Source organism: Notolabrus celidotus, chromosome 2 (genome assembly GCF_009762535.1).
Source record: "Notolabrus celidotus isolate fNotCel1 chromosome 2, fNotCel1.pri, whole genome shotgun sequence".
Taxonomy (NCBI): Eukaryota; Metazoa; Chordata; class Actinopteri; order Labriformes; family Labridae; genus Notolabrus; species Notolabrus celidotus.
The window spans coordinates 7,258,475-7,402,653 of record NC_048273.1 but is presented as its reverse complement, the minus strand read 5'-3'; the positions used below and the strand labels follow the sequence as shown (position 1 = coordinate 7,402,653).

Genomic DNA, 144,179 nt, shown 5'->3' with positions numbered 1-144,179 from the left:
TAGTGTTAAGCATTGAGCTGTCTAATTTAACCCGACAGTCAATTTTGGGGTCATTAGTGATCAGAAAGTTAGCGATTTAGCCTTATTATGTCGATTTCCTTTTGAAGTCGTCGACCCTGATTGCGGATCTGCTCAGTTCAATTAAATCTCACAGTATCCAGGTGGCATTTAGAGGAACCACTGAAAGGTTAGTGCCAGAGAGTGTTACTCCTGAATCTCACACATGAAGGGAGCTCATTTTCATCTGTCAATTTGGTTTTAAAAGTCGCAGCGTCAAATTATCTTCCTGTAACAGAATCAAACCCTGCACAGCGACCCAGATCTGCTCCTCATGTGCAGAGATGCTGTCTTATTGTGAAAAACTGAGCTGGTTTCCAGAATAAAACACCAGCTTCTCGTTTTCAGCCTCTTTAATAAAAGCTTGTATCACATCAGAGCCCAGAGTTGAACCCACGTTTGATTTGTGAGTTAAAGGAGCACAGATAATCACGGGGCCTGCGTCCTACACGACCAGAGAGCTCTGTGTTTATGGGCTCGTGATGTTAGCCAGAGCAGCGGGCTAAACTGTTTTTAATTTGACCGACAAGGTTTCAGTTAGGCAGCAGAGGAAGAGGAGGTAAAAAAAACCCAACAAGGCGGCAATGAATCAAACTGAAAGTAACGCCACAGGAGCCTAGAGGTGACCAAATGGAGTCCATTAGCAGTAAAAACTTTCTGAGAGGGGGCGGCGGGGGTTCGAGGTGTTAAGGTTGGATCACGAGACGGAGCGTGGAATAAAAAATGAGTTCTCTTGAAGAAAGTGAGGAATAAGAGAGACGAGGATCCTGCAGCTGCTCGGCCCAGAGCGCATTCACTTTATTTAGGTTTCGGTTTCCTTCATTTATAGATGCCATTCTTCAGATTTCTTTGTTATGAATGAACCTCTTCTGTTCTCCACTTCTTTGTTTTGCTTGCTTCAGGGTCCATGACGGAAAACACAGAAACTTACTTTGTACTTTTCTCCCTTCTGAAAACGATTCAGCGATTACACCGAGGCACACAAGAACAAAACAAGCTTGGCTTTAATTTCAACCCTCCACAAAACCATGTTTAAATATCACTTAGGCGAGCCCCCGGTGACCTCAACCTGAGAACTGTGGCCAAGTGTGTCTAAATGTAAAGTGACGTCTCAATCTATAACAGAGAGATAACAGCGGGGATGTTTAACATTCCTCCACTTCTTCAAAATGAATTTAAAAACTGCACGCTCGTCTGCTGTTAAAGTCTCATTGTGAAAAGCACTTAACCTCCAATGAAGCGGCGTCCCACGGAGAAAGACTGTGCAGCAAAGTGTGAAATAGGACATTAGAGTAAAAAATGACTCACTCAACTTTTCAGGGCTGAATAAATGTTTTACAGAGTAGTCTGAACTAACATCTGCTGCAGTAATTAGATTAAATCCATCCCATCTATCCTGATGGAGACCAGCGGCAGCACAGTCTCTGCAGTGAGAGGATTGCATGTTAAAAATAAATAAATCTGAAGGCTAGATTTTTGCACTGAGAGACTCACAGACATAATCGTGTCTGACTGGAGCCTTCGGGCAGACTTCACTCTGCTTCCCCATCACCTGCAACGAGTCTGTGAAAACACAGGAAAGTGAGAGAACCGGATGATACCTGAAGAGCCGGAGGGAAGTGGAGGAAGACATGAAGCGGATTGATCGTGTAATCACATCAATTCATGGAGCACTGCTGCAACTTAGTACAAAAACCTTACTAGACTCATTACATGTTCACAAAGAATTATTTGACATTTAGGAGGTTTTAGCTTTTTGCTTTCTTGCCAAGAATTTGGTGAGAATGTCAAAACCAATCTATTATCCACAGAGTAAATCTGGCTCTTCTATGCTCTACATCTGATACTCTGCTCACTGCATTTAGTTTTCTTGGAGCGTACAGAAACACTGCAGTACCACTGGAAATCATGGGGGCAGTGTTGAGCAGGGTAGCCATGAACTTTAGATCGTGCATGGTGGATTGTTTAAATACGGCCCTCAGATTGATTTTGGGGGGAACAAGTTTTAATTGTCTTACTTGCGTGCAGGGGCACCGCCGGGGATTTTGGGCCCCATGAAAAAATATCACATTGGGCCCCATCACCAAAGGCCACAAGAATCCTGTGCAACTGCTGTTACCACATCTCCAGGATCCAATCGACCCAGACGTGACATTAAAACAGACTAAATCACTCAATGCTTCAACCTGCCCAGCATCCAAAACAGACTATAGGCTGTAGCTTATGTAGCTTAGCTATAGCTTTGTTTTTATAGGCTTTTGTAATAGAACAGATAGAGAGAGATAAAAAAAAGAGATTCCCATAGACCCGCTTCAATAATGCTAATCAGGGCTGGACTGGGACCAAAAAAATGGCCCTGATATTTTTGGCCACGGCGGCCCACTATGATTATTTATACGATATGCAAAGGCACACAACATACCAGAGGATATATGTACACATTGTGTTGTTTCAAAAATTAAAATAAAGCGCAGCAGCCTATATGGAAGAGAATAACCATGTTAAAAATGGATACGCTCTTTCACTACTCACAGAGACTTTCATCTTGAGAGAGATGGCCACAGTGTCATAATTCCCATCTTGAAGTGAAAGTGGATGTCAAAGAAACACTGCTAGTGATGTCTTTTCAATGTTTAATGAAATATACTGTTTATACAAATACACAATTTAAGACCCACAGTAAGACCATATATCCCTGTAAAATAAAGAGCTCCTCATCAAAGTGGCACCTTAAAGCTGGGGTTGGTAGTCTCGGAAAACCAGCATGAATTTGAATGTAGCATTTCCTCATGACTCCGTCTAACCCCTCCCCTCCTCCCTCGGAGCTCCTCCAAAACGACGCCCCCACTCACATGCACGAGCGCCGCTGATTCTCGACCATATGATGGTTCAAAACCGGTCCTCACCAAAACATTATCATAGTGAAAGTTAAAAACACAAACAAACATGGCTGCTGTTAGTACTCACAACTGTCATGATAGCATTATCCAGTTGTACTGGTGACACAATATCAGGAGAAAAGTTATAACACATAACATAACAGCTCTACTGTTTGTTAAACGTGTTCAGTGTAGATGTTCTTAATTCCTACAGTATTGACGGTCAGTGAAGGCATCAGGAAAGGTGTAGAGTGTGTGAGTGGGAGAGAGGAGAGGAGAAGTTCTTCATTCATTCAAACATTGATTGCTGTTTTGTTGGTTGGCGTGACCACGGCCGACAGTGACCGGTTATTAAAGATCAACGTGTTCACAAATCAGCTCGTCATCACTACAGCGTCCGGACGGACGCTACAATAAATATATATTTTCTGTAGGATTTACTGAACGTCATTTATTATTCCGCTTGTTGGTGAGAGCTTTTTAGACTCTGATCCGGACTACAGTCCTGAGCAAAGCACCTCATCAGGTCAGAGGGGACAGGCCCGAGGACGAGTGAGAGGGGCAGTAAATAGAGTCAGGGGAAGTAGAGGCAGGAGACGGGGACTCGGAGGAGTGCACGCCGGGGAAATGTACGCGCAGGAGGAGGGCAGAACGGCTGGACGGGATTTGATTGGTTTAAAATTTGGGGAGCCAAAAAACGGTGATTGGTTGGTGTTTTCCCAGGTTTACTCCGGCTGTAGATAGCAGCTTTTTTTCACTCTTTTTTAGGAACACATCATGTAATGATTGCCATCAGGACATAAAGATCATTTTAACCAGTATGACAAAAAGTGTACCTAAATCTGATTACCAACCCCAGCTTTAAAGTATGAAAAACAGAGAGAGAACGAGAGAGAGAAAGATAGAGAAAGAGAGATGCAGAGACAGGCAGACAAAAAATGAAAGAGAGCAGGGATCAGTGGTATAGTTTTAATAATGTTTAGGTGAACAGAGAGATAACAGCTTATTTTGTACTTACATATGCTGAGACAGAAGGCTGCATGGACCTTGGTGCTCTGAGGGAGACAGAAAGCAGAGGTGAGGTCAGATATGCTAGATTAATCTGATACTGTCTCTTCTGTAATTAAAATAAGAGCTCTTTAGTAAACTCCACATCAGGGAACAGCAAACCTTCACTCCAAAGGGAGAGAAAGAGAGGACAAGTGGGTCAAGAGTGAGGATGAGACTATTTCAAAAAAATGTACATTGACAGTATTGGTGTCTTTAAAATAATGCAATAATAGATGATTGCATTCATTACAGTCACTCTGTAAAAGTAGTAGGCTTTAGGACCATCCAGGTGGATTAATATGAATTTGCCTAAATAGAGTAGAGATCTCTGATAAACATTTTATGAAGACAACGGGACCGTTTGTTAATTTCCTTATTCTTGAATAAAATATTAATTATGATTTTTTTTATTTTTTTTATGGGCCCTTAGAATCATCCTAACTTTTCCCCCCGTATACGGCGCCACTGGTGATCAGTATAATAAAATGTATGTCTTGGTTACCTGAAAGGTTGTGACATCAGTCCTGCAGCTCTCCCAGCCAGGTCGCTTCTTGCCTGTGTCCTGGCTGCACCAGTGCAATATGTCAGCACTCATGGAGGCGGTCTTGTGGCTTCACATCTCACAAAGAGCTGAAATGAAGGCATGTTGTCCCTCTTTTTAGGTGAAAAGAAGTTTATTAAGGACTGAATTTTACAGTACCATTAGTGTTTTGATCAGTGAATGCACTTGTAGATGATTTAGTTTGATTTTATGATCCATTAACTCTGTTTCTCTTCTGTGCCTCTTTGGTGCTTCCTTCGTTTTTTTTGAGGAGCTGGCAGTCAGCTAGCTTAGCTTGGCACAAAGCCAGGAAGCATCAAGCCAGTCGGCCTCCATCCAACAAAACAAAAACTCTGGCACCTTAAAACTCACCAATTACAACATAGTGCCCTGTCTGCTCACTCTGTACCAAAGTGTCATATTTAATGCTAAACTGAGTGAATCAGATTCTGGCTTTAGGTTTATATTTATCATTCAGAGATGTAGGGAAAAAAAACACTAACATTCACTCCTTTTGGAAAGTATTATCAGTCACTGGAAAATATACAAAGTGCATTCAACCAAATAATATCATGTTCACGCTTCAGATTCTTCCTCTCTGGTGGTGAAAGGTGATATCATGAACTAACTCACAGAGCTGCATGTGGTACGCATTCTTCAACCTACTTTTGCTTCTATTAAAGTCTGATATTCTTGCTCTCAGCGAGTGGAAACTGAATATCGTTCACTTGATGTGACAGAGCCGTAAAGTGTGATTTATGTTTCAAAGGTCTAATTGGCAGCATTTCCTCTGTCTCTAGGCTGCACCAGTCAGATATTTGACATATCTGAAAACCTTGGGAGATATATACTTGGCCTTAAACGGCGCTGGCTGGTCTGAGATAATTCATCTTTGTCTCGAGCTCCCTCTGAATAAAGAGCAGGCCTGCTTCTGCGGCTAACTGTATTTCTCTTTGGAGATATCGATTTACGCACTTCAGCAGAACAATGTCTTGATGGAATTTTTTTTTACAGACAAAAAGAAAACAATAAAAAGGTTATGGATGCAGGCAGTTTAGGAACAGCTCGTATAATTTTACTCCAAACTATATTTTTTCCAGCCTTTTTACCATAAAATCAAAATATATTATGCCATAAAATGTCATGAACTGCAACATGATACAGGCAGCTATCATTTCCTCAAGACATTTTTAATAGCAGAAGTAGACACTCACTGGAGATCGTATCTTTCCTGCAGCTCTGCGGCTCTGTGGTCTACAATTCTTGTGGTTCTTAAATGTCTCAACAACTGTAATTTGCTTCAGACATTCCTCTTCTATTATCCTCAAACTTTTCATGCAGCAACATCGAATTCCAGTTTGCTAAATAGTTTGGCGAGAAACCAGAACTTTTAACAACGCCTAAAACCTCCACTGTGATTTATGTTAACCAAGAAAATGTCAGTATCTTTGCATGGTGTCGTTTTTTTTAACAGAAAAAAACATTGAACTTGCACAATATTAGCAGGCTGTCATTGATAGGATGTTAGCAGCCTAGAAGAAATTCTAGCATCCATTAATGCAAATCAGGCTGCATTAAATACTTCATTCTGATTGGTCAAAGCCTCATAACAAAAGTTAATAATTCAAAAAGACAGAGGCGATACCATGACAGAAAGTAGTCCATCTCATTCCCCCTCTGCCTGTTGACACTGTGGTAAAACATTAGTGTGGTCCAAGGCTGGTCTTGGGCGTGGGGAAATAATGACAGTTAGTAGGCACAGATGTGAGAGCAGCCTGAGGAGCTCCTGGACCCCAACCGTCTCTGAGTTGGGAAAGTGGAGCAACATCCTGTCCTGTGATCCAGAGCTGGAGAGAGCATCTCTAAGCTGCTGATCTCTACAAAGACACTGAAACCAGAAGAGGTAGAGATAACAGACACAATGTTCAAAGAGGAGACATCTGACTCATTTATATTTAAAGGTGAGTGAACATCAATGTTCCTACAGAAGTCCTGTTCACCTCGTCTAATATAGAACTGTTTTTTTAAGCTGTGTAAATAAGCCAATCAATAAAATCATCCTAAAATCTTTTTCTTGTGTCAACTTGTTTCTGCAGTGTGCTGGAAGCCAGATGATGAGCCAGATAATGTATAGTGAGCAGGTGGTTGTGCAAATTAGAATCTTAACAGTGGGTGCATTTCGACCAAGAGTTCAGAGGTCTTTTAGCCCCCAGAACTACTTTACCCTGAACTAAAAGGTTCCTGTGCCCCCATTGTTGTGTGTTTTTTGACTGTGGGCTGAAGTCCCTAGTAGATGTGCAAATCAGGCCAGTGACATGTGGAGAAAAAAAAAAAGCAAATGCACTACACCACCAGACCAGTAGAGGGCAGTAAAACAAAGACGAAGGCCATTCATCACAGATGACACCATAGAAGCAGACGGACAGTCAGGTATCATTATGAGCAACACAACAGTTAGCCTGTTAGCATGAAGAGACTCAGCTGGCGCTGTTTTAGATGGTGCTATATTTCATCACAGATGGATTCACTGAATCAACACGTGAGAGGAGAAATGCGCGAGTAGCAAAGACGTTTCAACACGGCTTTAAAATCCTTTTGAACTCAAAAAGCCGTGGCAGAGATCGGCCGGTGTTTTGGTTTAAACAGCAACCCTGTTAACTGGAGACTCTCAGCCGGATGCATCCCTCATAAACGTCTTTAGAAGATCATTAAATATCAGATGAGGATATTTTGAAATCTTAATAAAAACTAAACTAGTTTGCATTCCCAGGAACTCCCTCTGTGTTTCAACAGCTGTGTAAACTCCACAAACACTGACACGTTCAGCTGAAGGTCTCCAGTTTACAGGGTCACTTTTAAAACCGTAACACCGGGAGAGACGCATTCACGGTGGGCTGAGAGAAGACTACTGTTACAAGCTGCTAAATCAAGAGAATCACAGCTTCTTCTTTTGAAAAGTACACACACATACAAAAAAGATAGAACAAATTAAAGAAAGAGAAATCAAGAGAATCACAGATGTGTATGATGTTATTGTGGACGGCGGGTGGAATAAAAACACTGCGGTTAATCTACCAATCAGACACGTTCAGCATTGCAGGCCCTGCCCCCTGAAAGTCCTGGGACCTTTGAAAAGTACTACCCCCCTAGCAGGGGCTTTTTAGGGGGGAGATTATCTACCCCTGAACTAAATTTAGACCCTGGGTCCACCAGTCGAACAAACATAGTTCAGGAGTAAAGTTCCTGCAGTCCTGCACTTATTTTTCTGTAAATTGCACAGATTTGTATTGTGTACATTTATTTGCCAGCCACATTTTGCAGTGTTGAAAATGAAAGCGATGCAGAAGTGCAAAAAGAAATCAATGGGTGAAATCACTGAGACTACGTCCATGTTTCACAGAGTCTATGGTTAATGCTCCTGTGCAAGACAAGGCTGCTGCTCTCTCATCGACACTGACTTTTATCTCTTTGTGATCGAAGGTTGTGCGACAAAGTTAAAGAGCTATAAAATCCAATATTTGCATTTAAATTCTATTAATTTGATTCACAATTTCCATTGATTTGTTGTCACACCGCTCAGCTTTACGGTCTCCTTCAGTCGTTATAAATGACCGTTCGCTCCTGAGTGACCTCCTGTAAACAGCATCACGTTTAATTCATTGTACGCTGTAACTTCTGCAGCCCTAATCCAAATTATTCACAGTTCTGTCACTGCTATGTTATGCAAACGTGCAGCACATGTCAGCCCCATAAATCTTAATGCGGTGTCTGGAGCTGGGAATTATCTGAACACAGCAAGAAAACAAGCAAAGCCTTTTAGCTGTTGAGGCAATATTGATTTGATTTGCTTTCTATACGTGAGATTTATAGATGCACGCTGTCTTCTCAGGAGAGTGATATTAGTTTCCCTCAGGAGGAAAGGATCCTGCCCGAGCGAGGCGTGAAGAATTGGCTCCAGACTCAGCAGCAGCATGGGCCCCCTTAGTGAATGTATAACATGTTATTAAAGCAGAGAAAGTTGTTACAGGACTGTTTCTCTTGATGGTTACCCAAAGCTATCCAGTTCTGTGGTTACAGGAAGAAAATTTATCTCCTGCATTTCTCGGGGCAGCGATGCAGCTGATGACACTAAACCCTGGTCTCAGTTTCTCCGCTCTTTTCTGCCTTACTCTCTGTAAACTGCCGCCTCAGCTGCTCTCGATGCATACAGCCCACAGCTTCACTGGAGGAACACTTTGTTCTGTGAGACCATGCTAGAGGAGGGGGGTTATTTTCAAATGCAACTTTTGATGAAAAGATGTAAATTATTGATTCATCTGGAAAATGATGTTTGTTTTGTTGTGTTAATATTTTCGGTGATAAGCTGCTGTTGGTGTGTTTGCAGTGTGAGGTCTCTCTGCTTACACTTTACCATAATGGAGATGGGATCTACTAAGTACTGCCTGCAGAAATGTAAAATAATACAAGAAGATGACTTAATAGCATCCAAATGAGAAAGTAATGGCCCTTTTCCACTACACAGTTCCAGCCCTACTCGACTCGACTCGACTCTACTCGGTTTGGGTTCCTTTTCCACCAGCCCGAGTACCGACTCACTGTGGGTGGGGTCATCATAACTCAGCTGTGTGAAACTGCGTTCAAGTCATTTTGAACCCGACACAAACACAACAATGGAGGACATGGAGGCAATGGTGTACTTGCTGCTTGGTCTGTGGCTTTTTGTGGCAGGCCGAGCGAGAGAGGTTCACTTTGCGTGCAGACCATAGACTGTAAATAAAAATGGACAGTGTTGCTCCGCCTCTTTCCGTTGTACGGTTCTGAAGTCAAAAAATCCCGCTCCTGGGCGCCGCCATTGTGCAGCCAGAGCCTGTGAAGCCACTGTAATAAGCTCCGCCCTACAGCGTAGCGTCACAAGACGCTGTGTGTCCTGTGAAGTTTCCCTCTACAGCGGCTGTGAATCAAAGGAAACCAGGAAGTAAAACCCCGTTTTTTAAACTCTAATAACTAACGAAAAAGAAACTTTTCAGAAAAAAGAGGCCTTGGACACAAAACAGTCAAATACTAACTACATATCACCACAGCATACGGATGTGAGAAACATTAGTATGACGTGTATTTATTTTTTAAAGTTTGACTGCTCCCCTATTCAAATGAATTTTGACTTATACTGCAGCCAGCCACCAGGGGGCAGACGCTCTGCTGAAAGCTTCACTTCCAGCCGAGCGAGATGCACCCCTGGTGCAGACATTGTACAGTACTGATGTCGTTTTTTAAAAATGGCGGGTTTGATTCCTGTGTTGGGCGTCGCGCTCATGACTCTTCGGTGACGACATTCTCTGACCAATCAGTGGCCGGCAGTCCGTCGACGTCACCTATTAGTATCGGCTCAGCTCGCTTGGAACCAGAGCAGAGCAGGAACAAAAAACTGGTATCTGACAAGAGGTACCACGCCCGTGGATATGCAACATAAACTGAGTAGAGTTGAGTTGAGTAGAGCAGGGCTAAGACGGGCCGGTGGAAAAGTACTCAGTACGAAGACAGGACCTCATAAAGTGAAACCAAATGACAGCAAGAATGAAATCAAAGTACAGAGAAAGTAACAACAAGAAAATGGACAAATGGAAAAAAAACAACAGGGACACTTGTAGGTAGGGATGTACGGGAGCGACTAATCCCTACCTACAAGAGGGTGAAGGCAGTGCTGGAAAATAATGGTGGCCACACAAAATATTCACACTTTGGGCCCAATTTGGACATTTTCACTTAGGGGTGTACTCACTTTTGTTGTCAGTGGTTTTGACATTAATTGCTGTGTGTTGAGTTATTTTGAGGGGACAGTAAATTTACACTGTTAAACAAGCTGTACACTGACTACTTTACATTGTATCAAAGTGTCATTTCTTCAGTGTTGTCCCATGAAAAGATATAATTAAATATGTGCAGAAATGTGAGGGGTGTACTCACTTTTGTGAGATACTGTACGCTGGGATGCTGCAAGAACTCACGCACAGCCGGTGCAGCAGGCTGCAGAGTGACTAAATCTCCGCCAAGCCTAAATCACATCATACGTTACCGGAGGATTCTGCACCCTGATCGACTATCTTGGCCTAAATGATTCACGAGTCCAGACTTTTCAACTCGCGTGACACTGAATGAAGCGAACAACCATCTTATTTTTTGCAAAAAATAAGAGTGGGCTGCATTTTCAGGCAACAGAGAATCAAACTAAGTTGTTACTCAGTGCCCAACATCATTTTTCTCTGCAGCTTTCCAACAAATTGGGCACTTAACACTTTAATTTATGTTTCTAGCTGACGTTTGCCTCATTAGTCTTCCTAATTGTCATTTGATTGTCTTTTAAATGACGTATGCTTGTCTTTAATTTGTTTTTGATGCACTATTATGGTTTTGTTTGCTTTGTTGAGTTTCTGAAAAGTGCTTGATAAATTAACTCTCAACCCTCATTACCTAGCATTACTTACTGATGTATTTACTGGGGAATGAGTCTCACAGACACATCATGCATGTAAGCAACACCAGTGAGAGTCTCAGTGTGTCTCACTCACAGGTGACATAACCTGCATTTTTTCCAGACATGCACAGATCAGCTCAGAGTCTTGGCTCAGAAACTAATGCATCTGTGGAACAGGAAGTTCTTCCCAGCCTGATAACAAAGTTCCCCGAGTTTAATCGGACAGACAGAGGAGGTATAAGAGAGCCGAGCTGAGCCATGAGAGTGTTTCTGTGTTTACAGACTGACACCATGTTGCAGACTCTGGTCCTCCTGCTGCTGCAGCTCGTATACGGTGGGTGTTGTGTTGTCAAATACAGATGTCAAACATTGTACAAAGATAAAAAATCCTGTCATTTATAGAAGTTGTTGTCGTGTGTTTGTAGTTTTCGGGTGTGGAACCCCTGCTGTCAAACCTGACATCAGCAGGGTGGTGAACGGAGAGGATGCTCGCGCCCACAGCTGGCCCTGGCAGGTACTCAAACCTCACACAGACACTGTTTTCTGCCTGTGAAACACATTCTGATCATTCTTCTGTCGCTCAGATCTCCCTGCAGGTGAAGCACGGCAGCCGTTACCACCACACCTGTGGAGGGACTCTGATCGGACCTCGCTGGGTGCTGACTGCTGGACACTGCATCTGGTGACTAACACTAAGATAAATACTGTGAGATTTACTGGAGCAAGTGCAAACTGATTTGCTGTGGATAAAAGAGGCGTGCATTGACATGTTTATGTTCATACAAGAGTCTATAACTAAAGTGCATGAAAGAGTAACATGAGTGTGTTGCAGGCCTGGAGATGTGTACCGCGTGGTCCTGGGAGAGCACAGCATGAGTCAGCAGGAGGGCACCGAGCAGATCAGAGATGTTCTGCGTATCGTTGTGCACCCACAGTGGGATATCGACTTTGTAGCTCGTGGGTGAGTTCAGTTCAAGCTGTGAAGTTTATTTTTTTAACTGAGGATCCATGAAGAAGCTTGTAGCCGAATCTCCACCAGAGAAAAGGAAGTAAGGGCAAAGCAAATAAAAGAGTGATGAAACCTCTTTTAAATCAATACGAATAACTGAACTTTTAAGAAGTGCATTCTCCAACTCAGGGGTTGGAAAATGTTCTCACCCCTTACAGGTGAGAACATTTTCCAAGGACCCCCTCATAATTGGAACATAGATTAAGCACATGCTTACTACCATTCTCACTCTTAGATGCCCTTGGAACTATTTGTATTGTAAAACTTATCAATCTTAATACTTCAGACCTGTTCCATAGTGATAAACAGATAACACTTCACCATCTGTGTTTTCTGGTGGATGTATTCCTCGTTCTTCACTGGAAAAAGTCTTTAGTTTTATCCTTATATTCTGGGTGATCAGATGTCGCTTTAGCTTGGCTGGCTTCAAAGCTTCGTTCGCTAGCACCTGAAGACACATGACGCATTTTGGTCTCCCGTCACTGTTCTCAATAAAACCAAACTCTATATACCTGTCGTCATATAGTCTTAATTTAGCTAGCTTGGGCTTAGCATCACTTGACGATGTGAACTGATTTAGAAATGGCTCCATTCTTGCGAGCTAGTAAGCAAAGCTAAGTAGTAGCAGGAACAGTTGTGACCGGGGTGATGTGTGAATGAGTGATACGTGACAGATTGATGTGTCACATTTATATCAGTTTCTATTGGCCCAAAGCTAACTAGGGTGGGAGTAATGGGCACAATATGCTGGTTTCATTGGCGCAAATGGTCCTCGTCTGTATAAATGCTGTTTTTAATGACACAGCACAATTTTATAATTTATTAGAAATGTGTCATAATTATTTCACGGACCCCCACGCTATGGTTCACGGACCCCCAAGGGTCCTAGGACCCCACTTTGAGAACCACTGCTCTAACTCACTTATAATTTCCTCACAGAAACGATATGGCGCTGCTGAAGCTGGATAAGAGCCCCATCATGAGCGACAGCGTTAGTGTCGCCTGTCTCCCTCAGGCTGGAGAGATCCCCGCACACGGAGAGCGCTGTTTCCTCTCTGGCTGGGGAAACCTTTACAGTAAAGTCAACACTCTGCCCTCTTTGCTTCTTTCCTCTCTGTCACTTAATGTTGAAGAGGTAAAGGTAGGTAGGGCTAACTCGTTTTAGTGTAGGCAGTTTTCAGGACGGTGTATCGATCAGGATACATGGAAGGATGAGGAGACGGTGCGTGCACTTAGCTGCCGTACGGCCAGCAGTATTTATTTCCTTTCTCACACAGTTAAATAGGTATATTGTAGTAGTCTGGAAAAAATCACACACAGTAAACATATAAGGCGCTGGTACACAGTAAACTGAAAATGCACTGACATGTATAAATGTATAGGAAATAAAGGGATATAAACACACACTCATCAAAATACTTATACACGAAATCAAAACACTTACTTTTCATCAGCGACTCAAATAAAACTGTGAAAGGAAGGAACAGGAGGAGCAGGTAAACTATCAACTAGGCACACAAACTACTGCTCTGCCTGTCTCTCCCCAAACATGCACACTCTGAATGGAGCTTAATGAGCTGCATGACTCATGCATGCAAGCAGAGCATGACCATTAACGCCTTACTCCCTGAGCCTCTGAAACACTTAAGCCTCTTTCACATGTGCAGAACATGTCGTGAAAGCAGGCTGCAAAAGTCAGAGTAATGTTGTAACAACATGATGGCATAAGAAGCAACAGAAACCGAACAGATGTGCAGACATCTTTGCTGGTCCGTCTTGGAATTGATTCTCCTTCTTCAACCTTGGATTGTTTTTATTCATCCTGTTACATGTTGCTCTTTTGGGTTTGCAACAGTCTCATGATACAAACATACCCTGCTAGGGGGAATATCACCTTCTGGGTTCTCACTTCAGGTTCAAGTTGTTCTACGGGGCCGGCGGGAAAAAGTCCAGATAGAGTTATGGTGAAAAATGTGGCTGTTTGTGTTCATGCAAGCAGCTCATCTTCAAAGTTTTGTGCATGTGTGAATACAGCTATCATCAGTTTTCATGCCTTTGCACAAACCACAGCAGGTCGTTGTGTAGAGTATGAACATTATCAGACACGTGGGGACTAAAGCTCATAAGGACATAGATACAGCACTGTTGGTGATGGTGTTTTTACATGTGTCTCAGCAGCCCTGTCCTCTCTGTGTCTCAGGTCATGGTCCCATGCCTGATAAGCTGCAGCAGGCCCTGCTGCCCGTGGTGGAACACAGCGTGTGCAGCCGCAGCGACTGGTGGGGCGGCAACGTCAAGCAAACCATGATCTGTGCCGGAGGAGACATCGTGGCTGGATGCAACGTGCGTGAGAAAGCACCTGGTACCTGTCAGACGTGAGCTGCCTGCTGTGAGCCAGGTCAGGTACTCAAAACTGTTCCTGTGTGTCTTGCAGGGAGACTCCGGCGGTCCTCTGAACTGTCTGGGTCAGGACGGCAGGTGGTACGTTCAGGGTGTCACAAGCTTCGTCTCCTCCAGTAACTGCAACGAAGTGAAGAAGCCCACCGTGTTCACCCGTGTCTCCGCCTTCACAGACTGGCTCAGTGAGGTGAGTTCATCGCTGAACTCTGCTTTTGATCTGCTCTGAAACATCTCTGATAAATGAAGCCCTTCATGTTTCAATGAGTCATTTTTTATTTTCAGGTCATGCTGAAATACTGAAGAACTTCTCCACACACCTTTGATCAACGCTATAAAAGATGAGCTCCAGAGATTCTCTGTTTTTAAGTTTCTAATCACAGAAACAAAATGTCAGAGTATGAAATAATGCAATATATATTTGATTAATTGTCCCGCATAGAATAAACCTCTGTGTGCCTTTTATCTTTGTGTCTTCCTTTAAATTGTTTAACCTACAGTAAGGTGTTTGAGTCATCTCCTGATCTGCATGGATGGAAACTTTTTTTAGCCAGCTTCTTAACTCAAGCTTTATTCTAATCCTGCTCCATACTGAAGACCGCATCAGGGCCATACACACTCACAAAAAAGAACCCTGCAAAATCCTGGAGGGGCTGAGTAATGCCTCGATCCATTCAGGACACCCATGCTATAATTTAATGTTTTAATAATCCTCTATATGTGTTTTAAATATGTGTTTTCTATCCACAAACCTAGATATTTAAATTTACATTTACAAGATATCTGCCATCATTACATTTAAGCACCAATGTTTGAGATTTTGTTTGACTTGAGGTTTTGAACACCATGGAATACACTGGAAAAAATGCCCCTATAATAGAGAAACTTCTTTCAATGCACTTTTATCTGGAAATAAGCAAAACAATCTGCCAATAGAAAAAGTGAAAATTTGCTTGGTAAGATTTCTTAAAATAAGAAGTAATATTTAGAAAACTGTGATCTTAAAATTAGCAGGGAAAACTTATTTTAAGCAATATTTTACCAGTATTTTAAATCTTAGTGTCTCAGAATAAGACAGGAATGATAAAAATTAGTATTTTTTCAATCATGAATTTCATGTCAACTTCTTCATTTGAGATATATTCACCTTTATTTGAGTTGTATTATAGCGGCACTTCTAGGTTTAAGACCATCTTGTACTTTAAATAAGATTTTGAGATATAATGTCTTCTCATAGTGAGCTGGATATGCTAATATTAAGTCATGTTGTTTTTAGGATAAGCCAGCTATGCTCTAAAGGAGGTGTTTCATTGTGTGCATGTAGTTTGAGGATGGATATTTTGATCTGATTTAGAGGAAACAGTGCCTGAAAACTGAAACCCACCCTTAAAAAACAACTTTTCTTTCTTTCTTTCTTTGTAGTTTCTTTGTATCGATTCTGGCGCCCCCTTGTGGAAAAAGTGATACCTCTTATCTCTTGTCCTGTACATGCAAAAAAGTGTCTTCAGACAATAACCTCGTCCTGTTGTCTTTTAACATTCAGATTTATCACACAATGTGATTATTTACAATGAAAAAAGTCAAAAAAAGGTGCTTCTAAAGCAAGATGTCAATCATCTGTTCTGACATCTACCCCCTCAGAGCAGTTTCACGCATTACAATGACAACAGAGAAGATATCAGTGTTGTTGTGGGTGGTCTTGTTTGCTTTTGGGGGTCATAAAGAGGCATCAGTATCAGTTTCAGTCTGTTTCTCAGCCAGTTAAAAACTCCTCATAGTGCCTTTAAATCAAGTAAAGGGATTGTCGTACATCAAGATTATCTGTCTTCTACAAATAAGACCTCAGCTTGAAAAATGTATGAAATGTATAAAACAAGATCATTTCAAGATTGTTTGACTGATATTTAAGATGCATTCTCATAAAACCAGTCCCTCTATCTTGCTCAAATGTTACTTGTTAAGTAAATGTATCTTAAATCAAATGGGAGAAGACATTTTGACTAAAAGTGAGACAATTTCACTTTGTAAGAGTTTGAGTTTTTGCAGTGTACGTTTTATTTTTATTAAGTATTCATTTGTTAGCCAGTAACCAAGTTTGGAGGGCAAGAAATGGAGGGCAAATTACACATGAGAGGTCAGTGTATTTAGGCAAACACAACGCAGAGAACACACACCTCTCACTAACTCAGAAGGAGAGCTAATGAGTGAGCACATGGCGCTGAGTCAGATATGTAAGCTTCCCACACCTGCTCCAAATCAGAGACAATCAGGCACACACACCTGACTCTGCTCCGTGATGAGCCCTTCATCAAACTTAAGTGCTCCTAACACTTTTGGTACCTCTGCTAATCTGCAGCACAATTCTGTTACAACAAAAGAAGCCGCAGTTTATAACAAAGCAGCAAGAATCAACTCCAATCTGCGTTCACGTCTTTAAAGAGACGAGAGGAAAAGGTGTTTCTGCAGCTCTGTGAAACTGCTGAGCACCTCTTCATTTTTCTCCTCTCCTGCTGTGTGATAAGAGGCGTGAGAAACGGCTGCCCATCAGCGTGTGTGCAGGACTTATGAATCAGCGTCTTCTATCAATCATCACCAAGGTCGACAGAGCGTCTCCACGTCTGTCTGACTCAGACAGGTGGAGATGACAGGTGGAGAGGGGAGGGCTGGAGGGCAGCAGCTCTCCTCATCAGATAAACCGCAGCCGTAGGTTACCTTGATGCACGACCTCTGCACACTCTGCATCAGATTACAGACGCAGGCCCGGATACTTCTGACAAATACACGTCCAGGTTGTGACAAAAGGCTGGACTACTTTTAGAAGAGTGATAATTCTCTGCAACAAGCACACAACTTTGTTTGAATCGTGTTGAAGGAGTCTGTGTTCACATTAAGAGTGAGCTATGCAACAAAAGTAGCCTCAAGTACAAGACTTTAAAAATCACTAGGAAGGGAAAAACAACAAAAAAGAGACATTTTAAGATGGCATTTTTAAAATGAATAAAAGTAATTACTCAAAAGTCAAGAGAAGGTTAAATATAATAAAATAAAAGGCTTAAAAGTAAATGCACTAATAAAAGGGAGCTTTGAGCAGGTGTGTCATTAGTCCAGATTTAAAGGAAGTTAGAGCTTCAGCAGACTTGATGTTTTCTGGGAGTTTGTTCTCATATAAGGAGCATAAAACTGAACCCTGTCTCTGCATGTTTGGTTTGAACTCCTAGGACAGAAAGCAAATCTGTCCCAGACCACCTGACTGTTCGGGATGCTTAAGAAGATCACTTCTTTATTCTGGCCCTGAAACATTACGTTTTTTTTTTTATTATTTTCTAATTTTGGGAGTTTTTTGTCCTTTTTAATGAGACATGACAGCTGGAGAGAGACATGAAATGCAAGGAGCAAAGAGCGGGGGAAGACATGCAGCAAAGAGTCGAGACCTGGACCCAAACTGGGGACTGCTGCAACTCAAAGTGTTTCATAGAAGACTTTAAAATGATCACAATGAAGGAAAAAAGAGACATTTTAAGATGGCATTTTAAAATGACAAAGTAATTATTCAAAAGTCAAGAGAAGGTTAAATATAGTAAAATAAAAGGCTTGAAAGTAAATGCACTGCAATGCAATTAAAGGGAGCTGGGAAGAGGTGAGTCGTTAGTCTGGATTTAAAGGAAGGTAGAGTTTCAGCAGACTTGATGTTTTCTGGGAGTTTGTTCTCATATAAGGAGCATAAAACTGAACCCTGTCTCCCTAGAGGAAAAGTTTACTGCGCAAGGCTTTCTCTTCTAAGTCTCCGGGGACAAAATTGAGATTCTCACTTCAGACTCATTCAAGTTTCAAATTGTTCTCATTGGTTTCTCATTGGTGTCTCCTAAAATTCACTAGGGGAAATAGTTGAGACCATGACATGAGTCTTATTTGAGACTTAAATGAGAGATCTCATTAATGGCTCATTTTCGACCGTCCGGGAATCGAATCAGCGACCCCTGCGATGAGGACTGTGGCCTCTGTATGTGGGACGCTTAGACCGCTAGGCCACCAGCGCCCAAAAGAACCCACCCCTTTAATTGTAATAATCTGGCTAAATCTGGTCAGCCCTTTTGCGGCCCATATTTTAAATAAACCGTCTGTCACACCTGGTATGAAATCTCTATCTTTTGCAATTTCTCTCAAATCCACTACATCTTTGTGAAGTTGTTTTGTTCTCAAACAGACTTGTAAAAGGAATGACCATATTGTGAAGTCAAAGAAGAGATCATTTGACACCTAAATAGCTCCTTTTGAGCTCAAGTGGAGAAATCAGGGAGCTCTCTCAACTGTCTCTATCTAACCTCATCCATTTGTTTTTGTCAGACTCAGTTTTTGAGTCTCAAGTTGAGCTCAGATGGAGCAAAGAAAGAGCCTGAGCTCATCTTTTCATGAACATTTATAGTGCCCTGCAAAATTAAGATTTCAATGTAATTGTCCACAAACTTACAATTCTCATTAAAACATTTGAGCCACTTGCAAGATCAGCTATTTAGATGTGAAATGATCTCTTCTTTGACTTCACAATATGGTCCTTCCTTTACAAGTCTGTTTGGAACAAAACAACTTCACAAAGATTTAGTGGATTTGAGAGAAATTGCAAAAGATAGAGATTTCATACCAGGTATGACAGACGATGTATTTAAAATATGGGCCGCAAAAGGGCTGACCAGATTTAGCCAGATTATTACAACTAAAGGAGTGGATTCATTCGGGCGCTAGTGGCCTAGCGGTCTAAGCGCCCCACATACAGAGGCTACAGTCCTTGTTGCAGGGGTTGCTGGTTCGATTCCCGGCAGGTTGACCATTTCCTGCATGTCTTTAATTGCTCACTACTCCCCACATTTCCTGTCTCTCTTCAGCTGTCCTGTCAAATAAAGGCAAAAAGGCCAAAAATATATTTTAAAAAAAGAGAAGAAAATTAGCCATTAATGAGATCTCTCATTTAAGTCTCAAATAAGACTCATGTCATGGTCTCAACTATTTCTCCTAGTGAATTTTAGGAGAAACTAATGAGAAACAAATGAGAACAATTTGAAACTTGAATGAGGCTGAAGTGAGAATCTCAATTTTGTCTCCGGAGACTTAGAAGAGAAAGCCTTGAGCAGTATAACTTTCCTCTGGGCTGTCTCATATACACATGATGAAACACTGAATCACCCCCCTAACCTGCACACACACAGTCATAACTTCATCATTTTGACTTAATTTGACTTTTGCACAATAAAAAAAAGCAGCTGTTTCCTTTTGTCATATGCTGTATAATAACTGTTTTAAGTTTGTGAAACCACACAGAGCAGAGGAAAGCTCAACTCATGACACAAACACAAACTCTGTGACTTTTATCTGTCCCCATCTGCTGGCTCATGTGTGAACGTGCTCACAGCCGACAGCATTGCAGCAGCTCCATCCAGTGGACGGAGACAAAGACAGAACAGACTGCAGCTGTATCCCTTATACTTCTTATTCACTATCATACACAGAATATAAAACATAAATCACTCTTTGTCTGTGATCAGAGGAGGTGGAGGCATTAAAGACACGTCAGACTTTATGAAGTCTTGCTTTTCTTCCTCTTACTTTCACAGTTTCAGTTTGATTTAAACAAAAGTAGTCTCTTTTTTTTTGATAATTCCCCCCATGAGTTATTAAAATCTCAAAAGCTGCTGCACTCCTGCATGGGTTGTGCTGCAGAGTTAGCTCTTGCACGGTGACATGAATTGTTGAACTGTTAATGATTACTCCCTCACTGTGTCAGTATCTCAGAGGTCATGAGACCCTCTGACACTCTGCTCCACCTTTGAGCTCCACAGAACAATAAACTGTGTGTAACTGTACATCAGAGGACAGCAGCTGTTTTATCATCCGTCTCATATGGACAGCAGTGGAGTGCGATTTTGTACTTTTACTATCAGCTTCTGATAATCTGGTGTTAAAATGATGCACGGCTGTCTCTGTTAGAGACTTTGTGTCCAGGTGGAGGCATCAGGGTCACACTGAGCTGAGCACAAAACACCTCAGGGGACACAAACTCATCTAAGCACAGAGAGGAGTTATGTAGGATCCTCTCTCCTGTAACATTAACCTCACTTTATCAGTCATGTGTTCTGACTTTCCATAATTTCAACATAACCAGAAGGGGCTCTCTGTGCAGCCTACGGTCAAGGTTGATGATGTCATCGCTAACCTGCAGACACAGGGTCATGGACTCATAGTGAAGGCTGGGCTGCTCATTGTGGAGACTGAAGATTTGTAGCTTTATTTTAAGTGTGTAGACCATAGACTGTATAAATAATGGACGTAGAATCCGTGATGTCACCCATCTGTTTCTGAAGCGCTGGTTTGAGGCCAATCGGCGGCGGCAGCCATATTGGAAATGCTGAACTCAACCTAACTTCTGTCGAGCGAGTGTGAGGTAAAGAGGCGGGCCTTTAGCCTCCTCACAATCAGCTACAGTGTTCCAGCCTCTCAATCAAGTCAGCTGTGCCTCTCATTGGAAGACTCGTATTCTCAATATCTTTGAAATTGCAGAGTTTGGAAAAAATTCAGTCTTTTGAACCAGGCTGTAAACATGTTTATTTCTGCTGTAAAGATCATCTTCTTTGAATTGGTGTGTATGTGGTTTCCAGTACTTCCGGAGCCAGCTTCAAGCGGGTCTTTGATGAACTGCAGTTTTTAACACATCCGCTTGTTGTGGACTTGTGTGTGGATGTGTATTCTGAGAGGAAGGGGGCCTTGAAATGATTGTCCATCCATCCATCCATTTTCTTCCGCTTATCCGGGGTCAGGTCGCGGGGGTAGCAGTCCAAGCAAATTGACCCAGACATCCCTCTCCCCGGCGACACTTTCCAGCTCCTCCTGGGGATCTCAAGACGCTTTTACAAACATAGGAGGTCTAGACCACTCTATGTCAAATTAGGACCTTCAAAGGACACACAGCGTCTTGTGACGCTACGCTGTAGGGCGGAGCTTATTACAGTGGCTTCACAGGCTCTGGCTGCACAATGGCTGCGCCCAGGAGCGGGATTTTTTGGCTTCAGAACCGTACAACGGGAAGAGGCGGAGCAACGCTGTCCATTTTTATTTACAGTCTTTGGTGGGAACACATAGCTGTTGGCTAGGAGGCTCAAACTCCGCCTCTTTATGAGTTCTGCGTTTCCAATATGGCTGCCGCCGTCGATTGGCTTCAAAACAGCGCTCAGGAACAGATGGGTGACGTCACGGATACTTCGTCCATTTTTATACAGTCTATGGGTAAAATGAGAGATCAGAATAATGATAATACCGTAAATCGAATTATATCAAGTGCAAACATAATGCATGCTCACACAAGCATCTACATACATTGATTGGTTTTATATAAATGTCATGCACACAAGGGAGCAGGAGGCTGTGCAAAGTAGATTCCTGACAGGGTTAGCAGAATGTCAACACAAAGAGGAGAGGAACGAAAAATGTAGGTTTTCAGATTCAGCTCTGAATGTTCTCTTCGATCATATTTTTATGCACGCTCGATTGAACTCTCCACTTTCATATCACGTGTCTATTCTACATTCTTTGAGTCCATTAATGTTATCTCACATGATAATCTGGCTTCAGATGACACGAGCCAAACGATAAAACAGCACAACAAGCATCAAAGGTCAGTACTCATCATCGCTGCAAGGTCATTACGTAAAATACATTCATGTGTTGAGAGTTTTTCCTTTTTCACATCTTTAAGTCTTTTTAAATCTTTAGGCTGAGCTTCTTTCAGGAGGTGGCTAAGACCTGTGACGCCTCTATCTCTCTCCATCGTTTATCACATCTGATATTCTCAACGGGGGAAACATTTGAAGTTCAAAATGTTCATTAGTAATGAAATAAAATGTCAAATATGATTATTTGTGTTCACAGCTCTTCCATCACATCCAAGCCGCTCAATCTGACCGTCCTCAGGGACTCAACCAGTTTGGATGAGCTGCAGCAGCTGAGTTTTATGGGTTTATGGATTACATCGCAGCCCGCTCATAGTGGAGTACTACAGGGTGGCCCCCGGCTGTAACAAGAGGGCATATTGTTTGACCCTCAGCGGACTGTGCCAGCATGGCAGAAGGCCAACATGAACTCAGTTGCCCTGCGGCAATCATTGACTCTGATACTGTACCAATCCTCATAAGAAAAACAAAACGTTGAAGCTGGATCTAAAAGGCAGAGAGGAACGGCCTTGTACGAGGGGAGTGGGAAAAAAAGACCTCAGAGTCAGGCTTTGTGTAGGCTGAAAGAGAAAATAATGATTTTCCAGAAAAATAACCCAGGGGATTATTCACGTGTGCTCAGCTACAGGTGTAACCGCAGTATTTTGATCACTGTGTGGGCGGAGGGATGATGAGCACAATATTCCAAAGGTTAAAGGTAAGCCTCAGCTGATCTTTCCATCCTTTGTGGGTCTCCTGGAGTCACATGGGGAAAAGACAGCTCCCTCAAACCAAATGGGTTAGTCAATAAATAACCTGGTGAATTGTAAAAGATATCTTGTTTGAGATGCTTCTTTATGCGTTGCTATGAGTGTCCAGCCTCATGCCCACACCGTGTGTCTGTGTGGAGGGGAAAGGTCAGAAGAAGAATCCCTGCACACAGGTTTATGACTGCACAGAAGCTCAGCCTCTGAGCGTCCACACGAAATGCAATTACACTGAACTTATATAATATATTTACTCACCGGTAGTTAATTGAATGCTGCATATAGGTTTTATGTTTATCTACATGATAATTAAAGGCTAAAATGAATCCTTCTGAAAGCAGTTCTGCAATATGTGAAGAAGAAATAAAGATTTGATGATAATATACAGAGAACAGGCGTACATGATGTCCTCCACTGTTTTTTTTATCATTCCTAAAAGACTTTTATGCTTTTATTGTTTTAAAATTGAGGTAACAATTATAAAGACGACATTTTTAATGATTACTTTTCTATAAAGTACATTGAGCATGAACTAATCTTCAAAAAGAGTGAAAATCAGACTCACTGATACCACTAAACAAGTTTCAGAGTATCATACAGAACGTGCTGAGAAAGACATGTGATTGTTTTTTTGGATGACCACTATAAATGTAAATGTTGTGTTACTGTTGTTGGTCTTTTTTAAATGGTATCAACGTATTCACACATTTTTAACTTGCTATAAGTTCCTCTGTGGCTTCATCACTCTGCCTGGTGTCTCCTTTATTGCCGCTGTCACTTCTGTGTAATGTTTATGAAGCCTAGTAAAAAGGCCAAGTCTCTCCTGTTGAGACTCTAATCTAAACGGGACTTCCTGGTAAAATAAAGGTAAAATAAAATAAAGAAAATATAAATACAGACAGTTTTACATTTCTATTCTATATGATGTTTAAAGAAAGTTTGCAAAGTTTAATTATCAATCAATTATTAATATTTTTTATATACTTTATTGAGTCAATATTATATATACATGATATACATTTCTTACAAGTTCAAACCTTTTTGACACAACACTTTTTTTTGACATTTTGTGACCCTCCACCCATACAAAATTAGAAATTAAATTATATAGAAATAGAAAATAAATAGAAAAGGAAAAGAAAGTAAAATATAATAATAAAAAATGTTTAAAAATAAAATAGAAAAGAAGGTTATATAAAGATAATCAAAACTCAAATTTGAAAATACATAAATTCATTTCAGTCAGACAACTCACGTTTACTTAATAAGTTTATTGCAGCATACAGTATTGTGTTTGGCATGTGGGCTCCGAACTTCATTACTCCTCGTAGATTATTTAAATGCAGACATTAGGAGTAATGAGATAGGATTAACCCCCTCAGAGCCCGCAGGTGGAAGCCGGGGAGGAGGTGGGGACAAACTTCACACAGCACTGAGCAGAACAGCAGGAGCACTGCAAGCAGAGGCAGAGACAGGGAGACTTGCCGTTTAAATAGACCGCCGAATGAGGATGTTGAGATCAGCTGATGGAGAGGTGGTGAGGTGTCAGTATGATGAGCGCGGCTCGAGTTGTCTGCCTGAACTAGCTTGCAGGCGGCGCTCCATATATAATTAACCCAAAAGAATGAAATAATAATACATATATTGGATTTTTTTTGTCCATATATATATACACACACACACATATATACATAGACATACACATAGACATACACATACACATACACATACACATACACACATACATACACACATACATACATATGCCTATATACAGTTGTGCTCATAAGTTTACATACCCTGGCAGAATTTGTGTTTTTTTTTGTCCATTTTTCAGAGAATACCAATGATAAGAGAAATATTTTTTTTCCACTCATGGTTAGCAGTTGGGTGAAGCCATTTAAGCCATTCAAACGACGATGTTTCCTTTTTTATATATCATAATGACAACAGAAACTACCCAAGAAACCATAAATTCTGCCAGGGTATGTATACGTATGAGCACAACTGTATATACATACTGTATATATATATATATGTACATACACATACACATGCATATACATACATACATACATACATACATACATATAAGGGGCATAAGCTTATACATTTTCATTTTTACAGGCACATAACTTTATATTCATTTATATCCTGTCCTTGCTTTGAAAGATACCCATCTTTTTTCAAATAGCTTTTCATTTTTATTTATTCTATAGGTTACTTTTTCCATTGAGTAAAAGTTATCTTCTGTTCCTAACCACTTGAATAATTATCAATCAATTAATTAAGTTTTATTGATGAAGCACATTCAAAAAAATTGAATTGCAAAAGACAAAACGTGATAAATCAAAATCCTCAAATTGATTCAGATGAATTTTAACAGTTTATCACAATTAATTGCATCCTTTTAATTCCAATATTTTGTATTTCCAAAACGGTTTGAAGTGATTATTAACAATGTCAAGCTCTTCTAACCACTGTTTAAGTTTGGGAATCAAAATAATTAAATGAAATGCACCTTAAGATTGTGACTTTTAGATGTATGATTCAAATAAATTCTGCATTGCTACGTCAGTGTTTCCTGAACCATGACTGAATTAGCTTCAACATTCTAATTCTGTGAAACGCAGGACTTATTTAAGTATTTCCCCTACTGTGTAACACTGTCACACATTATGATATATTTAAAATGTGAAGCACATTTCAGTTGATGTGAATAACAAACCAGAACACCTCAAAGCTCTGTTACCTTCAAGTGTTGTTGAAAAGTGAGGAATGTGAGAGGAAACACTGAGTCATCATTGTGCTGAGGTTGTCTCCATGAAACTCACTAAAAAAAGAAAACCTGAATCACCTGAAATCACAGGCATGAAGAGAGATGTAAAAATGGAGGGAGATTTGCACTTGGAGGTTCTAAGCAGAGCTTCCACAGCAGGAAATAATGCTCTGCGGTCTTTTGTGGTGCGGCTGCCTGCTGATATCAGTCATACCGGCTGCACCTGTATGCTTAGCTCCTACATTGTCGCTCAAACTCAAAGTACTATAATGATATCTTAATTCTGCTTTATTTGTGGCTTGTCAACTGAACAGTCTGGGAGTTAAAGGTGACATATCACGCTTTTTTCATCAATATATATTGGTCTAAGAGGTCCCAAAAACATGTCTTTAAAGTTTATGCTCAAAACTTTGAAATCAGATTTTGGCATGCCTGAAAAGCCCTCTTCTTCAGTCCTCCTCAGAACACTGTTTTCTCTCTGACCACGCCCCCTCAGGAAGTGGGTGTGGCCTCGGCTCTCCAGCATGTTGATATAATGTTTACATGTTGGCTGAATATACACGGCTGCTCAGAGATCACGTTACTCCAACCCTCTGAATCTGATCCAGAATCTGATCCTGATGGAGAGACGCCTGTAGCAGGACCTTTCTGAACGATTGGTCATAGATTTAGTGTTTCTTGTTGTTTTATTTGTCAGCATGTCGACGTGTGTCTTGGTACAAAGCTACAAACATGTAGCTATGTGGCTATGCTAACTAGCGCTAGCACTTATCCATGATAAATAAAAATCATCCACTAGATCTTCAAATCTGCAGACGTGGGGAGTAAAACCGACCTCTACCAGAAAGGCAGAACCATTGGTCACAGATTCTGTGTTTCTTGTTGTTTTATTTGTCAGTATGTCAACGTGTGTCTTGGTACACAGCTACAGCTACAGCTATGAACATGTAGCTACGTGGCTATGCTAATTAGCGCTAGCACTTATCCATGATAAATAAAAATCATCCACTAGATCTTCAAATCTGCAGACGTGGGGAGTAAAACCGACCTCTGCCAGAAAGGCAGCGGGACCTTTTCTGAAGGATTGGTCACAGATTTAGTGTTTCTTGTTGTTTTGTTTGTCAGTATGTCGACGTGTGTCTTGGTACACAGCTACAGCTACGACATGTAGCTATGTGGCTATGCTAACTAGCGCTAGCACTTATCCATGGTAAATAAAAATCATCCACTAGATCTTCAAATCTGCAGACGTGGGGAGTAAAACCGACCTTTGTGTTTATTAAGACAGCCTACAACTAGCATGCCTCCTTCCTAAGCTCCTTGTTAGCACACATTTGTGCAGGTCATGAAAAACGGAGGAGGGATTCAGTATTATTTTATACAGTCTATGGGCTGAACAAGCTCCGAGCTCTGACTCCGTGACAGACCGGATATTGTTGTTACGTAACAAAAACACTGAAGTCTGAAACGGCTCGTTTCACACACATTTACAGAAAGGTGGAGAAATCAAAACAGGGGCAGAATGGATTTTTTTCATTCTTGGGGGGTTTGTAGACATGCCAGGGACACATATTTCAGGTAGAGAACCATTAAAAAGTCCATTTTGCATGATATGTCACCTTTAAATAAAGTTAAATGTGTCATTCAGAAGTGGAAGCAGGAAGCAGGAAGACACTGTGGTGGCTTAACTACAGTGTGCCAAAAGGGACAAAATAGCACAAGATTAAAGGAAATAACTCAATGATTTCAGACCGTCATTGCATCTCAATTAACCTGTTAATGCTTTGCTCTATTTTATGTTTATATGTCTATTTGTAACTGTAGTTTACATGTGTATGTGTTCCTGTTAACACCTCTTGGCCACGTCATGTTTGTAAATGAGAACTGGTTCTCAAACATTTTTTACCTGGTAAAATAATAAATAAAATATTAATACAGACAGTCCTAATAATGTGTCAAAGATAAATAAAAGCACTAAGAATACTTTTAAAATATGTGGTTAGTAGTTGAATTAGTAGTTGTATAATCCTGAAGTAGATTAAATAGAGATTTTGAATTATCTTTGATACTCAGGTCAGAAAAATGGCCTCTTTTAAAATACTTTAAAATCAAGATACTAGATTTGTCATATTTTCATCACTTTTTAAAAAAAAATCTAACTCCAAATAATGACAACAGTTATCCTATGAAACTTAACATTAAGAGCAGTCATAGATAGTGCTCTTTGTAATATTTGGAGTTCATCTTTATGCAGAAACTCTTGACATACACACAGTTTTTAATTTCCTCAGGATTGGTCAGGAGTTTGTTTTTCACTGAAGAGTTATTTCTTTGATAAGATCATACCGGCCTATTTGTATGCATATATAAAAAATTTAGTGTTATTTCTGCATTGTGTTTGTAGATAAATGTGTATTTTTGTTTTATCCCCAGGTGAAGTTGTTTTGATAAACACACAGCACCTGATCGTCCCTGAGCTGCTGTGAGATAATCATCTGTGCAGTGGAGTAATTCAGTGTAATGATTGTTGGTCATGAGCTGTTGTTTTGAAGCAGGATGATACACACTTCAGATGACTAGAGGAGCTTACCAGCCCTTAAAGCAAATTAGAATAACAAGGACTTTATTCTCCTGGATGGAGGTAACTGCTGTTTGTTTTTTCTGGTGAGCTCAGCTCTGAAAGTGATAAAAGGTTTGGAGGCAGAGTGTGACGGGCTGTTCAGACGTGCAGCTAAAAGCCCAAAAAATATTTTACAACACGGAGGGATCAAACTGCGGGGAGTGTTTCACACATTAAACTAACTCTAGTGACCAAAGTAGATTAAAAAACATCACTTGGGACTCTTCAAGCTGCCTGTGGAGGTTATTTTCAGAGAGTGGAGTCACTGGAGGATTTTAAAAAGAAAACATCATCTCTTTAAGTACAGGAACGGGAGGATTTCTCACTGAAACTGTCATGCAGGGCCCACTTTTACTGTAAAATCCTCCCCTGATCTCAGACCTAAAAAGGGAGAGTGTTTTCATGAAACACATATTCATCATCAAACGTGTGCTTCGTCTCTGATTTTGATTTAAACAAAGCTCTGATCTGCTTCAGCTGAGTGTCTCCATGAACTCAGCGCACCCTCTTTTATAAGTACAGCATTAAATCTGTGGTGATTCTTTTATTGCAGTTTGGGAGTAACCAACATCATCCAAGCTTAATCATTAACCGCTATTCACACCGTTTATTTTAGACATAATGTGCAACATTATTACAGTCATATTACTTTATATCTCTCTCTATAAACTAATAAGCAATAAATGCATGCAGATTGTGTGCATAAAAGTGTTATCTAAAGAGCTGTAAACATAGGTGTGTGTGTGTAATCGTGTTTGTGTGTGCACATGCATGGCCGGGCCTGTGTGTAAAGAGAGAGTGCAATGTGGATTAGAGTTGCTGTTGTGAAAATGTAATTATAAGAAAGCAGGTAAATAATGGAGGGGGATTCTGGTGTTTTTAAACCTTTAAACTAATCAAAGTACGTCCACTTACAATGTTTGTCACATTACAGAGGAGATCCTCAAAGAGAGAGATCTGACATAGTACACAACTTCATGACTTGAGTCAAAGTATAGATCCTGCTCAGTCAAGTCATTACTTGAGTACTTGCTTTTAAAAAATCTTTAGTATTCAAACTACTTTTAAAAAAAATCTCAAAACATTGTTTTATTTTCCCAAAGTACAAGTGCAGTCAAAAACTCACTCGTACACCTTTCCCATCGCGCAGCCTTCCACCTTGGACCGGGTACTATGTGGATCCTCAGCCAGAGAAACACTGGGTAAGAACATAACAATCAACAGAAAGTTAACTCAACCCACCATAGAATAAAAACAGGAGCCAAGTTACTCCAAACACAGACAGTTTGGATCAAAATGCTCATCTGGGGGGGCGCAGATTTAGCCTAAAGGTTAAATTGTGTGCGGCTCAGCATAAGGTCCCTTTCCCACATTTCATTCTTGTTCTCTCTGCCAGTTTCCTGATCAATCCACTCTCCTCTCCTCTCTGAATAAAGATGTAAAAGCCCCTCTCTACTCCCCACATTTCCTATCACTCTCCAGCTGTCCTGTCAATAAAGGCAAAAAAAGCCCCAAAATATAACTTTAAAAAAATGTATATTGTACATGTCCCCTTCATAAACAAACAAACAAACAAACAAATAATTACAGAAATACATTGTCACCCTTCTAGAAGCCACCAGAGTTACTAGTTGGCTGAACAAATGATTCATATTTTCATCATGCAGGCCTGAAACATCACGTGTCTCTACTACCTGAATGTAAACAAGCACAGGTGATGATGTCATCTGGTAGCGTGGCGTGGTTTGTCAGTATGTTGATTTAGTAAATGGAGATAAAGTTGTATGTAGGCTGTGTCTGGTTAAACTGACATATAACCACTCCACCAGAGACATGAGGAACCAGCACAGGCATGAGGACGCTAACCTGCGAGGAGGACTGAAGGCTGTTGGAGCTAGCTCTGCTTGTGTTAGCCACACCCTGCAAACCGATTTGACATTTTGTACCTGCAGACTGTGTGATCCTGTGTTAACCTGAACAGGATATCCTTTCTATAATGTTGACATACTTTGGTATGTTTGCCCCATAGCCTGTTAACCTCCTGCCACTGAAGCAATCTACCGGAGCACTTCCTTGACTTTTCATGTCTGTTAGTCATTCATACTCTATCCTATGTATAAACAGACCCTGTGGATATCTGTGCATCTTTAAGCCTAATCCAGGGTGAGTTTGGAGAACAGCTGTTTATTAGAGGTAGTGATCTTTATTGGCATAAGTTAGCGGTAGCCAAATTAAAAAAGATGTTTACCTTTAAACGTTTTGGATTTGTTAAAGTCTAATATCACGTATTCAACAGGAAAATAACTCAAAAATGAACTTGTCATTGAACCCAAAATGTGCGTCACCCCAACCACTACTCTCAACAACCATGTTGCTTTAACAACCACTAGGGGGCAGCTTCCTGGAGTTCAATCTTCCATCTCACACTGTTACATACCTGTGGCTCAGACTAAAGCCTGTAAACAGGTGCTCACTCACACTGGGGACTTTTTCATACAGGTATATCTATTTTAGTAATTACACAACCTGCTGACCTGTGTGTGTGTGTGTGTGTGTGTGTGTGTGTGTGTGTGTGTGTGTGTGTGTGTGTGTGTGTGTGTGTGTGTGTGTGTGTGTGTGTGTGTGTGCCCCACATCGGACCCACCTCACAGCCTCCTGCACTCTTCACGTTTGCACGACCTTTGAACTAGGAGCAGTGTGTGTGTGTGTGTGTGTGTGTGTGTGTGTGTGAGAGAGAGAGAGAGAGAGAGAGAGAGAGAGAGAGTATGTGTGTGGGGGTGTGTGTGCGTGTGTCAGTGTGGGTGTCGGCTATAAAAGCAGCCCTCAGTCTGGACAGGAGCAACAGGTAACCCAGGTGAAGCCTTACCCACTCACCACTCAACGCTCCGCTGCAGCAGGTGTGTATTCCTCCTCTGCTGTCCTCGTGGTGCAGAGAGAGAGAGAGAGAGAGAGAGAGAGAGAGAGAGAGAGAGAGAGAGGCCACATGGGCTTAAACAGCACATAGATTTTTATCCAACAGAGAACCCTTGAGAGCAATAAGATGCTCTTTGCTCACATCATGCCTTATTTTGGTGAATGAATTCAACCTGATTGATCATTTAGAGGCAGTCACACCTTGGGAACACTGTTTAACCTACAGATTGTTCCGGATTGTAATGATGAAGTAAGTTTATTCTAAAAGAGGAGCACATCTGCATTATCTCCTCTAACATCAGCTGTTGCTCCTGATGTTAACCAGCTACTCTTTTATTATAGTATACTATTAAAGCTTTCAACTCTTCAATGTCATTACTGTAATACATGCATGAGTGAATATTTTATTCATTTGAGTTTAGATCATGACAGCAAAAAATAAGCTTCTCTTTTTGTGCTTCACTCGTTCATTCAGGAGATTTAGTTTCATCTGATTTCTTTAGAGAGAATCAAAATAAGGCTGCAGTCAAAAAGTCTAATAGAAAATGATTTGATGTTTTAAATAGGCCTTTTTAACTAAAATCCTTGTATCAAAATACAGAACTTTACATAAATGGTAGCTCATAATTTCTGTTTATACATCAGCTGATGCAGGAAGCAGCTCCTTCTTATTTTGCAAATGTCACAGTTAAATGTATTTAATCTAATCAGCTGACCGTATGGACACAATGCTGTGTTTCCTTTATGTGCATGCATGTAACTTCATCAACCCTGGAGATTAAGTTTAACCTGATGACTAAAATATTGTATGGAAATCATTTGCTGTTGCTTTAGACCTAAATCAGCTGATTCACTGATTCTATAAATGTAATATTTAACTTCAATTATTTCAGCTGAATCAACTGTTCTCACTGTTACAGCTACGCTATAAAATCTGTTTTATGACTTAAGTCACTTTTTTTTTTTTAGATCAGTCAATTTGCACCTTTGGACAAAATCTTAAAACATCATCATAGATTGCTCCAACAGTAACGCAGCTCTTTTCATATTCTAAATATTATTATTTCATATGTTTGAATTGTTTTAGTTGAATTAACACACAGCAAAGACAGTACAATATTAAATATTCTGTTTTAGGCACTTAAACTTTTTTTTATTTGGGAGATTTAGTTCCAGCTGACTTTTGAAGGATGGTTTGTTTCAGCTAAAGCTACGACGTTGACAACATTTCAGCTGGTATAAGATGTTGTTTATCACAGACCTGCTTCTCATAACTTTGCAAAGACTACGATTTATTGTATATGATTTTAAAATCTAACATAAAAGCAGGACACACTGAGATAATTCATTTTGTGTGCTCTTTTCAAATGTAAAAAAAAAATCTGATTTATGTGAAGATGGTCAAAATTTGGCGAAGAAACACAAGAAATCAACATTAGGATAAATAAAATTATAAGATGTTGTCTGTCTGTGTGCTTTGATCACTTTTAACTTTAAAGATTTAGTGACTGTAAAGATGATCAAGTTGAAGCTATTTCCAATGTTAAGTTTATAAATTTTACAAAGACTGATAAAAAAGATTGCTGGAGACCAAAGTCACTGTCTTTTTGAGCCGGTTTATGTTTTAAACCTTAAACACAGACATCATTTCTGATTCTGAGAACTATAAAGGTTATGAAGTTTGGTCAGTGTGAGTTTCTGCATCATGTAAAAGGAGTGATAAAATAACAGTAATAAAAAGTGCCTGTTTATTTCCAATAGCTTGCATAACTTCATAATCCATCAGCTCTAAATTTGTGTTAATATCAAAGCTACATGTTTTTCATCTTTGAATCTTTCCTTGCTAACACGCCGTTATCTCTCCGCTCTCCTTACAGTCATGGCTCCAAGACCAGAGGTGGGGACAGAGTCCTCCCCCAGGCTCGGTATGTTCTTTCCTCTTAAACCTCCTCAGACATGTCGTGTCATCGCACCTTTTCTCACCTCCTCCCTTCTCTGTGCTTTTTATTAGATGACAACATTTCGTCTAAAGATATAGCCCTCCCGCCGGCTTACTCCACCGTAGACCTGGTGAATGAGGACAAAGACGAGGATGATCCCTGGGATCTCCCAGAGCTCAAAGACACAGGGGTGCAGTGGTCAGGTGAGATAACGTTTTGATCTTGCAGCACAGTGTGTGTTCTTTTACACCTACGAGTCTCTGATTCAGGGTTTTGTTTTGCTCCACAGAGCTGGACACAAAAGGGAAGATTATGAGAGTGCTGACTGGGATTGTGAAGCTCATCCTGCTGCTGGGCCTTCTCTACCTGTTTATCTGCTCGCTGGATGTGCTCAGCTCTGCTTTCCAGCTCGTTGGAGGTAAAATAAAAATCCTCAGCAACATACTGATACCCTGGATCTTTATCATGACAAAAAGCTTCACATGGTTTATTCACAAAGTCCAGCACAGAGCAGCTTATGTAACGTGTGCAGCGTTTTTTTGACCTCTGGCTGTCTTGTGAACAGGCAAAGCTGCCGGTGACATCTTCCAGGACAATTATGTGTTGTCCAACCCTGTGGCCGGCCTGGTGATCGGGGTGTTAGTCACCGTGTTGGTGCAGAGCTCCAGCACCTCCTCCTCCATCGTGGTCAGCATGGTTTCCTCTGGATGTGAGTAGATACACAAAAAGCACAATGAAGATTCAGGCTGTGAATTAAGGGTAGATGTTGACCTGTGGTTTCAGAAGTGAAGCTAACACAAGGGGTACTTAACCTGTAGTATGTCTAGTGGCCAGCAGGGGGCAACTTCACTGGTTGTGTTACACTCGTGGAAAAAGTGAAGAAAGAATCACGAGCGTGATCGTGTTGTGTTTCCTCATCCAGAGCGTTTAATAGAATAATAGAAAAAAAGCGCGATCTCCCTGCTCTGCAGGTGGAGACCGAAGCAATCGATCACAGATGAACATCTGACACAGACTACTAAGTAGATCACAGATCAACATGAATAAATCTTACTTTTAAACGATAGAAAACATAGTAAAACAGTATATTTAAAAGCTCTTAGCGTAATTACTGTTTGTTTTTAACCCTTAACTGACTTTATGCATTTCAAATGACTTAACTGTTTCTAGATGATTTTTAATTACTTTCTAAAACTGTGCTGATACTTTCTAAAACTTTCTAAAAAGATTTTAGCTTTTTTTTATAAACAATGAACTTAGGATTTTAGCTTTGTTATAAACAATGAACTTAGCAAAATGTTTTTAAACTCTTTAACTTATATCATGCTTTTTAACCTTTTTAACTTATATAATGCTTTTTAACCTGTCACAGTTGCAGAAAGTGATTCAACCATGAGGAAGTTCTGTTGTTATTTATTCCCTCAGCAAACATTATAGTCTTGATCTGAGTTTTTCAATGTACACACGGCACTTGTGTTTTAATGAGGATAAGCGTAGATTAGGACACATTAAATCAAGGCCCTTACAGCACTGATGTGTTCAGTTGTCCAGGGCTCCATGCATGCAAGCTCCAGGTAGTGACAACACTGATACTACCTGACCCACCACGTGGAACCTAAAGGTCGGCACAACCAAAAGCATGAAAAGAGACGTTCAGAGAGTGCCACAAATCCTGTCCACTTCAGAGAGGTTTTACAAATGTTCTCTGGCCTAATCAGTCTGTCAATCAGACACCAACGAAGAAGACTGTGTGCTGTGTATTCAGTGTCTTCTTGAGCAAACAGTGATTGTAAACAGCTTTCTTTCAACTGTGTACAGATTTCCTTCAAAGCATGAAATTAATCCTTAAAGTACCGAGCAGACATAAAAACGGTTTGTTAAAAGGGCGGGACATCTTAAAAAGGGTGTGGCTGCAAACTGGCCAAACAAAGTTAAATAGAAGCTGAAGCATAATACTTATAAGAATGCCTTATTGTGTTCAGTTAAACTGAAGACACTGAGGAGACACTTCATTTTACAACATTCACCTTTTCTTTGAAGCCTGTTTTCTTACCGGACTTGCACCCCAAAAACTAGCGCCCTAGTTTATCCCAGATTCATGGATTGTTGTTGCTAGAGCTTGATAAGTTGGTGTTTGCTAACTGCTAACTGTCAGTCATCCTAGTCTCAACCATTGGTCCAATTTCAGTCACTTCTGGCACAAAGAACAAAAACAAATGGAGCGACGCCTGCGAGCTAGTTCAGGCAGACAACTCGAGCTGCACTGCTATACACGTCACATGTCCCACTCTCATAACCATCATCCAATCCTGCCCTCTGCCTCTCAAATTGGCGGTCTATTTAAACTGGGAAAATCTCCCATCTCTCCTTCTGCCTGTCAACGCCTCTGCTGCCTGCATCCCTATTGCTGAATTTTCTTTCATCCCCACCGCCACCCCAGCATCCACCTGCAGGCTCAGGGGGGGCGTTCAGTATGTTTTGCTCATCACTCCTCAATGTCTGCATGTAAACTTATCTGCAGGGAGTGATGAGGCCGGAGCCTGGGCGCCAAACATGAATATGTATTGCTGCTACAATAAACAATTTAAACGTGACTTGTCTGACTGAAATAACCGCAGTGGAAAATACCAAAACAAGCGCAGCCTTCAATGCAGCGGTGCACAAATCAGACACAAGCAGAGAGCTTAATTGTGTAGCACATTCAAATAATGCTGCTCATGTTCTTCAGTGCTGGAAGTGCAGTCTGCAGTGCCGATCATCATGGGCGCCAACATTGGTACATCTGTCACCAACACCATCGTGGCCGTGATGCAGGCAGGAGACAGAAATGAGTTCCGCAGGTAAATTAGAGCTGAAAACTTTCCACCTGATGTGACGGATAGATTAGTCACGACAGAACACTGCACACGGTGTGTGGCTCATGTTTGATGCAGCGTTTCTTCACTTCCAGGGCGTTTGCTGGTGCGACCGTTCACGACTTCTTCAACTGGCTGTCTGTGCTGATTCTTCTGCCTCTGGAAGCAGCCACAGGTGTACTGTACAAACTCACCCTCCTCTTAATCGAATCCTTCAACATCCAGGGCGGAGAGGACGCCCCCGAACTGCTCAACATCATCACAGACCCTCTCACCGACTCCATCATCCAGGTAAAGTCAGTGACATGGAAGTAGTAAACACTTCAGTTTTAATGTATACTTTTATGTCTAGAAACATGAAGACGAAAAACACGAAATTTGACTGGAAAGGGAATATTTTAAGAGATTAGATTTGGTGCTGTGACAGTGAGATGAGAACTGTAACCATTCTCAACTCAACTCAGCTTTATTTATGTAGAACCTTTCATACCTACAAGCATGCAGCCCAAAGTGCTTCACTAAAGAACAGAGAGGCAGAAAACAGAGATGGATAAAATAATAAAGGACATAAAGAACTTGATAAAATAAAAAATAAAAATAAAATAAAATATCAAGTCTTCTTTTTAGCTATACCATGAGGTTCACAGGCTGCTTATCCCTTTATAAAATGTGATGCTTTATTTATTTTAAAAAAGATACACATGAAATATGAAATTTGCAGTTGTATGAACACATTATCTCTTTTGACCTTTTTTTTTTTTTTCTTTCTTTTTTTTTTCCTATTTTTTTGCCTGTTTTTTAAATTTTTTATTGTATTCTTTTACCTTATTTATGTGCGAAGAGATGTAGGAGGTGGAGGGTTAAAGGGAAGTAAAAAGTGGCTTTTTTGTGTGTGATCGTTTTGCACTCAAAAAGAAAACAATAAAAATAATATTGGAAAAAAAAAACCACAAAAAATACTTTAAAAATACAATACAATTAATAAAATAAGCATATTTAAAAATCAGTTAAAGTAAAATAAATCAGATGAATACACAAAGTAAATAGATAAATAATAAATAAGATAAATTGGATGCCTGCTCTACCAACTGAGCCAAACAGGCGCTTCATCATGAGGGAGTTTTAAAAGAAGCTCATCCAGTCCACACTAACTTTCAGCTGTCACATTTTATCAATGTGTTTTCATTTTTCGTGTGTTACTGGATCATGTTTATTCAAAAGAAAGAAACATAAAGTCTTTTTAGCTTTTCAAAAAAATCAGTGTTTTAAATGAGAAATAAAAAGGGTCCTAGTAATGATCCTTGTGGCACGCCGTGTGCTTTATTAACATCACACAACTTTTATTTTTCTGTGTTTTTTTGTTCCTCAGCTGGACAAATCTGTGATCACTGGCATCGCAACGGGAGACCCAGCGGCCAGGAACAGGAGTCTGGTCAAAAGATGGTGCAAAACAGAGACAAACACTGTAAGAGCCGCATCATAGGAATTAATTATTACTTCTCTTCACGGCTGAAAATAGAACACGGATTCTGCAAACATGTGATAATGCTGTGGTTAGCCTGCTTTTGTCTCTTAATGACTGATATTGTCCTCATTGTATCCTGACCGCGGTGATTCTTCCGTTAGATCACACTCTGAAGGCGTGTTATTTGAGAAAAGGTGTGTGATCATTTAAAGATTATCCCTGCATTGTGTTTTTAAAGCTGTTGTTGTCTCTCAGACTCTGCAGAACGTTACTGTGGGTAGCTGCATCAACATCACCAACTGCTGGGAGAGCGGAGACCAGAACTGGACCACGGTGAACTCGTCTTGGACCGATTACCAGGAGAAATGTAAGCGTGCTTCCATTAGTGGATACTCTCAGCGGAGGGAAAAAGAAACATTTACAAAGCAATTAGGATTACCTGATCCGCTGAAGCTCGGTGAAATATGAGACACAACAACCCTCTTCATGCATGCCCTCTGATGTCCGAACAATGAATACCTTTGAGTCCTTGTAGTGACTCAGCTAATACCCTCCTTGACCCGTCTGCCTGCTCAATAGGTCCATTCATGCTTTGTCTTTAAAGCCCCATAAGATGGATCACCCCTTAAAGCACTCTGCTTCCATTTCTAGGAATGCTTTTGTTTTTGCTTTAAAAAGTAGAATTAACTCCATTTTTAACTTCTCTCAGCTATCCTTAACTGAAAACCGTCCTCAGTTTGTTTTCAGATCACAGGGAAAGACTGTTTTTCCATGAATGCTGTTCTATCAGCTCCATTTATCAAACATGCTCTGCTTTAAAGTGAGTCATGCACTTGAGGGTATTTTTAGCCAAAGCCAATGACACTCTAATGTCAATCATCTCTTTGCAGGCAAACATATCTTTGCCAGTGTGGACCTGCCTGACCTGGCCGTGGGCCTCATCCTCCTGGCTCTGTCCCTGTTCGTCCTCTGCACCTGCCTCATCCTCATCGTCAAGTTGCTCAACTCCATGCTGCAGGGGCAGGTGGCTGTGGTCATCAAGAAGGTGCTCAACACAGGTACTGAAAAACTCCACCGCTCGTCCCCTCTGTTCAACCTGTTTGATAGTCAGCACATCTGATCCAGTGGTGATGCTTGATGAGCAACACAGGTACAGCGTCTCCTGATGCCTCTGGCTCGTCTGCAGGTCCACCTGTCCTGCTTGTGACAGACAGAGCTCAGGGACAATCCAAGCGGCAACCTCCGGTCTGAAAATATGAGTTGAATGCGGAAGTGCTAAAAACTGCAGTTCATCGAGGATCCGCTTGAGGCTGGCTCTGGAAGAACTGGAAACCACATACACACCAATTCAAAAAAGCAGAAATAAACATGTTAACAGTCTGGTGCAAAAGACGAGTGTGGTCTGGATAGCTCATTTATCGATCGGCACACACTCTAGTTTTTCAATGAGAGGCACAGCTGACTTGATTGACAGGCGGGAACACTTTAGCTTTTGGCTAGGAGGCTCAAAGCCCGCCTCTTTACGTCACAACCGCTCGACAGAACCAATATGGCTCCAGCCAACTTGGCCTCAAAACAGCGCTTCAGAAACAGACGGATGACGTCACTTATACTACGTCCATTATTTATACAGTCTATGACACAATCACTCCTCTGATAGGAGTCCATGTTTGCTGAGTCAGGTTTATCGCTCCTCTCTTACGTATTTGTCTGATTCCAGACTTCCCCTTCCCCTTCGCTTGGGTCACCGGATACATCGCCATTCTGGTGGGAGCAGGGATGACGTTTATCGTGCAGAGCAGCTCCGTCTTCACGTCAGCCATAACTCCTCTCGTTGGTAAGTCTTCACACAATGATGGAGCCTTTTTCAAATTCCTGTCAAGCTGAGATTTAATGTCAGTCAGAACCTCTTGCCATAGGTATGCATCACCTGGATTTTGTGCAGTTTGGTGTATGAATCCATCCAGTAATCATCGTCAAAGGATTGTGAAAAGCCTGGGTGGTTAGGGCAGGATTGTGGGTAAGGTGTTTCAATCCAGATATGTTCAGAGACAAAATGTCAGGAATAAGGTCCACTGACAAAGATCAAACTCATGAACCCCGAGTGGTTAGGGTTAGGGTAAGTGTTTGGGTGAGGTGATAGGTTGCGAGAAAGCCCAAAGGGTTAGGGTTAGGGATCCGGTCCACTGACAAACCCTGTAGGTTCAGTTTAGGGATCAAGTCCAGTGACAAATACTGTAGGTTAGGTTTAGGGATCAAGTCCACTGGCAAATACTGTAGGTTAGGTTTAGGGATCAAGTCCAGTGACCAATACTGTAGGTTAGGTTTAGGGATCAAGTCCACTGGCAAATACTGTAGGTTAGGTTTAGGGATCAAGTCCAGTGACCAATACTGTAGGTTAGGTTTAGGCATGAACCCCGAGTGGTTAGGGTTAGGGAATCTTTGTCAGTGGACCTTATTCCTGACATTTTGTCTCTGAACATGTCTGGATTAGAACACCTTACCCACAATCCTGCCCTAACCACTCAAGCTTTTCACAATCCTTTGATAATGATTACTGGATGGATTCATACACCAAACTGCATGAAATCCAGGTGATACATACCTATGGCAAGGGGTTCTGACTGACACTGATTGCTAGAGTGACATACGTCGACCCTTGCAAGCCCTTGGCACCTTATCTAAACTGCTGAGGCGTCGGCCGAGGCGGGGGGTGTTACTGTAAATCTCACACAAACCTAACCCTATTTCAACATCGTCTCTCACCAGGCATCGGTGTGATCAGCCTGGAGAGGGCGTATCCTCTGACACTGGGGTCAAACATCGGTACAACAACCACTGCTATACTTGCTGCTATGGCTAGTCCTGGAGAAACGCTAGCCAACTCCTTACAGGTGAGATGCTTTAAATAGTTCTCTTTGCATAGCAATGTGGACCTTATTTGCAATTGATACTAATACCTACAAAGCATCATGAACCACATTTTGTAAATATCTGTTTGGTCTCTTTCGGAGCACTATGAGTCATTTTTTATGTGATTTCTAACAACGTTCTGTGTTTGTTCCTCACAGATTGCACTTTGTCACTTCTTCTTCAACATCTTTGGGATCCTACTGTGGTACCCGATCCCCTTCACGAGAATTCCCATCAGGTTGGCAAGAGGTCTGGGGAACCGTACTGCCAAGTACCGCTGGTTCGCTGCCCTCTACCTCATCCTCTGCTTCCTGGTCATGCCTCTGACTGTATTCGGCCTGTCGCTGGCCGGTTGGCAAGTCCTTGTTGGCGTCGGCGTGCCCCTCGCCGTGCTGCTGGTCTTTGTGATCGTCGTCAACATCTTGCAATCTCGCCGCCCACGCGCTTTACCCAAGGGGCTCCGCAGCTGGGACTTTTTGCCCAAACCTCTGCACTCCATGAAGCCCTGGGACACCATGGTGACCTCCACTTTTGGCTTCTGCGGGAGACACTGCTGCTGCTGCTGCCGATGCTCCAATTGCTGCAGTCAAAAGGAAGAGGAAGCGGTGACGAGCATCAGCAAGAAGAGCCTGCAGATGTACGATAATCCGGGTTTGACACAAGATGACGATCCAAAAGTTGAGAAAGCAACTCACTTGTAAGGATTATGACGTTAAATGTAAACAAAGTCAATGCAACAATGTGTGAGGAACACACGTAATCGTCCTTCACTGCTCGGGTTGTGTTGATGTTTTGTCGGATAAGCACTCTGTTGGACATTTTATCATCCACCTGTTGTTTCTGTAAAGTCTATAATGTTTATTTTATGACGTGCTATTGCTCAGACTCCCTTTCTGATAACTATGGGCGGCTCCCGCTTCATTTTTATATTTTTTATGACATATCTAAGAGACGTTTGGTCTTATTTTATTGAACCTAAAACTGTTAAATTTAAAAAAAACAATGTAGCATTTGAAATGTTTGTTATCCTGCAGTATTTAAGACTCTGAAATATTTGTAAATAAAGAAATTGCTATTTTTAAGATGCAGTGTTGTTGTTTTTTATGTTTCATTTGCATCACATTTTGTGCAGAGAACATAGTCCTGCAGTAATCACAAGTCAAAGTTATTTATAGTTACTGTAAGTCATATTGATAAAGTCATTTGATTATCAGCTGAGTTATCGCAGGTCAGGCGTGTGATTGTAAGAGTCACCGGCTCCTTGTAGTGCGCTGAAAAAACATTGTCTCCATATTTGATCCGCCTTTGAGGGAGGAACATCAGGCAAAGTCCATCAACTGTAAAACTGGAGCGATGTTTTCCAGGACGCCTTTGATCTGTTGTGGAGTTTTTAAGTTTTATGAACTTAGTGTGAAGATAATATTTATATTGCGTGTTTTAAAGTGGAGAGCCCGCAAAGAGCTGAGGGTGAAAGATGAAGTGTTTTGGTCTTTGATAGAAGCAGTAACTGCATGTACTATACTCAGTGGACTTTGTGAGTCCAGTCAAAGTCTGCGATCCTCCCACGCTGCTGTTCTCAGACACTGACCTCCCTGAGTTTATCAGATCCAGGAGCATCATTAATCAGAGCGAGTTAATTCCAGTGTGCAAGTGTGTATGCATTAATTTAGTATGTTTAGAAACACAAACGTAATGGAAACAAGAAGACATTAAAATATAAACATTATATGGAAGGATTAAATATGTAAGGGTTAAAGTAAAGTCAGCAGGTGGTAAAGCCTTCGCTGAAACACCACACGCTGTAAACCTGAACAGTAGGGGAGAACAGGGTTGGTTGTCACACTTTTTACTGTTTTGATGATTGCATATCATCATGGTTGGTTGTCACACACTATGGGGTTGGTTGTCACACACTATAGGGTTGGTTGTCACACACTATGGGGTTGGTTGTCACACACTATGGGGTTGGTTGTCACACACTATGGGGTTGGTTGTCACACACTATAGGGTTGGTTGTCACACACTATGGGGTTGGTTGTCACAATGGTATTTCAATGGGAAAAATCTTTTAAAAAAGGCAAGAAGGCAGAACTAAATTTGAAAGTTTAATTGCACTGACAAGTGATAGGCCTACATAACTTAATGCATTTTAACATAAAATAAACAAGGAACATGAACAGGAAACACATCTTTAGGCCAGCCTATATAACAACATAAAGAACAAAACAAATAGGCCAAACAATAATGGCCGACTCAACTAGGCTACATGCAGTCACTGTCTGAAACACCACACGCTGTAAACCTTAACAGTAGGGGAGAACAGGGTTGGTTGTCACACTTTTTACTGTTTTGATGATTGCTCATCATCAAAACATCTTTCAATAGTCATTGCTACATTAAATTAAAGCTTAAGGTATTGGCTTGAAATGTGTATCCCTCTCATTTCCCAACTCATTGTAAAAAAAAAAGGCAATTAACTATCAAAGATACTCTGATACATTGTGACAACCAACCCCATCACAGACTATGGGGTTGGTTGTCACACACTATGGGGTTGGTTGTCACACACTATGGGGTTGGTTGTCACACACTATGGGGTTGGTTGTCACACACTATGGGGACGGTTGTCACACACTATGGGGTTGGTTGTCACACACTATTGGGTTGGTTGTCACACACTATGGGGATGGTTGTCACACACTATGGGGCTGGTTGTCACACTATGGGGTTGGTTGTCACACACTAAGGCGTTGGTTGTCACACTATGGAGTTGGTTGTCACACACTATGGAGTTGGTTGTCACACACTATGGGGTTGGTTGTCACACACTATGGTGATGGTTGTCACACACTATGGGGTTGGTTGTCACACACTATGGGGTTGGTTGTCACACACTATGGGGTTGGTTGTCACACACTATGGTGATGGTTGTCACACACTATGGGGATGGTTGTCACACACTATGGGGTTGGTTGTCACACACTATGGGGTTGGTTGTCACACACTATGGGGTTGGTTGTCACACACTATGGTGATGGTTGTCACACACTATGGTGATGGTTGTCACACACTATGGGGTTGGTTGTCACACACTATGGGGTTGGTTGTCACACACTATGGGGATGGTTGTCACACACTATGGGGTTGGTTGTCACACACTATGGGGTTGGTTGTCACACACTATGGGGTTGGTTGTCACACACTATGGGGTTGGTTGTCACACACTATGGGGATGTTGTCACACACTTTGGGGTTGGTTGTCACACACTATGGGGTTGGTTGTCGCTCACTATGGGGTTGGTTGTCACACACTATGGGGATGGTTGTCACACACTATGGGGTTGGTTGTCACACACTATGGGGTTGGTTGTCACACACTATGGGGTTGGTTGTCACACACTATGGGGTTGGTTGTCACACACTATGGGGTTGGTTGTCACACACTATGGGGATGTTGTCACACACTATGGGGTTGGTTGTCACACACTATGGGGTTGGTTGTCACACACTATGGGGTTGGTTGTCACACACTATGGGGTTGGTTGTCACACACTATGGGGATGGTTGTCACACACTATGGGGTTGGTTGTCACACACTATGGGGTTGGTTGTCGCACACTATGGGGTTGGTTGTAACACGCTATGGGGTTGGTTGTAACACATTATGGGGTTGGTTGTCACACACTATGGGGTTGGTTGTCACACACTATGGGGTTGGTTGTCACACACTATGGGGTTGGTTGTCACACACTATGGGGTTGGTTGTCACACACTATGGGGTTGGTTGTCACACACTATGGGGTTGGTTGTCACACACTATGGGGTTGGTTGTCACAATGGTATTTCAATGGGAAAAATCTTTAAAAAAAGGCAAGAAGGCAGTAGTTTCCGTTATGCTCAAAAATTGTATTTCCGCTACTTAAAAACTCTTCTGTAATCATTCCCCACAAACATTTTGAGTCATTTCAACTTGTTGGGGTTTACAGTGCATGACCACCATGTATTAACCACATTATGTGTTCAGCATCATGTCTCCTGAGCTGAACACGATGGCACCGATAATTGAAGTCTGCTGTTTATGTTTGACGGTCAAGGTCTACAGATACACCATCATAAACGGCTCAGGTGAACTATTTAAGGTAGATTCACTCATGCTGTGAGCGTAGGACAGTTTCTGAGAACCGCAGATCGACCTTGTTTTATCACACAGGTTGTATCGGGTGTTAAAAGTGTAACAACCTGATAGCAGGACAGTTTATGGGGGGTTGTATAAGATACCAGAATCAACCTGCGCCATCAAAACAAAGCAGTGTGTCACAGCTTTTATGTGACTGTTAAAATAATGTGGTTCAGGAGACACAAAGCAGCTAAAATAATGAGGTTACAGCAGAAAAAAAAAGGCTGCCAAAGATGTCTTGATGTCATGTTTTGTTGCCCTCTTAAGATCCTCACATTAACAGTCCATGCAACCATTTTTTTTAAGATAGCACCAAATCATGATAGAAGTTACATCAGGATATTTACATAGAGAGCATGATGGTATAGAAACTATGAGCAAGCATTTTGTAACAGGAAGGAGGAACTTCCTCAAACAGGCAGAGACCTCAAGCAGAACCAGACACACTGTAAATAGCCCCTTTATAAAGCTTTGTCTGAGCCTTAAAGAGTGAGTTTAACCTACATCTGATAAGCATCTCCTACTCTTTGGATCCCTCCTCTTGGATGTAGGAGGTTCAAGTCTATTCAAATGGCAGTTAAATAAGTCTGGCACATCTCCCCTCTGCCTGTTGACACTGTGGTAAACACAGATCAAAGCAGAACGGAACAGAATGTTTGAGACAGCCTGATCACATGTCATATCAGATCAATCCACAGAAAGTAGTCCCTCACATTCCTCTTCTGCCTGTTGACACTGTGGTAAAAACGTTAGTGTGGTCTCAGGCTGGTCTTCTTGAGAGTGGGGAAATAATGACAGTTAGCGGGTGCAGATGTGAAGGAGAGCTGAATGAGGACAGAGATGTCAACATCAATATTCCTGCTTACTCACTCTGTCAGGATTCTAATTTTAGAACCACCTGTTCACTATGCATGATCTCTTATTTATCAAAATGTTAATCTTGTCATGCTTTTTCGATCTTCTTACACTTACAGTTTGCTTTCAGAAAATCTCCTTTAGTGTCGTAAATTCCTCCATACAACATACTTTTGATTCAAAAATCAGGATACACACTGCAAAAACTCAAAATCTTACCAAGTGAAATTGTCTCATTTTTAGTCAAAATGTCTTCTCCCACTTGATTTAAGATAAATTTACTTAACAAATAACATTTGAGTAAGATAGAGGGACTTGTTTTAAGACATCTTAAATATCTTGTGAAGTCAAACAATCTTGAAATGATCTGTTTTAATTTAGAAGAAACAAGGTTTATTTTACATTTCAGACATTTTTCAATCTGAGATCTTATTTGTAGAAGACGGATAATCTTGATTTAAGACAAACCCTTTACTTGATTTAAGTAAATACATTTTATTGCAAACAGCTCCATTGATGAAAGAAAGAAAGAAAGAAAGAAAGAAAGAAAGAAAGAAAGAAAAAAAGAAAAGTTGTTGTTTTAAGGTTGGGTTTCAGTTTTCAGGCACTGTTTCTTCTAAATCAGATAAAAATATACATCCTTAAACTACATGCACACAATGAAACACCTACTTTAGAGCATAGCTGGCTTATCCTAAAAAACAACATGACTGAATATTAGTATATCCAGCTCACTTTGAGAAGACATTATATCTCAAAATACTCAAATTAAACTTTGTCATCTTATTTCAAGTACAAGATGGTCTTAAACCTAGAGAAGTGCTGCTATAATACAACTCAAATTAAGGTCAATATATCTCATATCAAGAATTTGACATGAAATGTGCAGAAATTTAATTTTCTTTGAGTGAAAAAATACTAATTGTGAGCATTCCTGTCTTATTCTGAGACACTAAGCTTTAACATACTGGTAAAATATTGCTTAAAATAAGTTTTCCCTGCTAATTTTAAGATCACAGTTTTCTAAATATTACGTCTTATTTTAGGAAATCTTACCAAGCAAATTTTCACTTGTTCTACTGGCTGATTTTTTTTGCTTTGTACTGAGGCTCTAAATGCAAAAATTGAAATGTTTAATATCCATGACAAATGAGATACTAACCGGATAATGTATTTAAAGGTCATTTTAGCGGCTTGATGAGTGGCTTGTGTTTTTCGTCACACAGCAATAATTTGGTAAGTGCAAAATACATATTTATGCATTGCAAAGACCTTTCCTTCCTTCTGCCTGATAACAGTGCCAACATGAGTCCACAACAGACTGTCCCCGTTACAGTATTAAACAAACCGTATTTGTGGACCTGCAGAAACCTGACTAATGAAGTGTAACAGCTATAATGCGTGTGTGTGTGTGCAGTGTGTGAGCTGTATCTGGTGTGAAAACATCAGTTATCACAAAGTTCATGCTAAGTGTAACCCAGTTTTATCTTCAGTTCTGCTGCTATATTCCTACGCCAACCGCACGCACGTTTCAGGTGTTTTCACAGCTCAAAAGGTAAAGATGGAGAACAGAGGAGCACAGGAAGGACAGATTCTAATACAGTGATAAAACACAATACTGTACAAGAATGTAAATATGACATGTGAAAGAAAAGCCTGCCCCCAGTTTCAACATTCATCCTAATCCTTCCTCCACAAAAAGCTGTCAGCACTTTTCCACAGAACTACTCAGAAGATATCTGCAAAGCGAGAGCAGCTGAGTTTCAGCCGTCTGACCATAAATAAATAAATTGTTCTGAAGAAAGTAGAAAAACACAGTTTGAGACGACTATCCAATCTAGGAATGTAAATACTGATACAGACAAAAAGATCTACATCCTGCCTGCATGACATTGTAATCTTCACTCTGATGTTGCTGCATAAGAATACGTTTATTTTACTGTATGATGGCGTCAATTATAGGCAAGTGTAACCAAGCTAGGGCTGGAAAGGGATTTCTGGGTTTAGAAGATAAAATACCAACAACGCCACCTTGGGACTTTCACCCAAAGAGTTTTAACAATATACTTATTTTTTTAGTTACCTCCCCTTTAACAGAGGGTTTCCCCTTTAACAATACACAGGTGAGTTCACAAATGAATACAAAGGCATGGTTTAGAAAAAATATATATACAATCTTTATTTAATTGGCAGACAAATAGTTTTAAAACACAATAATTATTATTACTTCAACCATGAACAGACATACTAGAAATCAGTGTTAGGACACCGCTAACTGCAGCCAGGTTATCTGAATCAGGCCTATAAACACGGCACACTCACTACCATAACACACATCTAGTTAATAAATTAGACGATGCAAAGAACATGAAAAAGCCTGACACAATAAACTGTAGCTACAGCCACAGCTGCTTACACAGCCTGGACGGGGATACTTTAACACTGTTACTGAGTAGAGTCTTTAAATCACACTGTTACTGAGCAGAGTCTTTAAATCACACTTTTACTGAGCAGAGTCTGTAACTCAAGACAAAAAGGCAAGCAAAAAGAGACAAAAAGACAAGGCAAAAGTGGCAATCTGCAACAAAATACATGAACGTTAACCACTTGCATACAACAACAACAACAACACACGGCACATTAAGATAAACAAAACCCACTTGAGGTTTACCTCGGCCGTCCGCAACCCTATCACGTCACTACCTCACGCTCGTACCGCGTACTGTATGCGTTGGCGGCACACAACGATCCGCCAACCCGAAAGGAACACCGTCCTGAAATAAAAGTGAAAGTTACTCACATGTATGGACATTGAAAACACTTAACACACGCGACCCGTACCTGCTCTCAACCCGGAGCTCTGCAGAGACTGAAGGGAGCTCCGTCACTCAATTCTATCCCCGCAAACAACCAGGTAACCGCAGGTGATTGGTTCCCACCCAGCTGTGGGGCATGAGCGCTAATCGGCAAGGCTAGGCAAGGCTAGGCAAGGCTAGGCAAGGCTAGGCAAGGCTAGGCAAGGCTAGGCAAGGCTAGGCAAGGCTAGGCAAGGCTAGGCAAGGCTAGGCAAGGCTAGGCAAGGCTAGGCAAGGCTAGGCAAGGCTAGGCAAGGCTAGGCAAGGCTAGGCAAGGCTAGGCAAGGCTAGGCAAGGCTAGGCAAGGCTAGGCAAGGCTAGGCAAGGCTAGGCAAGGCTAGGCAAGGCTAGGCAAGGCTAGGCAAGTTTATTTGTATAGCGCATTTCATACACAAGGGCAACTCAATGTGCTTTAAAAGCATTGGAGACATTCAGACAAGCATAAAAGAACACAATTAAAATGACAAATATAATAAAACAGAAAAGAAAAGGAAAATTAGAAATATGCTAAGATAGCTAAGATAGAAAGACAGTGTCAAATAAAAAAGTCTTAGTCTTTGATTTAAAAGAGGTGAGAGTTGGAGCAGACCTGCAGCTTTCAGGGAGTGTGTTCCAGGTATGTGGTGCATAATGACTAAACGCTGCTTCACCATGTTTCGTTCTGACTCTTGGGACTGAAAGCAGACCAGTACCTGATGACCTCAGAGGTCCAGATGGTTCATAAAGTAGCAGCAGATCAGCAATGTACTTTGGGCCTAAACCATTCAGTGCTTTATAAACCATGAGCAGGATTTTAAAGTCTATTCTCTGACAGACAGGAAGCCAGTGTAGGGATCTAAGAACTGGAGTGATGTGGTCTACTTTTTTGGTCCTTGTTAGGACTCGAGCAGCAGCATTCTGTATGAGCTGCAGTCGCCTGATGGACTTTTTAGGGAGTCCTGTAAAGACCCCGTTATAGTAGTCTAGTCTGCTAAAGGTAAATGCATGGATGAGTTTTTCTGCATCCTGCTGAGACATAAGTCCTTTAATCCTTGATATATTCTGTAGGCTGACTTTGTAATTGTCTTAATGTGGCTGCTGAGATTAAGGTCTGAGTCTAAGACTACACCAAGGTTTCTGGCTTGGTTTGAACATTTCATCACATTTCATATATGGCAAAGGCATGGCTTCAATTCTTCATGCAAGTGTGCAGGTATGATTGTGTGTTTTGGGGATGCAGGTGAAAACTTCACTCAGTAACAAAAACTCAAAGTGAAAACCAGCTTCATGTGTGATCTGGAAAACAAAATAAAAGTGATTACGCTCAAACATTTCCCTCGATGCCTGCAAGAAAAAATCCCCTATGCTATAAAGTGAATCACCAACATTCAAGGTCTCTTTAGTCATTAAGCTAACAGCTCATTAAAATCTTCACATGGCAACGCCTGAGATCAACCAAGGACAATAACTCTCCAGCTCCAACGTAACTGTGTCAGATCATTTTACTGTAAAACGCCTCACAGAAGCTTAACTTTAGGGTATGTGTACTGTACTCTGTGCATAATCTTTAAAGGGATGTTCAGTTTTTTGAAGCAGGGTTGTGAGAGGTGCTTGTCAGTAGTAGAAGTGTGTTTCCCCACTGGAGACGCTCAGCCCCTTGAGGCTCCTTTATAAGCATATGGATATGAAAGGAGCTTCTGCCTGTGCTCTGCATTCATCTTGTTTGTATTTCTGCACGTTTTCTAGAAGCTTACAAGTTCAGACCAAAAGTTGCAGAACAACCTTGTATCATGGGGGCGGTGCCGAGCAGGAACAGCTCAAGCCAGATTAGAAACTATGCAGGCACAAAGACAACAGAGCAGTGGGGCCGAGATCATAGAGGAGTAAGGATGGGAATTGAGGACTATCTCCAACTTATTAAAGCCATAAACATTGTTTGCTTTAAGGCCAAGCAGTTCCTTTATCTATGCCTTACACGGGACTTCCACCAGACCCGTGCCCGGTGCTTCTCCAATCCGCTGTGGTCCCGGCTCTGTGCTCTCTCTCATCCATCAACACCCACTGGTTGGGTTTTTAGAACGCAGCACGGAGCAGGACCGCCGGACAGCTGAAGTCATGTGACCGAGGTTTTCCTGTAATCACTGAATCAAGGATTCTCCTCCTCCTCTCCTCATCCATGTTGTCTTTCTGGTCCTCTGAAAAACTCTGACCTGTTGACTCCAGGCCTGGCTCTGCTCATCATGATGGTTTGTTGTTGTAATGAAGTGAAAATGATCTGGTGATAACACAGAGTGAGTGTTTTATTCTGAAAATTAACCGGATGTTTTTATTTTGTTTTGGTGCTGATCCAGTGGGAGTTAAAGGTGACATATCATGCAAAATCGACTTTTTAATGGTTCTCTACCTGAAATATGTGTCCCTGTCTACAAACCCCCCAAAAATGAAAAAAATCCATTCTGCCCCTGTTCTGATTTCTCCACCTTTCTGTAAATGTGTGCTGAAACGAGCCGTTTCAGTTTTCAGTGTTTTTCTTATGTCACAACGCCATCCAGTCTGTAACTGAAGTCAGAGCTCGGAGCTTGTTCAGCCCATAGACTGTATAAAATACAACTTAACCCCTCCTCCGTTTTTCATTACCTGCACACATGTGTGCTAACAAGGAGCTTAGGAGGGAGGCATGCTAGTTGTAGGCTGTCTTAATAAACACAAAGGTCGGTTTTACTCCCCACGTCTGCAGATTTGAAGATCTAGTGGATGATTTTTATTTACCATGGTTTAAGTGCTAGCGCTAGTTAGCATAGCCACATAGCTACATGTTCGTAGCTGTGTACCAAGACACACGTCGACATACTGACATATAAAACAACAAGAAACACTAAATCTGTGACCAATGGTTCAGAAAGGTCCTGCTGCAGGCGCCTCTCCGTCAGGATCAGATTCTGGATCAGATTCAGAGGGTTGAAGTAGCGCAGGTCTGTGAGCAGCCATGTCTATGCAGCCAACATGTAAACATTAGATCAACGTGCTGGAGAGCCGAGGCCACATCCACTTCCTGAGGGGGCGTGGTCAGAGAGAAAACAGAGTGTTCTGAGGAGGGCTGAAGAAGAGGGTTTTTCAGGCATGCCAAAATCTGATTTCAAAGTGTTTTTTTGAGCATAAACTTTAAAGACATGTTTTGGGGACCTCTTAGACCAATATATATTGATGAAAAAGAGCGGAATATGTCACCTTTGACACATTTACTAGAATAGTCAGATACGGTGCCGTGACGGATCGGAGACGGACCCGACACGGATATGGTGGAATTTGGCCGTTACTCTTAGTTGTGCATGAGCCTTCAGTTGAGAAACTGGCTGAAGTAATGGGGGAGAAGCTATGCTACTCACTTCTGCAGTCAGGGTCATTTGTATCAAATACTTTAAGGAGGACAAACAGGTATTTGTGATACGTTCATGAAACAGTGCCAAACACTGTGGCTCATTAGCGGCAAGTACTGGAAACTTTCCCCGATATTTACCACACTTACACCGACATTAGTGTTTGGGTCAGACTTTCTTAAACATTGCTAAGTCATGTGGTACAAATGTCTATGTCTGCATGTCTGCTTACCATGCTGGAACTCCGGGTAGTTTCTCAATTAAAGACAACATAAGGAACTTTTGGTTTGTGTCGACTTTGGCGCCCCCTGTGGACAAAGTAGTTGCTCTGATCTCTTTGGTTATTTTGATAGGACAGCTGAGGAGAGACAGGAAATGTGAGGAGCAGAGAGCGGGGGAGGACATGAAGCAAAGGTTCATGGCAGGGAATAAAACCTCTGGCCTCTCTACATGGGGCGTGCCATCATAATTTAAAAAAGGCTGTTTCTTCTGCGTGCTGTAAATGACCTTATCTGGCACCTACTGTTCGGCAGTGATTACAGGCATTCATGGATATCAGATAGAAGTTATCTGTCCTGTTGTTGATGGTCTTGTTTGCCTTTGTAGATCATTAAGACCATCACTGGTTCAACTGGCTGGTATCTTCTGTGAGTAATATACCCACACTTAGAATGTGTCTGGTTCTGTTTAAGGTCTCTGCCTGTTAGACAAAGTGTGCCCTGCCACACGTGTCAAGTTTGTACTCATGTTGGATTAATGTTTAGTCTCTGTAAACAGTATAACCAAGAGAGCTCATGCTCTTTATGGCATCATGACATAACTTGTTGTGATTTGGCGTTATATAAATCAAAACAGATTTATTGATCGTTTGATTGGCCGGCCTGATAAGAGATAAATCAAACGTATTATATTTCCACAACGTCATTCTAGGTCACTGTGATACGTGTTCATCTGGTCGTAAAATTATTGGTTGTAATTAGTTAATTAGTTGTTGTCACTGACCTACTGAATCTGAGATTGGAAAAGTTTATATGCTAAACTGATTACAATTAACTTAAAAGAAAAGTGGGTAATGAATGCACTTTTAAATGCATTAAAGGGTAATTCCAGGGTTTTTAAACATGGCTTGATATAATGTTTTAAAGGTGCAAAACGTTTAGAGCCTATAAATATCTAGGCTTCTGGCTGGATTCATCTCTGTCCTTCACCACATACATTAACAACCTTCAGTCCAAAATCAAAGCCAGACTAGCTTTCCTTTTCCGCATGAAAGCCTCCTTCACTCATGCTGCCAAACACACCCTTGTCATGATGACAATACTCCCGATTCTGGATTATGGTGACATCATTTACAAAATGGCCTCAAATACCGCGCTCAAGAAACTGGACACTCGTTATCACTCAGCTATCCGCTTTGCCACTAATGCACACTTCCACACTCACCACTGTGATCTCTATAAATTGGTGAAGTGGCCGTCCCTTCATACCTGGCGGCTTCACAACTGGCTTCATTTCGTATACATGCCAATCCTGGGCAAGACACCTCCCTACCTGTCCTCTCTTCTTCACGTCACCCAAGCCTCATATCGCACTAGGTCCAGTGAATACATCAAGTTCATCATCCCTGGTACTTCTACTGTTTTTGGCCGTAATTCCTTTCGTTTTGCAGCAGCTAATAACGGGAACAACATACGAAACACCCTCAAACTCTCAACTTTGACTCCACTCACAACCTTCAAGCTAAAACTTCAACAGATTTTAAAGGTGACATATCACGCTTTTTTCATCAATATATATTGGTCTAAGAGGTCCCCAAAACATGTCTTTAAAGTTTATGCTCAAAAAAACACTTTGAAATCAGATTTTGGCATGCCTGAAAGGTCCTTTTCTTCAGCAGTCCTCAGAACACTCTGTTTTCCCTCTGACCACGCCCCCTCCGGAAGTGGATGTGCCTCGGCTCTCCAGCACGTTGATCTAATGTTTACATGTTGGCTGAATATACACGGCTGCTCAGAGATCGCGTTACTTCAACCCTCTGAATCTGATCCTGACGGAGAGGCGCCTGTAGCAGGACCTTTCTGAAGGATTGGTCACAGATTTAGTGTTTCTTGTTGTTTTATTTGTCAGTATGTAGACGTGTGTCTTGGTACACAGCTACGAACATGTAGCTATGTGGCTATGCTAACTAGCGCTAGCACTTATCCATGATAAATACAAATCATCCACTAGATCTTCAAATCTGCAGACGTGGGGAGTAAAACCGACCTTTGTGTTTATTAAGACAGCCTACAACTAACATGCCTCCCTCCTAAGCTCCTTGTTAGCACACATTTGTGCAGGTAATGAAAAACCGAGGAGGGGTTGAGTTGTATTTTATACAGTCTATGGGCTGAACAAGCTCCGAGCTCTGACTCCGTGACAGACCGGATATTGTTGTTACGTAACAAAAACACGGAAGTCTGAAACGGCTCGTTTCACACACATTTACAGAAAGGTGTAGAAATCAAAACAGGGGCAGAATGGATTTTTTTCATTCTCGGGGGGTTTATAGACATGCCAGGGACACATATTTCAGGTAAAAAACCATTAAAAAGTCAATTTTGCATGATATGTCACCTTTAATTGACTGTTGCCCCTACTGATCACTTCGGACTTTACTTACATGCATACTTTTATACACACATGCTTTTTTACACCTTGCACACATTGCTGGTTACTTGTTCTTTTATTCTATTTATGTTTATTTATTTATGTTTATATGTGTGTGTATGTGTTCCTGTTGGCGCCTCTTGGTCAGGTCATGTTTGTAAATGAGAACTGGTTCTCAAACATTTTTAGCTGGTAAGATAAAGGTCTAATAATAAAATTACTTTGATAAGAACTTCAAAAGCAATGTAATCTCTCTTTGGGAAGATCTTCTTGACAAAAGAACTTTCAATGAAAGTGACTGTTTTTGCCAAAGGCGTTTTTTAAGGAGTCTGACAGTTCTACAGAAAGAAGTCTGTGGAGATACAGCTCTTTGTCAGGTTGAGAGTTTTTAATTTTAATTTTTTTTTACAGAATGTAGCTATTGGTCTTGACAAAACCAACATACTCCATTGACAAAAACTTTGATTCAACCTGGCAGGACCATAGACTGTATAAGATATGGACGTAGTATCCGTGACGTCACCCATCTGTTTCTGAAGCACTGTTTTGAGGCCAATCGGCGGGGGCAGCCATATTGCTGCTGTCGAAACGATTGTGACGTAAAGAGGCGGACTTTGAGCCTCCTAGCCAACAGCTACAGCGTTCCTGCAGTCAGCTGTGCCTCTCATTGGAAGACTCGTAATCTCAATATCTTCGAAATTGCCACGTTAGAAAAAAATTCACCCCCCTCACAGAGTGAGCTGATCGAGAAATGAGCTATCCAGACTACACTCGTCTTTTGAACCAGGCTGTAAACATGTTTATTTCTGCTGTCAAGATCGTCTTTTTCCCATTCATGTGTATGTGACTTCTGGTACTCCCAGAGCCAGCCTCAAGCGGATTCTTGATGAACTGCAGCTTTTAGCACTTCCGCATTGGACTCATATTTTTAGACCGGAGGTTGCCGCTTGGGCAGGACATCAGATTTGCTGATCTACCACATAGTTGCATTAAACATGGACATCGTCTAAGAGACGTCGCCCGCTGGTTTCTGAAGAGGAGAGGTAAAGCCAAACAACAGCGGTCGCCATATTGAAAATGCTGACTCAATCTAACTTTCATTCAACTTAGGCTGTTTCCGAAATCGCCTACCATACTAGCAGTACGTACTGATATGTCCAAAATTCAGTATGTAGTAAGTAGTATGTGAACAAGAGCAAAATCTGCAGTAAGCCAAAACTCCCCGGATGTCTACTGATACGGGAAAATATCTCAGCATGCATCAGACCAGTCTGCCTCGCGTACTGTTTCCCACAATGCACAGCGCTCATTCTGCTTTTTCTTTTTCCTCATTTTTTTATTTTTATTTTGTTTTTGCAGAATTATTCCAGTACAACCAATACAGTGTAATAGTTAACAGTCTTTTTCTGTTTTTAAACACACACACACACACACACACACACACAAACAACCGCCCTCCCACCACCCCACTCCCTCAAACCCCAGCTCAAGTTAAGAAAACAGAATGTAAAATAAAATACAATACAATCAAGTAATACGTGGTACAGACATAAATAAATAAGTAAGGAAATAAATAAATAAACAAATAGAAATACAAGATGTCGTTCATAAGAAGTATGATATTAGTTTTGTTTGCTGCTCGCATCCCAGTCAGAAACAGTCTAAATCGGGCAGCATTGTCCACATGACCCATGTCGGCTCCAGGCGCCCAGACTCCACCGCGCAAAGGCCTCTAATGGGGGGGGGGCAGCCACCAGGGACGGGGGCACGTAGGTAAGAAGTAAGGAGAAGGTACTGAATTAGCGCTGCCGTCTATGGGGTCAACTCCTTGGGAGGGAGGCGGTCTACATAATCAAGTAAAGGTCTCCAGTGGGTATAAAATGTATCCGATGAGCCCCTGATGGTGAATTTTATCTTTTCCAATTTTAGCAGACTTAAAACATCGTTTAGCCAAACTCTAAATAAAGGTGGTTGAGAAGACTTCCAAAGCAAAAGGATTCTTTTCCGGGTAACCAGGGATACAAATGCTATCACATTGTTTTGCGTTTTTGTAGTAGCTAAATCAAGCGGGGCTCTGCCAAAGATGGCTATATGAGGAGATGGCTGAATCTTTAGGTCCAGGATGTCAGAAATTGCTAAAAAGAAGGCTTTCCAATACTCGCATAGTGCAGGACATGTCCAAAACATGTGGGTAAGGTTGCAAGGGGTTTGGGAGCACCTACTGCACTCCTCTTCTGTCTTATCTGGATAGAACTTGGAGAGTTTGTCTTTGCTATAATTAAGCCTATGAAATACTTTAAATTGAATAAGGGATAGCCTAGCACAACTTGATGATTTGTTAATTACTTTCAGAGCCTTCTCCCAAAATGCATTAGTTATAGTAATTTGCAGTTCTGATTCCCAACTAGTTTTAATGTTGGTTAAAGTGGATTCATCAGAGGGAGTCAGGAGGTCATAGAAAAAAGAGACATGTCCCTTAGGGAGGGATTTAACTTTAAGGGCATTGTCTATCCCACAGGGAGGCGGAATACGGGGGAAGGCTAACGTATGGGTCCTTGCAAATCTTTTTCCTAATTTTTTGACGGGAGAAAATCCGTTTTTGGGTGCTGTGAAAGTTATCAAATTACATATAAACCACTTCCTAACTTTTTAAATCATAAATGGATGCTAAATAAGCACTTTATATATCGGCTTCGCCGTTGTTTACTTCCGCTTTCCAAAACCGGAAATCCAGCGAAGTCTGGCTCAGCATGCTGCATGACAGATCGGACAGAACAGTCATACTACATACTAAATTCAAACGCAGTATGTAGTAGGCAATACCTACTGCCTACTACATTAGTAAGTAGTATGGAGCAGGCCGTTTCGGAAACAGCCCTAGAATCAGCCAAAGAGGTGGAGCTGAGGTGGGCCTTTAGACACCTGGCAAACTGCTACAACAGACCTCTAAGCATGCTGAATTATCTTCAGACCTGATGAGCCAATCACATCCCTGATTCATGCTTTTGTCTGCAGGCTTTGGTGCATACGGAGAGAGTTATGTACATGGTGAATTTTTATGACCCTGTATTATGTTTTCATGCACTTTGAATAAAAGTTTAATTATTTTAAGAGCAACGATGAGCACTTTAACTGGACCTACTTTAATAGGATTACCTTGCAGGAATCATAGACTGTATAAAATATGGACGTAGTATCCGTGACGTCACCCATCTGTTCCTGAGAGCTGTTTTGAAGCAAATCGACGGCAGCAGCCATATTGGTAATGCGGAACTCAACCAGGCAGAGTGTGACGTAGTGTGAGCCTCTTAGCCAATGGCTGTGTGTTTTCCCGACCGTGAGTCACGTCAGTCATGTCCTTATTTGGGCAAAACTCGTAATCCTAATATCTTCTGAACCGTCACGTTAGAAAAAAATTCACTCCCCGTACAGTGTGTGCCATTAGAGAGATTAGTTTCATAGGGCCAAGCCGTTTTTTGAACCAGGCTGTAAACATGTTTATTAATGCTGCAAATATCGTCTTTTTCCCATTCATATCTATGTAGTTTCCGGTGTTTCTGCAGCCAGCCTCAAGCGGATTCTCGATGTACTGCAGTTTATAGCACTTCCGCATTGGCTTCATCGTTTGAGACCGGAGTTTGCCGCTTGGCAGGAATACCACAGCTTGGGGGTTGGTGTCGTATGAAGCGCTCAACCAAACTCCATTTTAATTTTTTCACTTTCAACAGCAAACCATTGTGAGTGAGTGATACATTTGACTGATAACAGAAAGCAGGGTTCGGTTTTTTTAAGAAGCACCACTTACACGTGTGCACAACAAAAATGAACAGAGGGATCAGAAGTATTGCTTTGTCCACAGGGGGGCGCCAAAGTCAACATAAACAAGAAGTTCCTCAGAGGAGCTTTAAGCAATATATAGTAAAGGACTCGTAGTGAAGATACTGTAATTCTCTTTAACTCCTCTCTCCTAAGAGACTCATCTGCTTCAATAGCCTTCAAATTGCTTTTTACATCCCACCCTTAATATACTGTGTGATCGATCAGTGAGAAATGGAGTCTGTAAGATCAAAATGATGGGCTGTAAGGAACTGGAAAATCTGCAAATAGGCAAAGAGCTTGAGGTGATAGATATCTGAGTTCATCACATTTGTTTTCTGTGTCCGTCTTGGTGTAAAATATCAATGTGAGCATCTTTAAATTCACTTAGCTCATGCATCACAGCCTTCCTGTTTACTGCTGCTCTGTGTCGCTCTGCACCTCAGCAATTACACTCTTTTCCAACTGGCTGTTGTGTTTTATAACAGCCCATAATTAACACAGCTACCCAATGCATGCTGATGAACCATAAACCAGATATATGACCACATATTAAAGGTCCTCTGCTCCCACTCAGGTGTCTCCACTAACTCTGTGAGATTGTAAACCTCTGCGTTGGAGTCGGGTGGAGCTTTGCTGAAATTACACAAGGTCACCGAGCTCCATGAACCATCAACAGTGATAATGAAGAGAGTCCTCAAACAAGTGCAATAAAACAAAGAGGAGTCAGACAGATGTCAATGAGGGGTTGAATTAGATAAGTCGTGACTGGGTAGGTGTCAACAATTCAGGTAGAATCAGTGTTCACTAGTGATGGGAAGTTCGGCTCTTTTCAGAGAGCCAGAACTTTTGACTCGGCTCCCTTTCGCCTCCTGAACGGCTCTTAATTTAGGATCTTTTGTAGCCGTATGTTTTACCTTAACTTTGCAAAAAATAATGGTTTGTCTGTTGAAAACCCTTTTACCCACAGCGTTTTTATGAGAAGACTTTTGTGCATTTATTCTGTTACAAAACCATTCTTACTTTAGTTTAGTATTTTAATCAAACTTTTTTATTGCACAAATTAACAAAAAACTGCAAACATATCCATAGAACAGAACCAGAACCAAACTCAAGCAAACAGAACCAGAACCAAGTCAAGCAAACAGAACCAGAACCAAACTCAAGCAAACAGAACCAGAACCAAGTGAAGAAAACAGAACCAGAACCAAACTCAATGAACAGAACCAGAACCAAGCTCAAGCAAACAGAACCAGAACCAAACTCAAGCAAACACAACCAGAACCAACTTAAGCAAAGAGAACCAGAACCAAACTCAAGCAAACAGAACCAGAACCAAGTCAAGCAAACAGAACCAGAACCAAACTCAAGCAAACACAACCAGAACCAACTTAAGCAAAGAGAACCAGAACCAAACTCAGGCAAACACAACCAGAACCAACTTAAGCAAAGAGAACCAGAACCAAACTCAAGCAAACAGAACCAGAACCAAGCTCAAGCAAACACAACCAGAACCAACTTAAGCAAAGAGAACCAGAACCAAACTCAAGCAAACAGAACCAGAACCAAGCTCAAGCAAACACAACCAGAACCAACTTAAGCAAAGAGAACCAGAACCAAACTCAAGCAAACAGAACCAGAACCAAGTCAAGCAAACAGAACCAGAACCGAACTCAAGCAAAGAGAACCAGAACCAAACTCAAGCAAACAGAACCAGAACCAAGTCAAGCAAACAGAACCAGAACCAGACTCAAGCAAACACAACCAGAACCAAGCTCAAGCAAAGAGAACCAGAACCAAACTCAAGCAAACAAAACCAGAACCAACTTAAGCAAACAAAACCAGAACCAAGCTCAAGCAAACAAAACCAGAACCAAGCTCAAGAAAACAGAACCAGAACCAGACTCAAGCAAACAGAACCAGAACCAAGCTCAAGCAAACAAAACCAGAACCAAGCTCAAGAAAACAGAACCAGAACCAAGCTCAAGCGAACAGAACCAGAACCAAACTCAAGAAAACAGAACCAGAACCAAACTCAAGAAAACAGAACCAGAACCAAGCTCAAGCAAACAAAACCAGAACCAAGCTCAAGAAAACAGAACCAGAACCAAGCTCAAGCAAACACAACCAGAACCAACTTAAGCAAAGAGAACCAGAACCAAACTCAAGCAAACATTATTAATGTCCTCAGGTTGGCATTGAGATAAATCAGATGCCTCAGCTTGGATGGTCTGATCCGATTTCTCCTCTCAGTGAGTATTTGCCCGGTCTTTGAGAAATACCCTAATCCTCTCAGAAGGAACAGATGAAGCCAAGATACACAGCCTCCCCTCCATCACCTGTATCCTATATCCTTGCATGTGATTGGCCGCATGGCCGCCATGCTGACCAATCAAAACAAAGTTCAGCTGTGAGCAGAGCTGAGGCTGAGCACTGTGAGAGCTAAGCAGCAAAAGGAAAAAACTGGGAGCCGGCTCTCTCTCGATGCGAGCCGGCTCGCTATAAAGCATCGTCTCTCAGAGGCACAGCTTTTGATCATGACAAATCTCAAGTGTTCAATGCTACACTATGCTACAAGCTACACAGCTGTCTTCAGACAAAGTTCTGTTTTTGAACGTCAGTACAAAAAGATGGACAACAAATCCAATCTTTGTTCTAAATGTAATATACATAAAGGTACAGTTATCCACTTGTTTTGGTCTTGTGACCGCATTCAAACTTTCTGGGAGGGGGTTCACTCTGTAATCCAGAAGGTGACTGGTACACAGTTTTCGCTGACTCCCTCTTTCTGTCTGCTTAACCATGCTCCAGACAATTTCTTGGACTTTTCTTTCGCTACATCTCTGTTGACAATTCTTTTGTTTCTGGCTAAAAAATGTATTTTGCTGCGGTGGTCTACTCCCCAGGCCCCTACAGTTGACATGTGGATATCACAGATCTCTGCTCTTATTCCTCTCGAGACATTGACTCATGACCTTAATCAAAAACCAGATAAGTTCTGGAGGATCTGGGAACCACTGCACTCCTTCTTGCTGAAGACATAACTTATCATCTGTGCCTGGAAGTTGAGGACTGTTTGTCCTTTCATTTATTTCTTGTATGTGCTCTATGTTTACCTGTCTCCTGTCGTCTTTTCATTTACTTATTTTTCTTGTGTATGTGTACAGTGCAGCGCTCTCTGTTAGTTTGGGGTGACACTTTTTATGTTTTCTATGTGTTTTGTTTTATTTTGTTCTAATGTTTGTGTTTATAAAATTGAAAAATCAAAGCCAAAACATTAAAGGTGACATATCACGCTTTTTTCATCAATATATATTGGTCTAAGAGGTCCCCAAAACATGTCTTTAAAGTTTATGCTCAAAAAAACACTTTGAAATCAGATTTTGGCATGCCTGAAAAGCCCTCTTCTTCAGTCCTCATCAGAACACTCTGTTTTCTCTCTGACCACGCCCCCTCAGGAAGTGGATGTGCCTCGGCTGTCCAGCACGTTGATCTAATGTTTACATGCTGGCTGAATATACACGGCTGCTCACAGATCACGTTACTTCAACCCTCTGAATCTGATCCTGACGGAGAGGCGCCTGTAAAAGGACCTTTCTGAAGGATTGGTCACAGATTTTGTGTTTCTTGTTGTTTTATTTATCAGTATGTCAACGTGTGTCTTGGTACACAGCTACGAACATGTAGCTATGTGGCTGTGCTAACTAGCGCTAGCACTTTTCCATGATAAATAAAAATCATCCACTAGATCTTCAAATCTGCAGACGTGGGGAGTAAAACCGACCTTTGTGTTTATTAAGACAGCCTACAACTAGCATGCCTCCCTCCTAAGCTCCTTGTTAGCACACATTTGTGCAGGTAATGAAAAACGGGGGAGGGATTCAGTATTATTTTATACAGTCTATGGGCTGAACAAGCTCCGAGCTCTGACTCCGAGACAGACCGGATATTGTTGTTACGTAACAAAAACACGGAAGTCTGAAACGGCTTGTTTCACACACATTTACAGAAAGGTGGAGAAATCAGAACAGGGGCAGAATGGATTTTTTTCATTCTCGGGGGGTTTGTAGACATGCCAGGGAAACATATTTCAGGTAGAGAACCATTAGAAAGTCCATTTTGCATGATATGTCACCTTTAAGGGCTCCTCCCTCTGACTGGCTGCAGTATAGGTCTTAAATCCCGCCTCCTCCATTTGAACAGATGGGACAGGGGTCAAACTTTAAAATCAAAATACATGTCAAATAATTTTTTCTTCAAAACAGTTTATTAGAGTTTGTTCCTATCATGCTGATTTAGGTTCAAGTGTTCATTTTTTGGAGAAGTTAAATTTTAATTAGTTATTTGATGCCATAAAAAAACAGTATAAGCCATGATTGACAGCTCTGTTGACCAATGAGGCTCCTGCAGCACTGTGTGCATCGGGTTATCAGAGAAGAGGAGGAACGGTGAGAGGAAATGTAACAAACATAACTGAGTGCACCCATTTAATCAGACACAAGTGTCTGTCATATTGTTCAGTGGAGGGGTGAGACAATAACCAAACTCAACCAGACTCCAAAAAACTTCACCAACACTAGAAGTCAGGAGGTGTTTTAGCTTAACTGTTGTGCAGGAGGTGGAGACCAGCCGTCCATCTTTACACACAGTCACTGGTTGAAGTGAAGTAAATGCTTTTTTCTCCAAATTCGGCCAGTCACACTGAACCTCAGCAGAAAGGTCCACATTTAAAAATTGATTTTTAACATTTCCGCTCTGGTTTCATGTGAATGCACGGCTACACGAGCCTGAAAGGTGACAGAACATTCACACTGACTGAGCAGCAGTGTGTTGGAAGCCTGAGTCAATCTGATTATTAACAGTAGCTCTGAAGCTTTTACAGCAGCGGTCAGGCTGTGGGGTAATAACTGGTTGCTGAGGTTGAAGGTCCACAGAGAGTCTGTGATGATACACAATCTGAAATGTCAAGGTTACTCAGCTGCAATGAAGAGTGAGGCTGGCCTCGCACCAAACCTCTATTCAACTTCTGCTACTGTGCAACGTTGGAGTGAAGTCAGGAGAGTTCTGCAGCGATATGATCTGCTCATCTTTTTCTCTTGTTTAGAATCCATTAAACCAAACGTGTTTAAAAAATATACTATAATTGAAACAGACAATCCCTCCATTGTCTTCATCTCACTCAGAGTCAGGTCTTGGAGGCAGCAGGCAAAACAAGTCATCCCAATCATCCCTCGCTCCAACAACACATTCCAGCTCCTCCTGGGGGATCCCGAGGCATTCCCAGACCAGATGGGATATATAATCCCTCCAGTGCTCTCTGGATCTACCTTGGGGTCTCATTCCATTTGGATGTCCCTCAAAAAGGAAAGTGCCCAGGAGGCATTCTTACCAGAGGGCCACACTTTTCAACTGGCTCCTTTTGATGCAACCACTGACACCCTTCAGAGAAACTAATGTGGACCAGAGAATCTTGTTCTTTCTGTCGGTACCCAAAGATCATGACCATAGATAATGGTCGGGACGGTACGACTGGTAAATCCAACGATTCACCTTCAGGCTCAGGTCCCTCTTCACCACCATCTGGCACAACCGTAGTACATCCGTACTACTTCTGATGGAGCACCAACCCGCCTGCAATCTCTAAATCTATTTTAACTTCACTCATGAACAAGACCATGAGATAGTTGAACTCCTATTGTGAGAAGACCATGGACTGTATAAAATATGGACGTAGTATCCATGACGTCACCCATCTGTTTCTGAAGCGCTGTTTTGAGGCTAATCTTCGGCGGCAGCCATATTACTGCTGTTGAACGATTGTGATGTAAAGAGGCGGGCTTTGAGCCTCCTAGCCAACAGCTACAGTGTTCCGGCCGGTCAATTAAGTTAGCTGTGCCTCTCATTGGAAGACTCGTAATCTCAATATCTTTGAAATTACAGCGCTATGAAAAAATTCACCCCCGAACAGTGTGTGCCGATCGAGAAATGAGCTATCCAGACTACACTCGTCTTTTGAACCAGGCTGTAAACATGTTTATTACTGCTGTAAAGATGGTCTTCTTTGAATTGGTGTGTTGGAGGTTGCCACATGGAGGAGACCCTCACTCAGCTACAAACCGCCCCAACGCTTGCTGGAGGTCCAAACCTGAAGACACCGACTGTCACAGTGTCGGAAAACCAAAAGGAGGAGGATCCAGATTGCAGAGTCACATAAAAAGGTTTTCATAAAGAAACAAAAAAAGTCCAGGAACAGAAGAAAACACACTGGAAAAAATGCCCCTCCAAAAGCAAGAAAAAAAAAACTTATTTCAAGGCACTTTTACCTTTTTACAGGAGTACTGGTGTAGACTGACACAACACATCACACTCAATGAACCGACACAGAAGGGAGGAAACACAGAGACTATATACACACACTGGGTAATGAGAAACGAGACACAGGTGAGACCAACAAGGCACAGGGGAAGACAATCATACAGGAGGGAATGTTACAATGTTACAATGTCATTTAGCAGACGCTTTTATCCAAAGCGACGTACATACAAGAACAAGAACAACACAAGCAAAGATCTAGACAAGAGGAAACAAGATCAGTTAGAGTAACAAAGTGCTTCAAGTCCATTTGAGTGCAGGTACTGCCAAGCAGTGTAAAGGCAATGCACAGAAGTAAATAAGGAACACAGGAAGTAAAACTAGACTTAACACACAGAGAGATTCTACAAAATAAAACAGGAAGCACTTGACAAAACACAGACAAGGAATACACATGAGAGTATAGAACAAAAGGAGAACATATCAATCAATCAATCAATCAATCTTTATTTGTATAGCGCCAAATCCCAACAAACGTTATCTCAAGACGCTTTTACAAACATAGGAGGTCTAGACCACTCTATGTCAAATTATGAACAGAGACCCAACTTCAAGACAGGGTAAGACTCAGTCTGACCCCACCTTAATCCATCATGAGCATTGCACCTTGCAGTATTTAGCTAGTTACAGTGGTGAGGAAAAACTTCCTTTTAACAGGCAGAAACCTCGAGCAGAACCAGACTCATGTTAGACAGACATCATGCCTCGACCGAGTTGGGTCTGGAAAGACAGATAGAGGGGAGTAAGAGAGAGAAGTGATAGTGATGAGACGAGTCGTAGAAGCTGTTGCCGCTGGAGTCCAGCACGTCCGTATCAGCTGGAGTCCAGATCGTCCGCAGCAGGAGGACGTCTACGGCAGCTCAGAGGAATCTATGAGACAAGGGAGCTCAGGGACTCCAGAAAGGTCTATGGTTGGTAACTTTAATGGGACAGGCAGAGTTAAAGTAAGTGATGAAGGGGTTGGGGGGAAGGGGGTGAGCTAGGATCCCAGTGTGTCAGTGTGCCAGTTCCCCCGGCAGTCTAGGCCTATAGCAGCATGACAAAAGCTGGTCCAAGCCTGATCCAGCTCTAACTATAAGCTTTATCAAAAAGGAAAGTTTTAAGTCTACTCTTAAAAGTGGAGAGGGTGTCTGCCTCCCGGACCCTGACTGGTAGATGATTCCAAAGGAGAGGGGCCTGATAACTGAAGGTTCTACCTCCCATACTACTTTTAGAGATTTTAGGTATAACTAGCAAGCCTGCATGTTGAGAGCGTAGAGTTCTAGATGGGTAATTGGGCACTATGAGCTCTTTAAGATACGAGGGTGCCTGATTTTTAAGGGCTTTGTAGGTTAGAAGAAGGATTTTAAATAACACAAGAGAAAATCAACACATGAAACAAAAGACCCTAGAAACTAAATAAACCTGAACAGGGACAAGAATCACCAAAAACCACTGAAACAAAACAAAGAACAGACCAAAACATGACACAGACAGAAACAGATCATCCACAAGAAGCAGAGATGACATTCTGAGGCCACCAGACTGAAAACCCTTCTCCCCTTCTACTGTGCCTTAAGATCCGGTCCATAAAGGTCACAAACAGGAGCTGCTCTGGCAGAGGCCAACACACACCAGGAAACGCGTCAGACTTGGTCTAAAATCCAGTGGGCCGTGCATGTCTTTCGGGAAACAACTGATAGTAACTTTCAAGTGCAAACCTTTGGAATTGTTTGTGAAATGATTTGTATATTCTAGTTTGATTGCTGGTATAAATGGTGCATTTCTATATCCTGCAATCATGCAAAGTTTTCAGCTGCTTATTTCAAATCTTTCCACCTGTGTGTCAGTCAGCTGAAATCCTCCGAAACCTCTCCCAGTGTGTTGTGATAAAAAGGATGCAGTGTTTGAATCCATTAGATGCTTAAGTATCTGCCTCACACATGCAGAACAAGCTGAAACGACATAATACAAGACTACATAAACTTTATTTCAGAGTAATCCTGCAGGTGTGGACTCTGCAGGCTGTAATGACTCAGTAATCCAGAATACTGAATCTTAAAACAACAACGCCTGTTCACACACCATCTCTGCTGTGGAATGATGAGCTGCAAGTAAACAAAGAACTCCCACTCATCCAAGAAAGCAATCGCTCCTAGACACTCCCCTCCTCCTCCTCCTCCTCCTCCTCCTCATCCCCTGTTTTTAATTCCAGGTAAATTTATCACTGAACTGCCAGGAATTGCAGTGGCAGCATTGAAACTCTTAGCTAATGTGAATAGACTGACTCCTCAGTGTGTGTTTGACCCTCTGGGCTTCCCGTACTCTCTCAGATGCAGAGGTACTCCCAGTTTGATTGGAGTGTATCAGGACTGTTTGTGCAGAGAGCATTTGTCTTTATGATCTGCAGGCTGAGTGTTTTCCTGTGTCGATGCATGCGTGAAAAAGAGCGCATGCTGCAGGAAACCAGAAACCCTGATGATGTTCTTCACTTATTTAACAATTAGCTGCTTTTATTCATTCACACATACTCCAGCTCAAGTGCGTTAATGATGATAATGAAATGTATCTCTGAGCCAGCAGCTTCTGAATTTAGGGACCGAGGATGAGGACCCATGGGCTCCAAACAGGCTGCCAGTGTGCAATAATGCTGAGGTCATTAAAGTTGGCAGGGTTTGTGGGTATCCTGTGCCAGGTGCTGCGATTCCAATTATTACAGAAGGTATTTGTTGTTATTTTTAAGCAACATTGCTCCAGTTTGCTGCTTATAGTGCTTTAGTAGAAAGTGCATGAGGCTAGTTTCTTTTTAAAATGGAGCTTATGTCAGGAAGACTTCCTGCACTGGAAAAAATGCCCCTCCAAAAACAGGGAAAAAAATCATTTCAAGGTACTTTTACCTTGAAATAAGCAAAAAAAAAATCTGCAAATAGAACAAGTGAAAATTTGCTTGGTAAGATTTCTTAAAATAAGACATAATATTTAGAAAGCTGTGATCTTAAATTAGCAGGGAAAACTTATTTTTAGCAATATTTTACCAGTATTTTAAAGCTTAGTGTCTCAGAATAAGACAGGAATGATAACAATTAGTATTTTTTCACTCAAAAAAAGATTTTTGCACTAATACATTTCATGTCAACTTCTTCATTTGAGATATATTCACCTTCATTTGAGTTGTATTATAGCAGCACTTCTCTAGTTTTAAGACCATCTTGTACTTGAAATAAGATGACAAAGTTTAATTTGAGCATTTTGAGATATAATGTCTTCTCATAGTGAGCTGGATATACTAATATTCAGTCATGTTGTTTTTTAGGATAAGCCAGCTATGCTCTAAAGGAGGTGTTTCATTGTGTGCATGTAGTTTGAGGATGTATATTTATATCTGATTTAGAAGAAACACAGCCTGAAAACTGAAACCCACCCTTAAAAACAACAACTTTCCTTTCTTTCTTTCTTTCTTTCTTTCTTTTATCAATGGAGCTGTTTTATGATAGATTCTCCAATAAAATGCACTTCAGTCAGACAACTCACGTTTACTTAAGATAAAGTTTATTGCAACATACTGTATTGTGTTTGGCGTGCCTTCATTATTCCTCGTAGATTATTTAAATGCAGACATTTAGGAGTAATGAGATAGGACTAACCCCCTTCGGAGCCCGCAGGTGGATGCCGGGGAGGAGGTGGGGACGAACTTTCACACCACTGAGCAAGACAGCTGGAGCACTGGCAAAGCAGAGGCAGAGGCAGAGGCAGGGAGACTTGCAGTTTAAATAGACCATCGAATGAGGATGTTGAGATCAGCTGATATAGAGGTGATGACTTGTCAGTATGAAAGAGCGCAGCTCGAGTTGTCTGCCTGAACGAGCTTGCAGGCGGCGCTCCATTTATTTAAATTAAGTAAAGTGTTTGTCTTAAATCAAGATTATCCGTCTTCTACAAATAAGATCTCAGCTTGAAAAATGTATGAAATGTAAAATAAACCTTGTTTCTTCTAAATTACAACTCAAAACAAGATCATTTCAAGATTGTTTGACTTAACAAGATATTTAAGATGTCTTAAAACAAGTCCCTCTATCTTGCTCAAATGTTACTTGTTAAGTACATTTATCTTAAATCAAGTGGGAGAAGACATTTTGACTAAAAATAAGATGATTTCACTTGGTAAGATTTTAAGTTTTTGCAGTGTGCATGCTGATTTATTGCCATATTGTCATGTGTTATATTCACTCCTCCGTGCATGCTCATTCAGATCTCCTGTGATCATCATCTGACACATCCAATGACACTGCAACACGCCCTCGCTGTCTATGGCGCTCTCTTTCTTCAGTTAATTCATGTCAAAGTTACTCACGACCCTCTGACTCCTCATCCCCACCCAGTCCTAGATTCATCATCTTCATCATCTCAGCAGCATTAAATGACATCATCAGACCTCCTCCCACTACTGCCCGGTCTTTGCAGTTCTTCAGCTTCATCATCTCATTATTCGCACGCTGCTTCACCTGTTGGCTTGAATTGCACAATTTGTTTTTTTAAGTTTAAGGCACTGGATCTGATAGGTTTCTATTCTAGTCAATCTGTTAACTCTCACTGGATCCAGCTGTGTTCCCGCTGCGTCTTTGATCCAGCAGGTCTGGAGTCAACAGGTCAGAGGTTTTCAGAGGACCAGAAAGACAACATGGATGAGGAGAGGAGGAGGAGAATCCTTGATTCAGTGATTACCGTGGGAAAACCTCGGTCACATGAGTCCAGCTGTCCGCCGGTCCTGCTCCTGGATCAGAGATGGATCTGGTGGAAGTCCCGTGTTAGACCACAAGTAATGTATCCCAGCATGCTTTGAGCAGCCATGTGTTTATAATAGTGTTGCGGCAACACTGTCCAGAGTATGGGGGTGTGGCTGTCGAGCTACAGGTGGGCGGACCTTCCTGGTCACGTGACCAATTTATCAATGAGACGGTGACGCTGTGGTCTTGATTAGCTCAGGCAGACACCTGCTAGAGAGGCCAGAAGAAAGAGACGCCGTTGTCAGAAGCCGTGGAAAGACATTCTTGCGAGGTTTTCCCCTTTTTCCGTTGAGTTTTGTCGTGTGTTATATATGTTAACTTAAATATGAACTGCCATCGGAAACCCTGAGGGGTAACGAGAAGGAAGCAGCGTGAGCTGGTCCCGGAGCCATGAATGGTGTCCTGGAAAGAAGTAGGCACAGGTAAGCCACCTGATTCCTTCTGTAGTATGGCACGGGCAGCCAACGCTTGGATGCCCTAGACCGAGCTCGTGCCAGGGTTGTGTTGCCGTGACAATAGCAATACACAATAAATTGTGGTTCATTTTCAGCTGCATGCACGCTGAATGCGCTGGGTCTGCACCGTCAAACACCTCCACCACCAGTGTCTGGACTCTGACAATAATTCAATGTCACATCACCTCTGTAAAATCATTAACTTCTCTCTTCTGATTCAAACAATATTTAAACACTATCTGCAAAGTGTGTAAAATATTACCACCAGGAACAAGGAAGAGAGGAGTTGGCATCCTGAGAGTGAAGTTGTTGCATGTAGACGGTGCATGTTTTCTATTCTGCAGCTCTAGTGCTTGGACTTTGCAGGAAGTCCAGCCTGGAACACCTCGGATACTGTGCATGTGTTTTTGCATTGTGTAAACAGCTCATTGCATCGGTATAATGTGATCATACTCAAAATGTAAAATGCAAATCTCTTTGAAAATAATCCAAAGCTATCCGAGGGTTTGTGCAAAATTAAAAAAGCCTTACTTTACATGGGAATATGCCTTTTGGAGCAGCTGTTGCCTTTTAATTTTGATGCACAAATCCTACACTGTGCCTCTGTTTGTTTATGAATGAGACTTTAATTTTATATTTTTTGTAAGGGATGATATTCTACCAATCCACTGAGCCCTTTACAAAACGGAGAGCCTTACAACTTGACTCTTTGAGCTCCGGATTAATTAGATTCTCTGCATCAAAGTTAGTCTGTTTCATCTCTGATCATTAATCAGACTTTGTCAAAAGCCCTCTGGCTGCTCTCTTTGTTTCTGAAAACCTTTCATAGATAAATGGAGCCTGCAGCAGGAAGTGTTTACTTCAGAAAAGCTAATACTGTAGCTCTAGCAGCTGATAGCTTTGTTCATTATTCTGTTTTTATTTCTTTTGTCACTCTGGTAAGAGTTTCTGTTCACCAGAGAGCTGGATTCAAACCCAGTTTACAGCTATATGCCTCCTGAGTGATCACACATCTCAGTGAGTCCCAGGGATGTATGAGATCTAATCTCTCAGGTGACAAACGGAGGTGGACTGAGATGCATTTGTCTGCACTGGTATTCTGTCTCACTTTTGTGGACAGCAAAACTCCAAAGAGGCTGAGTCTCTCAGAAGGAAAGATGGGAAGAGGTTCACCACTCTGTGAGAGACTGTGTGAATGTGCTGAAAAAATGCATTCCTTGTAATTGCCAGCAGGGGGCTTGTATGAAACCAGGAGAGAAAAATAACCATTAATACCTCTTGTCAGAGCCAAACACAGGGTCATATGTTATCTGGGTTGCATTGCTTAAGTATTTGCAGCATGTTGGCTGTTAATGCACTTGTTTTAAAGGTGACATATCATGCAAAATCGACTTTTCAATGGTTCTCTACCTGAAATATGTGTCCCTGGCATGTCTACAACCCCCCCCCCACACACACACAAAATTAAAAGAATCCATTCTGCCCCTGTTCTGATTTCTCCACCTTTCTGTAAATGTGTGCTGAAACGAGCCGTTTCAGTTTTCAGTGTTTTTCTTACGTCACAACGCCATCCGGTCTGTAACGGAAGTCAGAGCTCAGAGCTTGTTCAGCCCTCAACTCCTCCGTTTTTTAATTCCCTGCACACATGTGTGCTAACAAGGAGCTTAGGAGGGAGGCATGCTAGTTGTAGGCTGTCTTAATAAACACAAAGGTCTGTTTTACTCCCCACGTCTGCAGATTTGAAGATCTAGTGGATGATTTTTATTTTTCATGGAAAAGTGCTAGTGCTAGTTAGCATAGCCACATAGCTACATGTTCGTAGCTGTGTACCAAGACACACGTCGACATACTGACAAATAAAACAACAAGAAACACTAAATCTGTGACCAATCGTTCAGAAAGGTCCTGCTACAGGCGCCTCTCCATCAGGATCAGATTCTGGATCAGATTCAGAGGGTTGAAGTAACGCGGGTCTGTGAGCAGCCGTGTCTATGCAGCCAACATGTAAACATTAGATCAACGTGCTGGACAGCCCAGGCCACATCCACTTCCTGAGGGGGCATGGTCAGAGAGCTCATTCTCATTTAAAGGCACATACACAGAAAACAGCCTGTTCTGAGCAGGGCTGAAAAAGAGGGGTTTACAGGCAGAACAAAATCTGATTTCAAAGTGTTTTTTTGAGCAATAAACTTTAAAGATATGTTTTGGGGACCTCTTAGACCAATATATTTTGATGAAAAAGAGCATAATATGTCACCATTAACTTTTTGCAGCATGTCCCTTCATGTGCAGCACATTACTGTTTGTTTTGAACTCGTGCATGTATAGAATTTTGCTGGTTTCTGCTTTTCTAGGAATGGTTTTAGCTGTTGTTGTTGTGATTGAATCTGTAGTTGTAGTTCCTAGGAGCAGAGATCAGATAGGTCCTTGAAACCAGGCTCATCCATTAAATAAGAAAAGAGCCATCACTGTTTTTAGACCATGTGCATTTCTTCTTTTCTTCAGTTTGTCGTCTCTGCAGCCGTGTCACTGCAGATCAGGGTGGCTTAACAAAGGAGGGTTTGTAGATGAGGAATAAAACAAACTCTCAAACTTGAAGTTCAAGTGTCAACTACACGCAGCCATGTGCACACACTCACATAAAAAGGAGCTCAGCAGTTTGTTTGAGCGCTCACAGTGGAGGAATTTCAAAGGAATGTCAGAGAGGTTTTGGATTTCACTGCATGTGTGAGCAGCCATTTGAACAGACATTAGATTGAATAAGAGGGTTACAGACACAGTCATCAAACTCTTTGATTAACACTTTCTGTACAGTGACTGATATCAAACTCTACAGATGTAGATAATTGAAAAAGCAGACAATCGTGTGTCTTTGTGGCATTTGTGCTCGTGTCACGGCCGTGTGATCCCAGGCACTTTGAAGCCTCAAGACTTTGAAACATCTCTGAATCAAATGTTTTTCTTTCCTTCAGAAGAATGTCTCTTTGGTAGGGATCTCAGTACAAGGACCTTTTTTATCTGTCCATGTTAATCAAATACTCCCAGGGTTCAGGGAGAGTTTTATTTAACAAGAAGAACAAATTGTGTTAAAGCTGTATTACCTCAGATTCTTATTGCGTGAAGAAACGCTGGTGAAAGTTTTTAACAACCATCTCATGTCAGATCAGTCAATAACATCATTAAACACTGAAATCAGAGGAGTCAAGTAAGGAAGTACAAATACTTTGTTACCTTACTTAAGGAGAAACTTTGGGTATCTATACTTTACTGGAGTAATTATTTTTCAGCCAAATTTTTACTTCTACTTCTTACATTTTTAAAACTAGCCTTGTTACTCCTATTTCATTTTGGCTTTTTTTCATTCCAGCTTGTCATCTTTAAAAAAAAAAACATTTATGTACATTGACATTCCAATAAAGGCTGTTGAGAACATGCCTGTGAAGTTTGACTTTTTGCACCATTACAATACTTATAGGCAACTAGTCATCATATCTTCTGCTCCATGAAACACATTAATGCTCAGTAGTACACATATATGGTTCTTTCATGTATTTGCATTGTACAAAAATGCGTTCATTTTCAATGGGCAATAATGCAACTGAAACAGGTGCAACCCAAATATTTCAACATTAAAGCTGGGGTTGGTAGTCAGATTTAGATACACTTTTTGTTATACTGGTTAAAATTATCTTTATGTCCCGATGGCAATCAATACATAATGTGTTCGTAAAAAAGAGCGAAAAGAGCTGCTATCTACGGCCGGAGTAAACCTGGGAAAACACCAACCAATCACCGCCTTTAGGGTCCAATTTATAAAACCAATCAAATCCCTTCCTGCCGTTCTGCCTGCCTCCTGCGCGTACATTTCCCCGGCGTTCACTCCCCGTCCCCTGCCTCTGCTTCCCCTGACTCTACTTACTGCCCCCTCACTTGACCTCGGGCCTGTCCCCTCTGACCCGATGAGGTGCTTTGCTCAGGACTGTAGTCTGGATCAGAGTCTAAAAAGCTTTCACCACGGGGGCTCTGACAAGCAAAAGAATTAATGACATTTAGTAAGTCCTACAGAAAATGTAGATGTATCGTAGCATCCGTCCGTCCGGACGCTGTAGTGATGACGAGCCGATTTGTGAACACGTTGATCTTTAATAACCGGTCACTGTCGGCCGTGATCACGCCAACCAACAAAGCAACAATCAATGTTTGAATGAATGAAGAACTTCTCCTCTTGCCTCTCCTCTCTCCCGCTCGCACACTCTACACCTCTCCTGATGCCTTCACTGACTGTCAACACTGTAGGAATTAAGAACATCTACACTGAACACGTTTAACAAACAGTAGAGCTGTTACAGTATTATATATGTGTTATAACTTTTCTCCTGATATCGTGTCACCGGTACAACTGGATAATGCTAGCATGACAGTTGTGAGTACTAACAGCAGCCATGTTTGTTTGTGTTTTTAACTTTCACTATGAGAATGTTTTGGTGAGGACCGGTTTTGAATCATTCACGATTATATGGTCACGGGGGCTCTGAGGGGACGGGGGGAGGGGTTAGACGGAGTCCTGAGGACATGCTACATTCAAAGTCATGCTAGTTTTCTGTGACTACCAACCTTGGCTTTAACATATTAATATAACATTGTAGTCATTATGGCCTTTAGAAAAATGTATTTTTTGGGAGGTGGAGTCGTGCGCTATAGGCCCCTTTGTCACAGCCTAATCTTTTGTCCTTAATGGCAAACGTTGCTTGAAAACACCTGTATAACCAAAGCCAGGCTCTCCTTGTGCTGTAGGGAGGTACAGAGATACCAAACATTGTCTCCTCTCCATTCTTGAAGAGTATTTATGTAAAATTAGATGTTAAGTGGTAAATAAGGGAATGTAGTTAAGACAGAAAGAGTGTAGTTGACCTAAAGTATAAATTAAATGTTTAACAAAGGAGTGAAATGCTGAGAGTTTGAGCGCAGAATGTCAGACGCTACAGACGGAAACAGGCTGATGCTGCAGAACGTCTTAAGATGATGAGACGGTTTGCAGCATCAGCCTGTTTCAGCACCTACTTTGTTTCCCTCTGACATTTTCCACTTCAACTTTGAGCATTTATTTTTCAAGAGGCTGAGACACTGAGACGGAGCTAAGGCCCGACAAGACTGAAGTTTGTTTCAAGTCTGACCCTGACAGAAACTTATTGAACTCTTCAGCAACTTCTTCTCTGCACTGAAACACAAACACGAGCAGGGACATGGCTGAATATTAGATTTCAAAACCTCTGAGTAAAAGGGTCAGAGGTGAAATGTAATGCCATCATGATGACTTCACTTGATCCATGTTTTCTTTGTTGTCACTTTAAAGAGAGACGACATGAGAGAGTGAGAGAGAGGAAGGAAGAGAGAGATCATTATTCATCCACTAATAACACAGACTTTATGGTGAAGTGCGGCAGCTCCACATGCGGCTGTTTACACTGACATACTCCTTATTTAAGTAATGACAGCTCCATGAATACAGAGCAACAACACTGCAGCCATAAAGAGCACATCATCCCAGTCAGGGCTGTAAATAACTGTTAAAACTGAGTAACACTGACTCTCCTCAGCCCAGGAAACTAAATCCCTCTGAGGAGATCACCTTCATGCTTTCTTTGTGCAACAACAGAAACACATTAGTCTCTCACTCAGGGCTCTAAAGATGTGTTTGTGCGTCTCATATTGCCGTAGTAACTGATCCTTTCAAACCAAACGTTCCTTGTTGCCGTCTCCTGCAGTGATGGAGAAGAGTGATACGGTCTTATCTGGTGTTTATCGACCAGGAGCACCTGCCTGCGCCGATCAATACCTGCTGAAATTCCCCCGCTCTCTGACCTTGGACAAAATGTTGAATTGTCCGTGCACGCTGCTGCTGCATGTCCTGCCTCCTGTGAGACACTTATCATCAGCATGTCACTGATATGACCGGTGCAGGCTTTAATGGCTGACATATTAAATCAGCTTTTGCTCATACATCCATCCCAGAGGTGAACTTTTCAGTACTTTTAGAATCCAGCGCCCTCTGAAGTTTTCCTCACTTTGAACAGCCCTGTGGTATGACTCAGGTTGTTCATATTTAAAGGAATGAAAGATTTATGAGACGAATACTCTGATACAGATAAAGATGTTTCTTTACTGGACTCCCAAGTCCAGTAAGAGTGGGCGTCTTATCAGACTTGCTGTAACTTGTGTAATCTTTGACAGAAACATGACTTCAGATTAAATCTGTTTTATCATTTAATGGTTTTGTGAGAGTGATATGAGTGATTTTATCTCAACCTGTTTGGACAACTACAATGCACTCCACACTGGCATTAACCGGGCCTCCCTCATGCTTCTTGTCGTTCCAAAGACCAGGATGGAAACCTGAAGTGACCACGCCTTTTCAGCAGTGGCAACGAGATACCCCGTCTCTTTTTTGGAAGGTCTGGGGTTAGCAAGAAGCTTATACCGGAACAAACGATCTTAAGATGTATTTTCATTTTGACTGTTAAAAGAGAGCAGGGTGAGATTTTCATTTAAAGAAAACAATGCTTTCACGTGAGGGGGACAAGATCATCAAAGCCCATTTTGTCCACAGGGGGCGCCAAAATCGACACAGACCAAAAGTTCCACACTGGAGCTTTAAGGCTTTCTGCAAGTCCTGAAATGTTAAGGATGCACTTTTCTAGGACATGTTGGAAAGCTTAATTTTAATGCTTTAAAGTCATCTTTTTATGCTTATAGAGCTTTTTATTTAAATACCAGGATTGTACATTTATGTGATATTGTTAAAAGTTATCCATACAGTTTTGGTTTGTTATTCTTTGGAGGTTGGATGTAGAGGGTTTAAAGCCACATCCACTTCCAAGTTCCTCAAGGGAATGGGATTGTGAGGACAGGCCTACTGACAAGCCATCAGGTCAATGTCAGAAGCTGCAGAACAAAGCAGCAGATGGCTGTGGATCATGAGAAAGGACCCCAGCTGGGCTGCAAAAAGAACAGGGGGGTAAAAGCAGAGGGGGGCACACCTGGGACGCCAGGTGGCGCCAGGTGGCGCCGTTGAGCCCTGCGGAGGTGTCGCGGGCCTATCAATGAAACACCAATGAAGGAGGGTGCCCACCTGAAGACCCCAATGAAGCATTTACCCCCACCCATAGGAAAATAAATTTAGAGAAGAGATCTCAAAAGTGTTTCATTTCTGTCTCCTAGACAACAATGAGGTCTGTTTGAAAGCAAAATGAGACTATAGCTTATGTCTCCTGTTTCTCATTCTTGCCTCCAGAAAAAAAGTTGTAAAAAGTCTCAGCTTAGTCTCCCTTTCAGTTCAAAAGGAGATCTGGTCAAAATCTGAAATGATTCTCAGGTATTTCTCAAGTGTTGTGACTCCTTTTGAGCTCAGGTGGAGAAATCAAGGAGCTCTCTCAAATGTCTCAATCTAACCTCATCCATTTGTTTTTTATCAGACTCAGTTTTTGTGTCTCAAGTTGAGCTCAGATGGAGCAAAGAAAGAGCCTGAGCTCATCTTTTCATGCACATTTATAGTGCCCTGCAAAATTAAGATTTCAATCTAATTGTCCACAAACTTACAATTCTCATTAAAACATTTGAACCACTTGCAAGATCAGCTATTTAGATGTCAAATGATCTCTTCTTTGACTTCATGATATGGTCCTTCCTTTACAAGTCTGTTTGGAACAAAACAACTTCACAAAGATTTAGTGGATTTGAGAGAAATGGCAAAAGATAGAGATTTCATACCAGGTATGACAGACCATTTATTTAAAATATGAGCCGCAAAAGGGCTGACCAGATTTAGCCTGATTTTACAATTAAAGGGGTGGATTATTTTGGGCGCTGGTAGCCTAGCGGTGTAAGCCCCCCACATACAGAGGCTACAGTCCTCGTCGCAGGGGTTCTATTCCCAGCCGGTTGACCATTTCCTGCATGTCTTCCCCCGCTCACTACTCCCCACTTTTCCTGTCTCTCTTCAGCTGTCCTGTCAAATAAAGGCAAAAAGGCCAAAAATATATTTAAAAAAAGAGAAGAAAATGAGCCATTAATGAGATCTCTCATTTAAGTCTCAAATAAGACTCATGTCATGGTCTCAGCTTTTTCTCCTAGTGAATTTTAGGAGAAACTAATGAGAAATGAATGAGAACAATTTGAAATTTGAATGAGGCTGAAGTGAGAATCTCAATTTTGTCTCCAGAGACTTAGAAGAGAAAGCCTTGAGCAGTTAAATTTTCCTCCACACCTATGAGCTCAACATTATTTATTATCTCATTGTGTAAAATTAAGATAAGATAAAACCTTAGGAGTGCTATTAAGCAGAACATAAAAAAATGTGTTCAATGACATTAATCAATCAATCAATCAATCATAGTTTTGTAATCTAGACAGGATAGGTAATAAAACAAACTGAGAACACAAAAAGTAAACAGATGAACAAAATATGAATAAAAACAATCTAAGAGGCTTAGTATTCAAAAAGGGGGTTTATGTGTGTGTATGCAATAATGAATGTGTTGGTGTGTTTGTGCATGTTGTGGTATGAAAGGTGATCAGAGGAGAATACGGGTTAGAGACCGCAGCAGGAGTTTCAAGTCGGGGGTTCTTTTTTTTGTCAGTGAGAAGTTAGTTATCAAACAGGGGGAGTGTTTCTACTTTAGATCATTTTATTTTGACGTAATGTTTTGTCCTCATTAGTTTCTCCTAAAATTCACTAGGAGGAATAGTTGAGACAATGACATGAGTCTTATTTGAGACTTAAATGAGAGATCTCATTAATGGCTAATGTTCTTCTCTTTTTTGAAATATTTTTTTTTTGCCTTTATTTGACAGGACAGCTGAAGAGAGACAGAAAATGTGGGGAGTAGTGAGCTTCCATGCAAGAAACGGTCGACCAGCGAGGAATCGAACCGGCGACCCCTGCGACGAGGACTGTGGCCTCTGTATGTGGGGCACTTAGACCGCTAGGCCACCAGTGCCCAAAATAATCCACTCCTTTAATTGTAATAATCTGGCTAAATCTGGTCAGCCCTTTAAATAAATGGTCTGTCATACCTGGGATGAAATCTCTATCTTTTGCAATTTCTCTCAAATCCACTAAATCTTTGTGAAGTTGTTTTGTTCCAAACAGACTTGTAAAGGAAGGACCATATTGTGAAGTCAAAGAAGAGATCATTTGACATCTAAATATCTGATCTTGCAAGTGGTTCAAATGTTTTAATGAGAATTGTAAGTTTGTGGACAATTACATTGAAATCTTAATTTCTGCAGGGCACTATTAAGGTTCATGAAAACCTGAACTCAGGCTCTTTCTTTGCTCCATCTGAGCTCAGCTTGAGACACAAAAACTGAGTCTGACAAAAACAAATGGATGAGGTTAGATTGAGACATTTGAGAGAGCTCCCTGATTTCTCCACCTGAGCTCAAAAGGAGTCACAACACTTGAGAAATACCTGAGAATCATTTCAGATTTTGACCAGATCTCCTTTTGAACTGAAAGGGAGACTAAGCTGAGACTTTTTGCAACTTTTTTTCTGGAGGCAAGAATGTGAAATAGGAGACATAAGCTATAGTCTCATTTAGCTTTCAAACAGATCTCATTGTCTAGGAGACATAAATGAAACACTTTTGAGATCTCCTCTCTAAATTTCTTTTCCTATGGGAGGGCTCTGCTAGCTAAAAGAGCTAAACATCTATGAACAGGGTTTAATGTTTATGTCAGCGTGTGAATGCTTCACTGCTCTTTGAGGACTAAAGAGTGAAACCGTGTGGGGACACTGGAGCTCACACCATGACACCGAGGCTGTGACAGGTGACGTTAAACCGGTACGTCTGCTCACCTTTTGTAAGCTAACTAACGGTAGCTAGTCCCAAGAAAACCCATAAGGGAAACCCATAGAACTCCTCACTAAGTATAAATATTTGGGCTTTATTTTCGATTGGGAGCTGCCTGGTCTCAAAACTTCAGGTGAAACTAGGTTTCCTTTTTCAGGAATAAATCCTGTTTCTCCCTCAGAGCGAGGAAACTTTTAGTCTCTGCAACATTCCTGCCTCTTATAGATTATGGTGATATGTTGTATTTGGGAGCCTCGGCTAAATGTTTGTTGTCTTTAAATAGTGGTTATCACTGTGCTCTGAGGTTTGTCACAGGTTGCACACGCCTCACTCATCACTGTGAACTTTACGTCAAAGCTGATTGGCCATCCCTGAGTGTGCGCAGGCATGAACATTGGCTACGTCTAATTTATAAGTGTCTTCTTGGCTTGGTCCCAATGTATTTGTGTGTGTATCTTCAAAGATCAAAAAGCCACTATGCCTTGCGCTCCTGCGACACTTTACAAATGTGTGTTCCCCGTGTTCGGTAAGAGAGCGTTCAGTTTTGCTGCTCCCACTGCTTGGAATAAACTCCAGAAGGACTTGAATTTGTCAGATCTTATCTCACTGGACGCCTTTGGGTCCATCTTAAATGAAAGACAGACCCCAGAAAAGTGCCTGTGTTTTTAAATGCTGTTTTTGTGATCACAAATTGCACTTTATGTGCAGATAAGTTGCACTTTCAAATTATTGATTGCTTCTTTTTTTTTTTTTTTTTTTCTCTTTTTTTTTCTTTTCTTTTCTCTTGTCTGCATATATATTTCTGCTTTGTGTCATGTTTGTCACAAACTGTCAAATATTAATGCAATTTATTCTTGCAGCAAAAGAAAAGAAAGAAAACATTTTTCTTCTGTGCTTGTGACTGTGTGCATGCGACCATCACCATCCCTCTTAGAACTCTGGCCTATCTTTTATTGATAGCTAATATCATGTTCTGTAAAAGAGGGCGTGCACACCTAGGTGGACCAAAAAAATAAAATAAAGTAAAAAAAGGAATAGACAAAGATATATAAAGGGACAGGGAAAGAGAATGAGAGAGATACCTAAGACACTTAGATGGAGAGGGACCATCTCACCATGACGCCAAAAACACCGTGTGGTGATACTAATGATTAAGCAACCCTTAAGGCTGATTTATACTTCTGCGTCTCCCCTACACAGCAGGGGCTGACGCGGACATGAGCCCCACATACTTGTGCGTCGGTGTGTCTGTGTCGCGCAGCAATTCTCTGCCGAAACGCCTGAGGGCAGTGTGGTCTCTCTGATAGCCGGCCGTCTGCTTCCGGTCCCGCTACGATCTCTGTTTACTTTTCCACAGAGATTCAGAGCGTGTTATGTTAATCTACAGCTGATACATGTTGCTGTTTATCATACAGACATGATTACATGAAGAATAGAGAGGAGGAGATGAAATACACGGCCGATGTGCGGCCGATGTCCGGGATCCTGGAAGGGCTGTAAATGCGGGAAAGACAAAGCCGCCGAGCGGACCAATCACAGAGCTTGCGGTCCGCGTCGGCTCTACGGGTAGTTACATTTTGGAGGAGGTGCACGTCAGCTACGTGCGTAGGCCTCGGCGTAGGTACAGGAGCTACGGGGACCCCCGGCGTAGGGTACGCCGTTGATTCAACGCAGAAGTATAAATCAGCCTTTAGTGTCCACAATCATTACTGAAGCGTGGGTCAGAGAGGGTTGCAGCCGTGCTGTGTTCTATTTGTGTGACAAGACCACCACTGGTGCAGATGATACCACTTGGGTCAGATCAGCCGAGCGGTCCACCCCGGCACCCGGGCCGCGAGAGCAGTCAGGCCAAAGGACCCAACGCGCCGCGCGAGATCCAGGCCAGGGGACAAGCCAAGGACCCAGACCGGAAGCAAACAGGTACCGCCGGGGCACCAAGGGCGACCCCCAGGTCACTCAGCAGGAGGAAAGGGGGGCGAGGGGGTAGAGGCCCCGCAGCCACCCCAAGGAACACCTCCACAACACCGCCCCCACAGCCCCCAAAGACAGAGCCAAAGGAGGGGGCCCAGCACCCGGACCACAGCCAGCCAACCGGCACGCCGGAGCGGGGGGAGGGAGGAGGGGGCAGGGCCAATCTCCCCCGCCATCCCCAGCCGGTCCGACCACTCCCCCCAGCCACGCCCCCCACCCGCACCCCGCGACCGAGGGACCAGGCCGCGGGGGCATGGAGGGACACCCCAATGGCTGCCGTAGTAACACTCCCCTAGCTGCGCGCCACCCCACCCCCCCAAGAGGACCGCGAGGGAACTATTGATTGCTTCTACATACTGTCTGTACATATGCTCCATGCTGTTGAGTTGTGCTATTTATTTTGACATGTGCTGCTGACCTCTTGGCCAGGTGACCATTGTAAATGAGGTCTTGATGTCAATGGGTCTCATCTGGTTAAATAAAGGTTAAATAAAAACAATTTAAAAATACATATTTTACCTTAGTGGTAGATGGGGCTCATGGGAAATGAAGTCTTCATCCCATAAAAACACTACTGATTTCATCCAAAGGGGTCACGAGAATCATAAACAAAAACTCCTCACTGTGCCTTTAATCCCTTTTGAAGACCTCAGACCTCATCTGTTTTATTGGAGCTTCACTCTGTTCTCATTCCTGAGTTTTATGGAATAAAGCTTGATAAGAGCTACACAAATAAACTTTATTTTTATTATCATACTTTCACATTACATAACAGAAGCTTTGCTCTCCCCCCCCTTGTGGCTTCACATCCCCATGACAATATATCAGTGGGTCAGGCTGTGCTTAAATTAAAGAACTACATAATCAGTCCAGTACTCTCCACAAACACAGCGATGGAAAATCTGAGGCAGTGTTATCGTCCCTCTGATAAAGCAGCATTTGTCTCCTTTCTGTCTCATAAGTTAAGATGAGTCACAGACCTCGTGTCACATGAACAGAGCTCTAACTCATCCTGCTGAAAGTGTGCTCTTACAGCCTGCTGTGTCTGGGGCCTACTCCTGCGGCTGTTTGCTCATTGTGCTGTTTTATGTCATAACAGATGATAAAGGAGAGTGGTCCAGAACACACACAGGCACACGCCCGACACCGTCACCGCCAAATCTCCCATCTGACGGAGACACTGCTCGCCTCTCAGGGTGATAAACTGAAGAAACCCTGCCGCTCTGAAGGTTTCTCCCATGATGCCGTTCTGCTCTCTGCTCCCGCTGACTCCATCCTGGCTGGCAGACGAAGTCCTCGCCCTCACATGCTGACTGGGGACCCTTTGACCTGTGTTCATTTGCAGATTAGAAGGACAGTAGACGGGAAACAAACATGATTACACAGACTGAGGTGGCAACACAATGTGTGGGGAAATAGCACCATCTAGTGGCGGAAACAAGCAGCAGGGTAGAGATCAATTACTCACTCAGACAGCTCTGCAGAGTCACAATGACTATAATGACAAGAGCGGAGAGAAGAGATGCATACGCCTATAGAAAGAAGGAATGATTTAAATAAATTATCACATTTCACCCTTAAAACGGCTTCATATGGAGCCTTTACTGTCTTATTCATGATAATAAACCAATTTGCATTTTCACATTTTCCCTCATTTCAATAATTAAAGGCAGGTTAAATCATCAAAGGAGGATAATAAAGTAAAGAACTGCAGCTCGCAGTGTGTTGATTTAGTTTCTTTATCTCCATATGAGTTGATTGCCGCGTGCCTACCAAGACGAGCTGTGCTCCGCTCTGAGTCATTCTGCTCAAGGCTTTTCCCATCTGGACTCCGAGCAGAGCTAACGAACACGGCGTCACTGCGTCTTCATGCTCAGCCTCCACACATCTGAGGGGATAACACGAGGAAAACTGTGTCACGCATGATAAGAGTGATATCAAAGGGTCAGGTTCTGGTTGAAGTAACAGCAGACCTATAATAAAGAGCGTTAGGAATAAAAGCCCTGTGTCACTGCAGAAAGTTGAAGAGCAGACATGAAGGTTTATCAATAACAACAGATAACTTCTGCAAACAGAGTCTGCTTTAGAGATGTTTTCATCAGGACATCCTCTCTTTCTCGCCGAGAGGTAAAAAGAGACGACTGGATTTCACTTTCATGTCTGTATTATCGGTGGGATTTACAGATCTTTGAAAAGAGAATAATCTCAGGGCTCGGTTCCTGTCCAAGAGCTGACTCATAGTCCTATTTTCTATTATCGCTTTGGAGGCAGGCGATTTCCCCCGACACATCTGTCTTGTGATTGGGCAGCTCTGACTGTAAACGTGAATGAGACTCTCTTAAAACAGTACTCCGCCTTCTTTCAAAGACTGTTTTTTGTCTGTGTTTTGCTCCTGTTTGCTAAATTAGGTTGCTTTCTCACTTTTTGGATGCAGAACTGTAACCGGAAAGAGATTTGTTAACATAATCTTGCATCAGATCCTGCCTCCGTTCATGAAGCACACATTTTAAAGGTGACATATTATGCTTTTTTCATCAAAATATATTGGTCTAAGAGGTCCCCAAAACATGTATTTAAAGTTTATTGCTCAAAAAAACACTTCGAAATCAGATTTTGGCATGCCTGAAAAACCCTCTTCTTCAGCCCTGTTCAGAACGGTCTGTTTTCTCTCTGACCACGCCCCCTCAGGAAGTGGATGTGGACTCGGCTCTCCAGCATGTTGATCTAATGTTTACATGTTGGCTGAATATACACGGCTGCTCAGAGACCCGCGTTACTTCAACCCTCTGAATCTGATCCAGAATCTGATCCTAACGAGGCGCCTGCAAAGGTTAATGTTTCGCCTGGTCCATTATACACAACGCAAGAGAGAGTACACACCCACTACACTAAGAAGTCTTAAAACGGATGAAATGGTGCTGCTCCAGGGGAGGTTATGGACCAAGAAATGACAGTGTTTAGTCTGGCATCACCAAAAGGTGAAAGGGTCTGGATTTGTTCAGTTAATTTCCTTTTTCCAAGGGGCATTAGCAACAGCCGATGGGGAAGTGCCTCTGGAAGCAAGTGGACAGACCTACAGCCAATCAGAGCAATGCAACGTAGCTCAATAAGTGCAGTAGTTTGTTCTTGAATTAGTTAGTTAGTTAGTTAGTTAGTTAGTTAGTTAGTTTGTTAGTTAGTTAGTTAGTTAGTTAGTTAGTTAGTTAGTTAGTTAGTTAGTTAGTTAGTTAGTTAGTTAGTTTAAAAAGGATTTGACAGACCTCCCTGCAACGGAAGCTGCCATCTTGGTTGTTAACAAAAAGGCTGAAGCAGCTCTCCTGCGTAGTCATGTTATAAAACCCGCCCCTTTTCTAAATAAAGGACTCTGGTTCGGTGTATCTGAAATCGGCAGGATAACATTTAGCCTGCTAGCAAAAAAAAAAAAAAAAAAAAGAACTGGCTGATGGGACTGGTGACGCCAGGCTAGACAGCGCTTACGTTTCAGACCTAAACAGAGCAGAGGAAAGGAAGTCTGGGCTGGAAGTCATGTACCACTAACCGCTAACCGCTGGCTGCACCATATTTACTGAGAGGCTAGCATCTGTTTCCAGAAGCAGATGTTGCAAAGTGCAATGATTCTAGATATTGGGACTGCACAGACTCTGGCTCCAAATGCACAACATGTCAGCGTCCATCTTAAGGGTTATTTTGGCTTCACTTTTGCAAAATTTGGAGACCTGTCGTCCATCTTTATGCACCATAAGTTTTTAATCCATAAATACTTTTAACATCTTTGGACTCCACACCAAAAAAAATCACCTTCTTAAGATCTTCTCCACCACGACGTGCTGCTCGTCATGACGTGACAGGTTGAAGAAGCCATATACGTCCAGTGGAAGAGCGTGGCCTTGTTTCGCCAGAAGCACCAGGTTGAACATTCCCTGAGAGTCCGAGAGTAAAAAATGAAATCATAACAGGGTTTGGTGGGTTATTCACAGAGTAAGTCTCCAAATAATAACACTGTATGATGCTGTTTGTTGTTTTTATTGCGGTGGGCCGGAGCCCGTGGAAGTTTAATTAAGTTTATCATAGGGTGATGAGATTACAGCCTGAATAAATCTGTCACCTGAGGGCTGCCTGCTACAGCTGCTCTGCCGTACATCGATACCGCCCGACCAACCAAGGATAATGAGTCTGCTCTCGTGCTGGAGGGAGGGTAGTAGTAGTGGTCTCCCATTTTCAGCAGAGCTATAAAAGAAGATAAATACTCAGTGTTTATATCGAGCAGACTGACAGGCAGAGGGAGAGGTTAAAGCAGAATGAAATGAGAGGGACTCACCAGCCGGATGGGGATCATAGTGTAAAATAGAGTAGTTGTGATATCTCCACTGACAATCAGGAGTGAGATTCAGCTCCTGTGTTTGGGAGAAAAAGTGCAGGGCGAGAGAAGAAGAGGGAGATGATGAAGGTTATGTTATCATCTGCTAACAGTCTCCCTCGGGCTCATTTCTTCTTCCTTTAGTATGTGACTGGAATCACCAACTCCCTTCAAAACTTCAATTATGGGACATTAAATCCAGAATTGGGCTGAAATCAGGTTTACACATTATATTACACATACTCGCCATTAGCTACTTTCTTATTAGCATGCAAATGAGTTGCACGCTGGCTCTCTGTAACTCATTTTAAAGCAGCTTTGTTCTGTGTGGCTTCATTTTAAAACTCCCTGGCCTTGAACCAAGAGTTCTCCATCATAACCTCCTATTTACTGCTTTTTTGTAGGTCAATCAATCACTTTCTCTATCGACTATCTACTTCTAATTTAGCCATCTGCTGGATTGATTGTAAGGAGGAAAGTTCTTGCAGATGAATTGCCCGTGTGGGGGAAGCTTCTCGGTGTAGAAGTTAGTCATTCCTGGCTCGAACTGAAGATTTTTTCAAATCTTCACAGATGTTAAAAATGAGACCGATCTCACATGTCACGACAAATGATGACAGATTTAACCGTTCAGTGTGTGGAAAACAACTATATGATAAACACACCACACCACACATGAACAGATTCACTCTCTAAACTGAAAAACCTCTGTAACCCTAAGCCTTACCCCCAGACAATGCACCCTGGTCGGGGAGCAGGACCTCCGTCTTCACCCCTAACCCTAACCCCCAGACCATGCACCCTGGCTGGGGAGCAGGACCTCCGTCTTCACCCCTAACCCTAACCCCCAGACCATGCACCCTGGCTGGGGAGCAGGACCTCCAGCTTCACCCCTAACCCTTACCCTAACCCTTACCCTAACCCTTACCCTAACCCTTACCTCCAGACCATGCACCCTGGCTGGGGAACAGGACATCAGGCTTCCCCCCTAACCCTAACCCCCAGACGATGCACCCTGGCTGGGGAGCAGGACCTCAGGCTTCACCACTAACCCTAACCCCCAGACCATGCACCATGGCTGGCGAGCTGGACCTCAGGCTTCACCCCTAACCCTAACCCCCAGACCATGCGCCCTGGCTGAGGAACAGGACCTCCCTCTTCAGCCTTAACCCTAACCTTAACCCCCAGACAGAGCGCCCTGGGTGGGGAGCTGGACCTCCGGCTTCATCCCTAACCCCAACCCCCAGACCTGGCACCCTGGCTGGGGAGCAGGACCTCCAGCTTCACCCCTAACCCTAACCCCCAGGCTATGCACCATGGCTGGGGAGCAGGACCTCTGGTTTCACCCCTAACCCTAACCCCCAGACCATGCACCCTGGCTGGAGAACAGGACCTCCAGCTTCACCCCTAACCCTAAGCCCCAGGCCATGCACCCTGGCTGGGGAGCAGGACCTCAGGCTTCACCACTAACCCTAACCCTCACACCCAGACCATGCATCCTGGCTGGGGAGCAGGACCTCCAGCTTCACTCCTAACCCTAACCCTAATCCCCAGGCCATGCACCCTGGCTGGGGAGCAGGACCTCCAGCTTCACCCCTAACCCTAACCCCCAGACCATGCACCCTGGCTGGGGAACAGGACCTCCAGCTTCACCCCTAACCCTAACCCCCAGGCCATGCACCCTGGCTGGGGAGCAGGACCTCAGGCTTCACCACTAACCCTAACCCTAACACCCAGACCATGCACCCCTGGCGGTGGAGCAGGACCTCCAGCTTCACACCTAACCCTAACCCTAACCCTAACCCCCAGACCGAGCGCCATGGTTGGGGAGCTGGACCCCTGGCTTCACCTCTAACCCTAACCCTAACCCCCCCGACGGAGCGCCCTGGCTGGGGATTTGGACCTCCAGCTTCACCCCTGCATTTGTTCTTGCATCGTTCTTCTGTCAGCTTGATTCCCGAATGGCTATTTTTCTATTCCACTTGACAATCCACATAGTGTGTGTTTGACTGTACTCCTCAGGGTTCTCCTCACAGACACCAGGACTCCCAATCGCAAATACTAAACTTGTGATTAAGTTTAAGAATTCAGTGCAGCCTTGAACGTCCTTCAAGCAAAACAGGGTAAGTAAAATTGGTCTCAACATCCCTCACACCTCAGGGAAATTTAGCGTAACACGCTTATACAACCTGTTACTTGACTGATGCTTCACTACTCTGAAAATACCTCCCAGAGAAATCTAGCAAAAAGTAGTGTTGTTGTTTTTGTGTTATGTTGTAGAGAATATTAAGTTAGAAATCTCTCTCAAAGACAGGCAGTAGCACATTTCAACAATAGATATACTGTATATATCTATAAATAATGACATGGACAAAAATAAATCACAATTTCATTCTGTTTCAGAGTCTTTGGAGCAGGTTTTGAATCAAATGAACTGAAGTTTGTGTTTTCCCTCCTGCAGAGCTGCAAAGGTTTTAGCTCCACTGGTGTGTGAATTCAACATTATATGTGTTCCTCTTCTGGTTGCATTCACATGTTCACGTACGGAGGTGTCATCACACATTGAGATATAAACATTATAACTTTTGAATTGCTTGTCTGTAACATTATTCAAATGTGCTGCTGCCTTTCTTGGCCATGGACGCTCCTGTAAAGACATTTTCCTCTAAATGAGACTTTTAAAGGTGAAATAATTCTAAATGATAAATTAAATCTGACTGAGGTGAAATGCTCTGCAGCTGTGCTTCAGATGCACATCAGAAAATGAAGTTTGTTTGAACACTAACAAGCTTCATGATCAATAAAAAAACGGAGTTACTTAAAAACTATTGGATTTCAAAAACACACTCCTGAGAAACGTTGTAAACCTGCAGCCTCGCCTCTTCTCAACACGTGTGTTTCTCTCTTTATATGCTTCACACAGTACGTGCCTTTTATGGAGATTGTTCTGAGATACTTTGCAAAGAATATTAGGCTCATAAATGATGGATACGTTAATAATTTACCATCTATGAGGAGTAGCTCGGAAGTTGAGGAGAAACGTTTCATAGTTTCTAAGCTGAAGAATATTATATGTGCTTTATAATGTCTCATAAAGAGCCAGTATGGGTCTACCATGCATGCTATTGCTATTAAGCATCTATTGAATGTTGAGTGTGTATATGTTCATTTTCTTTTGCTTTTCCATATCGGGGTTGCAGAGGCAGCAGACTAAGCAAGTTGTTCCTAAACCCCCCTCTCCCTGGTTTTCAGCTCCTTTAGGTGATCCCGAGGCGTTCCGAGGTCAGATTGGATATATTATCCCTCCAGCGCACTCTGGGTTTGCCGTGGTGTGTCCCCCTATTTGGACGCCCAAGGAAACACCACCAAAGGGAAGCATCATAATCAGACGTCAAAACCACTTCAACTGGATCCTTCTTTTAGAAGGAGTAGAACATTTTCTTTGAGTAGGGGAGAACGGGGTGGTTGTCACACTTTTTACTTTTTTGATGATTGCTCATCATCAAAACATCTTTCAATAGTCATTCCTACATTGAATTGAAGCTTATGGTGTTGGCTTGAAATGTGTATCCCTCTCATTTTCCAACTCATTTTCACAAAGAGGCAATTAACTATCAAAGACACTCTGACACATTGTGACAACCAACCCCATCACGGGGTTGGTTGTCACACACTATGGGGTTGGTTGTCACACACTATGGGGTTGGTTGTCACACACTATGGGGTTGGTTGTCACACACTATGGAGTTGGTTGTCACAATGGTATTTTAATGGGAAAAATATTTTTTAAAAAAAGGCAAGAAGGCAGAACTAAATTTGAAAGTTTAATTGCACTGACAAGTGATAGGCCTACATAACTTAATACATTTTAACATAAAATGAGGACCATGAACAGGAAACTCATCTTTAGGCCAGCCTATATAACAACATACAGAACAAAACAAATAGGCCTAACAATAATGGTCTACTCAACTAGGCTACATGCAGTCACTGTCTGAGTTACAGTGATGGCAAATGTAGGGTCTGCACACTCCAAATCATTTCACCATGCATGATTTTGCCAACATAGGGGTTGGGTGTTACATGTGAGGACCAACCCCAAAGAGAATGTGACAACCAACCCAAACTGGAATTTTTTGCTAGCATCAAGGCTAACAACCATCTAACAACTACTTAGCTAGCTAATAAAAATCTAAACTATAGCTTTCCCCTCACACTTTGTAAGGGTAACACTTGTTTTGTTATAAACCCATCGTTTAAAAGCCTAGAAGAAAAATACTGAGGAGCTGAATATTTACAATTTGACATGAAAAACACAATACGTCCTCTCACCTCAAGTTCAGCTGTCTTACTCCAGAGAAGACTATGTAGGTGAGCTCTGATCCTAATTCTGGAAATTTCAATACCCTAATTTGAGAGACAGCGCCCTCTGGTGGCGAGATATAACGAATGTGTCAACCAACCTGTGTGACAACCAACCCCGTTCTCCCCTACCTGACGCAAAAGGCTGAGCTGAGCCGAAAGCTTTGCCTTCAGGCTCAGCTCCCTCTTCACCAAGACAGTTTGGTATGATGCCTTCAGTGCTGCCGACACTGCACCGACACGCCTATTAATCTCACAATGCAATTTACCCTCACTCATGAACGAGACCCCGAGACACTTGAAGTTGTTCAATCAGAGGGAGGAATCCATACTTTGGTTCAAACTCTGCACACAATCTGTAATGACACATTTCATCTAGATGTCATAGATTATGCTGTTTAACTAATATGTTACAATGCTTAAACTCTCTTTGCGTTTGAGCTCACCCCACATCAACATTATGAAAGTTTTATGACGTTTTAAACGCCTGCACACAGAGTGTTAGAAAACTTTTTGTGCACAACACCACATATAGTTGAGAGCCTGTATTTCTGCAATAACAGCAGCTTGAAAGCTTGATTAAAACAGAAGAGTAGCATCGCACAGATCATTGTTTACAGTGTGGACTCTGAATGTGGCGCCAAAACAAGACTAAAGACAGCAGAGAAAGGGTTAAAATGAGAGGAACAGGACACATTACCTCACACAGGTGTGCGACATTGCTCTGAGCCAAACCCAGACCGGTTTCGGCTGCCAAAACGTACGTCACAAGAGCCTCCTGCCTGTTTGTGACACAATAAAACACATATGAAGAAGCAGAGACAAATAGTAACCAGCAGAGAAAATGATTAAATGAGCAAAATTGCAAAGTAATTGAAATTAATGTTCCCACCAGGAGCCCTGCAGGTAGGCCTGGAGCGCCTCGCTGATCATAAATCCAAGGTGTCCGTTCTGTTCGCACACCTTTTTTAGCATTCTGCACAGAGGGCAAAGGATGTGTGATGAATTATGGATAATAATTTTCTCCACATAAACGGAAAATATTTTAGCATGATCTAAAAATAGTTCCTGATTTGTTGAGGTGATTCTGAACTCTGCAGAAGGATCCTCTTTAAAAAGTTGAAGATACCAGAGGAAGAACAGTAAGCAGATTCTCTCTCTGAGCCTAACAATAATGCAGAGACTCTTATTTTTAGATATGCAAATACCCGAATCTGACCTTGAATTAGCCACTGTCACTGAAATTAGATGCCACCGAGCTGCAGGCTACAGTGCAACAGCCCATAGCAAAGCTTTCTCTGCCGAGCTAATGAAAGCCTCTTACATCACAGCCCGCTCCACATCCTGAGACACTCCTTCCAGGTTTCCTGTGGAGAAGTACCACGCCACCTCCACTGATGCTGCGACGTGCCCGTGCCAAGAGGCGTTCAGGAACTGCTGGAAGGCAGCCGTCTGTGAATCATAAAGAACATATATCATGTCTTTCAGCTCATGGTCTGGGGGAACACTCAATTCTGATTGGCTGCAGGGTGTCCATTACTTCAAACACTGAACACCTTCAGAGGGAGCCGACTGTTTCACAACACATTCTTATCCGTCTGTGTCCTATACTTGATTCTGACTGGTCCAAACTATAGACTATAAATAATGGACGTAGCATCCGTGACGTCACCCATCTGTTCCTGAGCGCTGTTTTGAAGCCAATCGTCGGCGGGAGCCATATATTGAAAATGCTGAACTCATCCATCAGTACCTCATTGACCTCCTCCATACTAAAATTCCCACCCGTAGTCTCAGGTCCTCCTCTTCCATCCAACTCACCCTCCCACCTGCTCGCTTGACCACCATGGGGTCGAGAGCCTTCAGCCACTCAGCCCCCCTGCCTCTGGAACTCTCTCCCCGTGGATGTACAAAATTCTACCTCTCCCACCACCTTCAAATCCCGCCTAAAAACTGGGACTGGAATGACTTCCCCTGCCCCTTTCATCCTTCTAGTATTGTATCTTTATTCTAATGTATGTATTTTTTACTGTTGAGTGTTGCTTTTATTATTGCTATGTTGTAAGGTGACCTTGGGTGTCCAGAAAGGCGCCTATAAATAAAATTAATTATTATTATTATTATTATTATTAAAAGAGTGCAAGGTAAAGAGGCAGGGTTTGAGCCTGCTAGCTAACAGCTATGTGTTCCTGCCTGTCAATCAAGTCAGTCATGTCCTTATATGGGCAAAAACTCGTTATCTTAATATCTTCTGAACCGTCGCCTCAGAAAAAAGCTGCTGATCTCTACAAAGTCACTGAAACCAGAAGAGGTAGAGATCACAGACTCAATGCTCAAAGTGGGGACATTTGACTCATTTATATTTAAAGGTGAGTCAATGTCAAAGAGAAGAAGGAGAGCTGAATGAGGACTGAGATATCAACATCCATATTCCTGCAGAAGTCTCGCTCACCTCGTCTAGCGTTACCTTCGGTGGAAATGTTCACTTTAATGTGAGTTAGAACAAACACACAGGATCAGGTTGTAACTTCTCTGTGAATTGAAACGCTCAGTTTCAAGAAGGCAACTTTATAACTTGTGCAAGCAAGACAAAAAGGAACTCAAGAACAAAATTGCACTCAAGGGCTTAATGCATTTCTAGCTGCACCACAGAGCAAACAGCGGCTCTGCTCAGCTGCTGTTTATCTTATCAGATTTGCTCAGTCACTACGCAAACATTCAGAGCAGTATTGACCCCTTTCTATGCAAAGTAGCTTCACTCCAGAGATGTGCATTAACATTGCCTACCTGTGAGATCTATAATTATTATAACCTTTATTTAACCAGGAAATGCTCATTGAGATTAAAAATCTCTTTTCCAAGAGAGTCCTGGCCAAGATAGGCAGCAGCACAGTTACAGAGTTACAATTTTACAATAGACATAAATACAAATAGCTGCACAACAGGTACCTCCAGAAAAACAGCATGAGTGACATTTAAACAAAACATGATGCTTCAGCATCCAAGTCGTTTAAGGACCGCTTAAAAGCATTCAAAGATGTCAGACAGTTTTAGATCCTTTTGTAAAGTATTCCAGGTCGAGGGAGCAGCAAACCTGAAGGCCTATTTCCCAAGTTCAGTCCTGACCCTCGGAACAGATAGTAATAAAAGATCCTGAGATCAAAGATTAAGACTTCCTGAGTTCTTTTGTGCAATATAAGCGAGGAGGTAGGAAGGAAGTAGTCCGAGGATGCATTCATAAATAAGAAGATGCAAATGTTTTTTCCTGCGTGACGACAGGGAGGACCATCCTACTCTCGAGTACAGCACACAGTGATGAGTCATCGTTTTAAAATTTGTGATAAACCTCAAAGCTCCATGATATACAGTTTCAAGTATGTGCAAGCTTTGAGCAGAGGTGTGCATATATAAAACATAACCGTAGTCCAGCGCAGACGGAAAAGTAGCAGCAACCAGTTTTTTCTTTGCTTCAAAAGAAAGACAGGATCTAATTCTAAAACCTTAGCATGTATGTTAAAACACAGATTGCTCTCTCTAAAAGGCACAGTAGAAGCCGGAGGTGCAAAGAGGTTGTGCCTCTGTACAAAGAGGACACACAGAGAAATGTTCAAGTTATGTTGCAGCATGCATGTTGTCATATCCACTGAAACAATCCCTCAGCACAGCAGAAATGATAAGTGCATTTTTTTGCGTCTACATTTACGCACATGCCCCATCAGTATAACTTCATTTATTATTAAACTCTCCACCGACAGAATCAGACCGGATCTTATGTAAACTAAAGTCCTGTTGTCTTTTTCTGCTGGACTGGTTGTGTTTGAGCATGTGTGTCTGTGCCTGCATGTATTAGAGAGAGTGCATATCAGCATGATGGTAAGCTAAGCGTCTCAGGTCTGCAAAGGCCTGGAGTTTTTGGACCCTGCAGGGCTGAGGTGAAGCAGGCGAGTGAGGAGATAGCGGTCAGGGTTTCTCTAGAATCTTCAGACTGGCCTCATACGAGAGCAGTAACATGCTGTAGGGAGACGAGGAAAACAAAAGGCTCTCCATCTCTAAGCCCTCTGTCCCTTTAAAAATTACATGGATACTTTTACAAGTACGAGTGCTGCTGAGCATCTCTGTACACTGCCTTGCTAATACAGCCCTGAAAAAGCAGGGAGAAAAACTGTACAGTTGGTAGTAGACCAGGTTTTAGGAGTTGGTCTGCATCCGCAAGCTTGAGCTCATGAGCACAGGTTGCCATATAATAATAACAATAATAATAATAAAGTTTATTTATAAAGCACTTATCAAAAGAGACGTTACAAAGTGCTTTACATCATAAAAACCCACAATGAAGAGAACAAAGCATGGGGGGGTATATGGGTTGGCAAGACAATTTAAGAGGAACAGCTAAAAAAAGAGTAAAAGAGGAACTACTAAAAGCAATAAAAATCAGTAAAACAAATAAAACGATGAGTGAATAAAAAAAGTAGATTAAAAATAAATGTAACATCATGGATGAAACAACATTACAAGAAGGCCTTTTGATAAAAAAATATGTTTTCAGCTGTGATTTAAAAGAAGATGCTGATGCAGCTTGCCTGAGATCCTAAGGCAGGTCGTTCCACAGTCCTGGAGCCTGAACAGCAAACGCTCAGTCACCCTTAGATTTTAACGTTGTGACAGGAACTTTAAGGAGGTTCCTGCCTGAGGATCTGAGGCTGCGCCCGGACTGGTAGGGCGACAGCAAATCACATAAATGTATTCAGGGGCCAGGCAGTGGCTTATCTTATCACTTTAAAAGTGATAAGATAGAAGTATACATAGTGTGTATATATCTGTAATAGTTGCCATATATTATTTTTATTTCATTATATTTTACCCTTGTCATTGCTATTATTATTGTTATTATATTTTTTAACTATGTTAGCACATTGTTGTATTTCCCCTCTCCCGTGTTGTAAGCTGCTGTAACAAAAGAATTTCCCCCAACGGGGGACAAATAAAGTAAAGTATAATTATAGTAAGTAAAACCTTAAAATCTATTCTAAAAGCAGCCAGTGTAGGGCCATTAAAACAGGAGTAATGTGCTTTCTCTTCTTTGTTTTAGTTCAAATTTGTACCAACTGTAATCTATTGATCGGTTTTTGAGTTAAACCTTTTAAAAGCCTGTTACAATAATCTAGTCCAGAAGAAATAAAAACATGACTAATGGTTTGGGTGTAATTAAAAGTGAGCATGGATCTTAACCGGGCAATATTTCTAAGGTGATAAAAGCAAGACTGGATGGTGTTATTAATATTAGAGATACACCAAAAATTCGGCCACCAAATTTTCCAGGAAATGGCCCAAAAGTGCATTTTTGGTTTTCGGCCGAAACCCTTTTCTCACCGAATCAACCCGGCCAAAACAGAATGTTGTGATGTCGCAAGCAAAAACCACGTCTGGATTGTTTTGTGCAAAAGCGAGTCCTGCAGCACAGATCACGAGTTCCCCGTGACATTCACTTAACACCAGTGGGTCCTCATAGAGAACATTCCCTGTCTTCTTGCCCACTTTGAGCAGCTAACTAAAGAGATCAGCTCCTCTGATGCATCTGTAGCAGACGTTCTTCCTTTCACTGCAGCACTAAAGCGTCTTCTAAGCAAAGAGGTTGAGACGGACCACGCAGGGAAAACAATGAAAAGTACACTCTTAGAGTCTGTCAGCACACGTTTCACTGAGATCTATCCGGATCCTCTGCACTTCATCACGACTGCACTTGATCCACGTTATAAAGATCATTACTTGGATGTGGGAATAAAGCAGCGCGCACAAGAAATGATCCAGGCCAGGATGGAGGAGGAGAACCCGCTTGGAGACGGAGAAGCGCACAGCGCAGGAGAAGGAGAACAGAGCGGCCTAGGGGCAGGGGGCGTGTCCAGAGCCTTTTGACTGGGGTGGCCCAACTGAGGCTCTCACATAGGCAGGGGTGGCCAGTGCCAAGATTTACCCTCTCTGTCTTCACAACTTACTTTCATTAAGTATTAAACAGTTGTCATATTCCTTTTGACTTAAAAAAAAAACATGACAAAGTGGCGTACATCTTCTAAACTTGATTCTTTAAGGACTTACAAAAGATGTTTTTTCAAAGTCACATTTGAGGATAAAGAGCCTAGAAAATGTCTGTGCAACACAAATGGAAAATGCATGGCTTAATCTGAAATCCAAGGAGTGAAATGTTACAACTGTCCCCGGTCTCCCTACTAATAATTGGCATAATAATTTATTTCAGTGTGTCGGTTTTCATTTTTCGGCCTTGGTTTCCTCATTTTCAGTTTCGGCCAAGAATTTTCATTTTGGTGCATCCCTAATTAACATGTCTTTCAAAAGATAAGCTGCTGTCAAAGGTCACTCTGAGGTTTCTAACATTAGTTTTTAAATTGTGTGACAGGGAACCCAGGGAGGACTGGAGGGGAGGGTGCGTGTGCATGTTTTCTGGACCAATAATGAGTATTTCTGTTTTTTCAGGAAGTTTGATGACATCCATAATTTTATATCTATCAGACAGTCATTGAGGAGTGAGAGGTTTGTGGCGGTGTTCGGTGTCACAGGGAGATATAGTTGTGTGTCATCAGCATAAAAGTGGAATGAAATATTGTGTCTTCTTATGATTTGGCCAAGGGGTAGCATATAGAGGGAGAATAAAATTGGTCCTAATATTGACCCCTGAGGGACTCCACAACTTATCTCTGAATAAGGGGAAGCATGATCAGACATGGACACAAAAAACTTTCTGTCAGATATGACACTTGTGCAAAGACCAACATGCCTGTGGGCCACCATGAGGTTCAGTAAACCCCCGAACCTTCCCAAACTACACTCATGCACCACTGTCCTGCACTCAAACCTTCAGGCCCACCACCTCTGCAGCATCCACCTGCAGGGGTTCAGGTATGAGCTCATATATCCTCAAATTTCTGCATGTTAAAATAAATCTGCATGAGTACAGCAGTGGAAGCCTGGATGCCACAAACTATGTTCTGTTGCAGCAACAGTCTCACTAAAATGTACTTCATGTCAGCTGTGCACCGTGTTATTGACTCTGCTACCTTACAGTTAGCTTTCTTGCTTGTGGCTAGCTCAGAGCATTTCATGAGCTGACAGGAAATATCTCCCTTTGCCAGTTTAAAGCGATGATCCTTTCTGTTAATGAAACCAATTTGTATTGCAATAGATGGGAATTACTTTTTTTTTATATATATTAGCTGCACCCTCAGGGTTGCATGACAAATACAGTTCAGGCTTGTAAAATGTATGCAACAAACTAACAGGGGTTTCTTTCTCTTTGGAAAGTGATTACTGTACAAACTGGATGTTTAAGTAGGTCATGGTCTGCAGCCAGACTAGAGGCTGACATTTTTTTGGGAAGCCCACGGGTCATGGGATTCCTGCGGGATTCCCATGCCACCAGGTAACTTGGGATCTCTCCTGCTCTCCAGTTTAGCTCTGAAGTTTCTCCACTTTTTCCTTCGATGCATTGAATCGTCTTTTCAACCCCTTCAGGATTTCACAGTTTTTTTGTGTGATTGTTGCGGCCCCAAAAGCCTGATTTTGGGACAGCTTTTTAAAAAAATTTGCAGTGAAAGTTGCACTTTTTTTTTTTTGCCTCTTTCCCCCCCAATAACATCTCAGGGGCAAGTAAGTACGCTAAATTACAGTTACTTTTAGAAAAACATTCTTGATGTGGTCACTGTGACTTTATTTTGATTCTCTTGATTCACAGAAAAATGCTATGAAAGGGGTGTATTGCACATTTATGACAGTCCTTGAATGCACCTTGCAGCGACAGAGGCACTGGACAGACAGTCAGTTCACGGCACTCTGAAATGCATCTGCATCTTTCAACAAGGAGTTGATCCAAACTTACTAAATGTGTCTGGTGTATCACCAAACTGGATTAAATCAAGCTCTAGACGCAGTGCTTTTTACGGTGAGAACGGCAAAAACGTCATCAAATATTAAACAGACGTCCCCCGGTTGTGTCTTGGCATGGAGGTGGGGAGAACTGGTTCACACAGCACACCTGCTGCAGGTAGTGACCAAGTGAACACTGCGCCTGTCACAGGAATGCATCACTTTTATCTTTAAAGATTAGACGCACAGCGGGGGAAACATGGACGGTCCGCCACTATAGTTTTCATCTTGTCAACAAAATCAAAACATATTTTCGTCAGAGTTTTTATTATCACTGATGCACTTTAGCTCGTCATAGTCTCGTTTTCCTCATGAAAAAGTGAATCGTTGACAAACATTTATCGTCATAATTTCGTTGACGAAATTAACACTGCTTGCTTGGTGCAGTGTTTTTTTTGTTTAAGCAATTTAAAACATAAAAGTAATGTCATTGTTTAAAGAAAAAAATACGGGGTTGCTGGTGGCCTAGCGGTCTAAGCACCCCATGTACAGAGGCTGCAGTCCTCGTCGCAGGGGTCGCCGGTTCGATTCCCGGCCAGCCGACCATTTCCTGCATGTCTTCCCCCACTCTCTACTCCCCACATTTCCTGTCTCTCTTCAGCTGTACTATCTAATAAAGGCAAAAAGGCCAAAAATATATTAAAAAATGCTCAACAAATTAGTAAAATGAAACTTTATATGTTATGTTTGGGTTTATCCAACTAAGGTAGGCATGGTTTGACCCGTCTACTGTTTTCTTGTTGTTGTTTTTTACTGTAACTGACCTCCAAAAGAGCTAGAAACAGGGACTTAGCAGCTGGTCCTCTGTAGAAAAACTATAGGGACCACCGGCCATGTATTATTTATGTTTTGTGCCCTTTAGTGAAGGTTTTTTATTTGGATTAAGGCAATAAATGCCTCCATATATTGCCAAAGATGTCATTGTTGCCATATCTTTTGAAATAAAACTTCAGAACACAAAGTCATCTAAAATGAATTGGGTGAAGATCAAATCGAATTCAATATATTACCTAAAGACTAAAAGAAGAAAAAAAGATGGGAGCGGGACGGGAGTGGGAGTCATTTTACCGGGAGTGTGACGGGACAGGAATCTTTACTCTGGCCCAGGATTGGGATGGGACAAGATTTTTTTCTGTGGGAGTGGGACAGGAGTGAGAATCCACTCCCATGTCACCCTCTAAGCCAGACTGTCCTGCACTCTACAGTGTCTATTATTCTTGGTCATAGAAACCTTGTCAGGTTTTGTTCCTCACATTGATCAATGACAAGACTTATTTCAACATAACATGGACTCAAACCTCGTTCTTCCAGGGCCTGTCTGGGTGATTCCCGTTCTGGTAATAAATCCCCAGGTTGAACATGCCATCTTCGTTTCCTTTGAGCGCCGCCTCTTCAAAGTATTTCACTGCTCTTTTCTCGTCTTTCAGGATATTCCAGTAGTACCAGCCCAGACCGTTCAGGGCCCTGATCGAGCCCTAGAGCAAGACAACAGACACAGCTTTAGTGAGAGCTCATCATGTGAACACGCAGGTTTATCTCCAGGATGAAACACAGGTACCATCGCTGCAGCTTTCTGCATCATCTTAAAACCCCGGGAGTTGTTCTTCTCCGCGCCCTCACCCTGCAGGAGTAAACATCAATCAATGAATCAATAGCCGTCAAAACAGACACACACGCACACACAACACATCCAGTGTTCATTTGATCATGAAACGCTCTTTACAATCTGAGACAACCTTCATCAGGATGATGGAGTAGTCATACATGGCTGCAGGATCCTTCATCTGCATTGCACTCCTCTCAAACCATTTCACCGCGCTCTCTGTGTCTTTGGAGACGCCGTTCTCTCCTCTGTACAGCATCACCGCCAGGTTTCTCTGAAGATAACACAGAGTTCATTAGCCTCTCCTGACCACTGACTAAGTGCTTCAACAATAAAGGAGAAGAAAAGGTAGGATTTAAGTCGAACTCACCTGAGAGTCCGCGTCTCCGCTCTCTGCTCTGAATTTCTCATATTGAAAGCCGTCGTTTTTCTTGTGGTTGAGTCGGTTCAAATCCTCTGGGTTGCTCAGGTAGACGTAATGAATAACGTTTTGCTTTGACAAAAAGAAAAAAAGCAACAAACTTTTAATACTAGGATGGATAAAATACAACAAAACAACTATAGTGTTGATACCAAAGCTGCTTTCAAAAAGTGGTGTTGGTGCTAAAGCGTTAGAGGGAAAGGAGACCGAACAAGCAGTGGTAAGTCACAGCGTCACCGTATTCATCTGTTTACTTTACCAGGAGGTTCATCAATGCCTCAATATCCACCTAGAAATGCAAGTTTCCCAAGGTGAATACTTGCAGTATAAAGCCCACTTAAGTATGCCTTAAAATATGACGGCAAGACACATTTATTAACCCTTGATCAATTTTCAGTATTTAAACATCGGTCGTCCTTCTCTCTTTTGTATGAAACACTTTAAATCCCATGGGGTGATCATTTCTATCCTGTGTACACAAATCAATATAACCTGTACAAATACAGCAGAGGTCAGTATTCAAGTTTGTTTATTTGAACCATAGACTGTATAAAATATGGGCGTAGTATCCGTGACGTCACCCATCTGTTTCTGAAGCGCTGTTTTGAGGCCAGTCAGCGGTGGTTGTGACGTAAAGAGGCGGGCTTTGAGCCTCCTAGCCAACAGCTACAGTGTTCCCGCCTGTCAATCAAGTCAGCTGGGCCTCTCATTGGAAGACTTGTAATCTCAATATCTTTGAAATTACACTTTTTCTGCTGTAAATATCGTCTTTTATCAATTGGTGTGTATGTGGTTTCCAGTACTTCTGGAGCCAGCCTCAAGAGGATCCTCGATGAACTGCAGTTTTTAGCACATCCGCATTGGCCTCATATTTTTAGACCGGAGGTCTCCGCTTGATGTGAACCATAGACTCTATAAAATATGGACATAGTATCCGTGACGTCACCCATCTGTTTCTGAAGCGCTGTTTTGAGGCCAGTCAGCGGTGGCAGTCATATTGCTGCTGTTGAGCGATTGTGGCGTAAAGAGGCGGGCTTTGAGCCTCCTAGCCAACAGCTATGTGTTCCCGCCTGTCAATCAAGTCAGCTGTGCCTCTGATTGGAAGACTCGTAATCTCAATATCTTTGAAATTACATTTTTGAATTGGTGTGTATGTTGTTTCCGGTACTTCCGGAGCCAGCCTCAAGAGGATCCTCGATGAACTGCAGTTTTAAGCACTTCTGCATTGGCCTCATATTTTTAGACTGGAGGTTTCTGCTTGATTTGAACTATAGACTGTATAAAATTTGATTTGAACATGTGAGTTCAGTGTACAGTGAAGTTTAATGAACGTTGCACTCCGAGTGGTATTTCGTCAAACATGAGCACCCTCTGCTGGGTGGAGTTGAAAGGTGCACCCCATGTTGTGTTGGTATGTAATAATGTTTGCTAAAATGTGTTGATCTGATTGATATGATTGGGGGCGGCAGTAGCTCAGTCCATAGGGACTTGGCTTGGGAACCCAAGGGTCACCGGCTCGAGTCCCAGTATGGACGAAGTTTGACGAAATGGACTGGTGGCTGGAGAGGTGCTGGTTCACTTGCCTGGGCACTGCCGAGGTGCACTTGAGCAAGACACTGAACCTCCAACTGCTAGGGGTGCGCTGGTTGATGGCAGCATCCTCACTCTGACATCTCATGTAGCATGTCCAAAAAATAGCACAAGTGAAAAAATTTAATTTCCCCTGAGGATGAAAAAAGTACCTTTCTATCTGTTTGTCTTCACGAAAACATTATTTATCCATGTGGGAATTTAATATCAAACATTTAGTGATCATAGGAGCTGCTTTTATGCATTTTCTGTTCCTTGATATTCCATATTTATTTTACCCTAAGGTTCTTCTCCATCCTTTACTTGGTGCAATATGTAATACCCCTAAAGAAGCGGGTGAAATATTCATGCAGCTGCATTATAGGCTTGTCAATGACATCTGAAGGGATGATATTACCGGTGTGACAGTGTTGTCTGCTGTTTTCTGCATGTCTTCCTATATTCTTTGTTTATTGTTAAATTGAGCTCGCCGTGTGTTTTCTGTAACAGTCTGATGGATGTATAGATTGAGATTGCAGCCATATGTGGTCCAAGATGAATTCCCCTCAGGGGACAATAAAGTTCATCCTCATCCTTATTTGCTATATAGTTGCTGCAGCTCACCATATTGAGCTTCATCAGATAGATCATAGCTAAAGCATCACGAGACATACACACATATATGTCAAAGATAGCTGAGCTGGGCATATTGTCTCTGCATGATACACTGATACATATTAAATAAATCAAATCATTCTGTATCTTTTGATGGGCTTCTCTTTCTATCAGAACAAACGGCATATTGGGCCAGAGAGAGAATACACAACCACATCCCAAAAGACTTCCTCTCTCGTGTGCACCAAATAACAACTTGTTCACCACAAAGTGTGATTCTGATTTTTAGTCCTCAAATCCATCTTCCTTCATCAGAACTGTGTGGGTGTGTTTTATTGATGGATACGGCCTCATGTGAGTCATCAGATGGTGTCTCAAATATTGTTCAACTGATCTCCACCCACTGTGAAACCACTCTGATGAGCTCGGTGAAAACAGCTGGATTTAAATAAATAACACTGTTCTAATTCTGGCAGAACATTTTGCGGCTCTTCTTATCACGTACGATAAGACGCTGAGAAATAGGTTTTCAAGGTTTTTAATTAAGATTGTATCCAGACGGATTATTGTACAGACATTTACTCGGAACCTTTCCAGGTTGGTCTGAATGCAGCAGCTTCACTTTTCACTTATGAACTTTCTACCGTTGTTTTCTGTGTTCACTGGCTGCCTATTGAAGCTGCAGCAGACGTCTGAGACTTTCTCCACTCGATGCAGATTATTTAAATGCTCAGAGAATAAACAGGAAATCAGTCTGAAGTAGAGTTTTCTCAAAGCAGACTCCTTTATCTCTTCTTTTCATGAAGCTAGCCGACTCTGTCACATTCAAATGAGGATTTAAGACCCACCTGTTCCCCTCTGCTCGACCAGCAAACACTATTCATCAGGTTTCAGAGACAGGCCCTCTTCTGCAACTGCTGTCATGAGCTTTGTGCAGCCTTTATGAGCGTCTACTGTGTTTGAATGATGTATGGGTTTACTCATTTATTTAGTGAAGCTTAATATTTATCTACTGCAGCTTTTAATTTACAAAAGCAAGCACCACCCCATTTGTGCACACACTTTAAACTCCCTAAAACCTGTTCTGAATCATAAATATGAATGTTTCTGCAGCTTGAACGCGTGTTTCCCACCTTGCTTTCGAATAACTTGCTGATGTCCTCGCTGCTCTGCCACCCCATGTTGGAATAGTAGCTGTAAGCCAATTCCAGGTCCTTTGTGAATCCATCAATCCCCTGAGAGTGCTTGTACCCAGCATGCATCAAAGCAAAGCGGTTATCACCTGATGCACCAATCAGACTGTAAACATGACCCTGAAACACAAAGAAATCAATATTAGCTATCATGAGTACCAGAGTGGAGTTAGTAACATGTGTGAGGAAACTTTGACTGCTCAAGGCTTTCTCTTCTAAGTCTCTGGAGACAAAGTTGAGATTCTCACTTCAGCCTCATTCAAGTTTCAAATTGTTCTTATTTGTTTCTCCTAAAATTCACTAGGAGAAATAGTTGAGACCATGACATGAGTCTTATTTGAGACTTAAATGAGAGATCTCATTAATGGCTGATTTTCTTCTCTTTTTTTTAAAACATATTTTTGGCCTTTTTGCCTTTATTTGGCAGGACAGCTGAAGAGAGACAGGAAATATGGGGAGTAGTGAGCGGGGGAAGACATGCAGGAAATGGTCCACCGGCCAGGAATCGAACCGGTGACCCCTGCGACAAGGACTGTAGCCTCTGTATGTGGGGCGCTTAGACCGCTAGGCCACCAGCGCCAAAATTATCCACCTCTTTAATTTTAATAATCAGGCTAAATCTGGTCAGCCCTTTTGCGGCCCATATGTTAAATAAATGGTCTGTCATACCTGGGATGAAATCTCTATCTTTTGCAATTTCTCTCAAATCCACTAAATCTTTGTGAAGTTGTTTTGTTCCAAACAGACTTGTAAAGGAAGGACCATATTGTGAAGTCAAAGAAGAGATCATTTGACATCTAAATAGCTGATCTTGCAAGTGGTTCAAATGTTTTAATGAGAATTGTAAGTTTGTGGACAATTACATTGAAATCTTAATTTCTGCAGGGCACTATAAATGTTCATGAAAAGATGAGCTCAGGCTCTTTCTTTGCTCCATCTGAGCTCAACTTGAGACACAAAAACTGAGTCTGACAGAAACAAATGGATGAGGTTAGATAGAGACAGTTGAGAGAGCTCCCTGATTTCTCCACCTGAGCTCAAAAGGAGTCACAACACTTGAGAAATACCTGAGAATCATTTCAGATTCTGACCAGATCTCCTTTTGAACTGAAAGGGAGACTAAGCTGAGACTTTTTTCTGGAGTCAAGAATGAGAAACAGGAGACATTAGCTATAGTCTCATTTTGCTTTCAAACAGATCTCATTGTTGTCTAGGAGACATAAATGAAACACTTTTGACATCTCCTCTCTAAATTTATTTTCCTGCTGCAATTAAGGTAGTCTCAAGGATACACTTTCACCAGGCAGGATCCTGCTTTCGTACCTTGTGACATAATTAAAGCCCACAACATGGTCTTTACTTCTAAATTAACCAGTGAACTGTTGTGCCAGAAGAATTTCATGACACACTTTAAGAGATTTAAGCACCAAAAGGTTTTACAAAAGATGATGGGTTGTGCTCAAAAAGTAAAAAGTCAACATCAAGTGTGCTTAAAAATGAGTCGCCTTCTTTTTGCTGACCGTTCATCCTGCTCAAGAACAAGTCCAGGAACAGGACCACGCCTCCAAAACCCAATCCAAACACCTGCAGCTCATTATCTCTTTCACCTGTACAAAACCTGGCTAACCCATTCTCTCCCGTTCATCTCAGTTCTCGCTACCCTCCCCCCTATCCCTTCTACTTCTCTTTCCTTCTCTTCGTAATACAGGAACTACAGTGGCTTACTAAACCAAAGGCATGTCGAGACGTGTCCCCACCCTGAGTCGCGACCCTCTGTAGCTGATTATTCGGATACCTTGACCCCTACTCATCAACTCTACCTGTTCCTGATCGACTGAGTGTCCCAGACCGGAGAGGTGGATCGTGGCCAACAGGAGAGAAGCTCTGTGATTCCCAAAGCAGGAGGCTTCTCTTAGCAGAGATGTTGAATTAAAGCTGATTGAGTTATTTGTCTGATTCTTCATGAACACTTCTTTAACTGAACGCTCAAACAAAGCTCTCCCGAGTTTCTTCATGCTCAAGGACCCTGAAGAGAAAAAAGAAACTGTCACAGAGAAGAGTTTGAAACTGTGAGATGATGTGTATGAGTGATACGTATGTGGTCCCCACCTTCTCTTATTTCATTCTCTGAACTTTGCAGGAAATTAAAAAGGTTGCTGTATTTCAGTTGTTTCTCCCGAGTCCATGTTTGATTGCAGATTTTCTTCTGAGTTTGACGCCACGGCCTGATGAAGGGAGTTTTACCTTAAACAAGAACAAAGTCAACATTACTTTTTTCATCCATACATAATTGTTCAGTTCTTGTATTGACACCAGAAGCAATAACAAGAGGTGGACAAAGCCTAAACAACATAAGAAGTCTTGGACGTGCAATCTGTCTAACTGCCAGCAGGGGGCGACTCCACTGGTGACGAAGTTGTAAGACGTCTGTTAGAAATCAAGCTCACGACTTGTTGTGAACATTTTCCTGATTAATTCATTTCCCCAGGACACTTGTTGCAAGTCTTCCACAACATGAAGTCCTTTTTCTAAGTTATGATCACATTTAGAGCTACATTCAGGAGAAAGCATGCTATGCTTCAGGGCATGACTACTTCAAGCTGCTACTAGGGATAGACTTTTGAAGCCTTCTGATACCAATACTTTTTAATGTGGGAATTAAATGTGAAAATGTAGACCCTTGAAAGCAATCACATAATACAAAAAGGATATTAAAGGTGACATATCATGCAAAATGGTCTTTTTAATGGTTCTCTACCTGAAATATGTGTCCCTGGCATGTCTACAAACCCACTGAAAATGAAAAAAATCCATTCTGCCCCTGTTCTGATTTCTCCACCTTTCTGTAAATGTGTGCTGAAACGAGCCGTTTCAGTTTTCAGTGTTTTTTTTTACATCACAACGTGTTCCCGTCTGTAACAGAAGTCAGAGCTCGGAGCTTATTCAGCCCATAGACTGTATAAAATACAACTCAACCCCTCCTCTGTTTTTCCTTACCTGCACACGTGTGCTAACAAGGAGCTTAGGAGGGAGGCATGCTAGTTGTAGGCTGTCTTAATAAACACAAAGGTCAGTTTTACTCCCCACGTCTGCAGATTTGAAGATCTAGTGGATGATTTTTATTTATCATGGAAAAGTGCTAGCACTAGTTAGCATAGCCACATAGCTACATGTTTGTCACTGTGTACCAAGACACACGTCGACATACTGACAAATAAAACAAGAAGAAACACTAAATCTGTGACCAATCGTTCAGAAAGGTCCTGCTGCAGGCGCCTCTCCGTCAGGATCAGATTCTGGATCAGATTCAGAGGGTTGAAGTAACGCGGGTCTGTGAGCAGCCGTGTCTATGCAGCCAACATGTAAACATTAGATCAACGTGCTGGAGAGCCGAGGCCACACCCACTTCCTGAGGGGGCGTGGTCAGAGAGCTCATTCTCATTTAAAGTCACAGACACAGAAAACAGCCTGTTCTGAGCAGGGCTGAAAAAGAGGGGTTTACAGGCAGACCAAAATCTGATTTCAAAGTGTTTTTTTGAGCAATAAACTTTAAAGACATGTTTTGGGGACCTCTTAGACCAATATATGTTGATGAAAAAGAGCAGAATATGTCACCTTTAATAACTGATTTGAGAAAGTAGTAGGAATCTTTGTTCAGATTAGTTCTTAAAAAATCCTGATGTGTTAGAATGTTGCATAGAGACCCAGTATGCACGTTTGTGGATTTATTTGAAAATGTATTCTCTGGGTTTTGGCCTCAAGTCCATGTTATGTCACGCAAAGCTGAAGATTTCAAAACGTCTGTTTCGTGTGTATTCGTGTTGACAACGAAAGTTTCAGGAATTGCTGACGTCATTATCTCAACATGTGACGGGCGATCGGTTTGTTCACATCTGCTTGGTAATAATTTGCATGTTTGGAGGGAAACCTAGCTTCACGTCACTGTTATATCGCAGAGCAGGGGCGAAAATATATACCATGCTGAAGAAAACTCAACACTAATGCACACAATGTTCTTTTTTGGTGTTGACCTGACTGATTGCACATTATCACCACCTCGTGGCCTGGCATGCTTACACAAGTGTTTTAAACCATTTCTGTGTTTTCATTGAGACGGACGAATATTCAAAAACACCTCATGTGTGGTCAGACTTTTTATTTCTAAGGGAAATTAAAATAAGAAATGCATCCCTCTGAAAAATCTGCAAGATACAGCGCCTCAGTTGCACTCCATGGGGATCCAGCGCTTTCACCACCCGGCCTGCCTGACTGTATTTCAGATTCATCATCTTGTGTTTCTAAAGCCGCCTTGTTGGCTCAACTGATCCTAGAGAAACACTGAAACTTCAGATCAGAACGTGCTTTAAGTCTGGAAAACTGCAAAGCTCTAATGTGCCTGTGCAAAATCGACAAAACAGTAAACAGCTGGGTATGTTTGCTTCCCTGAGTGGTCTAAATGAGCGCTTCCATCAGGAGTTTGAGGTACCAGTATCTCATTAAATCAGAGAAACTGAGGAGACAGTTTTTCTCACATGAATTCAAAATGTAGAAATGCTTTTTTGATGAAAATAAATGAATAAATCATAAAATAAAAACTGAAATATATCAAGTATCTTTCTCAAATGAGTTCAATGGTTGGGGAGCAATTTTTTAGGTTGCTCTTTCACCCTTGCACCGTGAAGTCTTATTGATGACAGTCTAAGGGTGGGAGACGAGTCTTGGGAGACAGGACATAAAATTAAAAGCATGCTGTAAAAGCTACAGTGTGATTGTTTCAGTTTAATGGAGGACGAAGCAACAGAGACCTGCACTGTATGGACAGTTTTTGCATTTGCATCAGTGCTATGTGTGAACGTACGACGGCGTATTAGGGCCACTATGAGAAAAAAAAACAGAAGTACATTTTTGTGAAAAAAACTTTAAAATTTTGAGGTTTTTTTGATGATTTGATGAGGCTGTCAAGTAGGTCCATGATGCAGTGAAATGGGCAAAGGGCTGCTGGAGTTTGATTTCTCACAGATTTACATCTTTAAAAACTTGAAAATTTTGAGTTTGATTTCTCATAGATTTGCTACTTTATAAACTCGAAATTTTGAAGTTTTTTTCTCGAATTTTTTTTTTTTTTTTTCTTTTCATAGTGGCCCTTAGACGCCGTTGTATGAACGGACGGATGTGCAGACACTTTCTTTGTTCTGGTTTCGTAAATGCTTCTTTTCCTTTGACCTCAGATCTTATTATCCTGTTACATGCAAGTTTGCACCGGTTGCATGCTGACCAGTTTGCTCATGGTGACTTTTTCCTTAAAAGTGACATATTATTCTCTTTTTCATCAAAATATATTGGTCTAAGAGGTCCCCAAAACATGTCTTTAAAGTTTATTGCTCAAAAAAACACTTTGAAATCAGATTTTGGTCTGCCTGTAAACTCCTCTTTTTCAGCCCTGCTCAGAACAGGCTGATTTCTGTGTCTGTGCCTTTAAATGAGAATGAGCTCTCTGACCACGCCCCCTCAGGAAGTGGATGTGGCCTCGGCAGTCCAGCACGTTGATCTAATGTTTACATGTTGGCTGCATAGACACGGCTGCTCACAGATCCGCATTATTTCCACCCTCTGAATCTGATCCAGAATCTGATCCTGACGGAGAGGCGCCTGCAGCAGGACCTTTCTGAACGATTGGTCACAGATTTAGTGTTTCTTGTTGTTTTATTTGTCAGTATGTCGACGTGTGTCTTGGTACAAAGCTACGAAAATGTAGCTATGTGGCTATGCTAACTAGCGCTAGCACTTTTCCATGAAAAATAAAAATCATCCACTAGATCTTCAAATCTGCAGACGTGGGGAGTAAAACCGACCTTTGTGTTTATTAAGACAGCCTACAACTAGCATGCCTCCCTCCTAAGCTCCTTGTTAGCACACACGTGTGCAGGGAATGAAAAACGGAGGAGGAGTTGAGTTGTATTTTATACAGTCTATGGGCTGAACAAGATCCGAGCTCTGACTCTGTTACAGACCGGATGGCGTTGTGACGTAACAAAAACACTGAAAACTGAAACGGCTCGTTTCAGCACACATTTACAGAAAGGTGGAGAAATCAGAACAGGGGCAGAATGGACTTTTTTCATTTTCGGGGGGTTTGTAGACATGCCAGGGACACATATTTCAGGTAGAGAACCATTAAAAAGTCGATTTTGCATGATATGTCACCTTTAAAATCTACAAGGTTAAAAGAAACTCAACATTTCCTGAAGTTTCCAGGAGTTTCGTGCACGTGTGAATGCAGCTTCATGACTTTCCATAATATCTCACTTTTGTTAAACGATGACGAAGGTCGACTCTTAATCACTTCTTGAAGGAAAGCTTTAGTCAACACTTTCATTTCCTGACACTCCTGATGAGTCCTGTCCAGTTCCTCCAACGTTGACTTTGGTTGAAGTGGATTTTTCACCTGAGGTAAAGATTAAAACGTAGTTTAAAACACTGCATTTAATAGTCATACCAAACAAAGCAGAAATAAAAGTCAGATCTGGTTAGAAACAGACTCTTTTTACCTCTTCAGTCCCGAAGCGATAGTATCTGACAGGCCCGTAGTATCCGCGGAAGCCCTGCATGTACCTCCCTCCTCCGATCACAAAGTACCCATCAGTGTCATTAAAGTGGACTCCTCTCTTAAATCTGTGAAATGTTTGAAATCACTCTCATCATTACCGTCAGCTCCTGTTTTAGTGCAGTGACCGCACTAATGGGAGCTTTTTGAGGGCAGCATTTGTGTTTTGCTTTTAAATATAAAAAAAAAAAGACTAAAGCATCTTTAAAAAAAAGCACAACGCGTCTTACTCATAGTGGATTCTGCGGCTTGTATCATCCCACGCTGCATCCAGCAGCACCTGAAAGTCAGACACAATAAAGCACGAGATCATGACACACTGAAAAATAAAAACCCTCTCAGCTGTGAACTTCTCCAAATTGCACAGAAACACAGCAATCACCCAGAGTTCCCCAGCTGGAAACCATCTTACAGCTGTTCAAACATTGCCAAGCAAGGACTCCAAGCCAATCAGAGGAGAAGAGGACGACCGCAGGAAGAAGCCCAGAGCGCTTTTTTTTAATGTCTGCTCCTTATCCCACCCTCCAGAAGCACATGAAGTTTTATACCTGTGAGTCCTGAATGTAACAGTCTAATCTAATCCACTTCCTCAGAGGCAACGTTATGATGGCACGGAAAGCGTCATCTTCTCCGGTTGTCACTCGGGCCTGAATCATAACGTCCCCTACACGGGAGAAATGACAGTCATATATTCCACCGCAGGAGATCCAGAGCTCTTTATTAATACATACTGCAGTCTGTTCCACGGCCTCGCAAAACACACATCATCACTCACAATCATCTCATGATACCTCAATCTAATCCCCTCAGCTGATTTTATGTGTATCCACAAGCTGCTGTGACCCACCTGTGTCTGTGAGCAGCATCAAAATGGAGTCGAATAAATTCTTCCCATCCAGGTGATGGATGATGCTGCAGAGCCTCATGTCACACCATTCCAGCAGGTAGATCCACACAGATAAGGTGACTCTGAAAGCAAGCGCAGAGACATGATTTGACAAATCATTTCTCCGTCCAACGAAGCGTGTGGTTATATCTTAAACGCAGCGCTATCCGCTGAAATGACTGACCTCTCTGTCTTTCACTGACCGTAAATAAAAAGCTCATATGCTCTGCTGAAGAGGCTTCATGACGCTCGTGGAGTCGTTTGTAGTAAAAGTGAAGTAAAGTGCAGTTTGTTAGAGCAGCTGAAAGGAAACAATCACTGACCTGTGGCCCATCAATCTGCTGATATCAACGCAAACCGCCTGCGTTATATACTGTAGCTGCCCCCTTCCAGCTGAGAGACAGCCAATTTTAGGAACAGAGAGGAGAAGATGAGATTCATCACATATGCTGATCTCATACGGTTTGGTAAATCTCTTTAACGGGCCTTATAATAAATCTTCAACACTGGGAAAAAATCTGGTCCAAAAAAACCAAAGGGAGGAAGTGAAGGAGTAAAATGGGAAAACTCTTCTAAAGACAGAAATATGATTTTTTTTTTTACAAATCAAAATATTTAGTGTGAAAAAACTCTGTGATGTCTTTAGTCTCCCCACTCAAAACAAGTCCGTCTGTCTGACACAAAAACAAGAATTTAGAAATATTTCCTCAGTCTGAAGGAAATGTGCTGAAATTTGTGATCCAGTGTTTGCACAGCTGTCTTGAAAAACGACCACAAACTTTTAAAATCAGCGGACAAACATGTTCATTTAGAAATCCTGATGAAATGAACATGATCTCAGGAGCAACGGCCCATCATGCTTTGCGTGACTTCCTGTCTTACGGTGGTTCTTTATGCTCTCCAATATGCAAATTGTAAACATTGTTTTATGCGTTACACTGTACGTCACTCTGTCGGTACATTTACATGATATTTAAAAAATATGTTTCTTGCATTAGTTTGACTAAAGCTGGACTTTTAATATAAATGTAAGCATGTTAGTTCGTCTGAAATCGCACTTAGTTGGACTTCTGGATGTTGGACAGTTTTCTCTTGCATTTATTCACATCAGTTGGACCCCAACTAGCCTAAGCGTTCTGCACATGCTCCGCAGTTTGCACGTCAGACTTTGACCCAGAAGCCCAACGGCATTTATTGCAAAGAGGAGAGAAAGCGGCAGCCTCTGGTCTTAAAGGGATATTTCAGTTTTTTTGAAGTGTATGAGTCGTATGAGTTACAGTACACTATTGCTTCTTCTAGCCACAATGAGTGCCGATGAGAAAATTCCCAGAGGACCGGAAGGTAAGCTAGGATATTTTCTCTGCGGACGGGGCCTCCTATTTCATGTAATTTCGCTGAAGTTGAGAAAATATGGTCCAGGGACTCATCACGGTGCAAATGCATGCACCAGTAGAAAAAAATTGGAGCTATTCAGTTTGCCGTCAGAAACCCCCTTTGTTTTGTTTTGGCACTATTTTCAGACGCACCTCGCAGACCGGTGTTCTTCCGCTGCATGAGCACGGATACACGCCGATCAGCTGTTTGGATCAACAAGCACGTAGCATTTTTAGCAGACACTTTTAGGAACAAAAACTACAAACTGCAGAAATGAGTGATTCTGACAGCGACGATGACATGCCGTTTACTGTGGACACAAGAGGATACCTCTATGAACCAGAGTTTACAGAGGAAGAACTCCAGATGCAGACCCAACGTACCAACGAAGAAGAGAGGGGAGAAAGTTCTGTGCTAACGAGTGAGCAGGAGAGATCCCACGTTACCTGGTGGTGCCGGTGTGCAAACTGTGAACCCATGCCAACGAACCCAGAGAGCTTCTGCTGTCAGGAGAGGGACTTAGTGACAACAATACTCCAGGACCTTTCTGAATCAGAGGATACCAGCGGCTCACATACGGCTCCAGTCTGCATCACTCATCATCCAGAGTTCCCTGCCTTACAGGAGGTTTGCTTGTTTGAACAGCCGGGATAAAGACAGGTACGTCCCATCTTTTAAATTTGCATTAAAGTGAGTTTAATTCACTCTAAAGACCGATACCACTACTTGATCCTGCTACGTGCTTGTTGATCCAAACAGCTGATTGGTGTGTATACGTGCTCATGCAGCGGAAGAACACCGGCCTGCGAGGTGTGTCTGAAAATAGTGCCAAAACAAAACAAAGGGGGTTTCTGACGGCAAACTGAATAGCTCCAATTTTTTCTACTGGTGCATGCATTTGCACCGTGATGAGTTCTTGGACCATGTTTTCTTAACTTTGGTGAAATTACATGAAATAGGAGGCCCCGTCTGCAGAGAATTGTAGCCTAGCTTACCTGCCGGTCCTCGGGGAATGTTCTCATTAAAGGGGAAGAGCTCACCGGCACACATTGTGGCTAGCAGTAGCAATAGTGTACTGTAACTCATGCAACGCCACTTCAAAAAAACTGAAATATCCCTTTAAGATATGAAGCCAACGCAAAAGTGTTAAAACCTGCAGTATCTCGAGTGTTCACTTGGGGTTGGCTGCAGAAGCACAGGAATCCACATACACACCCATTCTAAAAAAGCAGATCTTTACAGCAGAAATAAACATGTTTACAGCCTGATGCCAAAAAACGGTTCTTGCTTGATTAGACAAGAACAGCAGTCTGATTAAATATCCAAATCGTAAAATAGGAAGTTGTATTTTATTAACACAGCTGGACATGACATGCACTTTCTGTTATTAGAGGGCAGAATAATTATCTGTTCCAAATACATGTCCCACATGTGAAAACACAATCGACAGAATGCATGCAGCCAACACCTGCAGTTCCTCAAGTGTCCACTAGAGGCTTTCTTTGGATTCCCCACTGGGACTTATGTCGAAATGCTAATTTTTAGAGCAACATCAAACATGTTTTACTTTCAGAGTTTCCCCCCGAGAGATGCTGTAGACGCCATATAACGTTACATCATCTTTCTATTTAATCTATCTTTAGGTCTTTTAATACATTACTTTGTTCTGCTTTGAAACAAACTTTGATTGTCTTAGTTTGGATCTGTTATCTCTTTCTAAGACAGAGCAGAATGACATCTGAGGCAACCAGTATCACCTCAGTCAGTGTATGAACAGGAGGAGCATACTGTAGGACCAGCTCTTTGATCACACACAGAGCATGTGTCAGGCCCTGCAGGTTATCAGATGTAAGGGACAGAGAGCGACAAGAGATCTTTTTACTCATTGATCCCGGATGGCGATCTTATATTATATCATATTTGTGCACACATAAAAGGTGTCATCTTTCAGTGGGGTTTCCAAAACCCAGCTTTGGTCTCCATACCTCATTTTTTTTTATTCCCAACAGCTGTGCAGGGACACATTTTTTAACATCATTCTGATTGTATTAGGGGTTACTAAAGGTTGTGCTTTGATCGGCTGGTTTGTCCATCAGCTGGGTGCATTTGTGCTGTTTAGTCTTTGGCATCGTTGCCTGTTTTTAGATCAGCCAGTAGTCAGTTGGAGTTAACATTTCCAACATGATGACCGCCCTCTTTGGGACTTCATAACGCCTCTTCAGAATATATTGAGACATGAACTGTTCTCACAGTGGATGACGTCACAGAGCAACGTCCATGTTTACTCAGTCTATGATGTCTATGTTTGGGGGATTGATGCAGAAGATGCCTGAAACAAGAAAATCTGACTTTGACAGAGTAGTTTATCAAACAGCTTTTCAAACCAGGTGAATTTCAATTTTAGATGAAACACTTCCTAGTAAGATGAAAAGATATCTCATCAGATAAAAAAACAAACATTAACTGACTAAATTAAATTATAATATGTTTCATCTTCATCTAAATACCTCCTTTTTGATGTGACAACATTTACAAACAGTTCAAAATGCTGCTGCGAGGCTCCTGACACGGTTATCTCTCTGCACTGATTCACTATGAATTTAAGAACTGGTTTTAAATTCTGCTGTTACAGATAAATGCAGGACTCCAAAGTAAATCATGAACATCCTGTAGTCCAACACCACAACACAGGATGTAAGGTCCTCCACCAGTAACTACCTTTGGAACAGACTTTCAATCAACTGGCAGCCTCCAGAGTTTAAAGGAGGAAGTCACAGAAAACAGCTGTTCATTGGTCACTTGAGGGGAATGAATGAAGTTGAATACAAACCAAGAGGCCTTCATTCTAAAATACTGACTGCATGAGCAAATAGATTCAGATAGATTCAGTGTAAAATTGCAAAGAATTTGTGCTTTTTATTATCGGCCTACATAAAATCATAAAAAGATTCAAGGTTCTGGAGAAACTCTGCAAAAAGCATAGACATTTGTTTCTGAAGCAGAGTTTTGAAACCTATTGACAGCGGTCCCCTTATTGGAAACGCTGACCCAACCTTATTTTCAAAGCAAGAAGGTGGAGTTGAAGCAGGCCTTTAGCCTCCTCGCTAACAGCTACAGTTCTCCCGCCTGTCAGTCAAGTCAACAACGCCCTTATTTGGGCAAAACTCGTAACTTTAATATCGTCAAAAATAACTAGCTATATAATAGAAAGTATGAGGGGTACAGTGTGTGAATAGAGAAATTAGCTATTCAGACCAAAACTGTTTTTTGAACCAGGCTGTAAACATGTTTATTTCTGCTGTAAAGATCGTCTCTTCTGAATGGGTGTGTATGTGGTTTCTAGTGCTTTCGCAGCCAGCCTCAAGTGGACAGTCATGGAACTGCAGTTTTTAGCACTTCCACATTGCCATTATATATTTTAAAGGTGACATATTATGGTCTTTTTTCATCAAAATATATTGGTCTAAGAGGTCCCCAAAACATGTCTTTAAAGTTTATGACAAAAAAAAAACCTTTGAAATCAGATTTTGGTCTGCCTGTAAACCCCTCTTTTTCAGCCCTGCTCAGAACAGGCTGTTTTCTGTGTCTGTGTCTTTAAATGAGAATGAGCTCTCTGACCACGCCCCCTCAGGAAGTGGATGTGCCCTCGGCTCTCCAGCACGTTGATCTAATGTTTACATGTTGGCTGCATAGACATGGCTGCTCACAGACCCGCGTTACTTCAACCCTTTGAATCTGATCCATAATCTGATCCTGACGGAGAGGCGCCTGTAACAGGACCTTTCTGAACGATTGGTCACAGATTTTGTGTTTCTTGTTGTTTTATTTGTCAGTATGTGTGTCTTGGTACACAGCTACGAACATGTAGCTATGTGGCTATGCTAACTAGCGCTAGCACTTTTCCATGAAAAATAAAAATCATCCACTAGATCTTCAAATCTGCAGACGTGGAGAGTAAAACTGACCTTTGTGTTTATAAAGACAGCCTACAACTAGCATGCCTCCCTCCTAAGCTCCTTGTTAGCACACATGTGTGCAGGGAATGAAAAACGGAGGAGGAGTTGAGGACTGAATAAGCTCCGAGCTCTGACTTCCGTTACAGACTGGATGGCGTTGTGACGTATGAAAAACACTGAAAACTGAAACGGCTCGTTTCAGCACACATTTACAGAAAGGTGGAGAAATCAGAACAGGGGCAGAATGGATTTTTTTTTCATTTTCGGGGGGTTTGTAGACATGCCAGGGAAACATATTTCAGGTAGAGAACCATTAGAAAGTTGATTTTCCATAATATGTCACCTTTAAGACTGGAGGTTGCCCCCCGGTGCAAAGGGGACAAACTTTCAGGCCCTCTGGCAGCACTGCATTAAAACAAAGACATGACTCTGTTGTGGAAATCACTGCATGGGCCCAAAATCTCTTCCAAAAACCACTGTCAGTGAACAGAGTTTGTCACTGCATCCACAAATGTAATTTGTGTTACCTTATATAGATCCAACCTGCATGATAACGGAAATACTAACTCAAACTAACTTCAGTCGACCTAAACACTGATATGGTAGCAGAGTCAAGACACGCCCACCTGTCCATGAAAGTGCTGTGCCCCTATTTATACAAATTCAGCCTTGATAAAACCAAACGGATGGTGAAAACCCTGAGCTGCTCTTTCCGGTTTTGCAGCCACCCTCTTGTGGACACTCAAGTGACTGCACTGGCTTCATTTTCAAGACCAGAGGTTGATGCTTAGTGTTCACTTACTTATTTTATATACAGTCAAAACTCCCAAAGTGTGAGGTTTGAAAGCAGCATTTTTCAGACAAGCACTCATGTAGGATGTGACATGTCCCATGTCTGTTCTCTTTTATAATTAATTCACAGATTTGTCTTTGTTGTGTTCTTTTGATTCAGTTTGATTTCTTTTCTTCCATCGAGTACATATTTATGACAGTGACTTTGCTTTCTCACATCAGAGGCAATATGTCGCGGCTGACAGGATTCACTGTACGGCTTTAATGTCCAATAACTCAGCTGCTCTCAAATATTTGACACGACATTTGTAAACCTGCTGCACTACCTTCTGTTTGCTTTAACTTGATGCAGAAGGAGGAGCAGCTAAAGTAAGCTGAATGAGAAGTGAGTGTGTGAAGTCTAACCTGGGCTTCGTCACAGCATGTCGCCGGGCTCTCTCCAGGGATCTGTCGATGAAAGGATTGAGCCTGCGGATGACTCCAAAGTGCTCATCGGTGCTCGCCAGGGGGAATGTTAGCATGTCGATTATGTCTGTGCAAACAAGGAAGCAGCCAGGGATTAAACATTTCTGTCAAATAGGATAAGGCTTTGATAAGAAGAGAGAAGTGATTAATGTTCTGACCTGACTCGTGTTGACACTGATGGATTCTGTCTCTGCTCGTCTGCCACGTCAGGTGAGCAGACCATGAAGGACACTCAGTGGGAGGCTTGGCTGGACGATCTGAGAGCGGCGTTGTCTGCAGCACTTTGTAAACCCTCAACATGGAGCCCTGGTATGTTCCAGGTTTACTGCTATTATTAAAATTGTCTAACCAAGCGCGAACAGTCACATTCTGTGCGTCCAACACTCGCCTGTTAAAAAAGTCCTGTTGATATAAAATGGACGGAGGCAGTTTGAGCAGCACCCGGCGGATCCAGTGGACTCTGGGTGCACTGCTGATCCATTTCTTCCTAAAAACGACTAAATCTGTCTTCCTTAATGTGGACACCACCACCTCCACTGTGAGCTGACATGGCCTGGAGCACTGATAGCGCACACGGACCACTGAGCCATCCACCACTCTGTCAGGAGCTGAGTGAAACTCTATGAAATTGTCAGGCAGGCTCTCAGCAGGCTGGGCTGAAGGGGTGGAAATGGTTTGTGACAAACAGTGTCCCTGGGTGAAGAGAGAGATAAGGAAGTAAATAAAGCCAAAGCAGAGAAAACAGGCTCGCTTTTTTTTTTACACAGAATTGGGAAGAAAACATGGATGTGCTGGGAGGGGATGTTTACATAGGGTGTTAGTTTACCTAAGCATGCACTAAATGATTATTTTTTTTACGCCTGAAGCTACATAAACACGCTGTAAACATAACATATCATCACCTTGCAACTTTCAGAAATCATCTCATGCACTGGTTTATGTGATTTCTGGTAGTTTCCCATCGATACGCTCAGAGAGGAAGCTGTTTGATGCTTTTTAAAGAAGGTGGAAGCCAACCAGAGGAATAACTGCCAAACTAAAGATATGCTAGAAGTCCTATTGCTCGTAAATACTTAAAAAACAAACACAAGAGAGTTTATCTTTTGTCCAAAACTGTCAGTCTACCACAGATGTACAGTATCTCACAAAAGCAAGTTCACCCCTCACATTTCTGCACATATTTAATTATATCTTTTCATGGGACAACTCTGAATAAATGACACTTTGATACAATGTAAAGTAGTCAGTGTACAGCTTGTATAACAGTGTAAATTTACTGTCCCCTCAAAATAACTCAACACACAGCCATTAATGTCTAAACCACCGGCAAAAAAAGTGAAAATGTTTAAAATTGGCCCAAAGTGTCAATTTTTTTTGTGTCGCCACCATTATTTTCCAGCACTGCCTTAACCCTCTTGGGCATGGAGTTCACCAGAGCTTCACAGGTTGCCACTGGAATCCTCTTCCACTCCTCAATGACGATATCATGGAGCTGGTGGATGTTAGAGACCTTCCGCTCCTCCACCTTCCGTTTGAGGATGCCCTTCAGATGCTCCATAGGGTTTAGGTCTGGAGACATGCTTGACCACTCCATCACCTTTACCCTCAGCTTCTTTAGCAAGGCAGTGGCCGTCTTGGAGGTGTGTTTGGGGTCGATATCATGTTGGAATACTGTCCTGTGGCCCAGTTTTTGAAGAGGAGGGGATCATGCTCTGCTTCAGTATGTCACAGTACATGTTGGCATTCATGGTTCCATCAATGAACTGTAGCTCCCCAGCGCCGGCAGCACTCATGCAGCCCCAGACCATGACACTCCCACCACCATGCTTGACTGTAGGCAAGACACACTTGTCTTTGTACTCCTCACCTGGTTGCCCCAACACACGCTTGAAACCATCTGAACTAAATAATTTAATCTTGGTCTCATCAGACCACAAGACATGGTTCCAGTAATCCATGTCCTTAGTCTGCTTGTCTTTAGCAAATTGTTTGCAGGCTTTCTTGTGCATCATGTTTAGAAGAAATGTGAGGGGTGTACTCACTTTTGTGAGACACTGTATCTGTATCAGGACACTATTTATATTTTATGACTTGTGTGGATAAAGAAGCAGAGAGCACCATGCCTCCATTATTTACAGTACTCCCAGCACTGTCTGCAGCTCGTGTAGCATCGCGTCTGTGCAGGCTGTAGATCCCTGCAGGGTAAGGGTGCAGATTTTGGTGCTGGATGTGTTCTGGAATCTGTTTGTAGCAGGAGGAGTGATCCAGCGTTTCAGCGGGCAGGAAAACAATTCGTGTGGAGGGAACGTAATCCACCATAATGTAATCTCAGAACCCATCATCAGCAGTCATCCCTGGACGATTCAGCTTTACTTAACGTCTATAAATAGATGTATGCATACAAGTGCACCTAATAATCCCCTCTCTGATGCTGTTTCTCATCACTAACTCTGTTCTTGCAAGTTGCTATTTGGACTGTAAAACATAGAGAACAAAAGGAAATCATGGTCCTCAGTGACAAACTGCTGGCTGCACCGGAAACCCTAAAAAGTAGCCAGTCACTCCTGAAGTCACTATCAGATGATCGCAGGTGCTTCCAAACTGAGAATAAAGTTCCATAGGATGTTGCATGATCTGTTATTTGTTCAAGAAAGCAGTTTTCGGTGGGAGTTTGCAGAACCAAAGGTAAATCAGAGCACAGCAGAGCACAACCCCCACCGTTCCTCAAGATGATAACATGTTGCTCCACACTTCATTTAGCTGGACAGCAGGAAATTGACCTATTTGCACTTGTGTTTCCTGTGCTGCTGTGATTTAACCTGCTGCTACTGATGCTTTGACCCTAACCCTTGACATGGTTTGATTAGTTTTGTCCTTGTGTTTCATGCCTTGGTTCCTCCCTGTGTTTATTCTGTATTAGTTATCCTTTGTTTCTCTTGAGTGTTTAGGGATCCACGCAGGGCCACCGCCAGGGATTTTGGGCCCCATGAAAAAACATCACATTGGGCTCCATATATGTCTTGTAATATACTATTTATAATAACATCATAATCAAAGTTGCAACAGTCTTTAAAAATGAATTCACAACAGAAAAGAGCAGCACTGAATCATGCAGAATAATGGATCTATAATGCTGTTCTGTATCATCAACGCTAGATTTGATACTTTATTGTGTGATCAAGTTTATTAATTACAATTATTAAGAGGTTAAAGCTACTTAAACAAATTGCCCCTCGTGGGACCCCCCCAAAATTCAGTCAGCATCAAAATATCTGATTTGAAGGTATTATTTGAGTGATCTCTGTGACATTAAAACTGACTAAATCACTCAATGCTTCAACATGCCCAGCATCCAAAACAGACTATCCCAGAGGAAAATTTTATTGCTCAAGGCTTTCTCTTCTAAGTCTCTGGAGACAAAATTGAGATTCTCACTTCAGCTTCTTTCAAGTTTCAAATTGTTCTCATTGGTTTCTCATTAGTGTGTCCTAAAATTCACTAGGGGAAATAGTTGAGACCATGACATGAGTCTTATTTGAGACTTAAATGAGAGATCTCATTAATGGCTGATTTTCTTCTCTTTTTTAAAAATATATTTTTGGCCTTTTTGCCTTTATTTGACAGGACAACTGAAGAGAGACAGGAAAAGTGGGGAGTAGTGAGCGGGGGAAGACAGTAAATGCAGGAAATGGTCGACTGGCCGGGAATGGAATCCGCTACCCCTGAGACGAAGACTGTAGCCTCTGTATGTGGGGCGCTTCGACCGCTAGGCCCTCAGCACCCAAAAGAATCCACCCCTTTAATTGTAATAATCTGGCTAAATCTGGTCAGCCCTTTTGCGGCCCATATTTTAAATAAATGGTCTGTCATACCTGGGATGAAATCTCTATCTTTTGCAATTTCTCTCAAATCCACTAAATCTTTGTGAAGTTGTTTTGTTCCAAACAGACTTGTAAAGGAAGGACCATATTGTGAAGTCAAAGAAGAGATCATTTGACATCTAAATATCTGATCTTGCAAGTGGTTCAAATGTTTTAATGAGAATTGTAAGTTTGTGGACAATTACATTGAAATCTTAATTTTGCAGGGCACTATAAATGTGCATGAAAAGATGAGCTCAGGCTCTTTCTTTGCTCCATCTGAGCTCAACTTGAGACACAAAAACTGAGTCTGACAAAAACAAATGGATCAGGTTAGATTGAGAGAGCTCCCTGATTTCTCCACCTGAGCTCAAAAGGAGTCACAACACTTGAGAAATACCTGAGAGTCATTTCAGATTTTGACCAGATCTCCTTTTGAACTGAAAGGGAGACTAAGCTGAGACTTTTTGCATCATTTTTTCTGGAGGCAAGAATGAGAAACAGGAGACATAAGCTGTAGTCTCATTTTGCTTTCAAACAGATCTCATTGTTGTCTAGGAGACATAAATGAAACACTTTTGACATCTCCTCTCTAAATTTATTTTCCTATGGGATAGGCTGTAGCTTATGTAGCGTAGCTATAACTTTGTTTTTAGAGGTTTTTGTAATAGTAATGATAGAGAGACAGAAAAAAGAGATTCCCACAGACCCCCTTCAATAATGCTAATTGACATGCTACGTTGACATATCAGCTGCTGAGTCTGGTAGGGAGGGCGGGGAAACCCGTAGTTCATCTCATTGCTGACATCAAACTAGCAAACAGGCTGATTTTAACCACTCAAAGACTATACCAACCTTTCCTGGAGAAAAACTGCGTGACATACTGTCACCCTCCCTTCTCTCTCTTTTCTTTCCCTCCTTTTCTGGGACCCAGACTTTGTTTTTCCAGACATTTTAGCTGCCTTTAGGGCACTCTGTGTAACTTCTGTCTGACTGCGCGGCACAGCTGATTAGCGCCAGGATTATTTTCGGGGCCCCCTGTCAGTCAGGGGCCCTTAGGATCATCCTAACTTTTCTGGATCCATGTCTCTTGTTGTGTTTTCTTAGTCTAGTCTTGTGTTTCCTGTTTTATTTTGTAGTTCTGAATCCTTGTGTCTCCAGTTTAGTTTTACATCATAACCTTGTGTGTTTCCCTCCTCTTGTGATTCCTCTCATTAGTCTCACCTGTATCCTGTGTTCACACCTGTGTTGACGACTCTGTAATTAGTTTCTGTTTCCCCTGTCCCTTGTTGGATCGTTGTTCGTCTTCCCTGTGTTTGTCTTTCCTGTGTTCTGTGTTCTTAGTCCTCTTGTTTTTTTCTGTGGATTTGTTTAGGTAGTTTTTCTATCTCAGTTTTTGTTATTAAATCATTTTTGTTTTAAAATCTGCTCTCAGGTCCTTCATATAGTTTGCCCCATTTATAGCAACCTTAACCTCAGGAGTCGTCTGGCAACAAAGAAAGCAGAAAACAAATCCATTTTTTTTTTTTACTTGCAAGGTTTTATCTCAAATTTAACAACTGGATACGAGTCCTTAATGTGCTAATTATAAGGTTGTGTAAGCAAACATCTGCCATTAAAAGCACTTAGCTTCGTTAATAGAAGCTATGATTGTTGGTTAAGTGTTTTTTCTTCAAAATAAACAAAATCTTTTTGTGAATTTGTGAGCGGACTCTGTGGATGTTTTTAAGTTCAGTGTGAGGAGGGAACTTTTTCAAAACACTCAGGTTTTTTTTTGCCATTCCATCGGTGCAATTACACCTTTAAATGTCCATCTCTGCTTTATTTGAAGCTTGTTTTTCAACATTTTTTCATTCTAAAAGATTCCTTTTTTTAAAGAAACATTCAATTTTTTCTGTCAGAGTTTTACAAGGTTGAACAAATGCATCTAAAACTTGTCACTCAGCTCAGCATGCTTAGTCACCGTCACTTGAACATGCATTAACTTCACCGTTGGACATTTTGGGACATTAGGAAATCCTTGAAGTCATCACTGACACACACAGACATTAATTTCAGCATCTCTTAAATGTAATTGAATAGTTACATGGTGTATTTGTGAGCATAGAACCTCCTCTGAGAGGAACAGTCTGGCTCTTGAGCAGCTTGATGCTCTGCTATGTTTTGAGCTGGTCTCTAATTATTCTGCTGAGCACACGCTGTACAACGAGCTGTCAAAGTAAAACATAAAAGAGAGTTTCTTACCAATAAGACGGCTGCAGAAAAGAGACACCCAAGAAAGAGGGAGTTTAACACTTTCATTTTGATGGTTTCTTGCGTGAGTTGTTGTAGAAAGTCAGAGTATCATGTTATGATTCATTATGAAGAAGTCAGCAATGTATCATATGTTGACACGTGGCAGTGCACTGCCTAAGCAAAAGGTGTGTGAGCATACATTCTGTGAGATGCAGAATTACCTGATTGTCTGGTGTTGCAAGTTTAGCGATTAGCATGAGCAGCTTTTAAAGGCCAACCCTCCTTAAAGACACACGATTGATTCTGTGTCTGTGTGTGTGTAAACACTACTCTTTTCACTCGTTTCTTTTCTAACAGCGAGTTTTCACAAGAGTCTCGCATCAAAGCTCAGTCTATCTTAATTTGATGTTCTCGTGCCAAGGCCTCACCATCGACCAGCGTCCTCTTTGGCCTCCTCCCACGCAGGACTTTGAAGAAATCTGATCTGAAAAACAACCTGATACTGAAGCCAAGACTAATTACCCATGAGCTTCTGACTGTTGACGCTTCAAAGTCAAGGGAATCAGGCATCAGTTGCTGTTGCTGATGGGTTGTTTTAGATAACCACACATGAGGAGACGCCATATTGTTGTGTATATAAAGAGAGTCGAGTGCTGAAACAGAGAAACTACAAGTTCACATGGCATGCAGACCTTTCATAGACTTATGACTGAAGTCTTTTTGATTAGAGAGGATTTATTTTGTCTTCACATCCAATGGCTTTGCAGGACTTGTGCAATTTTCAGGACATCTTTCTGGACAGTGACAATACTACATTTTCTTCAGCACCAGGTGGGACCTTTGTGAGGGATTTGCCGGTTTGCAAAGGAACTAATCTGTTTAATTTTTACATACCAGTGGCAGAGTACCTGGAAGAGAGTCCAATTCAGTTTGGGCAAATCAGAACCGCTCAGAACTCCAGTGACATTTTTCCTCATGAGTCCATCTTACCTTCCTTATCTCTACCTCCAAGCCTTCCTCTGGCCTCCTCTCAGTCCGTCCCTCTGCCCTTCCCGATGGCTCACGGCACCACCACCCTCGCTTTCAAGTTCCAAGGCGGCGTGCTGGCTGCAGCAGACACTCGTTCCAGTTGCTCCGGGCTTGTAGCATGCCCAGCTGCCCAGAAGATTCTGCCCATTCACAGCCACTTGGTCGGTACTACTTCGGGTACTTCGGCCGACTGCGCTCTTTGGAAGAGGATTCTGGCTCGAGAACTGCGGCTTTACCAACTCCGCCACGGTCGACGGCTCTCCACCAGAGGGGCTGCCAAATTGCTTTCCCACATGCTTCACCCATTTAAGGGGACAGAGCTGTGTGTGGCGGCCACGCTGTGTGGGTGGGATGGAGGAGAGGAAGATGGATGCCGTGACCATGAAGGTTCAGAGGTTGATTTTCAAGAAATGACTGATCTCAGGGAGTCTGTGGATACAAGTCCTGAGAAGGCAAAAACTAAGAGCTGTTCTTCAACAGACGCCAGAGAGTTAGTGAGCTTCTCTGGCCCCAGCGTGATCTATGTGTGCAGTGATGGTACTCGTCTGCAGGGAACGCTCTTCTCCGTGGGCTCAGGTTCGCCATACGCGTACTCCATTTTGGACCAAGGGGTTCACTGGGGGCTGACGTTGGACGAGGCCACGTCAATCGCCAGAGAGGCTGTGTTCAGAGCAACGCACAGGGATGCATACTCAGGAAACTGCGTAGACATCTATCACATCTCTTCAAAAGGATGGACTCGCAGGAACAGAGAGGACTTAAAGGAGGAGTATTACAGAGAAAAGACAAGACGAGAGAAGAGGAGGGAGAGACAGGACGTGACTTTGTCAGAGTAGAGACTTGAAACAAATAAAAATGGCAGGAGAAAAGAAAAGCAAACATTGGGGAGTATTTTGGAGAGACATGATGGCATCTCTGCAGCAGGTACTAAATTAATGAACAGGACCGGCGTTTGCATCCTCCAGGCTAAACCTCAAATGATTTGAGCATGCATATCGCTCCCTCTAATAAACAGCTGATGGTTTGTTTGTGCTGAAGATAAAATGTATACCCTAACAGCACTCTGCTGGCTGGCTTTGTGATTAAGCTGCTAAAACATAATGAATCATTTCAAGTAGGCTGTGTGAGATAATTATAACCTACTCCTGCAGGGGCTGGAATCACATAAACACAGAGAGGAGCGCTAAAAAGCTTTAATGGTCCAAAAACCTAAATGTCTGGAGTGTAAGGGCTTTAATGTAGCGCTCTGTATAAGGGAGCTCATTTAGGTGAAGCAATAAACAGTAAGGAGCTGAAAACTGATTTGTGTCTGCTGTCAGAATTCCTCTGAAGTTTCTTTGACACTTCAATAAATTAATGAATTTGCTGAACCTGCCTGTTGGTTCTGTACGAGCAGCCTGGTAGTAAATTAAGCACACGAGTAATTCTTGAAGTGAAAAGAGCTGCAAAGGATCTGAGAGCGAAAGGTACGGAGCTGTTTGTCCTCTTTTTTACCTCAAACTTCATTTTGTACATCGGGGGGGAGGGGGAGTTTCTGATTACAAGCAGCTGTTACATCACTTTCGTCACAGGCGACAGAGACCGATTAAAAAATAGAAGAGTTTTTAGTCTACCTCTAAAAACCCTGGATGATTTTAAAACTTGTATTTATTTGTCTGATGTGTTTTTTAATGTTTCCTCAAATTGCTTCTCTGTGGAAATAAAAATTTGCTGAGTGTACGCCTGTGTCGGTTTGATTTCTACAGCCTCATATAAGATTCTAATATTCTTTTTTTTTTTTTTTAAGTTATATTTTTGGCCTTTTTGCCTTTATTTTATAGGACAGGTGGAGAGAGACAGGAAATGTGGGGAGTAGAGAGTGGGGGAAGACATGCAGGAAATGGTCAACCGACCGGGAATCGAACCGGCGACCCCTGCGACGAGGACTGTAGCCTCTATATGTGGGGCGCTTAGACCGCTAGGCCACCAGTGCCCCAAGATTCTAATATTCTGTATATGTTTCAAATTTTAATCTTGTACTTGTACTTGTGGCAATAACCAGTAACGACAATAAAACAGAGGATAGACGGAGAAGGAGCAGCAGCAGCAAGAGAAGAAGATGACTTGGTTGTCAGCTAGCCAGCTCGTCTTTACTGCAGCGTGTTGCTTCCACAGCGGTGAAAGTCCTGCCAAAGGAGATGAAGGATGAAAGCAAGGTACTCTACCCACATCCCCCAAAAAGTTTCCAGACTAGTTTGGAAAGTTTTAAGATTTCATAACAAAGTAATATCCCTCAAATCAGTACAGTCTGCAGCACAACAGATTCTGGTTGTTGCTTGTTGTCAACAGAGCTGTCACCCACGAGATCACATCCCCTCTCAGTAGCATCAAATAACTTCTTCTCACTCACTGTGTAAAAATCGAAGAGTTACTTTGAATATTTTCTGATTTTAAAAGTATAATTTTTCATCGTTTTAACCGGTGCCTGGTTGTAATACCATCACTTACTTTAACTCTTCCTGTCCCATTAAAGTTACTAACCATAGACCTTTCTGGAGTCCCTGAGCTCCCTTGTCTCGTGGGTCCCTCTGAGCTGCCGTAGGCATCCTCCTGCTATCCCTCTTTCCAGACCCAACTCGGTCTCAGCAGATGGCTGTCTAACATGAGTCTGGTCCTGCTGGAGGTTTCTGCCTGTTAAGGCAAGGCAAGGCAAGGCAGCTTTATTTGTATAGCGCATTTCATACACGAGGGCAACTCAATGTGCTTTACATTAACACATTAAAAGCATTGGAGACATTCAGACAGGCATAAAAGAACACAATTAAAATGACAAATATAATAAAACAGAAAAGAAAAGGAAAATTAGAAATATATTAAAAATTACGTTAAAATTTTAATTTAAAGTGAGTTAAAATAATCTAAGATAGGAAGGCAGTGGCAAATAAGAAAGTCTTAGTCTTTGATTTAAAAGAGGTGAGAGTTGGAGCAGACCTTCAGCTTTCAGGGAGTTTGTTCCAGATATGTGGTGCATAATGACTAAACGCTGCTTCACCATGTTTCGTTCTGACTCTAGGGACTGAAAGCAGACCAGTACCTGATGACCTCAGAGGTCGAGGTGGTTCATAAAGTAGTAGCAGATCAGCAATGTATTTTAGGCCTAAACCATTCAGTGCTTTATAAACCATCAGCAGGATTTTAAAGTCTATTCTCTGACAGACAGGAAGCCAGTGTAGAGATCTAAGAACTGGAGTGATGTGGTCTACTTTTTTGGTCCTTGTTAGGACTCGAGCAGCAGCATTCTGTATGAGCTGCAGCCGTCTGATGGACTTTTTAGGGAGTCCTGTAAAGACCCCGTTACAGTAGTCTAGTCTGCTAAAGATAAATGCATGGACCAGTTTTTCTGCATCCTGCTGAGACATAAGTCCTTTAATCCTTGATATATTCTTAAGGTGATAGTAGGCTGACTTTGTAATTGTCTTAATGTGGCTGCTGAAATTAAGGTCTGAGTCTATGACTACACCAAGGCTCCTGGCTTGGTTTGAACATTTCATCTGTGCAGATTGGAGCTGAGCAGTAACCTTTAACCTTTCTTCCTTGGCTCCAAAAACAATCATTTCAGTTTTTTCTTTGTTTAACTGAAGAAAGTTCTGGCTCGTCCAGTCATTGATTTGTTCAATGCATTTACTCAGTGTTTGTATGGGACTATAATCCCCTGGTGATATGGTGATGTAAATGTGTGTGTCATCTCCATAGCTATGGTATTTTATTTGGTTGTTTCTTATTATCTGACCTAAGGGGAGCATGTAGATGTTGAATAGTAGAGGCCCCAGAATGGATCCCTGAGGTACTCCACATACGATTTTCATCCGCTCAGATGTGTATTTACCTATAGACACAAAATAGTCCCGGTCATTTAAATAGGACTTAAGCCAATTTAGTACTGCACCATAGAGTCCCACCCAGTTTTCAAGTCTGTCCAGTAGTATCTTGTGGTCAACTGTGTCAAAAGCAGCACTAAGATCAAGTGATACCAAAACTGAAATTTTGCCATTGTCTTTGTTTAAATGAATATCATTGAGGACCTTGACTAGAGCGGTCTCTGTGCTGTGATGTGATCGGAATCCTGATTGGAAGACATCAAAACAGTCATTTATCATTAGACATTGTTCAGTTGTTGAAAAACAGCTTTTTCAATAATTTTACTTAAAAAAGGGAGGTTTGATATCGGCCTATAGTTGTTCATTTCTGATGCATCTAAATTGTTCTTCTTCAGGAGTGGTTTGATTACTGCTGTTTTCATGGCCTGGGGGAAGACACCTGTAAGAAGAGACATGTTGACAATTTGAAGCAGATCTGAGGTCATGCAGTCTGAAACCTTTTTGAAAAATGGTGATGTTAGAATCACCAGGAAGTTTGTTAAAGGAAGTTTTTCCTCGCCACTGTAACTAGCTAAATACTGCGATGTGCAATGCTCATGATGGATTAAGGTGGGGTCAGACTGAGTCTTACCCTGTCTTGAAGTTGGGTCTCTGTTCATAATTTGACATAGAGTGGTCTAGACCTCCTATATTTGTAAAAGCGTCTTGAGATAACGTTTGTTGTGATTTGGCGCTATACAAATAAAGATTAATTGATTGATTGAATAGAATATTCCCGCCAGACGGTGGCGATATAGTGTCTTAAAGCTGTTTGCTAACCGCATTAGCAAACAGAAGAAGAAGAATGCTAACTGCATTGAATAGCAAAAGAAGAATAAAACATTAGCGACAGTCGCGGTAATTCTCTCTGTTTCTGAATCTCAAACCACAACAGGTCATTACACTACATTACTTTTAGCAACCCATGTCCCACCTGTTTAAATGGAGGAGGTGGGCTGTAAGACCTGCAGCCAGTCACTAGGTGGAGCTCTAAATTAGCTGGCTGTTGTTCCACCTGTGTGTCTGTAAAGTAAATTCCAGTTTTCGTAGATGTAGACTGTTTCTGAAACAGCCTGCTACATACTACCTACTAATGTGGGTCTAGCGAAAGTTCAGACAGGAAGACTATAAAGCAATCACAGCAGTTGTTTAACTCTCCTCTCCCTCGTTCAATAGCTCACCCGCTTCCAGCTGCATGCTCCGGAGCTGTCATTGGCTAATCAGCGGCGGCTGTCATCCAATAGCTCAGTGGCACGCCCTTATCGTCAGCCTATCAACTCTCTGCTGTCTTTTTAAATGTGTCTCTCTCTCCTGCTAGTTCCTTCTTGCATTGATGGTGAGCACCCCTCCACCTCCCCATCTCCACCTGGTCTCTGCAAGTCTTCAATCCCTGGGATTCATCAACCACCACCACCAGTGTCTGGACTCTAGGGGGATTTCTTCTGCTGCCAAATTCATGCATCCTACGCTCACAACATTATCCCCATAGAGTCCTTACGCTAAAGATTTCTGTCAAGATCCATCATTCATTCAGTTGTAATAAATAACCTTTAATATTCAAATTGTGTCTCTCCTGATTGAAATGAAGTGTTCTGTTCAATCTGTGTTGCAGTGCACACTTTGGAGTGTGCATTTCTGCCCTGGAGCAATCTACAGGAGCAGCTCCAAACTTTTCTACCTTTTAGTCACTAAGAGCTTAAATTATATAAAAACATGACGCAGGTTAAAACCATAGACTGTATAAAATATGGACGTAGTATCCGTGACGTCACCCCCCATAGGAAAAGAGATTTAGAGAGGAGATCTCAAAAGTGTTTCATTTATGTCTCCTAGACAACAATGAGATCTGTTTGAAAGCAAAATGAGACTATAGCTTATGTCTCCTGTTTCTCATTCTTGCCTCAAGAAAAAAGTTGCAACAAGTCTCAGCTTAGTCTCCCTTTCAGTTCAAAAGGAGATCTCATTAAAATCTGAAATGATTCTCAGGTATTTCTCAAGTGTTGTGACTCCTTTTGAGCTCAGGTGGAGAAATCAGGGAGCTCTCTCAATCTAACCTCATCCATTTGTTTTTGTCAGACTCAGTTTTTGTGTCTCAAGTTGAGCTCAGATGGAGCAAAGAAAGAGCCTAAGCTCATCTTTTCATGAACATTTATAGTGCCCTGCAAAATTAAGATTTCAGCGTTATTGTCCACAAACTTACAATTCTCATTAAAACATTTGAACCACTTGCAAGATCAGCTATTTAGATGTCAAATGATCTCTTCTTTGACTTCACAATATGGTCCTTCCTTTACAAGTCTGTTTGGAACAAAACAACTTCACAAAGATTTAGTGGATTTGAGATAAATTGCAAAAGATAGAGATTTCATACCAGGTATGACAGACCATTTATTTAAAATATGGGCCGCAAAAGGGCTGACCAGATTTATCCAGATTATTACAATTAAAGGGGTGGATTCTTTTGGGCGCTGATGGCCTAGCGGTCTAAGCGCCCCACATACAGAGGCTCCCCACTTTTCCTGTGTCTTCAGCTGTCCTGTCAAATAAAGGCAAAAAGGTCAAAAATATATTTTAAAAAAGAGAAGAAAATGAGCCATTAATGAGATCTCCCATTTAAGTCTCAAATAAGACTCATGTCATGGTCTCAACTATTTCTCCTAGTGAATTTTAGGAGAAATTAATGAGAACAATTTGAAACTTGAATGCAGCTGAAGTGAGACTCTCAATTTTGTCTCCAGAGACTTAGAAGAGAAAGCCTTGAGCACTTAAATTTTCCTCTGGGATAGTCTGTTTCTGAGAGCTGTTTGGAAGCCAATCGATGGCGGCAGCCATATTGGAAATGCAGAACTCAACCAGGCAGAGTGTGACATAAAGGGGCAGAGTTTGAGCCTCCTAGCCAACAGCTATGTGTTCCCGACTGGGAGTCCAGTCACATTAGAAAAAAATTCACCCCCTGTAAAGTGTGAGCCCATAGAGAGATTAGCTTCTTAGGGCCAAGCCGTTTTTTGAACCAGGCTGTAAACATGTTTACTAAACCTGCAAAGATCGTCTTTTTCCCATTCATGTCTATGCAGTTTCCGGTGTTTCTGCAGCCAGCCTCAAGCAGATTCTCCATGAATTGCAGTTTATAACACTTCCTCATGGGCTTCATCGTTTGAGACCGGAGGTTGCCGCTTGGTTAAAACATGCTGGGATTACTCTCCAGGATTATGCTTCTACATGCTTGTTATTAAGACTGTGTATGTGCATAAGAGTGTTTCATGGTTAATGCATCCAAGATTGCTGCCTGCCTGTTTACATGTATACACATTTGGGCTATTAGCTGTATGGAATAAATCATGGGCAGGCTTGCGTGATGATGATGAAAACATTTTCAGTGCAACACGAGAGAGTCGTGTGTCTTTTCAAACCTACACGAGCGCTGCTTTATGACTGACTGCCGCTGCGAGAGGAAGAGGGGAAAGCCTCCCTTCCTCCCCGAACTCATCCATAATTCCTACCTCGGAAGTTCATTAATGACAGAATTATTGAGCGGGTAAAAACAAAAAAAACATCTGGAAACCAGTTTGGTGGTCCAGATTTGAAAGTAGAAAGCAGGCTTGTCAGTACAAAACAAGTTGTGAGAGCAAGCAAGGACAAAAAATGTGATTGTTATCAAAGTTTGGAGTCTGGAAGAAGAGCAGGGACTCAGTGGGTGTAGGGCTCCCTTTGCTCAACCTCTTCAAAGCCTCTTCTTCAGATTTTGGCTGTTTCGTCTTCTCGCATTCAAATTCAACAAAGAGCAAAGCAAACTCCACCGGTTTTGACCAAGAAATGAAGAGTCACATCACTACATCTGTGGTGTTTTTCATTCCTCTTGAAGAAATGTGAAAATGTGACCCCAACAGCTACAAATTTGCCAAATACTGTTTGACAGCCTCCTCTCACAGCCGAAGCAGAGAAGATGTTTTCGCTTGTAAATCCGTCCCCGGCTGCACTCGCATCCTGATGTTCAGATTGATCACAGCTTGGCTCTGTTTTGTGCTTGCACAGTAGGTTTGGCATTAATAAACCTCCGTATCCAGCTGTGAGCAAGCGAGCTGGGGAGTGACCTTGGGATTGAATGCTTGCTTTCTAGTCATATCAATAAACATTTTCACCCCTGCACTTGTTAAAAAAACGCTCTCTTGTTTATCACACAGCAGAGCTCACAAATGATCAAGAAACTGTGATGTGCAAAGCGAGGCTGAGTTCACTTGTTAAAGTCTGGAGATCCTCTGAAGAGCTGACACTGAGCTGGAAGTACTACTTCTTCAAATATCAACTTCTCTCATTTCTCTTTAGAGGAAGAAACATCCTTTAAAAAGTGCTGCAAAAAACAAACACGTTATTCCAGGTGGGATGGGATGTTATATGTTAGAATGAAAAAATATCACATTATTTCACTTCTGAAGGAAATCTCATGTGACCCTGATCCCAAACAGCTTCTGTATGAATTTAAAAGAATACAAAAACAATGTTGTTTTGAACATTCAGCCTTCAAAAACTTAAATTAAAAGTAGAAGAGATGCAGCATCTTTGAGTGTTTTTTTTTTACTGAAACAATGAAATCAAATGACCGCTCCTGCATGGAGGTAACAGCAGGTTAAGAAATAAACTGAAACTCTTCTGATGTTTCCTCTTGGCTTAGAAACTCAAACAAAAGCATCAGAAACAAGATTCAGTGTTTGAAAGAGTTATCTTTGATGCCTTTAACCACTTACACCCAGAAGGTGTCACAGGAGTAGATCGACAGCATGTTATACCAACTTTCCGGTTGTGTTGATTTTGGCGCCCTCCTCTGGACGGAATCGGTAGTGATTTTCCTGGATGAAGACCGCATTTCCCTTTAGTACTGTCTCCCTCTGTGGAAAATTTGTTTACCTCTCATTCCAGCAATAGCATTGTTGAACCAAATGAATGAACACAGATCTTCTTTTTTAATCCCACAGCATGCAGAGTGATAAGGTAATTTATTGATTTGTAGCTCCGTGAAATTGTGAAGCCTTGAAAAAATGCTTAAAAATCTAATTAAAAATTTTGATTAAATACAAAAATAAATAATGAAAAAGATGAGAAGACGTACCGGTTTAAGGTTACCCGTCAAAGCCCCGGTGTCATGTTGTGAGCTCCGGTGTCCCAATTAATGTCTGAATAATGTAAACATGCAACTTTAAAGGTGACATATTATGCTCTTTTTTATCAACATATATTGGTCTAAGAGGTCCCCAAAACATGTCTTTAAAGTTTACTGCTCAAAAAAACACTTTGGAATCAGGTTTTGGTCTGCCTGTAAACCCCTCTTTTTCAGTCCTCCTCAGAACAGGCTGTTTTCTGTGTCTCCCCTCAGGGAGTGGATGTGGCCTCGGCTCTCCAGCACGTTGATCTAATGTTTACATGTTGGCTGCATAGACATGGCTGCTCGCAGACCCGCGTTACTTCAACCCTCTGAATTTGATCCAGAATCTGATCCTGATGGAGAGGCGCCTGCAGCAGGACCTTTCTGAACCATTGGTCACAGATTTTGTGTTTCTTGTTGTTTTATTTGTCAGTATGTCGACGTGTGTCTTGGTATACAGCTACGAACATGTAGCTATGTGGCTATGCTAACTAGCGCTAGCACTTTTCCATGAAAAATAAAAATCATCCACTAGATCTTCAAAACTGCAGATGTGGGGAGTAAAACCAACCTTTGTGTTTATTAAGACAGCCTACAACTAGCATGCCTCCCTCCTAAGCTCCTTGTTAGCACACATGTGTGCAGGGAATGAAAAACGGAGGAGGGGTTGAGTTGTATTTTATACAGACTATGGGCTGAACAAGCTCCGAGCTCTGACTTCCGTTACAGACCGGATGGCGTTGTGACGTAACAAAAACACTGAAAACTGAAACAGCTTTTTTAGCTAGCAGAGCCCTGGTTGTAGAGTTCTTCCATCTGAAACTTCAACAGATAACGTGCGTCTGTTTGATAATCCTGCTCCAGTATCAGACATGGGGACGAAACATCATGTCAAAATAAAATTATCTAAAGAAGAAAAACTCCTCCTGCTTGATAACTAACTTCTCACTGACAAACTTTACCAGCAGAGCTCGAAACAGAGACACTTCAGGGCGAGGGACGAATATTGACTCAGAAGAAATAACCAATTTTGCAGCTAATAATCTAATTATAGTCACGAAGAGGCGTTAGTGTAAGAGTGGAACTATTTCAAAGTCTGTTGAAACTTCTCACTGTGCCTTTAAGTGATTCATTTTACTGTCAAAAGACATCAAGTTGAGATTTTGTGTCTAAAATCTTCTTACACACAAACCGGCGCAGAGAAACAAGACGAACTTCTTTGTCCACAGGGCTCCGAAAATCAAGACAAACTCAAAGTTTCTCACACAAGCCTCAAAGTGAAGGGGAGTCTGGACTGAGTGAATTAGCTGTATGTTCATATATTATCATTTTCCAAGAAAAACAACAACATCATGTTCACTCTATTCAACCCGCTGGAGGACAAATCCCATCAAATGTGTTAGAGGAGGGTAATTACAGGCTCACACTGAAGACATGTTTTTTAGTTAATGGTGAAATCTCATCTTTTAATGCATCCTTAAGTAGCAATAATGTTCTGGCCCAGCGTCTGGGCGGAACAACAGGGGGAAATAGCAAAGATGATTACGCAGACTGTCTAAATTTAAGCAGATTAAAGAACACTATATTGCTTCAAGTAAAACATACAGCCAACAACCAGAACATATTGGAGGGATTAGACTGTACATGATAAAAATAAATGTGATAATTAGAAACCAAAGCTGTGATTTAAAAGACATTTTCACAAACTGATGTAGCTTAAATGTTTCTATTTTTCATCATGTGTAGACGCTGCTGTGTGGTGCTGAGTGGTCGCAGTGTATCCGGCAAAGAGGTGTTTAAGGGCCCAGCACCAGAAATAAGCAGTGGCGTTTCAAGACCAATTTTACTGGGGGGGCAGGCTGGGGCCAAGGGTGTTGTCAGAGGGACACATTCAACCCTGACGAAAGAGACTGAGGGCAGGTGATGAGCATGTTGACTTTACCTTTGTAATGACTTAGAACTAGGTAACGCTACCAGACATAATTTAGCATTGTTTTATTAGCTTTTAAAAATGCATAGTATATCCTCAGCTAACAGTGCATATTCAATTTGTTAATTATTACATGGATAGAGCTGTCACAATAACAACATTTGTTTTGATGATTGCTCATCATCAAAATATCCTTCAATAGTCATTTCTACATTAAATTGAAGCTAAAGGTGTTGGCTTGAAATGTGTATCCCTCTCATTTTCCAACTCATTGTAACAAAGAGGCAATTAACTATCAAAGACACTCTGACACATTGTGACAACAACCAACCCCATCACAGGGATAGTTGTCCCACACTATGGGGTTGGTTGTCACACATTATGGGGTTGGTTGTCACACACTATGGGGTTGGTTGTCCCACACTATGGGGTTGGTTGTCACACACTATGGGGTTGGTTGTCACACACTATGTGGTTGGTTGTCACACACTATGGGGATGGTTGTCACACACTATGGGGATGGTTGTCACACACTATGGAGTTGGTTGTCACACACTATGGGGTTGGTTGTCACACACTATGGGGATGGTTGTCACACACTATGGGGTTGGTTGTCACACACTATGGGGTTTGTTGTCACACACTATGGGGTTGGTTGTCCCACACTATGGGGTTGGTTGTCACACACTATGGGGTTGGTTGTCCCACACTATGGGGTTTGTTGTCACACACTATGGGGTTGGTTGTCCCACACTATGGGGTTGGTTGTCCCACACTATGGGGTTGGTTGTCAAACACTATGGGGTTGGTTGTCACACACTACGGGGTTGGTTGTCCCACACTATGGGGTTTGTTGTCACACACTATTGGGTTTGTTGTCCCACACTATGGGGTTTGTTGTCACACACTATGGGGTTGGTTGTCCCACACTATGGGGTTGGTTGTCACACACTATAGGGATGGTTGTCACACACTATGGGGTTGGTTGTCACACACTATGGGGTTGGTTGTCACACACTATGGGGTTGGTTGTCACACACTATGGGGTTGGTTGTCACACACTATGGGGTTGGTTGTCACACACTATAGGGATGGTTGTCACACACTATGGGGTTGGTTGTCCCACACTATGGGGTTGGTTGTCACACACTATGGGGTTGGTTGTCCCACACTATGGGGTTGGTTGTCACACACTATGGGGTTGGTTGTCACACACTATGGGGTTGGTTGTCACACACTATGGGGCTGGTTGTCACACACTATAGGGATGGTTGTCACACACTATGGGGTTGGTTGTCTCACACTATGGGGCTGGTTGTCACACACTATGGGGTTGGTTGTCACACACTATAGGGATGGTTGTCACACACTATGGGGTTGGTTGTCACACACTATGGGGTTGGTTGTCACACACTATGTGGTTGGTTGTCACACACTATGTGGTTGGTTGTCACACACTATGGGGTTGGTTGTCCCACACTATGGGGTTTGTTGTCACACACTATGGGGTTGGTTGTCCCACACTATGGGGTTGGTTGTCCCACACTATGGGGTTGGTTGTCAAACACTATGGGGTTGGTTGTCACACACTACGGGGTTGGTTGTCCCACACTATGGGGTTTGTTGTCACACACTATTGGGTTTGTTGTCCCACACTATGGGGTTTGTTGTCACACACTATGGGGTTGGTTGTCCCACACTATGGGGTTGGTTGTCACACACTATAGGGATGGTTGTCACACACTATGGGGTTGGTTGTCACACACTATGGGGTTGGTTGTCCCACACTATGGGGTTGGTTGTCACACACTATGGGGTTGGTTGTCACACACTATGGGGTTGGTTGTCACACACTATAGGGATGGTTGTCACACACTATGGGGTTGGTTGTCCCACACTATGGGGTTGGTTGTCACACACTATGGGGTTGGTTGTCCCACACTATGGGGTTGGTTGTCACACACTATGGGGTTGGTTGTCACACACTATGGGGTTGGTTGTCACACACTATGGGGCTGGTTGTCACACACTATAGGGATGGTTGTCACACACTATGGGGTTGGTTGTCTCACACTATGGGGCTGGTTGTCACACACTATGGGGTTGGTTGTCACACACTATAGGGATGGTTGTCACACACTATGGGGTTGGTTGTCACACACTATGGGGTTGGTTGTCACACACTATGTGGTTGGTTGTCACACACTATGTGGTTGGTTGTCACACACTATGGGGTTGGTTGTGGGTTATCTGTCAGTGTTACTTCTTTTATATTGGATAGAATAACAGATAAACAGAAGCATATTTCCCCAGGTAAATAAAAAAAAATTCAGGAGGTTAGCCTTGATAATAAAAAATCCTTAATGTGAAATCTTTATTATGAGATACAAAGCTGTAATTGTGAACAAAACTTTAAAACTATTAGATTTATTAAAATAAAAAATATGAGACAAGAAGTCACAATAATGGTTATTTTTTATTTTCTATTCTAACTTTTGATAATGACTTACTATCTCGTGATTTATGTTGTTTAACTCATTATTTAATATTTTTTATCTTTTTATAGCATAGGCTTTCTACCTGTTTATTTTCAATTTTATTGTATTTCAACTTTGGGATTATCTCTTTTTATTTCAACGTTTCTCTCATAATTTTGAAATAAATCCCTTGTTGTTTCAACTTTTGTCCCACAATTCTTACATTTTATTTAATCATTTAGACTTTGTATCTCATTGTTTCAATTTTTGTCTCATATTATCAACTTATTATCTTAATTCTGGGATTCGTATCCTATCATTTCGACTCATAATAATGGCTTAACATTTTGTTTTTATTTCTTTCATCTCAGTTAAGTCTTCCTTTATCTATTTTGTTTACAGGAGGAGAGGGGATTCAGTCAGTAAGGTCAAAATGTTGAAAATAAAGCAGTCCTGGGTTCAGCTGAAATGAGGAGGATATTTATATTTTTGAGCTCCAATAAAAGATTCAAAATGTCTGGAATAAAATCAAAGTAAGACTTGCATGGATCTGTCTGTTGTTGTCAAACAATATTAGATCAATAGCGGCATTTGACAGATTTGTATAAGTGTGTTTTTCCTTAGTCTCAGCTCTGTCTGCAGCACGAGCATCAGAGAAACACAGCTGAGTGAACGGTGGTCCAAACTAGTGACACAAAATAAAATGTGAAATATTCTGTGGTAAAGTTAGATGTGTAAAGAAGCAGTCTGGGTACTTTGTGTTTATTGGTACTCAATCCATAAACAGACATTTTTATTCTCCCCCTCTTGAATCCACTCAGGTACCAGACCTGAAATCACACATCTGCTGGGCTGCAGGTGAAATGCCACAAAAAAATGAGGAAATGTCAAAACAGAGAACAAAGTTGAACTTTTAGTGTGAAGAGAAATCTGAGGTTTTTGACATTTCAATTTTAATCCCAACCAAAAAATATATTTCCTCTCTGATTTATTTTTCTCACCTGGCACTCGGACCAACATTATTCCTGACATTCAACTTTACATTTGACATTTTGACCTTATTCTAAAAAAATAAAACCTTCCTCCTCTCATTTATTTCTCTCAAAATTTAAAGTAAAGAGCAATCTTCCCCTCTCTTTTCTCCCTCATGTCTGGCTGTGAGGCTGCTGCACTGACACAAACTCAGATGGTCATTTGTCAGTGTGGGCAGACTGTGTTTGTGGTACTCTTTGGTCCCTGTGTACTCAAAAATAGATGGCTTTTATGGGGACTTTCGTCTTTCTGCTACTAGTTAAAAACTAATGGAGAGAGGGGGAGGAAGAGAGAGAGAGAGAGAGAGAGAGAGAGAGAGAGAGAGAGAGAGAGAGGACTGTGCACGTTGAGCTCAGATGAACCTCGGCATCCTTTCCCACGTTGGATCATTTCGGCTCCGTCCTATCAGAGAGGCAGCACCGGAGCAGCTCTGCAAACACACACACGGTAAGCTGCTTTCTGCTCGGACTTTATTCTCATCTGAACCGTTTTCCTTTCATGCATTTTGCAAGTTTTCTCGCTCCTCCGCTCGCGCACTTTTACATTTCTGAGGCTTTACATGATGCTGCTTTCTTCAACTGTTTCAAAAACCTCTCTCCTTCTGCTGCCACGAGCAGATGTTACCACGCGCGAGCTCCTTAGATGAAGTAATACCCGGGGTTTATAAAGGGGACAGGTTCTGGGAAAGCGGAACCCTCCTCGGAGTGTCTGAACTGCGCGCCAGGCTCTGACAGATGGTGTGGATATTATCTCCGCGCCTCGCGCCTCGTTCTCTGGCTCCTGTGTGCGAACGCGCGCGCTCGTTCAGCGCTCACCTGCCTCGTGCGCTCTCACCAGGGGGACCCTTGCTCGCTGAAATGATGAGAGGGTCTCTGAGGGTCTCTGGACTTCTGCCTGTAGCCCGGCAGCATGTTGTGGGACCGCTGCCTGCATCATCATAGTTAGCCCTAAGAGTGTAAATCACATTCAGGTGCATCAGTAGGTCATTCTCCTGGCTCCCTGTCACGAGACAAGGTCAGGCTCCGGGCTGTTTGCTGTATCTCTACTCGATATGCTAATGAGCAGTCCAGATGTGAGTATGCGCGAGGCTGAGGAGGTTTGTGTGTGTCAGTGACTAAAGGAGAGGAGCAGGAAGTAATCATGTGCTCTGAGATGTGTGGTGTCCAAGCGGCAACCTCCAGTCTAAAAATGTGAGTCTAATGCTGAAGTGGTAAAAACTGCAGTTCATTGAGTGTCCACTTGAGGCTGGCTCTGAAAGTCCCAGAAACCATATACACACCAATTCAAAGAAGACGATCTTTACAGCAGAAATAAACATGTTTACAGCCTGGAACAAAAGACAGTGTGGTCTGGATAGCTCATTTCTTAATCGGCACACACTGTACGGGGGTTGAATTTTTCATAACGCAGTAATTTGGAAGATATTGAGATTACGAGTCTTCCAATGAGCCGCTGGAGATTGGCCTCAAAACAGCGCTTCAGAAACAGATGGGTGACGTCACAGAGACTACCTCCATATTTTATACAGTCCATGGTAATGTCCTGTGTTGATGTGTGAGGGGTTGCGATTTATCATATAGTCCAAAACAGAGCAACATCCTGTTATCAATGGGTTAAAAATATAAAAATGTAATTCATTAATAACTAAATACTACTTGCCCCTCATTAATGTGATTGCTCCTTGGAAACCAATTTCACTGAACCTTCAGGGATGACAAATTAAGCTGTATGAGAAAGTGTCACAGCTGCAGTTCCTCAAGTCGCCACTTGAGGCTGCTTTCAAAAGTCAATCAATCCTTATAGAGCCCAGTGTTACAATCTCCAACACCAAGAGTGAGTACTGTAGGTCTGCAGACCAGAAGGTGGCAGATTCAGGACCACCTTGTGCACTGAATCGCTGAGGATCATATTTTTTGTATCTTAACTGTAACCCTTAAGTTTTAGTTTGAACCATAGACTGTATAGAATATGAACGTAGTATCCGTGACGTCACCCATCTGTTGCCAATCGACGGTGGCAGCCATATTGGAAAAGCGGAACTCAACCAGGCAGAGTGTGACGTAAAGGGGCGGAGTTTGAGCCTCCTAGCCAATAGCGTTGGTTCCCGACTGGGAGTCCAGTCAGTCATGTTCTTATATGGGCAAAAACTCGCAATGTTTATATCTTCTGAACCGTCATGTTAAAAAAAATTCCAACTCCAAGAGAGAGTAGCATGTGTACGGAGACCAGGAGGCTGCAGACTAAGGACCACATTTCTGGACCCGCCTGTTGTTTTTTGCGACTCTATCACCCAGAGCACTGAATCGCAGAGGATTGCATCTTAAGTGTCTTAACATAACCAAGGGTCCCACAATTGCAGTCATGAAACTGCAGCCTCCTGGTCTTTAAACACATCATATTGCCAAGAGTAGCAGGCCAATAAGCTGCAGATTCAGGACCACAATTTTGGGACTGCAATTCTAAGACCCTTGTTGTTTTCAACAGCACCACCTTGTGTATTGGGACCAAATTTTAGTGTCATGATCAATGACTAATGAAGAGCACGCACTGACTGTCCTAACCCTAACGCTAACTGTTGCAACACCAAAAGGGTCATGGAGTTGCCGTCCCAGAATTGCGGTCCTGAAACTGCAGACACGTACAATTGACCCCCAAAGCAAAACCAAACATGTTCATAGCCTGGTACAAAAAAACTCATTTCATTTGTCACTTTTTAATTCATGAATCCCAAACAGTGTATTTATATAATTCACACAATGACGTATAATTAGGGGCCTGGTTGCTCTGAGTGGCAGGTATATGCTGCTGGCTGTCTGCCAGGTGTCACCTGAGCACATTCAGTCACCAAATCAACCTCCAGGCCATGTTTGTGTTGTTTTTGTCTTTTGTGAATTGTTCATGCAAATGTCAGACAACAATCCTGCTCACTGTGTGGTTTAAATTACCAACAGAGGACCCCAGATGTCTGCGTGCAGGTTTATTTTATGGTGACTGGATCTCTAGTCACGTTACCTGCCTATAAGCTTTTTCAGTGTCTGTCAGATGTTGATTTATTTGTGGCAGTCCATTCATGGGAGTCAAGACTGCTTTAGTTCTTCTGCACTGAAAGGGAGGCCACTTCTTTCAAGATTCTCTGTTGGTTTCCAGCGCTGATTATCCTAACTGAGATGTGGGCAGGAGAGCAGCAAATTCATCCTTTCATTCTATTGAGCTGTGGGCTTAATGTTTAGTGTTTGCTCACTCCAATCCTCAGCAGGATAGGCTTCAACAAGCAGATGTCACACCAATGGGTGACGTCAGAGTGATCATTTCACAATCAGTAATCCGTAGTGAGTGTCAGAGAAACAACGGACAGTGAAGTGGACTACACCGAGTTGAGTAGGATTTAAAATTCCTGGCTGAATATAAATATGGTCGACACATCTTCATCTCTTCTTACTTAAAAGGTAAAGCCAGATCGCAACAGGTCATGACATGTTGTGCGGGTGACATATTTTGGGGGCAAGACATACCCAGAAATGCTCTGGTTGGTGGAGCTGTGGAAGTGATGTCACATGTTCCTGTTCTACTCCATAGACTGTATAAAATATGGACGTAGTATCCGTGATGTCACCCATCTGTTTCTGAAGCGCTGTTTTGAAGCCAATCGGCGGCGGCGGCCATATTGCTGCTGTCGAGCGATTGTGACGTAAAGAGGCGGGGTTTGAGCCTCCTAGCCAAGAGCTACAGTGTTCCCGCCTGTCAATCAAGTCAGCTGTGCCTCTCATTGGAAGACTTGTGATCTCAATATCTTTGAAATTGCCGTGTTATGAAAAAATTCACCCCCTGTACAGTGTGCGCTGATGGAGAAATGAGCTATCCAGACTACACTCGTTTTTTGTCCCAGGCTGTAAACATTTTTATTTCTGCTGTAAAGGTCGTCTTCTTTGAATTGGTGTGTATGTGGTTTCTGGGACTTCCGGAGCCAGCCTCAAGCGGATCCTCAATGAACTGCAGTTTTTAGCACTTCAGCGTTGGACTCATATTTTTAGACCGGAGGTTGCCGCTTGGTCTACTCTGATAACCGGGTGCAGAACACTGCAGTAACCTCATTTGTCATGACATCACATCCAGTTTTTTTTATTGTTAAATAACCTTTTGAAAGTAAACTTGTCAGATAATTGAACACTTGCACACAAATCAGTGTGATAAGAACTAAGACAGAACAATGTTTCAGAAAGTACCGCAGCCAGGCACCAGGGGGAGCTCTACATGTTTTTGCATTGTGTCGTAGATGTTTTTATAGAGTCTATGTTCATAAACAAATGGAGTAAAAAGCTCAGATAAAGACTTTGTGAGTAATGAATAGAAGAATAGAACAACAGCTCTTTGGCTTCTTGGAAGTTGTCAAGCGAGATGACTGATAAGTCATTGTGTCTGGGTTTATTCATGAATATATCAAACTATTCATATTGATGAAGGACTACAGAATGGATATGAATCTGAAAACAATCATTTGACTCTTTGCGAATGACTTCCTGCATCCAATAAATTAACCAAGCCATATTAATTCACACGTTCACACGGTTCTGTAATGGGGGCTGGTTTCAATTTGTTAAAGCGCTAACGTTACACTCTCTGCTATCACTGTTCTGTTGTCTTTAGCCGGTGCCTCATGATGGATTACCTGAAATCAGCCTCTTCCGCCGCCGCTCTGAAACAGTACTTGCCAGAGGCAGCCATAATACATGAGCGGTGGCAGAGCAGCACTACTTGCTGTGTAGACTGATGTTTGGAGAAGTGAGGAGGAATTGCTGCCTGTTGAGACAAACTGATTTATTTTCGGGCCATTGCATTCAAGTATTTGGCTGAAGTGCTGGATAAAGGATTGGATAGAGAATTAGGGGTGCGCTCAACATCTGTATTGGCTGATGTTTGCTTTGTTGACAGATATCGGCCCGTCGGCAAATAACGTGCTGTAGCCAATAAGCCGATATCTG

General features: G+C 42.0%; 4 protein-coding genes across 5 annotated transcripts; 3 read left to right on the top strand and 1 right to left on the bottom strand.

Annotated features, from left to right (window-relative positions):
- The first annotated feature begins 11,075 nt into the window (after window positions 1–11,075).
- Window positions 11,076–14,870, top strand: LOC117831927 (chymotrypsin-like elastase family member 3B). The gene is made up of 8 exons (XM_034710836.1): window positions 11,076–11,333; window positions 11,425–11,513; window positions 11,584–11,681; window positions 11,832–11,960; window positions 12,948–13,084; window positions 14,209–14,351; window positions 14,443–14,595; window positions 14,691–14,870. Exons 1-8 carry the CDS (start codon window positions 11,258–11,260, stop codon window positions 14,706–14,708), a joined length of 843 nt encoding a protein of 280 aa, XP_034566727.1. The 5' UTR covers window positions 11,076–11,257; the 3' UTR covers window positions 14,709–14,870.
- A 16,250-nt stretch (window positions 14,871–31,120) lies between these two features.
- On the top strand, window positions 31,121–41,433 carry slc34a2b (solute carrier family 34 member 2b). Of its 2 annotated transcripts, none has more exons than XM_034710423.1 (13): window positions 31,121–31,162; window positions 33,056–33,103; window positions 33,190–33,321; window positions 33,408–33,536; window positions 33,684–33,827; window positions 35,847–35,958; window positions 36,069–36,264; window positions 37,343–37,438; window positions 37,694–37,805; window positions 38,329–38,496; window positions 39,159–39,275; window positions 40,208–40,332; window positions 40,510–41,433. In XM_034710423.1, exons 2-13 carry the CDS (start codon window positions 33,058–33,060, stop codon window positions 41,050–41,052), a joined length of 1,920 nt encoding a protein of 639 aa, XP_034566314.1. In that variant the 5' UTR covers window positions 31,121–31,162; window positions 33,056–33,057; the 3' UTR covers window positions 41,053–41,433. The 2 variants fall into 2 exon arrangements, with proteins under 2 accessions (XP_034566314.1, XP_034566306.1); XM_034710415.1 differs by lacking the exon at window positions 31,121–31,162 and adding an exon at window positions 31,406–31,428.
- Window positions 41,434–82,190: 40,757 nt separating this feature from the next.
- Window positions 82,191–119,183, bottom strand: LOC117828419 (protein sel-1 homolog 3). The gene is made up of 24 exons (XM_034705556.1): window positions 119,130–119,183; window positions 117,763–118,297; window positions 117,545–117,671; window positions 110,979–111,100; window positions 110,680–110,795; window positions 110,362–110,411; window positions 110,076–110,199; window positions 109,834–109,972; window positions 105,637–105,771; window positions 105,348–105,553; window positions 103,468–103,647; window positions 100,100–100,222; window positions 99,863–100,003; window positions 99,685–99,747; window positions 99,425–99,601; window positions 91,516–91,643; window positions 91,084–91,167; window positions 90,892–90,973; window positions 85,791–85,866; window positions 85,578–85,699; window positions 85,271–85,392; window positions 83,246–83,360; window positions 82,941–83,004; window positions 82,191–82,801 (listed from the first exon to the last, which is right to left on the bottom strand). Exons 1-24 carry the CDS (start codon window positions 119,181–119,183, stop codon window positions 82,563–82,565), a joined length of 3,324 nt encoding a protein of 1,107 aa, XP_034561447.1. The 3' UTR covers window positions 82,191–82,562.
- A 5,271-nt stretch (window positions 119,184–124,454) lies between these two features.
- On the top strand, window positions 124,455–126,282 carry LOC117805190 (proteasome subunit beta type-11-like). The gene has a single exon (XM_034673843.1). The coding sequence runs from the start codon at window positions 124,455–124,457 to the stop codon at window positions 125,562–125,564; it is 1,110 nt and encodes a 369-aa protein (XP_034529734.1). The 3' UTR covers window positions 125,565–126,282.
- The last annotated feature ends 17,897 nt before the right edge of the window (window positions 126,283–144,179 follow it).

What these genes read in the sequence shown, in the direction of transcription:
- LOC117831927 (XM_034710836.1), top strand. Translation starts at nt 11,258, where the DNA reads ATGAGAGTGTTTCTGTGTTTACAGACTGACACCATGTTGCAGACTCTG. An exon ending in ATCGACTTTGTAGCTCGTGG is followed by an intron (nt 11,961 to 12,947) that starts GTGAGTTCAGTT and finishes ATTTCCTCACAG; the next exon opens with AAACGATATGGCGCTGCTGA. An exon ending in TGGCTGGGGAAACCTTTACA is followed by an intron (nt 13,085 to 14,208) that starts GTAAAGTCAACA and finishes TCTGTGTCTCAG; the next exon opens with GTCATGGTCCCATGCCTGAT.
- LOC117805190 (XM_034673843.1), top strand. Translation starts at nt 124,455, where the DNA reads ATGGCTTTGCAGGACTTGTGCAATTTTCAGGACATCTTTCTGGACAGT.
- slc34a2b (XM_034710423.1), top strand. Translation starts at nt 33,058, where the DNA reads ATGGCTCCAAGACCAGAGGTGGGGACAGAGTCCTCCCCCAGGCTCG. An exon ending in TCACCGACTCCATCATCCAG is followed by an intron (nt 36,265 to 37,342) that starts GTAAAGTCAGTG and finishes TTTGTTCCTCAG; the next exon opens with CTGGACAAATCTGTGATCAC. An exon ending in CGCTAGCCAACTCCTTACAG is followed by an intron (nt 40,333 to 40,509) that starts GTGAGATGCTTT and finishes TGTTCCTCACAG; the next exon opens with ATTGCACTTTGTCACTTCTT.
- LOC117828419 (XM_034705556.1), bottom strand. Translation starts at nt 119,183, where the DNA reads ATGTCTCCAGACCTAAACCCTATGGAGCATCTGAAGGGCATCCTCAAA. An exon ending in ATCGCTTCGGGACTGAAGAG is followed by an intron (nt 109,973 to 110,075) that starts GTAAAAAGAGTC and finishes TCTTTACCTCAG; the next exon opens with GTGAAAAATCCACTTCAACC. An exon ending in GATGTGGAGCGGGCTGTGAT is followed by an intron (nt 91,168 to 91,515) that starts GTAAGAGGCTTT and finishes CCCTCTGTGCAG; the next exon opens with AATGCTAAAAAAGGTGTGCG.